Below are 144,179 nucleotides of genomic sequence, written 5' to 3' on the forward strand. Positions count from 1 at the left end.
TTCCCTTAAATCACATCTAGTTTTAGTTTTGTACATTCCTAGCAGCTGAGTCATCTCCTTGGACTGAAGAGTGTTAGAATGATGGCCTAGCCATTTTTGAAGGTAGAGATATCTCAGAGGTGATGTAGTCTAATTTGCTTCAGTGGGAATTGGGGACGGAGGGAGCAGATGACAAGTATATATTTCCCCGTCCCTGAACCCTTTTAAGAAATTAGCTAAGTCCCCTCCAAACTTCAGGATCCCCAGATCCCTTCTCCAGACTTGATGCTAAGAAGGACATTGGCCAGGCTTAGTTAAAGCCCCAGCTGTCAACAGCACTCTCTGAAGATTTTTTTAACCACTTGAAGCCTTATTCTACCAGATTAGGAAGAGGACTGGAACAAAGACAATTCTTCTACTTTTTTAAAAAAAATCTAATAGATATCTCATTATTTCTTGGGTTCGTAATAGTGGCTTGAGGTTTGTTTGTTTCCTGTAACCATTATTAAAAATTCCCAGAGGTAATTCATACAACATCCAATATGAGTTATACAGTGGGGTCTTGACTTGAGAACTTAATCCGTATTGGAAGGCGGTTCTCAAGTCAAAAAGTTCGCAGGTCAAATCTGCATTTCCCATAGGAATGCATTGAGAACCATTTGATCCGTATCTGCTCTTTTCCGTCCATAGAAACTAATGGGAAGCTGCTATTCCGCCTTCGACCACTAGAGGGGGATATTTTGTTTCTTTTTTTTTCTTAGGTCAAGAAAGGTTCAGGGAAGGCAGGGAAAATACAGTCCAGGCAGTACCATACCAGGCAGTCCGAAGACTGTCTCCCAATCCACTCTCTGAACGCTGGGAGGAGTGAGGAAGCAGACAGGCACCCTTTTCACTGCCCAACAGTTAACTGAAAGTTCAAATTTTGCACTTTCCCTGCCTCCCACGTGGGTTTTTTTCAGTTCTGAACTCAAATCTAAGTATGTAAGTCAAGTCAATATTTTCCTATGAGAGCGGTTCTTAAGTCAAAATGTTCTTAACTCGAGCCGTTCTTAAGTCAAGACCCCACTGTACCTTGACAACTCAAGATGCAGGTCAGGACCTGTCCACATTGCCATATGGATATGTTCTATAGATTGCTGATGGATGGGCGGGGGGACCTTGTCTGCAAGTGTTTCTAGTTAGAATCCTTCCCCTTTAAGAGCTATTGTTCACCTGCCGTGCACCAGCAGCAGGGCATGCGTCCTTTTGGGCACATTCATTGTTTAGCCTGGAGATACTGTATCAGCATCCAGCCATCATGGATGTGAATTCTGAGGGAGGACAGAGAAAGTGGGGGAAGGAGAATGAGGGAAGGGAAGCAGGGAGTGGGGAAAAGAGAAAACAAAGCGACATTGATAAAGAGAGGAACAACATTTTAAAAATAATTTAATTTTCCCTGACTCTAGGCAGATGATCCAAGCCTGGTTTCCAAGCCTCATGGGATTCTGTGAGGAAAAATTGAAAGAACTGGCCATGTTTAGAAAAGAAGACTGAGGGGAGATATGATAGCACTTTTCTAATACTTGAAAGGTAAAGAGGACAGGCAGGATCTGTTCTCAGTCATCCCAGAGTGCAAGACATGTAATAATGGACTCAAGTTACAAGAAGCCAGATTTTGGCTGAATATCAGGAAAAACATATTAACTGTTAAGGCAGCATGACAGTGGAACCAATTACCTTAGGAGGTGCTGAGCACTCTAACACTAGAGGCATTCAAGAGAAAATTGGGCAACTGTCTGCCAGATTTGCTTTGATTTGGATTCCTGCATTGAGCAGGGGGTTGGACTTGATCGTTTTATAGGCCCCTTCCAACTCAATTACGGTATTCTATAAATCTGTGGTCTGTGATCAGAGAAAGTGCTTAATTGACAGCTGATTGGGCTACATGGGGTCGTTTCCTGTTTGGATAGGAGAAGCATGCCAAATGGCACATCATTTCTCCCCACCACCACCTCAATGGACTCTTTGTAGCTCAATGCACCCTACAGTCAAAATGGCCAGCCTGGACAGGCCCTAACTCTTACAGGCGAGAATGCCTAGTGAGCATACCCACACTGTCCACCAGGTGACAATGTGCCCTCCTGAATTCAGTACAGGGTAGCATCCAAAGCCATCAGGGAACAAACCTGGAAATGTTTGCCATTTTTAATTTTAATCATGGTTAGTCTGGATTCAGATGACTCAGAAAGTTGTGTTTAACCTAAAAGTGGCAACATTTTCCAAGCCTATCCTCCAATGCCTTTGGATGCCACCCTATGCTGAATTCAGGAGGGCTCATGTTAGAATTTAAATTGTCACCTGGTGGACAGCGTATTTTCCCATGTCTAAGACACCCCAATGTATAAGACGACCCCCACTATTCTAACCCCAAATTAAAAAAATTGATCGCTGTTTTCCCCGCCGTTTCCTAAGCCCCACGGGGCTTAGGAAAAGGAGGGGGAAAGCAGCAATCAAAGCACAGCAGGATTGCTTTGATCCCTTCCCCCTCCACTTTGTTTTTGTATATAAGACAACCCTTAATCTTTAGTCTAAAGATTTTAGACAAAAGAATCGTTGTGTACATGGAAAAATATGGTATATTCACTAGGCTTTTTCTTCTATAAGAGACAGCTATATTGTGTTGTATACTTACATATACTTGCACACCTCTAGGATTTTTTCAAAAGCTCACTAGATAGCTCGGTGAGTTACGTCTCTGACGGCAGAGCCAGATGCTGGGAAGTCCATTCCCCACTGCATATCCCAGAAGAGCCAGCCTATGTAGCCTTGGGCAAGCTGTTAAATTCCAGAGTGACCCCCAGAAAATGGGAATGGTAAACTACTTCTGAGTAGTCTCCACCTAGAAAACCCTGAAAAAAGGTTATCAGAAGTCAGAATTGACTTGATGACACATGATGCAATAACCACCTTGGCATTTAACAACGCTATATTGTTTACATGTTGTTTCAGCATTACTTGTTGAGCCAGCAAAAACAAAACATGGTATATGCTTGAAATCCTATGTGCTGAGGGAAGTGAGATGTAACACTTGCAAAATAAAATAAAATAAAATAAAATAAAATAAAATAAAATAAAATAAGAGGGCCTTCTTTGTTGGTGTTTCCAGACTCTGGAACTCCCTCCCACAGGAGGCCAGGCTGGCCCCATCTTTGCTGTCCTTCTGCAAGCAGGCAAAGACCTTTCTCTTTAGGCAAGCCTTCTGTCAGTGATTGGCTACTTGAGTGTAAATTTTAGATGGATTGTTATGCATTACTATTTGACTGGGTTTTTTTGTACTAATTGTGTTTTCCATTTCCCAGAGTGGTATTTTTAAATTCCTTTAAAATATTTGTATATTTATCGTTTTTATCTTTAAAATTGTCTTTTAATGATGTAAGCTGCCTCTTTTTTTACTAATTCTTCTGACCTTTAAATATAAGCTTGTAATTATGTAAACCACCGTTGTATACTCATTGTTTTCAGCTTTAAATATTGTCCTTCAATGATGTAAGCTGTTTCGGGTCCTTTTTAAGGAGAAAGGTGGGAAATAAATAAATAAATAAATAAATAAATAAATAAATAAATGAATGAATGAATGAATGAATGAATGAATGAATAAATAAATAAATAAATAAATAAATAAATAAATAAATAAATAAATAAATAAATAAATAAATAAATAAATAAATAAATAAATAAGGCTTCACTGTTGAGTCCTTTCTCCAGTTCATCATGCAGCAAATCTGGGAAATGTGGGTAGACTGGTCCCATTGAGGCCAACGGATGGCAGAGTTTGGTTAAGAGTAGCTAAGAATCTGCTAACTCAATTTGGAATCTTTTAATCCTTACAGACTGAGAGCCAACTCACAGGGTATACATAAACAGAATTGTGTTTGAATGTGGTGCTAATGTAAAGTAACTCATCAAGAAGTAGTCTGGAGTATAAAAATTGTGTGGACAGCACTGTAAAGTGTTTAACTTTCTTGCTTTTTCACTGCCCCTGCCTGTTCCATCACAAAGTTTCAGATATAGAGTTCCAGGTTGGTGGATAACTGTATTTGGATCATGAAAAAGTTACAAGCAAAGTGAGCTTTCATATTCTCACAGAACTCTTCATTATAAAACTTTTAGGGAGGCGAGGAAGCAAATAGTCCAAACTAAAACAGCACCAACACACACACACACACTTGGATTACATGTGATGGTCATTGATCTTGCATGCAGACTGCTGGCAACATAGTATGGATAAGACAGAGATTTTTAATCTCAATTTTTTAAAAATGGAAATCATATCTTGGCCCTATCTTTTCACTGTATGTTTCCTCCTCTACCTGCAAATTTTATTCTATCTTTACTTAAAAAAGAAGTCTGTAGGAATTCAAAAACTCAACTTGTTTGTAACTTTTTAACAATCCAACAAAAGTCTTATGCAACAAAGAACTTTGCTTCAACAGACGGGCCATAAGTGGAACAAGTAAATGCCTTCTGGAATTTTGGGACAAGGTGCCTCCTCCTAGGTCCACAAGCCATTCCAGCTGCAGATATGAATTTCTTCTTTATGATGTTTATGACTTCTTCTTCTTTATTTTGAAGTAAGGTAAGACAGCATTTTTCCAGTAGTGATGTATGGAAGTGAGAGCTGGACCATAAAGAAAGCTGACCGCCAAAGAATTGATGCTTTTGAATTGTGGTGCTGGAGGAAGCTCTTGAGAGTCCCCTGGACTGCAAGGACAACAAACCTATCCATTTTGAAGGAAATCAACCCTGAGTGCTCCCTGGAAGGACAGATCCTGAAGCTGAGGCTCCAATACTTTGGCCATCTCATGAGAAGAGAAGACTCCCTGGAAAAGACCCTGATGTTGGGAAAGTGTGAGCGCAAGAGGAGAAGGGGACGACAGAGGATGACATGGTTGGACAGTGTCATCGAAGCGACCAACATGAATTTGACCCAACTCCGGGAGGCAGTGGAAGACAGGAGGGCCTGGTGTGCTCTGGTCCATGGGGTCACGAAGAGTCGGACATGGTTTAACAACTAAACAACAACAAAATACAGCATCAAGAGCATCCATTTCATGGACACCAATCCCCTACACAATGGCTAAAGCTGAGGAACAGTTTTTTGAAGACATCTCAGACTTTGAATATTTCACCAGAAGAAGCTAGATTACACTTGTGGAGAACAAAAGCAGCATGCCTTCTGAATGGATGAATGGCGAAGAATGTCTCCCACCAGGACCATACTCTAGCTCAGTGATTTCCAACCTTGGGGCCCCAGATGTTCTTGGACTGCAGCTCCCAGAAATCTTGGCCAGCACAGCTAGTGGTGAAGTTTTCTGGGAGTTTTAGTCTAAGACCATCTGCAGACCCAAGGTTGGGAACCATTGCTCTAGCTGGACCATCTGGAAGTAACTTATTAGACATCAGAGGACAGTAGGAAGATTAGAAAATAATCAAATAAGACAGGGCTGCTTGGACACAGGGCAATCTTTCTATGACTGCGGAGAGATTTAATCAATTCATGCAATTTATTCCCCACCAGATCTAGCAAATGGCTGAGAAAACTCTATTGAAGAAGCCTGCTTCTAGTCAAAAACAGTCTAATCACCTCAACATTTTAATTTGTTCTTAATTTTACCTATGTTTCATATACATCTATAATTTTAAATTGTGCAGTTCTCTAATATGAAAAAGGAAAGATAGATTATGTTTCTTGTTTATGGTGCCATATGGTTGTACAGCTATGAAGCTTTTCCTCTAACACTCTCATCAGAACTTTCTATAGTTTCCAAGAAGCCAGATGATTACTCCTTAGACTTGAGTTATTGGTATTAACGTATGAAATGTGCCACAGAGTCAAACTGTTGGACCTATTAGCTCAGCCAGGTTTGAGGAAGTCTCTTACTCTTCAGGGAGGGGGAGGGGGATGGCAGCACCCTTCCCAAGTCCTCCCCTGGAGTCACCTGCCCCATGGCTGAAACCAAGGCTGAAAGAGGAATTCTGTGCTTCTCTCTGGACAAAGAAAATTACAAATTCTTCCATGCCTCATGTGCCTCTGCAACTGCAATCTCTGATCAGTGATCAGAGATAACACTAAGATTTCCACCCGGCTTGCCTTCCAAAGGAGAGGACAGGCAGGGCAGGGAGTCATCCCTGTACAGTGGTGCCTCGCTAGACAGTTACCCCGCATGACAGTTTTTTCGCTAGACATTGACTTTTTGCGATTGCTATAGCGATTCACAAAACAGTGATTCCTATGGAGGAATTTCGCTGGACAATGTTTGGTCCCTGCTTCGCAAACCGATTTTCACTAGACGACTATTTGCTTTTCGCTGGAAAATGATTTCGCTAAACAGCGATTTCATTGGAACGGATTATCATCGTCTAGCGAGGCACCACTGTAATTGTTTCTGGTCAACAATCAGAGATAATATGGAGATTTTCAGTGTCTTGATTGCCATCATAATGGGAAACCTGAGTAGAACAATTCTCATTGATGAAGGACAGGGGGAGGGAGGGAAGGGGAAAGATTCTTTGTGGCATCATACCGTGTTTGTTAACAAGTCAGAGGTTCCTTTCCATACAGTGAGACTGGCAGTGGCCCTCCACGCTTCTCTGCCCCATATGAAGTAAACAGGTATTACCAATCTGGGGCTTTTTTTTTTTGCCTGCACAGCATGTTCTCTATCACTGAGCTTTGGGACTTCAGGTCTCAACATGGTGATTGCTAATCGTTCTCCTGCAGAGTCCCATCCTTGATTCCCCTGGATTATACTCTTCTGGAGGACAATTATATCCTTATGGGGAACAATTCAGAGACCTATTTATAGTCAGTGGCTCAAATCCTATTGCTTAGCATATGAAGTCATCATTCGAGTAGGTCCATGGAATCAATGGAACGTACAGAGGACTGAGTCACCAATTCCCCACTGATTCAGTGGGCTGACTTAGTAGCGACGTCAGATGCTAAGCAATGGGATTTCAGCCATTGTATGATTTTATCAGGTGTACTGTTGTTTCACACCACCAATTAACATGAGTCCATAGTCTGAATTAAGTTGCATCTACTAATTTCAAAGGAATTTGTAAGCTTGCAAATAAGGTCAAGTTTGCTGCAACTTCTTGTTCTTGTTCTTCTCATCATCATCATCAACAACAACATGAAATCTGCTCAGTTTCAAAACAAAGTGACTTCAAAAATAAAACAAAGGAGATATAAAGGGATTTTAGGTTTATTAAATATTTATCTAAAATGCTAATAACACATCAAAGGCAGTATAATTATTACAGAACATGTGAGTTAATGTTTCTTGATAAATTTCTGGCTCAAGTAACTCATAGCTACTTATACTTCAGTGTGACTATCACAAAGCAGTTCTGAAGTATGAAGTTAAGGGCTTGACTTTATGGTTTTTTCGAAGCGGGCTGAGCACGCTAAATAGGGTCGCTGGGAGGTCTAGTACTCCATTTGCTGTGATCCTTATATCCAAACGACATGCAGACTTATTTGGACCATGCCAGCCTGCTATTAATTTGCCAGTACTGTATTATGGAGGAGCTTTAAAAAAGGGCAGATAATTGACAAATTAAAGACTTCTTCATCTCCATGGATAGGCCAAGGAAGTGATTTTTTTAAAAAAGTGTATTAGGATGACAGATTCCATTTGTCTTTCATTTTTTAAAAAAATGGTGCTTTGCATCTGTGCTGCCCTAACAGACTTCAATTTTTTTTTACACTTTTTCTCCTCCTCCATACAGCTGAGGAAATGTTTAATTCGCCAATATCCTGAAGTGGTTGTCTTTGTCTTCATGAGATGGCAGAATAAAGAAGGCGGATTGTTTTGGTTCATTTCTAGTGATTGCACATGCTGGAAACAAACCAAATCAGGGCGATCATACCTGTACTTAAAAGAAGTAGAGGCTCCTGAGAGAGGCTAGAAAGGTGCGGATAGAAACATTCTGGAGGTGGGTTGGTTCACTCCAGTAAAGGTATTGTCTGATTGCTCGCTTTAGGAGTGAACCAGCCTTTTCCCACTGCAGACCCAATAGTAGGCACACTCACTCATCCCCCTGGAAACTGGCTAAAAATATGAAACAAATTATACCAGAGAGGCAGGTTTTGCAGTACTGGTGGAGAAACAGGAAAAAAGGGGAGGCTCCAGGTGGTGGTGGGAATTATTAAACAAAAGGTATGTGTGACACTGAAAATCAATGAAAAGAAGATGCTGCATTGGAAAGAGGTAACAGCCAGGAGATCACAAGGACTAGGATCCACTGGGAGAAAGACATCTGCTATTGGTGTTGGAGCACAGGAGAAGAATCCTTTAACAGACACCCAAGGCAAATTGCTTTCTTCATATCAGAGTTCTTTTATACAATGCCAAATCTCCCAGCTAAATAATTAGTGTTGTCCTGGACTGTTGTATTCTTCTTGGATGTATCTATCGCAGTATATTTAATCTGAAAGCCTCCTGCTGTTACTGAAGCATCAGATAAGAATTTCAGAGTCATTACATTCCCTGGAAGTGGAAACAAAGAAAGGGGAAGATGAAAAGAGATTACTTCATTTGTATTGACTTGGGTCCAGACTATCTGAAAAAATCATATTCTAAGCCTATAACCCTGCCTGGACTTTGGGATCTAGGAGAGAGGCTCGCCTGACAGAGAAGCATGTTTGCTGCGGACATGAGAGAGCTCATTTTTGGGTGGCCTCTCTCATATTATGGGGCTCTTTGTTGAGGGAGGCTAGGTTGACTGGCTGACTCCCTGATGTTTGTCTGCAGCAGACAACGACATTCCTGTGCAGCCAGGCCTATGGCGACTGACTGACAAATATGCTGCACTTTTCTGTCATTTTATTGCCATTCCTATAAAATGGGTTTTAATTGTGTTTCATTTTAATACATGTTTTAATATTAAAATGTGTCCTGTTTTGCTTGTGCTATCTATTAATTATACCATAAGTCCCCCCAAAATGGGAGAGAGACAGAATATCAAACCAACTAACAATGTTGTTGCTAGCAATGTTGAAGATAATAAATGTCATTTATTGGACAAAATCCTGTTGGTTGGTGTAGTAAATTGTGCTAGAATAGACCCATTGAATCAATAGTGATTTAGTGAGTCAACCCTTCTCTTAAGTTCCACTGATGAACATGGCTTTCTCTATAATGGAAGTCACAGTGAGAGTAAGGCCAGTTGAGTCCATGTGGAGGATGAGTCCATGTGGAGGAGCTGGCTCACCAAATCCCCATAGTTTCAATAGTCACTTATGACATATGTTCACATCTGAAGATCACTCATAGAACAGAGTTGGAAGGGACCATATGCATCATTGAGTCCAGCCTCTGTGAAGGAGGCGCAGTGGGGAATCGAACGCCCAACCTCTTGCTCCACAGCCAGATGCCTAAACCACAGAGATGTATGAGCCTGCTGTAGTGCTATCACTACACTAAGCAACAGCATTTTGACCCACATGTGAAATGTACTGAGAAATTGTGGAGGAAGAATGCTTGGATAGTTCAGTGGTTTAAGTGTTTGTTATATTTGACCACTTTGCTTGTATGAACACACTTCCTCAGTTAGTGTCAAACTTTGTCTGAAACTCTTAATAACTATTGGCCTTTTTGGTGGATGGCAAGCTTCTTTATGCAATGCTATTTGAGACTGACTGGGAAACGGTACCGTTTTCGTTCATGGCATGTGTGTATATAGTATTACCTGTGCTAATGATGCTATCAGGAAGTTCATCTCCGCAGTACCTGAAAAACAAAATGACCAGCTCCTTGTTAAATAGTACTAGACCCAAATGCAGTTAGACATTTAGTGTAATACTGAGTTGATGTGAGTTTACAAAAGCATCAAGGTAGGGAGAATAGCAGGTTATGGATGAGATATTCACTGTTCCATCAGATGAAGTCAGCTTCAGGTACAAAGGTTCATAGAAACAGGAACGGATCATCTGCAAGGCACCACAAGACACGTGGCTTGTTTTTGAATGAGAAGTAAGACAGCTGGAGTGAGTGGGGTGTGGTTCTTTGTGTCTGTTTTGATATTTTGGAGGGATTTCAGAGTTAAAGATTGGGAGGGGAATGCCTAGGGATTGTGACACATGCCTTATGAACAGGAGTCATAAATTGGGGGAAATGCTTGAATTAGGTCCAGGAAAGGGGTTCCCTTGGGTGGGAGACAAAGACGTAGGTGTGGGTAGAAAAAGCTGGAAAAGGTTAGGGAAAGGTTAGAGAAGTTTTGTATGCGTGTGAGTGTAAACTGCCATTTTGCTCAGAACCTCGGAGACTGGGTGGGATTTTAAAAAATCCAAACAAATAATTTACACGGCTTCTTCCCATTTTTCTTTTTTTTTCCTCGATACTTTTTGTGTGACACTGATGTATCGCATTGCAAAAATGAAAAAATTATGTCACCTGCCCACAAAGCCATTGACGTCATCGTAGCTGTCATATATTTCTAAGTAATCAGCCATGCAGGCCATATCATCTTCAAGGTCAAAGTCGAGAAACTCTATTTGAATCCGCTGGCCATACTTCACTCTTATATGCCAGTAACAGATTTGATCATCTTCATATTCATTTGGGTAGCCGGGGGTTTTGAAGATATGCTTTGAATCTGTGAAGATGCCACCACAGTCTTTTCCTAGAGGGAAACAGGATAGAGTCAGATCTCTCATTTCTGTGCCATATGTGGGCGCTGTCGTAGGTTGGTATGGATATCTTGCTAACATAAACAGGACCACCAGTGATGCCTATGCAACTCTTGCTTCGAGTCTATATATTCAAGAGAAAGGAGTTATGGTGAGTAATGAACCAGTGGTAATAGGAGGAGACTTAGTAATTTTTCCTCCCACCATTCTCTTTCTCTAAATTATCTTCTTCTATTCTAGTGGTTCCCAACCTTGGGTCCCCAGATATTCTTGGACTAAAACTCCCAGAAGCCTTTTCACCACTAGTTGTGCTGGCCAGGATTTCTGGGAGTTGTAGTCCAAGAACATCTGGGGACCCAAGGTTGGGAACCCCTGCCCTAATGCATCAATTACATGAGGAAAAACATTAGGGAGATTTTACTGAAACTAACAAGCCCTGTCCATACTTTCCTCCACAGTCAAATCATGTCTGCGATTAGTAGCTCATGAGGCTGCTAGGACAGGTAAAAGGCAAGGTTAGCTCCAGGTGTTGAGGGACATTGGAAGAAGTGTTCTTGCTCCCTCCTCTTTGGAGCTGGCTGCATATTAGCTTGACAAAGGATGGACTGGGCCTTCTGATGGCCAGCACTAGTGTCACCCTCCTTTCCTTCCTCTGACGCTTCTTCCAGGTTATCCCAAGTGTGTGCTGGTTATTCTCTGTGAGCTGGGAAGCAGGCTTCCCCCCCTCCCATGTTTCTGTTGCATGTTTTTCACACCCCCGTTCTTTCTTCCTTCATTTGCCTGCACTATTTATCCATGGCATTCATTGGCCAGAATCCAGTTTGTTGTGGCATCACTTTGCTAGGCATTAGGCCCAGGGAAAGCAGATCGCACAATTCTTAACATCACGTACATCATATTTGATCTTGCTTGCCCTCGCTGAAGTGTCTGAACACTGTGTTGGCTGATGCCAATACAAATATCCTAATTCATATCATAGATTGGGGTTCAAAACTGTATCAGTTCTGGAGTCCGTATTTCAGCCTGTCTGCTGTGAAAGTTTGGAAAACCAGTTCTTCCCCTTCTCGTGCCCTCCCCACACACACTTTCCCTCTTCTTGGTTTGGAAGACTGCTTCTAGACAGGAGCCTTCACTGCTTGCATATTGAATCACAATGAGCTTTCCATGTGATGGGGCATGTGTCATTGTGTTTGGCCAGCATCCTGCTGTAACACATCTATCTCAGTGGACAGAGTATGAGTGAGGGCAGCTAGCCATGCTTCTACTCGTTGGTCCCTTTCCTTTTCCTTTCCTTCCTATTCACTGCAGAACCTTTTTGTTTTTGAGCATCTGACCAGGTGTACATACATATGTGTATGTACATATCTGACCCTTCATTATATCAGTGGAAATTCAGGACCCTCTGCAGCAATGGCATTCCATGATGTATCAAGAATTTTGCTTCTGTGTTGAAATTCTACATCCACTTAGGGACTGTTGTCTGTCAAGCTACTGTTAGCTAATGGAATTTCAAGGCTGGCTCACAACTTTTTGTTGTCTGAGGGAGGTCAAGAATTCATGCCACCCCCCACCCCCCATCTACCCATGTCAGTTGCTCAGTATTCAAAGCCAAACAAATCATTCTTGCTCCTGTGTCAGGAAATTCCACATCTCTCCCTTACTTCCTGCTTTTATTTTTTAGGTAGAAAAACAAGAAATTAAAGAAATTACTTGTAGCTTGATGCCCTTCTCTGACATCCATCATCTGCTGCTCTAGGTTGTCACCTTACTCTGCCTATCACGTCTGTCTCTTAAAAAAGCATCACTCCTGCATGATTAGGAGCTGCATTCTGATCTTTCAAAAGGCTTGACGCGCCATCGCTAAGAGAGGGAGGAGACAGAGAAACACCAAGTGTACTATCTTTGCCTTGATAGAAGCTAACTGGACCCATATACACTACCAGACAGTGGGAAAGGTAAAAGTGAAAAGATCTTCGGACTCCAGTCTGTTCCCACTACAGAAAGGAACAACACTGCCTTCAGCAAAACAAACTTGCTCATAAAGAATAAAGACACGTGCTCTAGATGAGAAAGACACGAGTCAAGCAACCAGAGCAAGCTACAGTTTCATTATGCTGCTCACCACCCAAACAGCACATTTGGAAAAGATATTGATTGCCTCCGAGAGAATGTGGCCAAACAGGAGGTGAAGAAAGGCTGACTAAATTTATTTCTAAGAACAATATGCAGCCTCTCCCATTTTTGTCAGGTTCAACATCTGTGCGCGTTCTCCGCCCAGGAAGCTTCCCCAGCTGCTTCTAGGAGCAGACACACACAGATGTTTTCATTGTTTATTGTGGAGTGTCGTTCCCTGTAGCACTTTTTAAAGAGTGTGAGGCACTCGAGTGCTATTTGTGTGAAACATATGAAATTGATGACAACGTTAAAGTGTGCAAAATTAAGAGAAAGAAAGAAAAATCTTTCTAATATAACAAATAGATAGGAATATGAAATACATTTATTGCTGTATCCACAGATCATAAAATAAAGTCATTTCTGATATTAGCTACAGTATATTAATGGTAATGCTTTCTAAAGCTAATTCCTGTGTGTTGTCAAGTCAATTCTGACTTACAGCGACTCTTTTCAGAGTTTTCTAGGTTGAGGGTACTCAGAAGTGATTTTCCATTCCCTTGTTCTGGGGGCAGCTCTGGAACTGTACAGCTTCCTCAAGGCCATAAGGGCTCGATGTTTTCCTGGAAGGCAAGTGGGGAATCGAACTCTGAAACTCTGGCTCCACAGCCAGATAGCTAAACCACTAAGCCACCTAGCCAGCTTAATAGGGCAAAATTATGTCCGTCCATCCGTCCGTCCGTCCGTCCGTCCGTCCGTCCGTCCGTCCGTCCTTCCTTCCTTCCTTCCTTCCTTCCTTCCTTCCTTCCTTCCTTCCTTCCTTCCTTCCTTCCTTCCTTCCTTCCTTCCTTCGGTTTTTATGCCCCCTCCCCCATCTAGTGGAAACTGCTACTCGGGGCAGTTTACAAAAATAAACCAAAAATAATACTATAATTCCTCCTGCAAGACTTCATTGTGCAGCTGGTCAGTTTCTGAACGTAGACAAAGAAGTATTGTTGGATAATTGCAGTACTGCATAGTGTGTAATGAAGAGGGAAGCTCCCTAGCCCCAGAAAATAATGCAGCTTCTAATATTGGTGACAGTTTACCAATGCTAACGCTTTCCAATATTGACAAGTGTACGTAAATCCAAGGGACTAAACCCAAAACTCTGAGAAGCTTTGGGGTTTTCAGTGCCCTCCCTGTAACCCTCTCCCAGGCACCCCTGAGTGGGTCTGTAGGGCTTTAGGGCAGTTAGGGGAGCTGCAGAAGAGATGGTGACGGCTCTGCCCTGCTTCCAGGGGTGTTGAGCATATGGGATGCTGGTCCCTGTATACTATGCAGTACTCAGTGCACAATGAAGCATCCAACACCAGGATGGAAAATGCAAACCAGTCTGATCTAGTGCTGCGTTGCTCACATATTGAAAAGCCCAACAGCTTGCACATTCTTTGACAACAACAAAAATATAAATCACCACAACCATTGGAGTATCTTCCTTCTTTTGTGCCAAACCCAAGCCACCTAAACCCCAGCTAACCTCAGACTTGATCACGTTATCCATAGGATTTCAGAAGCAGGTGGATCAAAATGAGAAAGCCCCTTTTGCTGATATTTTCTGCTTTCTGTGGCCATTTATTTTAATTTTTCCCTCTACTACAAGCGTCATAGGCGGAATCCTTTCTTTGACTTCCAGCAGCTCAGGTCGGGGGTCAAAGCACAGAAGCCCTGAACAGGAAACGCCGGGGGAGCCCTGCACGCTTTCTTGGTAGGCTAGCCAGATGGAATGCACAAAACAGGGCTTCCCTGACAATCCGCCTCAGGGGCACATCAAGGACTTCAGCCTTGGTTCCCTTGCCTGTGGAAAGCGAGGTCTTGGCACAGGGAGTCTAGTGTGTTTTGACATTGTTGGACCCTGGGGCCTGTTACTGATGCTGCCTGGAGACTGGCCTTGCCTTGTATTAGCAGCTGTTTTCCTGACCGTTCCTTCTCAAGAAGGAAGCTGGCACATGCTCACAAAGATCTCAGAGGTCTCCAGTGTGTTGTCATTCCAAGGAGACAGGCCCTGGGAGTTCTGCCCTGAGCTGCTAACAGGGAAGGGAAGGGACAAAACAGTAGATGAGTGACGCAAGCTGCCTTGGCGATGTAGACTCCCAAAGCTCAAGACCTTGTTTACTAGGTTTGCTTACTAAATTTTTAAATTCTGCTTTCCTTATATTTTGGCTGGGTGTCCTCTAGCAAATCGTTGTGTGCTTGCATCCAACTCACAGAGATTATGTATGAAAGTGGTAAGCCCAGGTTGGTTTTTTAAAAATTTTCTCTGCTATATGTAAGTTCAATGATCATAGGTATCATTGTCAATTTCTTTTCCTCTTCTCCAAAGACAGTGACTGTTATTAAATGTAGAGTGGAAATAAATTCCTCTGCGCATTGTCTCATCATGATGGATGGTGTGTGTTTGTTCATGATGACATGCGCCAATCATATGCTAATTGTGGCTAGACCAATGAGACCAGTAAGTTCCAGTATTTTTTGCCGTAGAACCATGGTGCCAACACTGCAACAGTAATTCCACAACCTTGTGCTAACAGGTGTGGTTCTTCAGTGTAATCTCTGCTGCAGTGCACTTCTTGGTATTGCCATGTCTCTGGAAATCTTTCTTTGCTGTTATCCTGAAGTGTCTCTGCCTTCTGCTCCTCCTTTGTAACATTAAAATATTAATGTCTTCAAATGGTAATCCCAGTTAGAGTAGGCCCATTGAACCAAGGAGATTTGCATTACTTTTGATTGACCATAGGTTTTGTTATATTTTTTATTGTTAGGGAATGAGGGGGAGGCTTCTGATTTTTCCTGCCCCAGGCAGCATAGCAGCTTCAGCAGCTTTTCCCCAACACACCTTGATGGGTGTTGTGGAGGGTGGGAGGGAACAATTTGCCTCTTAGGTAGCAGACTGAGGATGAAAATATATATATATTGCCCAGGCTACTTGTTTTATTTTTAGTGCCGTATTTTTGTTAGTCAGAGACTGATGTCCTAGAAAAGGAAGTGCTCAGGAGCCAGGCTATTTCAGTTTTTAAGATAAAGTACTGCCAGCAAAGTTGTGAAACACAGGTCATGTTACGACAGTGTTTTTTTCCTCAGGCTATAAAACCTGTAATATCATCCCCTAGAAAGAAGCCACCAAAGCTGATGGAAGCATTCCTTTCATTCATTCATTCATTCATTCATTCATTCATTCATTCATTCATTCATTCTCTACACTGCCCATCTAGCAAATCACTGCTTTGGGTGGTGTACAATAAAGAAAGAAAACATAAATTATGAAATTGCTCTAAAACACCAAACTATTGCAAAAATAAACACAGGAACCAAGATGGCGGCAAATAAAACTTCAGAACACACCATGCAATATTCCTCTCCTCCGTCCTCTACTGTCCCTATTAATGGGGGAAGAACCTCTCCAAAGGCCTTACTAAACAGTGCTGTTCTTAGGAGCTTTTTCAAGGCGCATAGGGAGGGTGCCTGCCATAATCCTGCAGAAGAGAGTTCCACAAGTGGAGCACGACTGCAAAGAAAGCCGGTTTCTAGTTGATGTTTTCTGGGGTGATATCATTAGAAATCTTTGAAAGATATTACTACAGACAAAGACCTAGCCTTAAGAAATACGTTTGTTCTTCACCTACCATTGGGGTTATAGCAGTAAGCATCCCATTTTTCACTCCTGTTGAGTCGAAAACCATAATCAACAATCCCAGTCTTCCCAAAGCCACAGTTGCTTCCAGGTTTCACAATAGGGTAGCCAACTCTCCCCTTCGCCAGCCAGCCAGCAGCACACATATGAAATCCTGAGGAATAAAAGGCAAAGTCATAAAAGCCCCTTATGGGCAAACCGTGAACTTCAGATTAATAGCCTTATGGACTTGATGCCAAAAAGGGGGCACAGATGCCCAGTTATTTTAAATTGAATTTGGCTTGGCTAGCAAGAGAATTTCTATCTCAGGCATAGCACATTTTTAATGCATGTTTTGTATTTTAAAAAAATGTGTCAACTTTTGTCTTTCACAATAAGAAAAATCTGTTTTCACTTTAAACAAATGAACGAACAGCAATTGGGTACAGATGCTTGCTCAATGTCAGGAATTACAATCTTTAGCACATGTATTCAAAAATGCTGGACCAGAGTAAAGCATTGACTTTTGGGTCTTGTGAATTTATAAAACACTGTTGAGAGAAAATGGCCAGAACCCTATTGGGTTTGTGCAATGCAAACCCAAAACTGTGTACTGTACCTGGTGTGTGCAATCATTCCAGCTGCGGATGGTGGCATACTTGGTAGCACAGTGAGGCATGAGACTGACAGCCAGAACATGGAGAAAGATGCTTGAACATCCTTTCTTAAATGTGTGATATTTTGCAATAAAATTTTGACCAATGCTTTCTCTTCTCTATAGATTACAAACAATGAAATATTGCATCCTCAGGGTCACAATGCAACACGTTGTTGTTGTTGTTTAGTTGTTAAGTTGTGTCTGACTCTTCACGACCCCATGGACCAGAGCACGCCACACACACACACATTTGTCTATTGCTTATGAAGTAATTACGGTGAGGTATAACACACTGAAGAAAGTAGGAAAAACCACTGGGCTAGTCAGGTATAATCTAAACCAAAGCCCTTGGTTTTTATCACAGTAGAAGTGAAGAATAGATTTAAGGAACTAGATTTGGTGGATAGAGTGCCTGAAGAACTCTGGATGGAGGCTCGTAACATTGTATAGGAGGCAGCAACAAAAACCATCCCAAAGAAAAAAGAAATGCAAGAAAGCAAAGTGGCTGTCCAACGAGGCCTTAGAAATAGCAGAGAGGAGAAGGGAAACAAAATGCAAGGGAGATAGGGAAAGTTACAGAAAATGGCATGCAGACTTCCAAAGAATAGCAAGGAGAGACATGAGGGCCTTCCTAAATGAACAGTGTAAAGAAATAGAGAAAAATAATAGAAAAGGAAAAACCAGAGATCTGTTCAAGAAAATTGGAGCTATCAAAGGAATATTTTGTGCAAAGATGGACATGATAAAGGACAAAAATGGGAGAGACCTCACAGAAGCAGGAGACGTCAAGAAAAGGTGGCAAGAATACACAGAGGAATTATACCAGAAAGATCGGGATGTCTCAGACAACCCAGATAATGTGGTTGCTGACCTGAAGCCAGACATCCTGGAGAGTGAAGTCAAGTGGGCCTTAGAAAGCCTGGTTAACAACAAGGCCAGTGGAGTATGAAGGGAAAGACCAGAAGTACTGGGTCTTTCTGGTCGAGCCGTCTCTCATAAAGACTTCTAAACAAACTCAGACTAGCCCACCGACTACCCTTGGTTGTAAAAGAGATCAAAGCTCAGACACTCATGATTTAGAGGAGGCAAATCCACAAGGGAAAGGGGTGTCAAAAGCGGTGGATATCAAAGAGTTGGAAGAGAGATGGAAAGGGTTAATAATAACTAAGCCTTTTAAGGAAGAATTGGCGGGAAGGAAGGAGGTTCATGAGGTGGTGGAGGAAGGGGGCTGGGAGAAATAAAGGGAAAACGGGATATCATTCCTGGAGGTTGGGAATGGATATGGTTGCAGGACCCGTGGACGGGAAAATGGGAACAAGTCCAGGTCCCTAAAGCTGAAGTGGAGAATCGGAGGAAGAAAGGATTACCCCAAAGGCCATCGTATTGGGGTGAGACCGAGACGCGTGAATGGAGGAGAAAGATAAGGGAAGAACAGGAGGCTATAGCTAAAGAGAGGCTTGCCGGGCATGGCATTTAGAATTGAGGAAGATGGGTTGCTTCCTGGACCTTGGGGGGAATCGCCAAGAGAGGGAGACCCGTCATGAGGATGGATGGGAGATGAAGAGACCCTCCCGCTTCTAAGCGCAACTGACCACGGTGTAGGAACTGAGGGTCAGGGACAGGTTTGTGCCAGTCCATGGGACCAGAGCTTGGGAAACGTTCTGGAAGAAAGCTTTTTGTTGCCCTTGGGAGAGCCGTTGCTTGAACAAGAGTCTGCTTTAAACATGCATGTTATGGTTAAAACCCCGTTGGGTGAAGCAATAAATGAACACATGTTATTTGATAAACCGTCTGATGGTGTTTTATTGAAGACATGGGAAGCTCAATCACACTGAAGCCAGACATCCTGGAGAGTGAAGTCAAGTGGACCTTAGAAAGCCTGGCTAACAACAAGGCCAGTGGAGGTGATGACATTCCAGTTGAACTATTTAAAATCTTAAAAGATGACGCTGTTAAGGTGCTACATTCAATATGCCAGCAAGTTTGGAAAACTCAGCAGTGGCCAGAGGATTGGAAAAGATCTGTCTACATCCCAATCCCAAAGAAAGGCAGTGCCAAAGAATGCTCCAACTACCGTACAATTGCATTCATTTCACACGCTAGCAAGATTATGCCCAAAATCCTACAAGGTAGGCTTCAGCAGTATGAGGACTGAGAACTCCCAGAAGTACAAGCTGGATTTCGAAGGGGCAGAGGAACTAGAGACCAAATTGCTAACATGCGCTGGATTATGGAGAAAGCCAGAGAGTTCCAGAAAAGAATCTATTTCTGCTTTGTTGACTACACAAAAACCTTTGACAGTGTGGACCACAGCAAACTATGGCAAGTTCTTAAAGAAATGGGAGTGACTGACCACCTTATCTATCTCCTGAGAAATCTATACATGGGACAGGAAGCAACAGTTAGAACTGGATATGGAACAACTGATTGGTTCAAAATTTGGAAAGGAGTATGACAAGGCTGTATATTGTCCCCCTGCTTATTTAACTTCTATGCAGAGTACATCATGCAAAAGGCAGGACTGGATGAATCCCAAGCTGGAATTAAGATTGCCAGAAGAAATATCAACAACCTCAGATATGCAGATGATACCACTCTGATGGCAGAATGTGAGGAGGAATTAAAGAACCTCTCAATGAGGGTGAAAGAGGAGAGCATGAAAAATGGTCTGAAGCTCAACATCACTGAAGCTACCAACATGAATTTGACCCAACTCCGGGAGGCAGTGGAAGACAGGAGGGCTTGGCATGCTCTGGTCCATGGGGTCACGGAGAGTCGGACACGACCTATCGACTAAACAAAAATAACACATTTTAAAAAATATACAGCTCCCCCCATTTAATCTTGTCATTATCCAAGAGAAAGCATTTGCCATAAATTTTACCCTCGCTGCTGAAATTTTCTTATATTGTTGTTCTGCAGAATCCTGAAATGGTGCCTCTGAGAACCTGTCATTGAGATATGAGCATACTTCCTTTGTGTTTTATTACTAACCCTGCTAGTTGAAGCAGCAGCCTATGACTGATCTGTAGGAAACCACTAGCTGCCATGGTGCTACATTACTTTAAACTTTCATTCCTTTTGGGAGACGCACTGAAGTACCTAAGGAAATCAAAATGGTACTTTATCACAAGTTCCATAAAATAAGCACCTACTCCTAAAATAGATAGATTGACAAGCTACAAATGCATTCTGAGCATTGGAAAACTGTATTAGAACATAGATTGTTGCGTTTCTAAGGAGATGAGCTAGCAAAAGAGTCAGCAGTGTGGAATAGGTCCATCCATCATACACTGCTCTCATCTATCAAGCAGTTTGGTCATATATCATGTTGGTTGGTTGCTTTGTCAACAAACTGTACCTTTTAGTTTGTTGCAATACAACAGGATTGTTCACATTTTACTCAAGTCGTTTACATTCCTTGATTCCAAACTAAGAGATCAACTCACAGTTCAGTAAGTTTGAAATTAGTAGATAGTTCTTACAATGACCATAAAGTCATTTGCTTGTGCAGATGGCTGAGACTTGATTGGGACTTAATGCTGTGTGGTTGTATAGGAATACAGCCCTTACAGAACAGATAATATTAGGACTGAACTGAACTTTTTGCATAAATGTTACACTAGGTCCTCCGTATTTGTATAAGAAAATTTGCCAAGGTCATGTTGTTTAACTTAGTAAATTGCATTTGTGCAAGGCCATTGAATCAATGGGATATGGTGAATCCTCCTTATGTACCATTGATTCAAATGGGCCTACTCTAACTGTGACATGCTTTAGCATAGGAAGTCACAGTTAGAGTAGGCCCATTTAAATCAATAGAAGTTACAGAGAAGTTGACTTACCAAATCCCCAGATTCAAGTGATAAGCTGTAGTACAATTTAGTACACTAAGAAACAGGATTCTGGCCCATTAATAGTATTGCTTCTATGGGAAAGAGTTGACCAAGAAAAAAAGAGAGAGAAAACACATCAGTGAACAGTAAAGGAGTTTGGTCACTTTCTGATTGAACAGGCAAAGTTTACGGTATGCAAATTAAAGACTACTGGAGTCCTCATTTAAGTTCTCTAGAAATTTGTTTGGTGAATAACTCAGGGACATATATAGAAAGCTGCTTTGTACTGAGCGAGACTATGAGTTTACTTAACCAGGAATTCAGGACAATGGGAATTCAGAGAGGATTTTTTCCTTACACATGCCAGGGATTGAATCCAGGTAACTTTCTGCATGCACGGTGTGAGCTGTATCACCCCACTGTATAGTATGCAGGGGAATTCCAACTGGATTGTTTATCCCCACTCTCTGTCTCCCAAGTGATACAATATACTCCAGGCTCATACCTATTTTTCTTGCAGCCTCCAGCTGTTGATAGGTGGCCAGGTGTCCTCCTTCATATTCACACACAGCCTTGGCTTCCAAGTAGGTGAGCTGGTATTTTCCCGCCCTTCCTTCTCTGTGGTATACTCCTGCTGCTCTCTCTGTCAACCCAAAAGAACATTTCCTGTGAGTTCTTTCCATATGTTGGCAACATACAGTATGTGCCATGGTTCTCAGGCAACCCCCAAGAAAGCAAACCCCAGCAACTCCCCTGATTTAATTTACAATTTAAGTGTTACAACAGAGACATTTCTCCACTTGAGGGAGCACCAGATCTCAATATGTGCTAAGAAGATCACTTAGTTTGTCTCTTGAGCCTGAAAGCTGTAGTGAAAAATCGTGGTTCAGTATGACAATAAAATAAAATAAAATAAAAAATACACCAATAATAAACAGTATCCATATAGATCACAAGGGACATTTTAGTACTCTACACATTCTAATTTGCAAAATCTTTTTCACTGGCACTTTTTTTTTAAAATTACACAACCTTGGAGACTATAGTAGGAAGGGCTAAAGACCTCTAGCAAATGTAAGAATCAACAGCAACACTGCAGCCACATAATTTAGGTCAAGCCATAACAGTTTAGCTGGGTTCAAACATCTTTGAGGCAGGTTTGAATTGGAAACAGTATAGTGCAGATATGTCCTATGCCATTTTATTCTAACCTGATGCTAACCAGTCATGAGAATTTGGAGAAGATAGCCAGTGTGATCAGGATCATCTGACTGCATGCCACCAGTTTGATCAAGGCTAGGTTTTCTAGGTTAAATGCACTGTGGCAGCATTGTTTGAGAGGGCAGGTCTTCCGACATTTTACCTGGCCTTCGTTTACATAGCTCATTCCATCTGACTTGGTTGCCACACTTGTATCTGTCTTCTGGATGACCATTCTAAAGTCCTCATATGACCAATTCTTCCCATGCCTGCCCCTTTGTGAGTTGTGACCTGATTGTTCCCAGTATGGTCCTGCTGCACAAACTTCATGTTCCATGGTTTGCCTTGGCACCTATATCTGTGACACCCCTTTGGCGGGTTGGGAGTTAATGCCAGAACCATGCCCTTTTCTTATAAGAAAAATGGGCCTTCCTTCCTTTTCCGACACTGCCATATTGAATGGTCCGGATCTTTCCCCTTCCTTTCTGGTTTGAGGAAACCCATTGTTTGCCATGCTATACAAACCAACCAAACGGTTTTACTTCTCTTGCAATCCAGGGTTGGAGACCAGGAAAAAAAAAACCACCCTGGCTTCCAATCCTGGTTTGCAGAGTAAATGCAAGTCATATTTTAAGTAACTAGATAAAATGGCAGGCTGTGATTGGTTCCAAACCAAAAAGGAAGAGAAGGTATTCTGGTCAGAAATTGAGGAAGTGGAGGAGTGAATCTAGGAAGTCCAAATTTGCTTTTACAGCTCCAAATTACAGTTTACTGTTACATTTGAACTGGTATTTAGTAGATTCTCTCCCCACCCTTCCCCTGTATTTCTTTCCATATGAAGACTTCTGAACCTACAGGGGAAAAAGACCTGCCCTTTACAACAAGGATGAGCACTCTGATGCCATACATATACAGGGTATTTTGGGTTATAACTGCCACAATCCCTAACTGTGGAATCAGGGTGAAAGATATGCAAGTGGAATCTTGTAAAGATGCACCATTGGAACCTGTTCAGTGCTGCACAGCATCCTACTGTGAGGCTAAAACTAGATTTTTTTAAAAGGCAAAACCAAAGCAAAGGGCAACAAAAATAAGAACCCACGGGGTGATTTTCTGGCAGAAATTTAATGCAGAATTATTTTTTTATTCAAATGGTTAATAGAACATGGTGAAGCATTTGGATAACAGCTCAATCTTATGTACCATTGATTAAGAAAGTTATATTATTCTCAATTAAGTCTGTGTAGGAATGTCTCTCAAGTGTAATGATTAAGAATTTTGAACACACAGGGTCTGTAGTGGCAGTGCATAATGGAAGGAGCACAGCATCTTGAGAGAAGCATTTTTTTATTCTATGAAGGTCTTTAAAATTGACCTGTTACTATTGAGCAATTTTATCAATGTTGTGTCACGTTCCCGCGTGGCCTTGGTTGTTTCATCAAGCAAAGGCGCACGCTACGTGTTGTTCAGCTGCCACCAGTTGATTACATCAACGTTGTTCACTATTAATGACAGAGGTCTCTGCAACATATTATTTAAGAACCAAGTAGAAATTGTTAATTGTTACAGGTGATAACAGTCCAGTCAATGTTGCTAACTCTCAACTAAACAACCTTTTCCCTCCTCATCCCCACTCACTCTCCTCTCTCTCCTTCTCCTCCTTTTCTTCTGTCCCGCTTAACTCTGCCTCACCAGCTCCTATTGGTGCATGTAAATCTCAACATAAATATTCATGAACAGGGTGAACACTATAGGCTGCAATACCTCATAAGAATTCAGGATGTGTGAAGTTGGGACTAGCTTCTATCTAGACCTTCCTGAAGACTAGATGGCATAGTATGGGAAATACTTCTACTGTACTTCTCTTACTTACTGCCATGTTCCCATATTCTTGCAACTTATCTGACCTTTCTTCAACAAATTGCGAAATTTACTGAGGAGTGGGACTGGAGTGGTCCAATGAACAAGGAGGGTGTGATTTTCTTGGCAATGAGTAACATATGACTAATGTATTGAATTGTGAATGTAGAGATGCCAATGAATGTTCCAGGAGTACTTGATGTTTTGGAGCAACTGAAGGTTTGAGCCAGAACAGATGAAGCAGAGTTGGGGAAGTTACTGTTTTGGATCACAACTCCCAGAATCCCTCATCCAACATGGCAAGGGACCAAGCTTGTTGGGGGATTCTGGGAGCTGCATTTTAAAAAAGGAACTTCTCCAAGCTGTCATGTGGATAAAATTAACATTCTGGCTATGAAGCCATTGAGAATCCCACCAAAGAAAGGGATGGATTAAGAAATCAAACAAGTAAGAAACACCATGCAGAATCAGAACAAAGGCTGATGGAGACCAAGATACATGGCTCCTATAGCGGCCCATTGGCTACCTGTGGAAAGCCCACAAGCAGAACATGGGGACAGAAACGCTTTCTTCTTAATGCTTCACAATGCCTGAATAGAGAGATACACTACCTGTGGTTATGGAGAGACTCTTCTCCATGACTGTTGCTATCAGCAAAGTCACTAACAAAAGGACCTGCAATAGCTGGCTGCAGGCATCATTGCTGATTTCACAGCTGTTGGATGGTTCTTCAGAAAGCATTCCCCTTTAGCACCTATGTGTCACAAACAGGGGCGCTTGTGAATTAGAACAGTTTGTGTCTGTCCTTTTCATTGGCTCTTTCTGTAGCTTCCTGTTGGCCCAAAGAAAATTAAAGACATGCCACTTCCTGTCCTCTCTGGTCAGTCTTATCTTTCCTTTCGACCTGTTAACATCTCTCTCACTCTCCCCCCCCCCCCCCCCTGAGTGGGTTATTGCCTCTCCTGAGGCCATGTGCTCCAGTCTGGTACTATCTTGATTAGGAATCAGGCTTTCTTATCAATATGTTTTCTAAATAAATCTCAGTAGCTCTTTTTTGCTTCAAGCTCAGCCTTTGCCTGGTCTATTGCTCTAGAGAACAGTGGGTTTAAATGCCCACAGAAAACACTGCTGTAGCTAAACAAAGGGATCTCCTAACAGGGCTCCTCCAAACCCCCCAAAACACTTAAAGGAAACTACAACTAGGTGTATGCTTGGTGATTGTTTCCCAACAGAAGCCCTTAGTAGAACTGACATCATTTGGCTACCCGCCGCAGTCAGTTGCAATTCTTTGGCCCTCCCAGTAGATCAAGATTGTCTGGAAAAACCCACCAGTGACATACTGCTGTCTAGGGACAGCATGTTGAATGAAATCACCGTTTAAGTCCGCCCAGACGAAGTGAGCTGCACTGTGGAAGTTCAACGTCTGTGACTGCAGTGGATAATGTTACACAACTGGCAAATGTGACACAGCAGGAAAGAAGTCCACTCCACAAAGTAGTCAAGGGGCACAAACTTAAAGCTATCTCTGAAAACAATCAAGCACAATACAAGCTTTCAGAAGACTCCCACATCCTGTTATGGAAGACAGCAATGGAGGAAAACGTGATTCTTTTATCTGGCCAGGCCTGACTCAATTTCCAACAAAATAATTTTGCTTCCTTGTTAAACTTCTTCAAAGATTCATATCCTGAGAGGCCTGGCCTGTCTTTGTCCAATCCAAGACAGCGCAACAGCTTACCTTGCAACATGGTGGACACTCCCTTCCTTGCAGGTTTCTAAACAGAGGCTGGATGGCCATCACTCAGGGATTTCCTGCACTGGCTCCATCCAGCGTTATGATTTTATGATTCTAACGTACGGTACTGGTGACTGTGTGTAAGTCTCTCATCTCTCCAGTCCCAATAATATACACCCATCCACTGCTGCTGCCTCTGTGTCTGGCACTGCTGCTGCTGAAGTTTCTGCGGACATTACTGCCACTTCTACCCTGGGATTCCCAGTGTGGTGTAATGGATAGAGTGACAGGCTAGGACCCTGGAGAACAGAGTTCGAATCTCCAGTTGGCCATGGAAACTCTCTGGTAAATTGGTAAAACCACTCCTTAGTTATCTCACTTGAAAGTCCTCCTAGGGTTGCTATAAGTCGGTTCCAACTTGATGGCACAGAACACACACACTATTACTGCGGAGATCTGAATCTCAAGCCGTGTAGGGAGAAACAGGACAAAGCTGTGTACCACAGCCACATGGCTTCTCCCCCTCCTTGCCCCACCACCAAAGGATGAAACTGGCAAATCATGAAGTGTCACACAGGGCTTTCCTTCACCAACATCTGGTATCCGTCTTCCCCAACCCAGCACCCTCCAGATGTGTTGAACTGCGTTTCTCATCTATAATGGCGATATATGGAACTGTATTTTCACCCAGCTGAAGGGTTGGGAAAACCGCTTTATGTGAAAATAATGTGTTTCGATCTCCACAGCTGGCTTCTTGAAGAGAAAGGTCTCCTGTTATCAGAGGAGCTGCTGCCCTGGTGTCAGCAGGAAATAAGATGGGTGCTGCTGAGGCGGGAGAAATTTGTTACCCTTCAGAAATTCAGTGAGGGTATAAATAATGTGCAGTCATGATTGAAGAGGGCTAACATTTGGGTAAAACTAGCTTGCTGCACGTTCCTTCAACCCATCTTTTTAACATATTCATTTATTTGTTTTCTTTCTAGGGCTGGCTGGATAGCTCAGTGGTTTAGGTATCTGGCCTCAGAGCCAGAGTTCAGGAGTTCAGTCCATGTCTGAGCCTCCTGGGAGAAGAGCCAGCATGTGTGGTCTCTAGCAAACTACACTGTCCCCAGGTGCCCCCAGAAGAAGGGAATGGTAAACCACCTCTGTGTATTCTCCACCCAGAAAACCCCAGACAGGGTCTCCATAAGCCAGAATCAACTCGACAGCACACAATTACAATTCATTTCTTTCTAGGCAGCCTTTCCCCTAGTCAGAAAATGGCACTATAGCGGAAATTCACATCCTTACAAAAATCCAGGCTAATGAGTCTGGCCATGTTGAACATTTTTAACACCACTTTATTTCAATGGAAGAGTTAAGAACCCGTTTAAATCTCTTCTGTCAAAAATTAAGGTTCAAAACTGCTTAGAACATTATACTTTGCGCTCAGAGTTTTAAACAGAATTACGATCAAGTATGATTTGGTTCGTATACTGGTCCAGTAGAGCTCAGTCTTTCTGTTTTCAGTGCCACAAATATATAAAAGAAGAACAAATTAAATTGTCTCTCAGTAGATACAAAATGCATTTCATAATTTGGATATCTATAGAAAATTCTCATATTTGGGGGGGGGGGATTACTTAAAATAGGCCTCCTGATCAGAGGCTACTATGTTTAGATGGTCTTGAGACCCAGTACTTCCCTGCTCCCCTTCCTCTTCTTCCCTGCTTCCCTTCCTCTTCTTTAGGCACTGTAAGCTTTCCAGGAATGAAATAAGAAGAATAAATGTCAGGTTGCACCTAGAGAATTTGGAATTTTTAGTCTCCAAACAAACAACCTACATTTTAGAGTAGGCAAGGTTTTACCAACACAACAGTCTTCATTAGGATTACTGTACTTGCAGTTGCTAGAGAAACTACAACAGCGTATTTGTCCTTCTGAACTATGTATATGGGTGGTCTGGATCCACTGAGAGTAATCAGAAACATCCATCTCTCTTATTCTGTTGTAAAAGTTACCTTATTAGTTCTGTCAGGCTTTTAAGCATCTGTGACCCCATATCTTTCATTCAAAAGCCCATTGTATATGGGCTGGCGGAGTTTAAGAAATGTTTAGCAAAATCTTCACACAGCCAACGCATCCTTCTCCAGACGATCCAGCACTCCCACTACATTTTTCCCCCTCCAAGTGTCTTCTTCCATGACATGAATATTAGGGGCGGGGGGGGGGGACATTCAGAATTCATTTGTTTCTGGTTCTTTGTGGTGTTTTCCCCATTTGTTCTTGGTCCTTTTAAGAAACCCAAAAGGGACTGACTATATCAGGTTATATTATTTCAGGGTTCTGGTGCTACAAATGCTCTGCGAGTCAAGGAGAGGAAGGGTGAAGCCCAAGGAATCACAATGGTGGGGAGGCAATGATAAGACAGCAGGAGAAGACCGAGGCTGGCAGAACAACAGCAATATGGGGGAAAATGGTGACAAGAGGGAGAGGAAGGTTTGGGGAATGATGAGGGTGAGACAAAAGAAGGAGAGAGAATTTACATGTGTGTCGAATGAAGGTAACCCAATAACAGAAACAATAGAAACCTGCATACTAACTGCTAAAGTCAACTGAGCTGAAATGGCACTTCATCTCCCCAGACTGTAACTACCACCATTTCTGCTCCAAATAAAGAAACTAGGTCTATGATCTCCTTATTCCCTGCCCCCCCCACTGCTTACTGGCAGATGTCTCTCTGTGTCTCCTCGTATTGTATGGCTGCTGCTATATTCTGTTCTTCCTTCTTACTCTATTAGGCATCTGGGACGGGAGAGAAGGAGGGACAGGGAGCTTTATTTCCCTTCTTTACATATATGCAGATTAGGTTCTGCTTGTTTAAATTCCACTCTTGTTCACATTTTTCAATAGTCACAGAAGCCACACTTGGACTGTTTGCAGATGCAGGGCTGGCCCTACCGTAGGCCAGAGCAAAGAAGCTATTTTAGTGGGCAGATACTGTGAAGCAGTGATACACTTGACAGAATTGGGTGTGCCCATGATGTACCTGCTCGCCTAATTTGCTGTCCTCGGGTATGATCATTGTGCAACGTCCTCAGCATATTCAACTGGCTCATTTTTTGTACATGGAACATGTGAGGGTGCCATTGTTTCTAGGGATTTGTTTGTCAGCTGAACAAGTGTTTGGCACTTCAAAACCCCTGCCTCCTCCACTGGGAGCCCACTCAGAGACAGCGCCTGGAGGAGGCAAGGCAGAGAAGCCAGGCTGCTGCCCCCGAGTGGGCGTCTGCTGGAGGAGGCAGAGCTTTGAATGGCTGAATACCTGTTCTGCTGATAAATGAACCAGCATGTACAGGCGTGAACCACAAAACCAGTGGTTTGTGACCATCTCTAATCGTGTCCTTTGCCTCAAGCAGCAAAGATGTTTTAGTCCTGCTCTGGTAAGCTGTCACAGCATCATGAGACAATCTAACTTCCCGAGCTTCATGTTATGTTCATGTCTCATCTGTATAGCTGGATCTAAAAGCACCTAGAGACATACACACATAACACAGATATCTGGCACCCTTGGCATACATGCATGGTAGATGTCCTATCTACTGTGCCAAAGAGCTGGATTACATTTGTGTACATCCAAGAAATGAAGAACTTTTTGCTGGTATCAAACAACAGGAAATTCTCAGTTGGATGTCATTACAATGGCCATAAAAGTTCTCCCTTCAAACAGCAGAGGGATGATTCCGAGGAAATCATTCTCTGTGGGAGTCTTGGAAGGAACTCTTTTCAAATGTTCTACACAGACCCAAAGCCCATCTGTGTGCGTAGGAATGTTTATACTTGCATTTGGCAGGGCTGTAAGAAGCAATTATTCCTCAGACATCGGGTATTTAAATCATAACTGAATTTCTTACTCTATCAAAGACATCAAAGATATGAAGCTGAGAAATGCAGGTTTGCCGGGCAGTTGATCATGCAACATTTGTGCGTGGGTCAGACAGTCAGACAGACAGACAGACAGACAGACAGAGAGACAGAGAGAGAGAGAGAGAGAGAGAGAGAGAGAGAGAGAGGGACTTTTATTGCTTGTTAAGAGAAATATCTGTTTACCCAACAAATTCTGTCAGGCTTCTTACCTGTGTGTTGCCTACACACAATGTAACAAAGCTGAATTTTTTAAGTGAAAAGCAGCATGATGAAGAGCAACTTGAAGACAAAAAACGAATGGTCCTCTTATAGATCTCCAGGTTGGAAGAACCTGGCTGTGGAGCCAAGGGTCTAGAATTCATATCCCTACTGTGCCTCTAGAAAAGGGTCCAACGAAGATCTCTGATGTGTGGCTAATGGGGTTTATGTGCCCTGCCAGCCTGTGTGGCCTTGGGCAAGCTGCACAGTTGCAGATTGCCTCAAGAATGAGAGACTGGTAAACTATTTCTGTGTAATTTATATTTAGAAAAAACTGCCTGGGTTGTTATTTCAGAGTGAACACTCTGCCCTCCAGTTGTTCTGGAGTACAACTCTAACTGTCCATTATTATTGGCCATGCAAAGGGGATTGGTGGGAGTCTTAGGCCTAAGATTCCTTACCCATGTTTTAACATATTCTCTCTCTCTCTCTCTCTCTCTCTCTCTGTGTGTGTGTGTGTGTGTGTGTGTGTGTGCGTGCGCGCGCGCGCCAATCCAGCTCCAAAACCAGTGCATTGTTTAATTTGGATTCCTAACACATAACTATGCTTGAACTTAAACATGGTGGGGGAGGTTGTTTGGTCTCTTTGCCATTGTATTACTGCTATTGTCTGTCTATACAACCTCTTAACACAGTGGTAGTTTCAGCATTACATACGACCTCTTCCGCCATCGTGTTTTTAAACTCCCCCATTGCTTTTTAGTTTTTTCTTTGTTGCTAGTTCATGTTTGTTGATGTCTAACTTTGTTTTTTATTCATATTGTGCTCACTGTTTATTACTGTTTATAGTTGTTTTTCATTGTAACTTGCCCAGGGTGGCCCTGGCAGCCAGAAAAGAGGGAGGGGGATAAAAATTAAATAAATAAACAAACTTAAATGGACTGTCCACTGTATTTTGGATCTGAAAATTTCAGCGTGGCACTAAAGCCGTCTGTGAATTTGGCTAAACTCTTCAGGAAAATATATGTTTATTTCTCCAGTGTGGAGACTTTCCACCCGTTCCTTTTTTTTCTTTCCTATATATTCATGATCTTATTACACCTCCAGTGGTTTTCTTTTTTAAAAAAAAATCAATAGAATTAGTCAGCATGAGCTGGAATGCCGTTCTCGTACATTGGCTACGTTACAGTTCTGACATACTGTCCCAGCGTGGCTGTAATTTTTCCCTCTGTAGTGAGAGTATGTGTAGTGGAAGTTCACTGACTGTTTTATTTCTTTTGTTTATTTAGATATCGGTACCTCGCTTTTCAACAGAAAAGAAAATTCCCAACACAGCTGACAAATGCAATAATATTCAAAAGAAGAAAAGCATAAAAGACATCAAATTAAAACAGGTAATCTAAAAGACAGCCACGTTTTTTTAAAATAAAATAAAATAAAAACCCTCCCTGTGGTCTCACCAGTTCCGATGCGTGTAGGAAAAAAAGAAATGGAAAAAATTTTAAGGAATAGGCACCAAGTTGCTCTCCCATATGAGGGTATCTTGTAGCCCAACAGATTAATCTCAGTGGCCAAAATCCAATTATGATGCTACGCCGATGTAATAAAAGCAATGTATATTTGGGAGGCAAATTGCCTCAAATTAAGCAATTGTCTGATGCATACTGAGCTGAGATTATATCTTTACTGATTTCTTAACTTGAGGCAGTTGAACTCTGAAAGTTACACCTTTTGCAATTTGTTTGCAGGTGTTACTAATAGACTTTTGGCCTTTGTTGTTGTTTTGTGGTTTTACTTCATTATTCCCCAACCGTTAATAAGTATAAACAAAGCCTTTTGGATATGCCCTTCTAGATGACTTGGGGATGATTAGGAAATTATCACAGTAGCGATCAGAGATGGACCCAAACCAGAAAAACAATACCCACAAACCACAAATCACCTTTGAATCTCAGAAAAACAAGCCAGTTCCTGATCCATTTTTCCAGTTCATGCCTGGGGGGGAAGGGAACCTAATGCCTCCACCCCATCTGCTGCCTGCCTGTCCCCTTCCCTCTGCCCCTGATCTCCTCCCTACCTGGTCTCCTGCCGCCTTCCTCCATCACCACCATCTTCAGAGACAACAGCCCAGCTTCCCTTCCAGGAGGTGGGCCAGTTGTCTCTGCACGTGTACCTGCCTATGAATTGAAAGAATGGTACATGCGCAGAAACAGCTGGCCTGGCTCCTGGAAGGGAAGCTGGGCTGTTGTCTCTGAAGATGGTGGTGATGGTGGTGGAGGAAGGCGGCAGGACCAGGTAAGGGAGGAGCAGAAAAGGGGGCAGGTGGGCATCCATTTTGCCGAAGTAAAACGAAGCGCCGAATGGAAAGAAGTTCCGCACTTCATTTCATTTCTGCAAAACAGCTTGCGCAAACCGAACTATGAACTGAACCATGAACCAGCCCAGTTTATGGGTTGTTTTCAGCTCTTAGTTTGGTTTGTGCCCATCTCTAGTAGCAGTGACACAGTTTCAGGGATGGCACTGATGCAGGGTCCCTCTGTCTCTCTTTAGCTGAAAAACAGAATGCTGTACTTTTGGGATATCTCAGTTCCCTGACTATATTTCCATACTGGCAAGAACAGAACAAGTAAAAACCAGAGGTTGGAATCATTACTTTTTTCCCCTGTAACTCCCAGAATCATGAGCCATCTGATTTGGAGAGGAAAATTTCTGCAAACTGCAGAAATCAAGGGGGGAAACTTTAAGAAGTACAGATTGAATATTGTAAGATTGTACTCCGGTTTACCTTTGTTTGCCTTATTCAACCTTTCATCACTATACACTGTTGCACACTATCTAACTAATGTATAGATACATAGTATATGCCATAAACACGTATGAAAGGACATTCCAGTTCAACATGTTACCTCTCATACGTTGCTTCCATTTGCCAATACCTGTATAAACTAAGTCATATTTTCTTTTACTGCTATGAGCTATGTTGTAGTAGGGAATGAGATTACAGCAAAGCTTGGAAATTTTACTTTTGGGACTCCACCACCCAGAATCCCTCATCCAGAATGGTCACTCAAAATAGGGGCTCGGGGTTCTGGGAGTTGCAGTCTAAATAAGTAACTTCACCAAACTTTTAAAGAAATACAAGTATATTAATTTCCTGTGCACATTTACAGAGGTTTAAGCCCATTTCACTTGCTAGGACATATATCTAAGTATGCAGTTGAAAGAGCCATACCATACCTCCAAGGTAAATACAATGACTTCCTTGAAAAGGATATTCTGCTTCTGTAGCATTGTTTGAAACCTCTTTCCAGAAATGTAAGAGTCAAAGCAACCGTAAGCTCAATAAACGTAACAATAATAACTACTCTACCCATTGGCATCTGGTTAGCCACTGTGTGAACAAAGCACTGTGCTGGATAAGCCTTTGGTCCCATACGATAGGGTTCTGCTTGTGTTGTGGTGACACTCAGCCTCTAACAGTACACATTGGTCAAAATGTAGAGTGCATAACTTTGGGAGGCAAACTGCCCCAAGTTAAGAAACCTCCGTGAACATTATCACTTGCGCTCTTGGTCACACAACTCAATTGTTTCCCAATTGTTGTAAGCCACCCAGAGACCTTTGGTTAGTGCGGGTGGCATATCAATCAATCAATCAATCAATCAATCAATCAATCAATCAATCAATCAATCAATCAATCAATCAATCAATCAATCAATCAATCAATCAATCAATCAAACTCTACAGTGATTTTTTTTAGCTCATGCAATTCACCTCAAAAAGTTATGCTGCTATGCCAACAGAACCAGCCAAAAGGGTTTGGCCAATGAGTTCTGCAAGCACTCACGCACATGTGTGGGGGGTGGGTGGGAGATCTGTCTCTGCGGCCCAGTCTAGCTCAGGCCACGGACCATATAGGCTCTTCATATGAGCAAGAACTCCCAATATTCCAGGGTCCTTGTGCATATGGAGACCTACACACAAGCAAAACCCTTCTTCTTTTCAAATAGGTCACTTTCCACATGGAAAAAATCAACAATGGAAGGGGATTCTTGCTCCTCTCTAAGCATGTTGCTGAGATCCAGGTAAAGGATTGCTGAGTAGGGCTACAGTCTGAGGCATGCCTGTTTCAGGGCTGCTTCCTGATGGCTATCTGATCAGATTTCCACACACAAGCTACTTTTGTCGCTATAGGAAATCACAAACACATGTACATGCACGTGTGTGACACACACACACACACACACATTGGGTTGCAAATAGCAGCCAGAGGGTAAACAGCAATTTGGATTGGTCAAAAGAGTGTGGGAGGAAACTTAAATGGATATTGCTGCTCCAGTCACCTTGGCTGTTTCCACTTGCAACTACATTTGAATTTAAAGAAGGACACACTGGAGATGTGATTACAGATCTGTCACATAATAGGAGTCGATTCAGTAAAAGTATTTTTAAAGCGGAAGAGATTGAACCTGGTACTATATGTTTCTGTGCCGAGCAAGTACTTTAATACAAAGTCAGAATCCTTCTTCATAAATGCCCTGCCTTCTTTCCCAGCATTTCATGGTTTTGTCTGGGGTTGGAAGGTCTCTTACAGCCCAAGCCAAATAATAAAACAAACCAGCCATTCAAAACATTTGAAATTATCATCACCCTGACCCTATATATGGTAGAAACCCACTGGGACACCACAGTTGGTTCCAGTAATATATTTCTTCACGATAAAGAAGAGCAGTTGTTTTTTTTTTAAAAAAGCACATGTATTACAGACTCCAGTGCCCCAAGTCATTTGCTGAGCCACAGTGTCAGTTTCTTATAAAATATGCCACACCAGTATAAGGGCCCAGTGACAGAAAACTCTTAAGCCAGGAGTGGGAGCCTTTGGCCCTCCAGATATTTTGGACTACAGCTCCCATGCTCTCAAGACCATTGGCCTTGCTGGGATGGTCTTGCAGAGTATGTCCAAAATGTCTGAATGGCCGAAAGTTCCCTACCCCTGAAATTAATAAGCCTTGCATGCTAGAATCCTGGCCTTTGTCATCCAAATCTTGATATAACCTCAGCATATTGCATAGTCTATAACTGTAACCCCAAACATAAGAACTTGGTAAAAAAAGAAGAGAGAATGAAATTTATTGCCAAATCCTTCTTGCTGCAGTGCAACTGGAAACAACATGAGCGCGAGAGGATCACAGGGCTTCATACTGATAACCCACCTATATAAAGGTTAAAAGTTTTGTTTTGTTTCCAATGCCTTCATATTTTTAACAAACTATTGATGCTATAGAAATACACACATTGCATTAAATTAATGAAGTGGCAAACACACAGAGTGAGATCAAAGGATTGCAAAAAGAGTTCATCTCTTGTGTAATGGTGTGACTAGACTAGGCAGTGTTTCCCAGGCTGGACTGGGCTAAGCAAGGTCATTTTGAGATCTGGTGTGCCGTTCACACAAGTATTGTCTGGTTTTGAGGTGAAAACCACTCTGCGCCTCAAGCGACTCTATTTGGCCCTATTTAGTCTGTTCCTATCTTTAAAGCAATGGGTCCTCAGATGTTCTTGGATTAAAACTCCCAGAAGCCTTCACCACTAGCTGTGCTGGTCAGGATTTCTGGGAGTTGCAGTCCAAGAACATCTGGGGACCCAGCATTGGGAAGCACTGCTCTGAATGGAAAAGAAAAAGAAAAAAAACCCAGAGATCTCTCTCCTTGTTCCTTCCTGTCTCTCCTCTGCAGTGAAGAAGGGGAAAGCTACAATTTAAAAAAAAAAATTAAGTGGCATGCTGCTGAATTGGCTTGCCACTCAAATGATTCGGTGATGAATTTTAGAGGTAGAGACAAAACTCCTCCACATCCTCTTCTGTCTCCCCCTCCATGGTGGTGGTGGTGGTGGTGAGACAGGAGAAAGCTGGATTTTGTTTCAACGGACCATCCTTTTAATCTGCACCCATACAAAGGTTATGTCCTGTAGTGACTCAAGCAAAGTGACAACACATCGGGGATCCACTTTGGTTCGATACCAGCAATCGCACATGCTGGAGCTGAACCAAAATGGAGCGATCCTACCTGCACTAAGAAAAACAGCAGCCCCTACCTGGGGCCAAGAAGTTGTAGGTCAGCATAGATAAAGGTCAGGCTAGTTTGCGATTACCAGAACGTCATGTGGTTACTGGAAACTGCAGTGAACCAGCCTTTCCCCAAAGCAGTCTAAATATATGGAATAAAGTGTTGTTTGGTTGCATGCTAAGTCGTTTCTTATATCAGCATGTGATGCAAGGGAGGGGACTTTTTCAATTGATTTTACAAGATCTATAAATGGGTGTCAGGTTTTTATTTGATTGATTGATTGATTGATTGATTGATTGATTGATTGATTGATTGATTGATTGATTGATTGAACTTATATGCCGCCCACTCAACCCAAAGGTCTCTGGGTGGCTTACAACAATTAAAATACAATTAAAATAGATACTCTAAAAATTGCCATCAGGACCCACAGTTGATGTTATTTCAATTAAAAGCTTTCTGGAACAGGATGATGTTGAAATGTCATCGTTTGTACAACTGTGTGCCATCCCCACTTCCTCATACAGACTTAAGTGAAAGATTTTGTCACTGAAGGTTGCATCTTTAATGCACAATGTCTCACAAAGTGTGGTTCTGCACTGAAGGATAATTACCCAGAGACTGTGCAGGGTTATCAATTCTTGGCCTCCCTCAGTACAATTCAGCCACTTTGAAACAGAGAGAAAGCTGGTATAGGGCAAGCAGAGGGATAGAGCAAGTAAGAAATTCTTTAAAAGAGAGAAAACATTGAATAGAAGAAAGAGAAGATGGAAAAGAAATATGTACAGGAAGTACGGTAACTCTGAAATGCTGCACAATAATTTTGTTATATACATTATTATGTAGGGTATCGAAGACTTTCATATATCTATGAACCAAATGTTAATACATATCTTAGACAGCTGTTTCTTTTTAGCTCTCCCTCCCCTCTCCAATCCACATCTCTAGAGTCATATATCCTGTACTGCTTAGGTTTTCTGATCATATCAGTCTCACTTCTCATGTTTCAGCGGCATTCTTTTTCACAAATTGAATCTTTGCATTGAAAACCCCCATTAAAATAAAGAACAATCAGCCAAACAACACAATCCTTCCTCATTCAGTTGAAACCGTAATCAGATGCTGCCTTCTGCCCATGGAATGTGAGAATTTTGGCAGAGATATGAGAAATGGTGGCTAGTTCTGCAGTGTAGGATTTTATCTCTGGAAATAGTGCCGTCAAAAATGCACTTACCTAACCAAATGGAGTTATGGAGAATTCCATTCTTGAATCCCCAACCAGGAGCCCTCTCCCACAACAAAGCAAAGAGAAGAGTTAATGCAATCATATCTTCTTCAGCTGAATATTTTGCACTCACTGCTGAAGTGGTCTGGAAAACGGCTGTTCACAGCTGCTTCGTTCCTAGAGGAACATCTGGTTACCAGATCTTAAATAGTGTTTTCATCTGTGAGGTCAGCAAGCATGCTCCAATTGAACATGTTGTGTAGTATTGCTCACAATTAAAACCAGTCCCAGGTTTTTGTGAGTCTGACTCATTTTATGTCTCCCTTACATCTTGTGTGAGTGTTCAAAGTCTACACTGCAACCAAGCAAATGTTTATTTTTTCATTTGCCAAAACAAACGTATCTTTTTTTACTCATAAAACATATTATGTATGCGCTTTTCATAGCTTTCTAATGTCTTCTGGCAGTTACCTAACCATCTGATAATTTCGCTTTTTCAGTGACATGAGTTAGCTCAAGCCAGTTCCTATTAATCATTAGAAACAATAGATTATTATGACACAAATCATTGAAGGCAATGCATTGATTTATTAACTTGTTTTGATTGTTCTTTAAAAACCTTCTAGACAATTCATTTTAATTACTTTTAATGCAACAAATGCATTTGAAAGACATATTAAAAGGCCCTTCAGGAAAACAACTGACTGACCGATTTATTTATTGTTTGCCTTGGATCTCACCTCTCTTCATGGACAGGAGGAACCTAGGGCAGCACAACACAACATTAAAAATAGTTACACATAGAAGCAGGAACTGATAAAACAGACTATGAAAATTATATTAAGAAAACACAGCTGAAGTATTGTACAAACAGTGTTGAGTCAAAAAACAGTTCTAAATCCTCTCCTTTAAAAAAAAGTACAGGACCGATCCTTTCTTAGTAGTCAGCCATTGTGTTGAAGGTCTGGCTGAATACAGAGGTCTTGTCTGATGGCAGAAGGACAGAAGGGAATGGGGGCTGCCAACCTGCTTCCCATTGTAGGGAGATCATAGCCTTGAAGCCTGGAAGCTGCAATTAAGAAAGCCTTCTCCCATGTCCCCACCAAATGTGCCTCTGAGGGTTGGCAGGATAAAAGGAAGGGCAGCTTCAGAAACTGTGTCCAGGTAGGTCTGTATGGGAGAACATGTTTCTTCAGGGAGTTTAGACCCAAGCCTTCATTGTATATTTTCCAAGCTGGTTCCTCCTTCAGTGGAATCAGAGAGACATTAACACAGAGGGTTGCCAGATCTGAAGGCACCATCTGAAGCTATAGGGAGTTACTGTGCTTCTTTAGGTCTCTGGGCAGGGAAGCAAATTGCAAGGAGAGCAGTGCCAAAGTAATCGATTTTAATTTGGGGCTGTGAGGTGGCTTTGAACCCCGAGCCATCCCCCTTCATTCGCCGTTGATGCCAAGTTTCATCGACAAATTAGTCTCTGTGTGCATTTTGCCTGCATAGTCTCATGTCGTTTGGAGCAAGGCAGGTGATGGAGACAATAAACAGTGTTGAAGTTTGCCCATCTTCTTGTTGCATTGCCCTCGGAATCAGCAGCACAGGGCCTGGGAAACAAACACACCTGGGGAAGGCCCACGAATATTCCACTGACTCCAGCATTCATACAGGGCCTATTCTACACTCTGGGCTGTTCTAATATGGCACACTGGAGTCTCTACATAAACTTCCTATTCCATGGGAATGATCTGGAACTCTTTAAGTGTGGAACGGGAGGAAGGGCGGAATTAGGATCTAAAAGGATCCAATTTTAAACGGATGTTGTGCCTAAAATGGGCTGGACTGGGACCCTTATGTTTTGGTAGGGGAGACCATATAATCCAATATCCCCAGTGTGTCGATCGGCATTTCCTGCAAAGCTCTCCGGGTAACAAACCCCTTGTGTGGTGTCTGTATTACAAACTGATGACAGGCCAGTACAATATCAACAACCATGATTCCATCCTATTGAGTCCTGGCATTTACTGTTTGATGAGGTACTCAGAGCCCTTTGCTAGAGAGCCCTACTGCACTCCCCTTAACTACAGTGCTTAACTACAATTCTTTGCAAGAATTTTAAGAGCTCAGAATATAAAGCCAGACATTCTAGGAAGAAGTTTAAATGTTATCAGACTGCTATAAGTGAAAGGTAGACACACGTCTTTAGGCAAAAATGTGCCTAACTTTTAAAAAAGTAATGTTCAACCCTCCTGTTTTATCTAATAAAATCAATTTTAATTGCTTTTTTTTTAAAGCACTGTGATTTGGGATGTGGGCTGTAGAGTTCACTTCCACTTTTAGCTAGGTCCTCAAGTTTGATTCATGGCATGACAGCTGTCTGACACTCTTCCCGTCTGGGTTCATGAAGAGTGCTGTTTCAGCAGCAGTTGTTGTGGTAGGTGGGGAAAGTGACAGAATTTGAAGTGAATGGAAACTCTTCTAGCACCCCCTTCCCCTTGGTTTCAAAGGTCTCAAGGTGGAGTCCAGTTTCTTTGAAGCTGCAATTGGCTTTAGAGTATCAGCTTCACCATGCTTCCAGGGGAGTGTGTGAACAAGACCATTTAAGTTCAGAGATTGTGGCTTGGCTTGACTTTGCATGGCACAGTGATGAGAAAAAAAAGAACACAAAAGTAAATTACAAAGGAACAAAGCCCTGCCTATATGCAGAGGCGCCCAAACATGGAGTCCCAAATGGTCTTGGACTACATCTCTCAGAAATGCTGACCACTGGCTGTGCTATCTAGGGTTCCTGGGAGTTGTAGTCCAAGAACATCTGGGGCTCCAAATGTGGGAACCATTGTGTGTGAGTATGCAACATGTGAGAAATCAGGATGCATATAATGTGAACCAACAATTGCTAGTGTTGGTTGCTGTGGGTTTTTCGGGCTCTTTGGCCATGTTCTGAAGGTTCTTCCTAACGTTTCGCCAGTCTCTGTGGCCGGCATCTTCAGGGGACAGGAGTAGCACTCTGTGCTCTGGATTGCTCATGTTCCTGTTGGGCACATCCTTCTCTTTTAAATTGTAAAACAACAACAACTCAGGGGCAGTTGTTCCACAGTCTGTTTTTTTCTGGATGAGAAAGTGCTGGATATTTAAGGCACCTTCCTTTGTCATATTTGCCAAAGAGATAGCCATACTAGTCTGTTTCACAAGGGTGTGTAACAAAAGGAAACCAAAACCAACCTATTGTGGCACCTTTAAGCCTAGTAGATCTATTTATGATGGTTTACACTTTTATGAACTACAATCCACCTTCTCAGAAACAATAATAGTTTCAACTTTATTTCCAAATCCATGAGCAGAACTGTCTTGGAGACACATGGGGATAGAAATCCTCAGTTGTCTCTTTCTCACCAGTGGGAGAAAATCACAATCCTCCCCCTCTGTTTCTGACATACCACTTTTTTTTGGTCTGTCTCCAAAATCATGTTTGTGTTTGCAGGACCAGTTTGTGTGCACAGTGTGCAGTTGCACGGACAATAATAGTTCCTGCCTAGTTGCATAGCCATTTTGAAAGGAGATGCCCTAGGTGGTCTGTATCATTTTGATCCATCAGCCAGTCCTTCTGTGCTTCTATCTCTCTCTCTCTCTCTCTCTCTCCCTCTCTCACTGTGTCCATGTGTTGTGTTTAGCTTCACCATGGGAAAAAGCTGCTAATTTTACCTCCTTCGTAAACAGCAAAGTTGTGGTTTTTACACAGCCAAACCCATATCTCTCACATATGCCCACTCCCTATCTGAAGAATTGCTTTCCCCTAGACTTTGCAGCCTATTGAATTCAACAGACAAGAGACTCTGTGCCTTTAAGATTATCCTGCCCTAAGTACAGTATTAGCTTCCAGCAGCAGAGCAACATTCCAGGCTATTAGCGGAACAGAAGGAATTGTGAGCCATCAAGTGTAGCATTATCTTCCTTCCTGGATGAAACTGAAGGACCCCACAAATCTTACTTTAATGCACACATGTATGTTTTGTTCTTGGTATCCTTTTCTGACCAAAACAGACAAAGCAGATGTGGAACTAAAAGGGACTGCAAATATAACTGATATACATGAAAGATGTGTTCTGAATAGTCCCATATACTGTACACATGCACAAGTATTTTCATTCCTGCATCAAAGCTCTTGAGAGTTTCAAAATTACTGAAGCTTTTTGTGCTGTATCAGAGTTGTTCTGGAGAGTCAATTAACCTCAGGGATCCTCAGAACTCAAGTAAACACTCCAGTGAGCAGATATCAGCTCATTTGTGGGGGAAGAGTTTCTACGCCCTAGATCCAAATAACGTATGTGTGTTTCTAACACAGATGCCATATTTGACATAAAGATGCAATGCTTAACATTCAAACTGTAATCTTGCATCAAGTTACAAACTATCTTGTTTTATAATTTCTGTTCATTATCTCTCAACATTTGAAGAATGATCAATACATATTATTTATTTCATAAGGAGACTGCAATTTTAAAAATGGGTTAGTTCATATTTTGGACACCAGACAAAGTCAGGCAGGTTGGATTTTGTTTTCGTTAACGTTCAGTAATCTAAAGTAGCGCTCCAATTCCATGCTTTTGCCATTTCTGAATAAGATAATTTCTGATGTCCGTAACAGTTGAACTACTGGGTTTCTGCTGATTGGTTCATAGAGAATAAAGATGGCAGATTTCATATCAGTTTACCGAAACAAACTGATGAGCTGACCATCTGAGCTGAACTTTTCTTTCTATAACAGTGCGGCCCTACCATCAGGTAGTCATCTGAGAAGTAGATGCCGGGTGGTGTAGAGTAGGGCAGCAATGGCAGTCTCTTAGCTGTTCCTGTTTCCTGTGTCTTCCATGTGATCTGCCCTGCACCTCCGAAGTTGAATGCTGATATAAGTACTGATATAAAATTCAACTGCCAGTTCAGTAAGTTTGTATAATGTAAAGACATCTAAACTATGGAATATAGTGAGAGGTCCATCTTATCCTTCAATTCAGACAGCAACAGGTCTGGACAATTCATTCTCTGGCCCTTAGGCTACATGGTGGACTGTTCTGTCATCTGCCAAGCTATCAACTCAGTCCATATTTATCATAGGTAAAGGTAAAGGTTGCCCTTGACAATTTTTATCCAGTTGTGTTCGACTCTAGGGGGCGGTGCTCATCCCCGTTTCCAAGCCATAGAGCCAGCATTTTGTTCGAAGACAGTTTCCGTTGTCACGTGGCCAGCGCGGCTATACACGGAATGCTGTTTACCGTCCCACCGAGGTGGTCCCTATTTATCTACTTGCATTTGCATGCTTTCCAACTGCTAGGTTGGTGAGGAGCTGGGTCAAAGCGACGGGCGCTCACTCCGTCGCGTGGATTCAATCTTATGACTGTTGGTCTTCTGACCTGCAGCACAGGCTTCTGCGGTTTAGCCCACAGTGCCACCACGTCCCAAGATATTTATCATACCATTGCATAATTTTGGCATATTCTTTGTGGCAGTTAAAATATAGACTATGTTCTGATGAGCATGCACAAACACTGAACAGCATACTCATTATCTCCGATTACACATATTATCCCTGGCTCCTGATGTATTTGAACAAGATATATTGTTTTTGTTTGATACCACTGGAAGATCACTTTTGCAGTGGATGAGTGGTTCTTCCTCTGTACTCACAGCAAGGTGGGTGACTTCTGTTATCTGTCCGACATAACTTAGTGTAGTCTGAATGTTGCTTTTACTTCTTGCAAACTTTATTCTCCTAGCAAGTTCTTTATCAGCAAGCCGTCTTCATTACCCGCTGATGGGTTCAAATCAGTAATGGCGTTACATGACAACTGCAGTCATCCTTGACTCTGCTCGTTGGACTGGAGCTAATGGGAGTTATAACATCTGGATGGCCAAAGATTCTGTGGCCTTAGTTTAAATCAAATTACTCAGAGTTTGCACCAACAACATTTTTCTTCCTTGGAAGAATCCACAATTGCCTCAGGGACCACCTTTGTCCATTGCCCACACTTGGCAGAACAAACAGTCCTCATTTTCTCTTCCTGCAACAATTCCTTACACATTTGCAGAAATCTCCTCCCGATGGCAAAGTGAATGGAACAAGTAAGCTTCTTGTCCAGTTCAGAGAGTGTTGAACTTGTAGTAAAGTTGCTGCATCATAGTCCACACTTTAAAATCTTCGGAGCCCATTCCTGTTTATATAGTGCTATTGTAATTATTGAGTTCATGGTTTTGGAACTGCTTATTTAATTACAGAAATCTGTCAAGTGAATGGCACAATGTGTAGAACATGATTAAATTTATATTTGGGTTGGAAAACTTCCTTGTGGCGTTGGATGAATCATTTTCTGACCTGGAGTAGCTTTGAATCTTCCTGAGTGAGGGTTTTTGGCATTCCTTTCATCCTCTCCCAGAAAAGGCAACATTGCTTGCACCTCATGGATGCCTCAGGAGAGACCTTCCTCAGCTTTGTCCCTGCCCTCAACAAAATGCCTGGGGAAAGGACCATTTCCAGTCCTTACCTCAAGGACAGGCTGTAGGCTGGACTTGAAAGGATGGCATAGTAGGAGGAAGAGCTGTGTAGTTCTGTTTTTCTCCAGCATTGATGACAGCCATGGTAAATAACTTAAGACACCTTCCAGAGTTTGAGGGGCCACTTCCACCAAAGAGACATTTACCTACTGTTTGACCCCCCCATACCCACCCCCAGTTTTTTAAAAAAAGTGTGATCCAAATGGTTTCATTAGTTCTCTGAAGGGCAGAGTTTGCATGTGACCTCCTGAGACTGTTCTTGGACCCCTCGGCCCTCCCCGTTCCCTATTTTTCTGGCAAAAGATGGATTGACTCCTTAAAGGAAGCCACAGACTGGAGTTTGCAAGAGCTGAGCAGGGCTGTTGAGGACAAGATGTTCTGGAGATCACTCGTTCCTAGGGTCCCCATAAGGTGGAGGTGACTTGACAGCACGGAATAGCAACACTAATGGCCTTTCCCCCCTCTTTGGCAAAGTGTGTTGGAAAAGACAAGCCATAGGTTGACTAGACATGGCTGGGAAAAGGCTGTGCTTATTTTTATTTTATATTTTAAAAAATTCATTTTAAATAGCCTCCATTTCAGTTGTAACAGCAGGCGGTGAAACTGTGGGCTCATTTTTGTCAATGTAATCTACAGTGACACTGGAAGGAAAACTCACATTATGTGATTGACACCGATCCTAATTAAGATGGATTGAAAGTAAAGCCAAAGCCCAAAGACACAAATGGTTTCTGCTTTGCAGAATAAAAGGGCAGGGTTAGAAGAGACTTTTTGGCCATCCAGAACCTTGGCTAGGTAAAAAAATTACTACCTCAGTTGATGAGTGTCCTTGTATATACAGTTAATATGCTTCCAGGAACCCGTTTTCCTCAGAAAACTAATGCAGCTGTGTCAATCATAAGAAAAAAAAATCTACAAACCATATTACTGCTGTATTTTTATTGTGCCGTCCAAAATTTAGCCTAATATGATTTTTGGAATGCTTCCTCAAAAATGGACTCCATTTACCCTAGTTCATTCCAAGGTCTTTGTAATCTATTCTTAACACTTCTAGATAAAGGTCGGGCAGCCATGGGCTGGGTTCCATTTCTTATCATCTCGTCCTTTGGCCATGATGGTTAAGGTTGATGGGAACTGGTGTCCAACAACAGCTGATGGAAACTGGAGTCCATCAACACAGACTCTCCTGTTCAAAACAGACATTCCAGGTTCTTCTTTACTCACAGAGTGTCCTCTGTGTTCTGTTTCATGTCAAGGCTTAACAGTTTCAACTTGTGCTTTGCATTTTTTAGCATCACTACAAAGGGGAAAGAGGACAACTGACCATTGTCTTCTTTAATTTGCTTTCCCACAGTCTCCTCCAACCTCAATAAACCCAGCTCCCATAGTCTTTCCTCATATACAGAATTTTCCATACCCACAAATAATATATTTTTTTCAGGCTCTTCTTGGAATAACTTCCCACTTCTTGTTTACAATGTGGTGACTAGAACTGGGCACAGTACTCTTCCCATCAAGGCTGAGTCAAGTAGAAGTCTTTGCCATAGCATTTTCACAACTAGATTCCACTCTTAAAAGGCATAACTTGGATCAATAAATATGCTCTTTTTTGCTATATTTGCTCAAAGGAAGAAGAGTTCTGGAGAATTAAACATGTGCACACTTCCATGTAATTTTGCTTGGTCCTGACTAATGGTATTGTCTTTCTGTCCAGTTTGGGGTTAGTCTTTTCTTTGTTTTTGCCCCCCCCCCCCAAGTATGATGATTACTGCTTTCATTCTTATCCTAGTATTACCTTACCCATTTCATCCTATTTATTGCAGGTTTTGCTTCCATTTAGTTGGGAATTGTCATCTTTTCTTCCAGGTAACATATTTGCAACTCAGGTTATTCCCCGGTGAATGTAACCTTAAGATATCCGTCGCATCTCCTTTTGCATTGATAGTAATGTGGTCTTGCCTCCACAAACCCACTCTGTCTTTTCATCAGACCATGATTACTTCTCATATGCTCAAATGGACAATTTGGTTAGTTGTACCAGTACATTTCTTGCTACTGACATAAAGCTGACTACTGTTGAAAGACATCAAAATCTTATTTGTTCCTTCTTTAAAAGACAGTTACCACATTGGACTCAAGAGAATTTCTGGTATTTATCCTAGCCACCATGATTTCTGAAGGATACCTGCCAAAGGCTCTGCAATAATTGTAAACATGTCCCCCAATGGCAGCTGTGTTATGCTGCCCATCAAGGCATGCTAGATGATAATGATTGAACTTGTAGTCCAAGAAACCTGGCAACCATTCAGTTGGATCAATCATGTCTAGAGTATAAGTTACTTGGTCTTACTAAGTAACTTACACTCTAGTCTTTGACTTGGCCATTCATGAATCTGGACCCATTTCTCAACATGTGTTACATTTAAGACCGAGTTTTTTTAAATTACAGTTTATTTTCTACACAAATCTTTCTGTCTTTTGAATGAACCCTTCCTTGCAGTGAACTGGACACAGAGGCAGATGCCACAGTCTGTCATAAAGATATGCATATGCAGTTGACACATATTTTGTATGATAATATTTGTTCAGACTCAAATTGAAATTAATGGACATCTCTGCTGATCTTAGTAGGGATGTATGTCTTGGAAGATGGGACACATCCAGCAAATAGAATAGGGAGATCTGGATTGAGGGGAAAAATGCTGTGGCTGGGATGAATACAGATTCACAACAATGTATATGGTATGCTCAAGTCATGCACAACAACAAGTTCTGAGACATGATGCAACACCTGGAAACCTCTAGCTGTGGTGATTTGCCTTTTAAATAGGTTCCAGTGGCCCCATAATTCAGCTAACACACCCAGATACTAAGGGACAACTAGCTACTTTCATCTATTTATTTTTGGCACTTTGAGGACCTTTGAAGAAGCTTGTGTTGACTCCTGGACCCACCAAAGTAGCCCACCTTCCTTTCCAAGGGTTTCTGTTGGCCATTCCATACTGTTTTTCCACCCCTCTGTGTGATCTGATTTAGGCCTCCAGAGATGTTTGCCCCCTAGCCATTTCCTGTTTTGGAAAAAAGAAACCTCACTATGAAGGGACAGTGGAGACAGCCTGAAATTGTGACTTATACCTTCTGGGAGCTGCATGTTATCTACCCCTAGTCTTCAGAAAACGCTTTCTACAGAATTCCCCTTGGAATGAGGTATATGGGAAATGGAGGATCATTCTTCTCACTATCGAGGTCACCCATGTGGTGAAGCTATGTGTAACATCTGTCCCCTATTTAGTCATTTTGTTCAGTCGTTTAGTCGTGTCCGACTCTTCGTGACCCCATGGACCAGAGCACGCCAGGCCCTCCTATCTTCCACCGCCTCCCGGAGTTGTGTCAAATTCATGTTGGTTGCTTCGATGACACTGTCCAACCATCTCATCCTCGGTCGTCCCCTTCTCCTCTTGCCTTCACACTTTCCCAACATCAAAGTCTTTTCCAATGAGTCTTTTCTTCTCATGAGATGGCCAAAGTACTGGAGCCTCAGCTTCAGGATCTGTCCTTCCAATGAGCACTCGGGGTTGATTTCCTTTAGAATTGATAGGTTTGTTCTCTTTGCAGTCCAGGGAACTCTCAAGAGTCTCCTCCAGTACCACAATTCAAAGGCATCAATTCTTCGGCGGTCAGCTTTCTTTATGGTCCAGCTCTCAATTCCATACAACACTACAGGAAAAACCATAGCTTTGACTATTCGGACTTTTGTTGGCAAGGTGATGTCTCTGCTTTTTAAGATGCTGTCAAGGTTTGTCATTGCTTTCCTCCCAAGAAGCAGCCGTCTTTTAATTTCGGGGCTGCTGTCTCCATCTGCAGTGATCATGGAGCCCAAGAAAGTAAAATCTGTCACTGCCTCCATATCTTCCCCTTCTATTTCCCAGGAGGTGATGGGACCAGTGGCCATGATCTTAGTTTTTTTGATGTTGAGTTTCAGACCGCTTTTTTCACTCTCGTCTTTCACCCTCATTATAAGGTTCTTTAGTTCCTCCTCACTTTCTGCCATCAGAGTGGTATCATCTGCATATCGGAGGTTGTTGATATTCCTTCCTGCAATCTTAATTCCAGCTTGGGATTCCTCCAGTCCAGCCTTCCGCATGATGTATTCTGCATATAAGTTAAATAAGCAGGGTGACAATATACAGCCTTGTCGTACTCCTTTCCCAATTTTGAACTAATCCGTTGTTCCATATCCAGTTCTGACTGTTGCTTCCTGTCCCACATATAGGTTTCTCAGGAGATGGATAAGGTGGTCAGGCACGCCCATTTCTTTTAGGACTTGCCATAGTTTGCTGTGGTCCACACAGTCAAAGGCTTTTGCATAGTCAATGAAGCAGAAGTAGATGTTTTTCTGGAACTCTCTGGCTTTCTTCATAATCCAGCGCATGTTGGCAATTTGGTCTCGAGTTCCTCTGCCCCTTCGGAATCCCGCTTGTACTTCTGGGAGTTCTCGGTCCACATACTGCTGAAGCCTACCTTGTATGATTTTGAGCATAACCTTGCTGGCGTGTGAGATGAGTGCAATTGTCCGGTAGTTGGAGCATTCTTTGGCACTGCCCTTCTTTGGTATTGGGATGTAGACTGATCTTTTCTAGTCCTCTGGCCACTGTTGAGTTTTCCAAACTTGTTGGCATATTGAATGTAGCACCTTAACAGCATCATCCTTTAAGATTTTAAATAGTTCAACTGGAATGCCATCACCTCCACTGGCCTTGTTGTTAGCCAGGCTTTCTAAGGCCCACTTGACCTCACTCTCCAGGATGTCTGGCTCTAGGTCAGCAACTACATTGTCTGGGTTGTCCGAGATATCCAAAACTTTCTGATATAATTCCTCTGTGTACTCTTGCCACCTCTTCTTGATGTCTTCTGCTTCTGTGAGGTCCCTTCCATTTTTGTCTTTTATCATGTCCATCTTTGCAGGAAATGTTCCTCTAATATCTCCAATTGTCCTGAACAGATCTCTGGTTTTTCCTTTTCTGTTATTTTCCTCTATTTCTTTGCATTGTTCATTTAAGAAGGCCCTCTTGTCTCTCCTTGCTATTCTTTGGAAGTCTGCATTCAATTTTCTGTAACTTTCCCTATCTCCCCTGCATTTTGTTTCCCTTCTCTTTTCTGCTATTTGTAAGGCCTCGTTGGACAGCCACTTTGCTTTCTTGCATTTCCTTTTCTTTGGGATGGTTTTTGTTGCTGCCTCTTGTACAATGTTACGAGCCTCTATCCAAAGTTCTTCAGGCACTCTGTCCACCAAATCGAGTTCCTTAAATCTGTTCTTCACTTCTACTGTATATTCGTAAGGGATTTGGCTTACATTATACCTGAGTGGCCCAGTGGTTTTTCCTACTCTCTTCAGTTTAAGCTTGAATTTTGCTATGAGAAGCTGATGGTCAGAGCCACAATCAGCTCCAGGTCTTGTTTTTGCTGACTGTATAGAGCTTCTCCATCTTTGGCTGCAGAGAATATAGTCAATCTGATTTCGATGTTGCCCATCTGGTGATTTCCATGTGTAGAGTCGCCTCTTGTGTTGTTGGAAAAGGGTGTTTGTGATGACCAGCTTGTTCTCTTGACAAAACTCTATTAGCCTTTGCCCGGCTTCGTTTTGAACTCCAAGGCCAATCTTCCCTGTTGTTCCTTTTATCTCTTGACTCCCTACTTTAGCATTCCAGTCCCCCAGAATGAGAAGAACATCCTTCTTCGGTGTCAGTTCTAGAAGGTGTTGTAAATCTTCATAAAATTGTTCAGTTTCAGTCTCCTCAGCAATGGAGGTTGGTGCATAAACTTGGATTATTGTGATGTTGAAAGGTCTGCCTTGGATACGTATTGACATCATTCTATCATTTTTGAGATTATATCCCATTACAGTTTTTCCCACTTTTTTGTTGACTATGAGGGCTACTCCATTCCTTCTACGGGATTCTTGCCCACAGTAGTATACATGATAATCATCTGAGTTGAAATCACCCATTCCCATCCATTTTAGTTCACTGATGCCCAGAATGTCGATGTTTATTCTTGCCATCTCCTGTTTGACCACCTCCAGCTTCCCAAGGTTCATAGATCTTACATTCCAGGTTCCTATGCAGTATTTTTCTTTCCAGCATCGGACTTTCCTTTCACTTCCAGGCACGTCCACAGCTGAGCGTCCTTTCGGCTTTGGCCCATCCACTTCATCAGCTCTGGAGCTACTTGTACTTGTCCTCCGCTCTTCCTCAGTAGCATGTTGGACGCCTTTTGACCTGAGGGTCCCATCTTCCAGTATCATATCTTTTAGCCTTTTGTTTCTGATCATGGGGCATTCTTGGCAAAGATACTGGAGTGGAATTGCCGGTTCCTACCCCAGGTGGATTTCGTTTAGTCAGAACTCTCCACTATGACCTGTCCGTCTTGGGTGGCCCTGCACGGCATAGCCCATAGCTTCTCTGAGTTACTCAAGCCCCCTCGCCACGACAAGGCAGCAGTCCATGAAGGGGATTTACGTTTTAGTTTTGTACTAGATCCCCCATGGTTTTCCCTTAAAAGACCCGTCAGTGTAGGCTCTGCCAAATTAGGACATAAATCTTGTGTGTTCGCCTTTCTCAGGAAAAATGTGGTAAAGAGGGCAAGCTCAGTTCAAATAATACTTTGGTAGCAGTACCACAATCCATTTGGGATTAGTCTGTGGCCCCTTTTAGAACCCTCCATCCGCCATCATTTTTCCTGTCCTTGCAAAAGTCTTAAGGGAATGTGCCAAAAATCCAGCAACAAGGAGAGAGTATTGGGGAGAGAGATGATGGATACGGGCACATGGGGCTCATTGCACCATTTGGAGCAACCAACTCATAAACACTGTCATGTAGAGCACATATCCTGTGATACTTCACATTAGCTGAGAATGAGGGGTGATGTTGTGAAGTCCTGGCAATTCCACTCCCTCCTTACCTAGAGATGGGGGCATTTGTGTTCATATATGAAGGGTCTGGCCCCTGAGGCCAGATCGTCCACTCACCCGTCTGCTGCTACCACGGGCTCCAGACTCCACTTCAGTTTTCAAATCAACATCTTTATTTAACAAAAATGTAACAGGAATGGAACTCAACCTTAACTGATTTCCCCCCCCCTTCAAGATGTCCACTCTTGGAGCAGAAAGTCCTTTACCAATGGTCTCAATGTCCCTTTCTGTAGGGTTAACACAACTTGGGAACGGTAACAATATATTGGTCCCATAGAATGGGGTTCTTTGTTCTATATTCTAATTTGTTGACAGAATATCCATCCAATATCAGGCTCCCACACTCTCTTACCTGAGTTCTTGTGATGGCGGCGAGGGAGTTGTCTCATTCCATGATAGGTCACATGGGAGGACATATATTTTCCAGTCTCACAGTTACGTGCCTCTCTCACACAATTTTCTCTCTCCCTCCTTTTCCTTTCTGTTTCTGCTGTTTAACCCCAATAGGGTGGTTTCCATACCTTCTTCTCCTGCCATTCAGCTTGAGCAACTTCATGAAGAACCCTCATCAGTCCCCATTCTCCAGTCCACGTGTCCTCTTTTATTATCTCTCCCAGACTTCTTCTCCTCTCTCTTCTTCCTCTGTGCTTTCCCAACACTCTACCGCCACTTCTTCCATAGCTCCTCCCTCTTGATACCTCTCTCTTCCATCCAAAACCACTGTCTCTAACTCTCTCTCCTTTCCTGGGCTTTTCCTCAGTTCCACGTTCAAATGAGCTATTCCCACCCCGAGGTCTATCAAATCCATAGTTTCTTCAGAATCTCTTCCAGGCTTTCAGATGGGAGGGGACGGCACACCCTCTTGTGTTTTTTCTCCCTCGCAGATGTGTGTCCAAGCTTTAAAGCTGCCTCACATACAAAAAAAGCCATTTTGTTCTGTAATGCTGCAGACCCCTTCATGGATTGCTGCCTTGTCATGGCAAAGGGGCTTGAGTAGTTCAGAGAAGCTATGGGCTATGCCATGCAGGGACACCCAAGATGGACAGGTCATAGTGGAGAGTTCCGACTAAACGCTATCCACCTGGAGCAGGCATTGGCAAGCCACTCCAGTATCTTTGCCAAGAAAACTCCATGGACAGAAACAAAAGGCTAAAAGATATGAAGCTGGAAGATGAGCCCTCAGGTTGGAAGGCGTTCAACATGCTGCTGAGGAAGAGTGGAAGACAAGTACAAGTAGCTCCAGAGCTAATGAAGTGGTTGGGCCAAAGCCGAAAGGACGCTCAGCTACGGACACACCTGGAAGTGAAAGGAAAGTTCAATGCTGCAAAGAAAAATACTGCATAGGAACCTGGAATGTAAGATCTATGAACCTTGGGAAGCTGGAGGTGGTCAAACAGGAGATGGCAAGAATAAACATTGACATCCTGGGCATCAGTGAACTAAAATGGATAGGAATGGGCGAATTCAGCTCAGATGATTATCATATCTACTATTGTGGGCAAGAAGCCTGTAGAAGGAATGGAGTAGCCCTCATATTCAACAAAACAGTGGGAAAAGCTGTACTGGGATACAATCTCAAAAATGATAGGATGATTTCAATACAAATCCAAGGCAGACCTTTCAGCATCACAGTAATCCAAGTTTATGCACCAACCACCACTGCTGAGGAGACTGAAACTGAACAGTTTTATGAAGATTTACAACACCTTCTAGAACTGACACCAAAGAAAGATGTTCTTCTCATTCTAGGGGACTGGAATGCTAAAGTAGGGAGTCAAGAGATAAAAGGAAGAACAGGTAAGTTTGGCGTTGGAGTTCAGAACGAAGCAGGGCAAAGGCTAATAGAGTTTTGTCAAGAGAACAAACTGGTCATCACAAACACTCTTTTCCAACAACGTAAGAGGCGACTCTATACATGGAAATCACCAGATGGGCAATACTGAAACTAGATTGATTATGTTCTGTGCAGCCAAAGATGGAGAAGCTCTATACCACTGGTTCTTAACCTTGGGTTATTCAGGAGTTTTGGACTGCAACTCCCAGAAGCCTTCACCATCAGCTGTCCTGACTGGGGTTTCTGGGAGTTGCAGTTCAAAAGCATCCGAGTAACAAAGGTTAAGAACCACTGCTCTATACAGTCAGCAAAAACAAGACCTGGAGCTGATTGTGACTCTGATCATCAGCTTCTTATAGCGAAATTCAAGCTTAAAATGAAGAAAGTAGGAAAAACTTTGTGAAGGCAAGAGGAGAAGGGGACAACAGAGGATGAGATGATTGGACAGTGACATTGAAGCTACTAACATGACTTTGACCAAACTCTGGGAGGCATGGAAGACAGGAGGGCCTGCTGTGCTCTGGTCCATGGGGTCACGAAGAGTCGGACACAACTAAATGACTAAACAACAACAATGCTGCAGAACTGGAGAAACAGAGCACTTCCTCAAGACTTCAGCCTTGCCACTCTAGAAGTCTGTCTTCCCTATATATGGCTGCAAATGAGCTATCAAAGTCAGTGAAAGACACGCTTGGTTTCTGCGATGTCTTCTGTTTCCACAGAGAGTGAAGAGCCCAGAAGGACTTACAAGGTGCAAATATGGTTCTTCATAAAGACTGCAACACCCATACCAGCTGAATGCCTCTCTTCAGATTAGCAGATTTATCCACCTAAAAGTTCTTCCATCTTGTCTGGGTTACGTTTCTGCTTGTTTGCCTGTATCTGTCTCAAACTGCCTCTAAGTAGGAGTTTAACTCCTCCTTTAAAGGAGCCTTCATGAACCTACAAGGCATAAAACAGAGGTAGTGCTGCATGTCATGTGTGATGGCCAAGACACTCCAAGCAAATGCTACCTGGTTTTACCTCCATTAGATCATTGTGTAAATTTCTGATCCCATGACACACAGCCATGATAGAATCATTTGTCTGACCAGCGGTATATCTGTGGTTTATTCCCCCTCTCTGGGAGGATTGTATTATTTATTCCAATTATGTAACTGAGAATTCCTTGCCACTACTGCATGTGTGAATGTCAATCTGACGTGTTTCCCCCACCCCGGCTGCTGTAGGGCTGCCGCTGCTCTGAAAGGGATGCCCCATGCTGCAAAATGGGGAAGTGCCCCCACATGATGCCACTTGGCAGCTCAAAACTCTCCAAACTGGGACATGGTCTGGGCACCTGCCCCATCTCATCACAGTTTGGCCAGTGAAGGAGGCCTGAGAAAAGCTCCTGTAGTGCGGGTCCCGTCACTGTGCCTCCCGCCTATGGTCCCCACTGGGCAAAACAGGAAAGGAAGAGCTGCTAAGACCACGGTACCTCCTGAAAGAAGTGTGCCTGCCTCATGGGGCTTGGAGTAGGGAGGGGGGCAGTGGGAATGCCCAGCCTTTGCTGGCAGGGGGAGGGACACATGAGTTAGGGGCTTTATATTTTACTTTATCAAGCTGTTTTAGACTGCTAATTTCTGGATTCCTGACCATTCCGCCTAGAGTGGTCTTTTAGGCCAGATGGGCGGGGGTATAAATCAAATAAATAAATAAATTCCTCACACTCACTAGTGTATGCAGGATTTCAATCTTTTTTTTTTTCAAATTAAGTAAGTGGCTGTGGTGCCCCCAGGAAACAAGGCAGAAAATAAATCAGCTTGATGGATCCATAATGTTTCAAATAGGAAGAAATGAACTGGTTATATTCAAATAAACGGGAATGTTCGCCCTGGTACATATAACACATGAGCGTGATTCAGTACAACAGAAGTATGGAATGTATTGTTAGAACTGGGGAACATTTCCCTGTTGTAATCAGGCCTCAGTGGAAATCCCTGGATGACTTCTCCCAGGAGGTATTAAATCAGTGGTCCCCAACCTTGGGCCTCCAGATGTGCTTGGACTTCATCTCCCAAAAATCCTGGCCAGCAGAAGTGGTGGTGAAGGCTTCTGGGAGCTGTAGTCCAAGAACATCTGGAGGCCCAAGGTTGGGGACCACTGTATTAAATGATATAGGAGACAAGACAGTATGCTGTAGTATCCTAAAGACATAGGTGAAGGGTAAAGCAGAAATCCCCAGCATTCTGAGGCGCATGGTAGAATCTGACCTATGGGCATAGCACGCTCACCAAACCTGACCCGAGTGATCCAGAAGAATATGATGATGATCATATTCTGAAAGATGCTGAGAAGTCCAGGAGAACCAGCAACATCACACTCCCAAATAAATGAAGGACATGCAACTGTAAAACTTTCTCTATTAGCTACTGTCATAATTTCTGACTTTGTTTATAATTAGACACGGGGATGAATAAAAAATGATTTGTGATACTCGTAAGAAATCGTTGATGCATCAAATATTTGTCACTTTGTATTCATGAATTCTGAGACCCTGACAAATATGAAGGAATGAATTTACATGTTTGTTTGTTTGTTTGTTTGTGTGTTCCCATAGGCAGAGCAGGAAGGCTAGGCTGCCAGGATGGGAGCTTCTGTTTTGGCAGCCTGGACTTCCTTCTCTGCCTATGCACCCACCAATCAGCTGTTCAGCGGGCCCATAGGCAGAGAGGCTGTCAGAATAGAAGCCGTTGCTGCCATCTGCAATAACAGGAGTAGTGGCGGCACCACAGAGACAATGGCCGTGGTGGTAGTGGCGGCAGGATGACGCAGCAGGATGAGGTAGGGAGGTGATGGGGGTAGTGGGAAGGGAGCGGGGGCTCAGATTTTTTTATTTTAGACAGCCATGGGCTCTTTAAAAAAAACCCCAGGCACTGTTAATTGGTAAAACATTAGTAAATTCGTGGTTCATCGACCATTTTGGCAGTTTGTCCCCAGCTCTATTTATAATACAGCAGGACAATTTATTGAGCTATATTCCATTAAATTGAAAAACTTTAGATTCACACCAGGAATACCAGGGAAAGGCAGTTGAAAAGAGATCTTTTATAGATAGGTTGCTCAGACAAGATGGTGCTCATGATATAACCACCACTTTTGGGGAGAGCCTTACATTAATTACTGTGTTGGAACTGGATAGGTGTCAGTGGTGGACTACAATTCCAGATTTCTATGACACTGGAATAGACACATGGCATTTATGTAAGCGAAGCTATCATTCCCTATTACAGGTACCTGACTGAGAGCCAATAACATGTTTATAGAATCTTGAGAACGGGAAGGGATCTTAAAGGGCATCTAACTGTGCTTTTGCACTTGTGATTACAAGTGAAGCATTCGCCTTTAATTCTTATGGACATTTGCTGCACCGAAGTTGCATTATAAAAAGTATCAATTAGAGATGGGGGCTTCAGTTGATACAGAAACAAAGACCGTGGGAACAGGTGGCTGACTTGATGAACACCCACTGTCAGAACCTGCCGGACCACTTACCACATGGCGCGTGTGGTTGGCATCATCTTCTGTGCCCTGATCACAGCACTAGCTTGGCTGCCACAACCCCGCCTCCCTGCTCGCCCAGCCACTCCAGCAAGGGGGCAGGAAGTTGAGTCTCTCGGCTCAGCCACAGTGGCTGGGTGAGCAGGGAGGTGGGGTTGTGGCAGCCGAACTACGACTGCGATTGGGGTGCAGAAGATGATGCTGACCTCGCATGTCGTGCGGCAAATGGTCTGGTGGGGTCTGAGGGTTGGGTGTTCATTGAGTTGGCCAACTTTTCCAGCGGGCTTCATATTTGTATACGAATATGAAGCCCTCATCTCTCGTACCAATTGTCTGTCATTTTGGAGCTTCAGAAGTACTATCTAGATTATGTCTAACTAACATATGTTGAGAACATGCTCCTACCTGCAATTTTATGGTATCCTGAAGCTTAAGTGAACAATCCATCCATCCATCCATCCACAAAAAGAATGTCTTCAAAATAATGGATAGATATTTGAGATGACTTGACTCTCTTGAGGTAGATTGGTCACTTCTCCATATTCTGTCCTGTCTTGCTGGTAACTCCTCACACTTATTCCCATTCTGCCCCTTACCATGTGACCGATCCCAGATAACCGTATACAGTACTAGATAGATGACAAGGATTCCTCGTCGTACATGCCTTCGGACACTTCTAGGATAAAATGGCTCAGAATAGCATTTTGAATTTTTTAAAAAATTCAAACACATTAAGCTACAACTACGGCAAACTACGTACCAGGGCTTCCCTCTAACACAACAAACCATTTCCTGAAAAACTCTGTACAAACAGAGAAACTGGTAAATAAACTTTATCCCGAGCAAAGTCTGTGAGTGAAAAACCAGTCAAACTTTAAACAACTAGAAATAAAGCAGATGTTACCCTTTCTGCCTCAAAATTGGCATGGATCATTGTTAAGCCTACCTCTCATACACTGCCAAGGCCAAGATCAGATATACTGAGCTATGTTCTGTGCATAAGCCATGGTTACAATGGCAGAACATGATCCGTCTGATCTAACCTTCACACAGGGCCACAGCCATGGACCTTGTAATTGGAACAAACAGAATGGTTGAAATACAGCAGAACCGGGCTCAAGCTGTGGACATTTATTGGAGTCTAGTACGTGAAAACATGTAGACACCAAACTTGCTCCCAAACTGTTCCCAAACTCTTCTTATTCTTATCACCCAGGAGGCTTGCAATAAAACTTGTTAAAACAAGAGAGTTCCAAAATAAACATGGATCACAAAGGCACCAATGCCAAAGGTTTCTTGTTGACAGCAAAGTTCTCAGATGAAAAGCAATTGAAGCAAGAGGCAAACAAGCTAGAAAATGGTTGTAGTGTGTTACTATTGCATGTTATTTAGATACATATCTTCTGAATTTTGCTTCCCCAAAAGTCAGTTCTCTTTAAAGAGATGGAAAGGCTGCCATCATGTTGCTTAGCGCACTGGTTCTTAACCTTGGGTTACTCAGGAGTTTTGGACTGCAACTCCCAGAAGCCTTCACCACCAACTGTGCTGGCTGGGGTTTCTGGGAGTTGCAGTTCAAAAACATCCAAGTAACAAAGGTTAAGAACCACTGGCTTAGCACAGTAGGTTACAGTAGAGTAGGTCCATTGAATCAGTGGGAATTTGGTGAATCAACTTCTCCTTAAGTTCCATTGATTCAAACAAGCCCATTCTACTTGAGACTTACTTTAATATAGTTAAGTTGCTACTAGAGTAGGCCCACTTGAATCAGTGGAACCTATGGAAGAGTTGACTAACAAAATCTGGTGCAATATACTATTACACTAAGCAACAAGGTTTCAGCCAAAGTTTTTCATGATGTCCTTCATAATGTATGGGCAGACACCATGTAGAATCTTCTTCGATTATTATTATTAGTTTTATTTGCATGCCGCATTTCTCCCAACAAGGGACCCGAAGCGGCTCACAAAACTCATACAATTAAAAACACAATAAGTTAAATGCTAAAAATAAATTAAACAATATATGATTTAAAATAAAATTAAAAGATTAAAACATGAAAACATGGAAAAGATTAAAATTATTTGCCAAAATGGGGTTGAGGGCTTCACATGCTTCCAAATGAAATATCAAGAGAAATACTGTACTTGCTTGTGCATAAATTTACTTCCAGTGAAACATTCCTCTCTATTTTGTGCTGATGTAGAGAAATGTGTCTACCAGATCAGGGGTCCCCAACTCCCGGTATGCAGCCCGGGGCCAGTCCTTGGGCTTCCTGGAACTGGGCCACGGAGATGGATCTCCGCCCCGCCGCACTCATGCACGGTGGGCGTGTTGCGCTTACGGAGGGGCGTGTTGTGCTCACGGAGGGCGTGCTGTGCTCGTAGGTGGGCATGTCACACTCATGGATGGGCGTGCTGCACTTGTGGAGGGGTGTATCGTGCTCGTGCGCATGTGCTAGTACAGTGGTCCTCAACCTTTTCTGGACCACGGACTGGTTGGGGGTGTGGGCTCCGTGTGTGGAGCCCGCACCCCCCAACCAGTCTGGGCTCCCAAAAAGGTTGGGGACCGCTGTACTAGATAGTGGCTGAAATCTAGTTGCACAGTGTCAGATGTGCTTCAGTGATGATCTCATGAGTAGTGGGAAATTGCTGCTGGTTAAAAGTGTCCTTTGGCAGTTTCAGGGTGCACATGATTTTACTGCATTGTGTATAAGTGGCATGCCCCAAATTGCCTTTAATCAGCAGTATCTGCCTCAAATGATGAGATAACTCCTGTTGCACATGTGGAACTGTGCAACAGGATTTCAGCCACTGGGTTGGAATCTAGACTTCACTGTCTCCAGATAAAAGGACTTCTTCCACCCACAGAAAGTTTTTGATTCAGTAGGGCAGTCCCACTGAGACAAAGGGAACTTTGCCAGGGATGGGGACTCAAGTTGTGGGACTTGCTGCCATGTCAGACTTAAGTAGCACTAGCGACTTGACTTGGACTCGACTTGGGCTTTTTTCCTCAATGTCTTGGACTTGACTTGTGACTTGGAACCCACCCACCCCTCCTTTTGTTGTGGAGGAAAAGATTGTTTTTAATAGGGACTTGGACTTGGGACTCAGAACTTGGTAACAAAGATGACTTGGGACTCAGACTGATCAACATCCCTAACATTTGCTGATTGCTCCTCTGCTGCAGGCCCTAGTAGACAACACTGTTCTAGAGGAATAATGCATAACAATACACCATAGAGTCTGGGTTCTGCAAAGATCACCTCCTCTCCTTCTTCTGCCAGTGCAAACACCTCCTGAGCGGAAGTGTCCAGAGGGGTTAATCTCAGTGGCAGTAAGAGAGCTTGGCTCCAACCATTAAAGACCACACCTCTTCCTGCTTGCTGTAGGATTCTGCATTAACGCTGGGCTTTGCAAGTGCTCTCCACTTTGATTTGGTCTTATAAATTGCAATGGATTTGCGTCAAGTTGGTTTGTAGTTCCGTACAATTCAATTTGTATCCATATACTCTCCAGTACTTCTCTGTGCTTCTATTTGTCCTAGCAGAATTCTGTGAAAAAACATGAAAAGGGGGGGGAATAAAGGGCACTGGCCTCATATGAGGAATGAAATTCAATGCCATAAATCATTGCTTAATGTCCAGGCAAAACTCCCCCCCATTTCCTTTCTTCCACCACCACCCTCCCAGGAGCCATGCAATTTACTCCTTTCCCAGCTCTGGCTCTTCCATGAATTCATCCTGTATTATCTGGCCAGCTGTCAGCCATCTCAAGATCTTTTGAAACTAAAGCTGCTGTTATGGATTTTATTTTCCAAAGCATTGAAGCAAAAATGGGCACTTCTGAGAATCCTCACTGGGTTAGGTGGCTGTTTTGGGCTTCCTCACTACAAGTCAGATCAGAAACAGACAAGTATGTCAGCCTCACTTTGTTGTATGAATAACTGCTGATTGCAAAGCACTGCCCTAATTAACCATGTCTCCTTACCGTTAATGGAATCCCCTCCCAACTGGTGGATGTAGAGGGATCGATGTGTAGAGCATGAACAAGTTTCTGTTTATTAACAAGGGGATCTCTTTAAGGAGGAAGGAAAAGGTATTTAAACCTTTTTAAAGCAGCCCATAATGTTGGCTTCCTTGCTTACTATCTGCTGCTTTGTTGAACAGAGCAGCAGAGATGGAGGAGTAAACTAGAGGTAATCTTAGAGGAAGGAGGAGGAAGTAAGAAGGCCAAGAGCAGCAATCTATACATAACACTCTGTGAAACAACACTTGAATTATCTATTAGCACTGTGAGGATTCAAAGAACCAGCTTATTTACACAAAGGTATGTCCCAATATTAAATACATTTGTCGCCCATGTGAGCACTAGTTATCAGCTTAGAATTCTTTGAATAACAGGTTTTAAAAAAAGCCAAGTGGGGGAAAATCCAGCAAAGTAGAAGTGGGTGGGTAAAATCCAATTTGTCCTTTCTTATTCATTAGCATCACCACACCCATGTCATTTCCACATAACTTACATCTTAACCACAAACTGCTTGTTATATTTGGGGGAAGTATGGTTGTCATGGAGATGCTGAAGGTGGAGATCAGAAAGTCATGGTGAGTTATAGGCTTCCTGACTTCCCTGTCCTCTGTAATACCACAAGGAGCTCTTTTGTTCTGCTGCCTCTGTTTGGTAGAACTTACTCCTTGGTAAGTATGTGCTGGGATACCCTTCAAAAGCCAAATAAGATGTGACACTTGTTATGCAATTTCTGTGTACACAGGTAGTATTTTGTAACAAAGAGCCAGAATGAGGAGGGCCAAATCCAGCCCATGCACAACACACCTGCACTCTGGTGTGGTGGGATTTACCTCACCCTCCAATATTATGCACAGGGGAAGGAAAATCTCATTGGTGCCAGGTGGAACTTCTATATATAATTATATATATAAGATAGTGTGAAGGTTCAGTATTCCTCCCTCCCTTTTGCTCAAATAAACCAGGAGTCTGTTTTAACTCAAAATCCAAACTGGTGTTTATTTCTTTTTGCAAAGGAAGAACTTCTTTAAACAACGCATGTCTTAACTTCTCTTGTGACGCCAAAGGGGTGCGCAAGGGTAACTTACAGTTCTGAGTCAAACAGGTTTAAAGATTTAATGTCCCAGGGTCTGGCTAGAAAAGGGTCATAATCCGGCACTTCAGTTTCTGTCCCTTCGTCTCTCAATAATGGGGAGGTCTCGCCATCCTCGTCCCATCGCCATACCGGGTCTCCCTCGCTCACAAGTTGTCCCCACGATCCCGGAGGTACATCATCCTCCGCGCCTCCTTGGCTCGCCATGCCCACCGTTCCTTTGCTTCCCTTGCCACTGCTTCCTTCTCTTCTCTCAGTCGCCTCCTCCACTCTCTCACCTTGGACTCACTCCAGTAAGACAGGCGTTGTGGAAGTCCTCTCCTTCAGCGATAGTCTGCCTCCTCTCTGGATACCTTTATCCTTTCCCATTTCCCGGTCCACGGGTCTTCCACCCAGATGAGTTCCCAGCCACCCGGGATGTTATCATCCTCCCTATTTATAACCCCCATTCCCGCCTCTGCCATGGACCTCCCCCTTTCTTCCTTTCCCGCCAATTCTTCTTTGGTCTGGGTGGCTATAGTTAGACCCCGCAGGCTTGTCTCCAGCTCCTGGGTGTCAGTTCCCTGGTGTATTCTTTTGGGGAGCATTGGCGGTGGAGTAGTCTGTACCTCTCTGGAGGTTCTACTGGAGAATGGCACTCTGATGAGAGCCTCTATGCTCTCGTCTCGTTTATCACAGATAGTCAGTAGGGAAGGGCAGGATTGAGACTAGGATGTGAGAAGGGATGTTTGCCCCTACTGCCTTTTGGCGTGCAGTGAAGCTCCACCTAATATATATATAGTATTACATAGCAAAACACGTGACATTGCCATATCTAGTTCGGCCCAAAAGGGAGTAACTTTCAACTGCCTGAGGATGCAGTCATACTGGCCATTTGATCAATTCATTTCCGACTCTATTTACATCACTGTAAAGTCACGTACTATATAACACCACTACTTGTGTCCACATTTGTTGGGAGACTACACTTGGAGAGTTAGGCTTTGTCCTGTGCATGACCAGCTGCTCTCATGCTGGCTGCCTTATTTTTTAATTATTTTTCCAAGGAGGGTATCAATAATCTGATATGATGATGGAAATTTCTCCCTTACGCCTAGGATCACAGCTACAGACTCTTCGCTACCTCTTGAAAAACTTGTTAAATCAACAGGAACATTCACATATGCAAAACGAATTGGGTTTAAACCAATTTAGGGATCCAGGTATGGCCAGTGTGACCGCAGCCCCCATTTTCTGCTCCTGACCTTTTTCTGACTCCTCAGTTAGCTGAAAGCCTTCAAAAGTAGATGTCCACTCACAACTCCAAGTAAGCAAAGTGAAGGGGGGAAGCACTGAATGATTCATACTCCTTAGACAGCAAAGTTCCATTCATATCTTCCCTGTCTAGCCCAGCCACTGAGTCAAGGCTGCTGTTTCCAACACCTTAGTGTCTACACTACTACCAATGGCATAGTGGAGTCAAAGGTCACAGGACTGGAGTGCTGGGAATTTTTGATTAGTCAGGTGAGTGATCATCTGCCAACCCTACTGGCTGTTCTCTCTAGTTCAGCTGTAATCCTCAGAACTGTTGTTATTATATACTGTCAAGAACATCTCGGCAGTAAGAGATGTTCAGAAGTGGAAGGGTAGTGGGCTCACCTTCACCGGAGGTATTTAAATGGAGGTTATTTATGTATTTATTTATTTTATTTAAAATATTTTACCCCAACTTTCTTCTTAAAAGGACCCAGACTGACTAGCTAGCTGTCAGAGATGCTTTAGGAGTGGATTTCCTAATGTGCTAGAGAACTGGATTTGGTGACCCAGGTGACCCCTTCCAGCTATACAAGTTCTATGATTCCGTGTGGTGTCAGTGAGTCCTAGGATGAGCTGGCAATGGGTGGAGATGGGTGCCCCCTCACATACAAAAATCAGAATTTCCCATCCTCCAGTCTGCTCACCCTGAAATGTATCCCCATGCGTGTATGCGTTTGTGTTTGTGTTTGTTTGTGTTTGTGTGTTGTGTGTGTGTGTGTGTGTGTGTGTGTGTGTGTGTGTGTGTGAGAGAGAGAGAGAGAGAGAGAGAGAAAGAGCATCCATTGTTTTTAAGAGATTTGTCTAGATACCGCCAAAATAGTGATTCTCTTGCAATTATGTTTTGAAATGCTGCTGTGAACTCTAAAGCCCTGTGGCAGTGGTTAAACTGCAGCACTGAAGTCAAACTTCTGCTCATGACCTGGGTTTGCTCTCAGGTAGCCAGCTCGAGGTTGTCTCAAGCCTTCTAATCTTCTGAGGTTGGTAAAATGAATACCCAGCTTGCTGGGGAGCAAAGTGTTCCTTGTATAATTATATTGTAAAATGCCCAAAGAGAGTTCTAGCACTATGGGGCAGTATTTAATTTAATTTAATTTAATTTAATTTAATTTAATTTAATTTAATTTAATTTAATTATTTATTTATTTATCTATCTATCTATCTATCACTTTTCTTCTAAAAAGAACCCAAGGCGGCTTACATCATTACAAAGACAATATTTAAAAGCTAAAAACAGTAGATGTACAAATATTTTAAATGAATTAAACAAGTATTTTATTAAAAACGGTAATAAAATCACTACTAAAACATATTTAAAACAACAGAGCACAGTGGTCCATTTCAAAACTCCTCTCAGGCCACCAGTTATTAAGGGAAAGTCTGCTTGAAGAGAAAAGTCAAAACAACAATGACAACAGTGACAAGGACAACAAAGCAGAACTGGAGCACCATTGGATTTCTGGATGCTTCCTGAGTCTACTTCCCATCAACTTCATCTAGTGTAGTTAGTGGTGAGACATGATACAAGTGGTAGTTCATCAACATCTGAAAGATTACAGGTTACCTATGACTGACCATGGAATTACAGAATAATACAACTGGTAGAATGGGACGTGGTGGTGCTGCGGGCTAAACCGCAGAAGTCTGTGCTGCAGGGTCAGAAGACCAGCAGTCGTAAGATCGAATCCACGCGACGGAGTGAGCGCCCGTCGCTTGTCCCAGCTTCCGCCAACCTAGCAATTTGAAAGCATGCAAATGCAAGTAGATAAATAGGGACCACTTCGGTGGGAAGGTAACAGCGTTCCGTGTCTAAGTCACACTGGCCATGTGACCACGGAAGATTGTCTTCGGACAAACGCTGGCTCTATGGCTTGGAAACGGGGATGAGCACCGCCCCCTAGAGTCGAACATGACTGGACAAAAAAACTTTACAACTGGTAGAGTCAGAAGGGACCCCAAACTTCATCTATTAGTCCAACTCACTGCACACACAAGAAATCGACAGCTAAAGCATCTTTGACAAATGGCCAGCTGGATCTCTGCTTAAAAACCTCTACTGAAGAAGAGTAATCTATTCTAGTGTTGAAGAGTAATTACTGTCAGGATATTTTTCCTAATGGCTAGATGGAATCTCCTATTTTGTGATATCTTAAAGGCTAGAATAATTCATCACAAGTGTGAACTCTATATCACTTCTTCAGAACATATATCTGAAGAAATGGGGTGAAGTCTGTGAATATTTATGCCACAAAAAGATTTTTTCTCTGTTTTCTGCAACTTGGATAACCTCCTGGATACTTCCGCAGCATTTCCCATAACCAAGCTTGTTAATTCTTACAAAAATAAAATGAAATTAAATGGAAGCAAGAGAGATTCTTTTCAAGAAATGCATGCAAGTTTTTAATTAATGTGGTGTTCTTTCCTAAGTGCTCACAGATGGACTGTTTAATGCTCTGTTCCAGAAGCTTTTCTGGTATGAATATCATGCTGTCCAGTCCATTGCCCAGATTCTCTCCCTACTCCCACTGAAAATGGACACAACATTTACCCACCTCGAGCCTTCTGGGACCACATATTTCCTCCAAATATCCTCACAATTTATAGACAAGAGGAGGAGCAGAGGAATGAATACATGCTATGCACTTCTCTTAAGCTACCAACATGAATTTGACCCAACTCCGGGAGGCAGTGGAACAGAGGAGGGCCTGGCGTGTTCTGGTCCATGGGGTCACGAAGAGTCGGACAAGACTAAACGACTAAACAACAATAACACTTCTCTTAAAAATCACTTATAAGGCAGACCAAATAGGGTCATTTGAAGACTGTATGACATTTGGATGCAAGGATCACACCAAAAGTCATACAAAACTTTCTGGAGCCTGATCCCACTACTAAAAATATTTTTTTAATATTAGCATATTTTGCATTGATTTAAATTTGGGTGTTTACATGAGGTATGTACACACATTGAGTAATGTGACAGGGGAGTGAGTCTTTCTATTCATCTACCAGAGGTCTCTTTATTTTAAGGTGGATGTGAAATTATTCATTGAAATCATTTCCACTTATATGAACACCTTAGTCTGTGATTTTTTTAAAAAAAACTCCTGCTATCTGATACAGCGCTATACCAGATAGCAATTATTAAAAAAAAAAAAAATGAAAACTACACAATCTGCTTTAGAAGCCCTGATCAGTTGACTAATATCTTTTCATCAAGCAGCATCCAGACAGTTCATTTTTCATTTTCAAGGGGTGGAGAGAGACTTGGGTGGGTCTCTTCATGTTTTTGTCTGAACTAAAAGGGAATAACCAGATTCAAAATCCTTACAATGACTCATTGGCTACTAGAGGAACAGAATGTTGGACTAGATACGCCTTTGATCTGATCCTACATTTATCTTCTTGCATTCTTAGACACCTGTAAGGGAAGACTTGCCTCAATTCACTGGCTGGAGGTCGGAAAATAGGACACAGAGTGAATCTTCATAATAAAACTGTAAAACTTTATTACTTTCAAAAGTAGGAGAGACATCAATGAACACACACAGAGAGTATATATATAAAGAAACTCCCACTGAAAAATAAGCAGTTTTTTTTAAATACTTCTAAGTGATAATTCCAAAGTACAGACTGAGCAGAAAGCAGGAATCCAAAAACAATGAATGAAAGCTACAATACAAAGGACAACTTTCTTTGCTCAGGAAATATTTTATCTATAATGCCTCTGTTTGACCTGACCTAACAAGAAAACTGTCTGTATTCACTTTCATGCCCAACTATGGCAACATTTCCATATTCCACATTCTCTCTCTTCCCCCTCATAGCTTTCTGTAAAAGTGGGGTGATAATCACTTGCTTCTCAGGATTTTGAGAACCATGAAACACTTATGAACAAATAAGCCTGTGCAGTGAATTCAGTGTCCTCAAATATGCATTCTCATGTAATCTACAGAAGACCATTCAGACATAACAAGCGGGCATAGACGGGCATAGAGAACTCCAACATTTGAAGAAGCGTGAACAGTCTGTAAGAGAGAGAAACTTTGATGGGAGGGTAGGTAGGGAAGCCCAGACATTTCAGTGAGGAGTATGTCTCCACAGTTGTCTTAGAATATTGACTGCTAGGGGAAAGGCTAGACAAGAATGGAAGTGGAAAGGAGTATCCCTAAAGAACACTGATGTTTGACTGCAATCTGGTGGCTGTTCACTTTTAAAGGTCTTCTACAAAAACCATTCATTGTTCAAATACACTCAGTAGTCAGTCCAAGTTACCACACACAGGGCAGGCGTGAGGGGGCGAGGGGAGCCAGATGGGCCATGCAATGTTTGGGAATACAAACAAACGCATTTAGTAGTGAACTCTTGACTTTTGCAGACCACATGTAAATCTGGAAGCCATCACACATCGAATTATTTCCTCTCATCCTTCATACTGACAACAGAACAGTCCTATTTGCTTGTTGGCAAGTAGTCTTATGTTAGCATTGCAGCTATCCATCCAACAACACAAAGATGATCTAGAATCTTAATCATTTATAATTTATTTGAGATATTTTAAGCCTCTGGGAGCAGCTAGTGTAATTAATAAAAATAAACCCTGCTCCTGGGTTTACAATATTAAAAATGAAATACGAAAGGAAAAAAGGAATAGACGAAAGGGGGGAAAATTCAGCAAGTGAATCTTAAAGTGAAATAGTGGGAGTTTTACCACTTTTCCACCTGGTTTAGAGAGATGGAAGATTCAGAGTCCAATCAGTCATCATAATGATGTGCTCCTTAATGGTGTATGTCCATGAAATTCTGAGCTGAAGTGATTGCTTTCCATGCTGCAAAGATGTCAGCAAGATCTGTAGTTAGCAAGGTATACAGATTGTTTCTCTAACTGGTTGTTGTGGGTTTTTCGGGCTCTTTGGTTGTGTTCTGGAGGTTGTTCTTCCTAACGTTTCGCCAGTCTCTGTGGCCAGCATCTTCAGAGGACAGCACTCCTCTGAAGATGCCGGCCACAGAGACTGGCGAAACGTTAGGAAGAACAACCTCCAGAACACGGCCAAAGAACCCGAAAAACCACAACAACCATTAGATCCCGGACACGAAAGCCTTTGTGAATACATTGTTTCTCTAACTTTTTGAAATATTGCAATGTCCCTGATAGACTGTGTTGAGGTAGCAGTGGCTGTGTGGCCGGTCATAGACGTGGTAGGCATGCCCTTTCACTCCATTGTGGCTGGCCTTTGCCTTGGCATTTTAATTTCCAGTTCAAAGGGTAGGTGTGGGCAGTGGTGGGATTCAAATAAATTAACAACCGGTTCTATGTCCTAATGATTGATTGATAAATAAATAAATAAATAAATAAATAAATAAATAAATAAATAAATAAATGAATGAATGAATGAATGAATGAATGAATGAATGAATGAATGAATGAATGAATGAATGAATGAATGCCCAGGACAGTGGGATCTGATGAGGGTTTCTTCCATAGTGGTCTCCCTACTGCCTATTATCACAACTACCTCTCACATGATTAAGACATCTGGATAACTGTACTGTATCTCTTTGGGCATACCACTGCTGTTACCCTCACCATGGGCTTGTGCCAAAAACGCACACACAAACACACACACACCTCACAGTGAGTGCTTATGACCAAGTTTGACAGAGAACTGACACATCTTTCCTTTACCTCCAATTTCGCCCTATAGCTCACCAGTAAAAATTGCTTCCCTCCCCTTTCCTGCTCCTGAAATGACTGATAGCTCAGTTTGTTGTTAACTGGAGGCCAGCTTTGCACACCTGCAGAAGTTGTTGCTGACAAATCCATTAAAGCTGTTAATCAAATTTCTATTCCAAAGAACTCGACCTCTCCATTTCTCCCCATATCAAAAATCAAGGAACTGTCATACCCTAGTGATGAACCCTGTCACATCTGCTCTGTGGATCTCTGTACTTCTACTGCAACACACAAAGAAATTTGACCAGAAATTTAAAACTTCAGAAGATTCCTGGTGAAAAGAATGTGAACAACTGCTCTTCCAGGTGTAGGGATTTACTTTTATTTTATTTATTTATTTATTTATTTATTTATTCAATTTCTACCCCGCCCCTCTAGACAACGTCTACTCGGGGCGGCTTACAAACATTACCTTACAAAATATCTACAGGGCCCTTTGGCATTACTGAGCATGCGCGCGCACACACACACACACACACAAAATAACTCTTTTTGAAAACCAGAATTAGAATTCTAGCCGCTTTGGGAAGAAGAAGGAGGTGGACTTTGCAACTTACAGACTTTGCGGCAAAAATTGAGACCAGGGGCAACAGACGTTGCTCACCCCTGCTGTACATAGATATTATATTTAAATTATTCAAGAGAATTATGCTTCTCATAAGTTTCCTTAAACTGCTGTTGTGCTACACAAAACTTTAATTTGCTAAAACCCAGTCTGTGTCTAAAATATAGAAAATTAGACACATTTTTCTCCCCATATCTGCACACATGGGAAAATAGTAAAACCGCATAAGAACCTAAGAGGAGCCCTGCTGGATTAGGCCAAGGGCCCATCTCAGTCCAGCATCCTGGATCTCTCAGTGGCCCCATCAGATGCCTCTGGGAGCAAAGAGACAACTAGACGCCTGTCTCCTGATCCCCCTTCCCTGCATCTGGAATTTGAAGGGACCTTCCTTTTAAGCCTGGAGACCTCAGCAACCACTGCCTCAGGGTCAAGCCTGTAGTTATGCAGAGTGTGACAACTACCTCATGTCATGAAATGGCAGGAAATTATTAGTAACTTAGGGTTACTTGTTGTATTTTTACTGACAGGATTGGGGAGAGGTGCTTGCAGGATTTTCTGCTTCACACTACTTCACGAATTGTCTTTGGGTGGCCCTGAATGATTTCACATACCTTCATCAGTACATTATTATCTACTACAGCACTATCTAGTTATGGAAATATACAGATTGAACAAGGAACAAGACAGGGATGTAAAAACATGTTGACTCAGCAGTAGGCTGCCAGACACTTCCTCCCCCCGCCCCCCACCCCCCAATTCACCAACAATGTGGTTGTCGAAGTTCCTCTGGCTTTTGTTCTCTTAACTGCAGTTTAACATTATCAATGACTTGTTTCCATAAATGTTTACTGGAAGCTACCTCTAGACTGCTCCTATTTCATGCCCCAAAGCTACCACATTTGTAACGAAATTGTAGGCTGGTAGTATTAATGATGACAGTGAAGTAGAATTCTCTCCAGAGAAATTTTTCAAGAGAAATCAAATTTTTCACAGAGACAAAATAGGACATGCTTATATGCTTGCAAATAATAACATCCTGCCTTTCACAACAACCCTTAACATTAAGTAATGCAATTCAGAGAGGGACAGACTGGGACTCCAGAGTCCTGCATTCGAATTCCCATTCAGGCGTGGAAACTCACTGAGGGCGTGGAACTGGTAAAACGTAAAGCCACTCCTTAGATATCTCAAATATCTTTAAATATCTCACTTGCCTTGAAAGGCCCATTAGGGTCATCTTGAATGGCACATAACACACATGTAAAGCAAAGATGAACTTGAGAATAACTCTCAAATTCTCTGACCCCTTCTGAAGAAAAAGTTCTTACCACAAAGCAACAGTAACAAAGCTTTTTCTGTAGCACAAGCAAGAGAGGGCTGCCACCCTGGGATTTGGAACTGGTCTCTGAACAACGTCACAATCATTTAATCCCTCCCCATTCCAGGTTCTGCAGAAAAGCTGGAGGCAACAGGAAAAGAGGAAAACCAAATGTGAGATGGATTGACACCATCAGAGAACCCACAGGGTTGAGTTTGCAGTAGCTGTGCAGGGCTGTTGAGGACAGCACAAAGGGGCAATGTTGATAGCATGTAACAACAACAGAAGCTTAAAACAGCTTGCTGACACACAGAGGACTGTCCCAATTAACAAAATTATGATCATCTTTGCAGACACCCTTGGCCTGATCAGATCGTATGGCAGATACTCTGGACTGCCAAAAAAGATGAGTAAGTGGGTTCTCGATCCAATTAAGCCTAAATTATCTCCAGAGGCAAAAAGAAAAAAACACACAAACAAACAAACCTGAGGCTGTCCTACTTCGGGCACATCATGAGAAGGCAGGCATAGATTGAAAAAGACCATAATATTTGGAAAGGTGGAAGGCAGCAGGAAAAGAGGAAGGCTAAATGCAAGATAGACCTACTCCCTAAGGAAACCACAAGCTTGAGTTTGCAACAGATGGGCAGGGCTGTTGAGGCCAGGCCATGTTGGAGATTGCTCATTCCTGGGGTCACCCTAAGTAGAAACCACAGGCTTTGTATGGATTCCCTGCATCTAACTGCCAATTCCAAAAAAGTTGAAAGGTTATTCCCTTAATTGGTTGTTGTGAGTTTTTCGGGCTCTTTGGCCATGTTCTGAAGGTTGCTCTTCCCGAAAAACCCACAACAACCATCAGATCCCGGCCATGAAAGCCTTTGCAAATAAATGCCCTTACCAGCTTTTAAATTTTTTAATCATCATCATAATAAAATATAATACCATCCCCTCCTCCTGACCAAGCCTGGTTCCCCATTAGTTTTTCCATAGATCCTAAATACCAGATTTCTGCATACCAATGAAAAAATTGGCATGTTATGCCCTCCCTCCCTGAAAATCTAAACATAGTGGCCTATATCATAAATGTTCATTTTCCCTTGAAAGGACATCACTGGAGGGAGGCAAATTAACTTCATGTTAAAAAGCATTAACTCATGGTGGCAAAATGTGGTTATGTTTCTTGGGGCACCTGATGAACACAATTAAACTTAAGCATGTGTTAATCACAAATACAGGAATAGTCTGGCATATTAGGACTCTGGAGACCAGGGTTCAAATCCTCACTCAGCCATGGAAATTCACTAGGAGTGGAAATTGTAAAATCACTCTTTAAAAACATATACTTTCTTTGAAAACCTAGTTGCTGTAAGTTAATTTTGCATAACTAATTAATCACCAACAGGCTTCTGACCTTTTTTCTCCAAAGTTCAGGTATTTATTTATTTCAAAAAATAGAAGTATCAAATTTTCTAAACTCAAACACAATAACAATTACATAAATGCTAAAAGGTCCTAAAGGGAATCCTGTTGAAATAATTTTCAAATATATTTTACATGATAAAATATCATTTCATTTTCCTCCTTCCATTTCTCAAGACTGCATGGCAAACAGCTAAGGCAGGGAAATATTTAATAAAAAGCGGCTTTTTGCTCAGACATAGTCTGCTTTATGTATTATACTTACCTACTTACTTGAATAATCTTAAAAATGAAAGCTTGTGAAAGCCAGTTTGAACAGTCCACTGAAGATGCTGGTCACAGAGACAAATGCAGCATGCATGCTTGAATTAACATGCTCTGTGTGCCCTTTCCTCCTCCTCTTCCTCTCAGTCCCTCCAGCCCCCACCCCCACCCCCAGCCTGAAGGTCTGGATAGTTTCCCTTTGATATGTTGATCTGCTCTGCTTTAACCCTGGCCTGGTGGTAAATCTTACTAGTGTTAAAAAGCTGATAGCTGTCTTCCTGTTTTTGAGTGAACGATCAATGTGTGCCATTTGTCTCCACAAATTGTCAGAGCAACAGCCTTAGTTACGTTTAACTTGGGAAAAAAACACATAGCCCCCCTCCCCCCCCCCCGCTCCTCGCTGGTCACCTGGCCTTTAGGAAACGGTTCGGCGAACTATTATCAGATTTAGGAAACGGTTCCATGGAACCGGTGCGAACCTGCTGGATCCCACCTCTGGGTGTGGGTGAGAGACAGCTTGGAAGCAGGCAGTTTGGATTCTGAAATGCACGGAGACTTAGCAAGAAAGGTGATTGTGACCAGGGGCACCAGTCTTCTGCCTAGCTCAACCTATCCTCCTTCCCAGGATGAAGACTCAAGACAGGACCAGCACATCACTGCTGCACCAGGAAGAAAATGGGAGGACAATGTGACTCCACCACTGACCCTGCTGTTGGAGAAGGTATCATGGCGCCTAGAAGTCATGTCAACCTGGTGTGCCTGCCAGCTTTCTTGTTGTCCATCAACCTGGTAGTGACAGAAGGGGCTGAAGAGATTAATGGGAGGAGCATGTGGGAAGAGGAAGGGAATTTAAAGGGTGAAACTGGGTATGGTGGGAAAGTGGAAGATGACAGAGGGAATATGGAGGGAGGAAAGGAGGACAGAAAAGCAAAAGGAGGAGGAAGAGCTGAGCAGGTATAGCAGTATAAAAAGTGAGTCAGGAGGGTGCAGGTAGAGGCAAGGAGCTGGAGTGTTTGTATATGGGCAGACAAGTGAATGGTGGCAGAGTAGAAGTAGAATACCCTCTCACCAACTGACTGCCAGGGCCTGTCAGCCCTCCACCCACTGAGGAGACTGCCATGGGTGCTTGGGGGATTTTTGATCCGATATTGGACCAGAATCAGTCAAGATGGTGAAGAATCAGAGTACAGTAGAGGGAGACAGAAAAATTGTAACGTAAGGCCATGAAAAAGATATTGGTACCCAAGAGCTAAAGCTACAATTGGGAAGCCCAACTCTAATAGAAGACACGTGGGTGCGTCCTCCATAAAGCAACATCAGGACTGAGAAAGGTCCCTCTTGACCCCTAGCTGGACTAGGTAGGGCATGAACGGGACTTCCCACCAAATTCCTCAGCTGCCAGGACAAGTGGATGTAAATTGGACTTACCAGGTGGTGGTAATAAAGCCTAGCTGGCCTGTGGACAATTGATGTTACAAGTCATGTACATAGACGAGGGGGTTAGCTTTGCCCTCTCAAGGAGCAACACTAGAACAGTGATCAAAAGAAAGCAAGCTTCAGTGGACTTTATCAGGGTGAAGACAGCTCCTTTCCAGCATAGCTCCGGGGGCTTCTGTTTTTTGTTTTGTTTTGTTACAATTCAGTGCACCACTAATTATCTCACTGCATAACCTGTGCAGATGGTTAGCTTGCGGCGTTAATTGTGGAGACGAGCCTGTGACATATTAGGTGGGCTATGACATTAAAAGGGAGGACAGATAAACCCCCTCCGTTAATTTCATCTTTTAAAAAAATGTTCCCTAATTCATAAAGTAAAATTCTAATACTACATTAGGTTGATGCTTTGTTGTTTGGATATGCTACTTGTTTTTTTTTAAAAAAATCTCCCTCCCTCAAAGGGATGCAGCTGGCTGAATCATGGCTGTGGGAAAAGATGGAGAAGAGGGCTATGTTGACCCCATGAGCTCCATCTCCACAAGGCAGCACAACCTCAGTAGATCCCTGACTGAGGACAGAGGTGAGAAAAGGGGGTTTACCTCCCTTCCATTTTCCCAACCTTCATCACAGCATACTCCCCTCGCATTGTCGCTGTTGATGCTGCCTCATTTGTGAATAAAGTGGGTAAACTTTACACATGAGTAAACCATTGAACTGAAGACCTGTGTGGAACATTCTTATAGGAGAATAAACATCCCTAGTGTGAATGGAAGGATTGCTCGAGTAAAATATAAAATAGGTCACACTGAAGATAAGCTTTTAAGCATGAACCAGACCACTCCAAATTCCCCTGTCTATACAGGCCCTTAATTTCAGTTGGATTTTTCCAGGACTACATTTTAAAAAGAAATCAGGACTATATAATGATTTTAACTGCCACTGTCAGCCCAATCAGTTATAGCATTATTTTTATTCTGTGTCCTAATCCTCTAGTTTGGGCGTTGCCCACCACATGTGGTTCAAATATCTTGTCATTCACAAATTCTTGATAGAGAAGTCAATTTTCTAAAATCCCATTACAGTTTTTCCCCAGATTGAATCACACATTACCTAACAGACTGCTTTCATAATAAACATTAGCCACAATTTGTGTGTCCAGGTCATGTAATATAGTGACTGAAAAACTCATTTTGGAGAAGTAACTACAGTATAAAAATACACTTTGACAAGGTTAATGTTGCCATGGTAAATAGTTTCTGGAACATACAGACTGATAATGCTTTTTTAAAGTTTGATGTTCGTAGTGTAGCTTTTAAAAATTAATAGTTCAAATGAAACTACAGAATTTTATTATACAGGAACAAATCTTGGAACTAACTCATTGCAAATAACACGTTAGCTGCAATTACATCTAATTTTCAACAACTGTTGCTGAAAAAATCATACTTTTGAAACAAATGTTGAATATATGGAACATCTAGTGTGTATCATGAAAACAATCATTTTTGTAAAGTATTGATGGTAGTGGGGAACTGGCATGCCAAATCTGAACATGCTGAGGATTGTTAATTTTTTTTTTTTAAAGGTTTTGAATAAATGTCCACTAAATTTTACTTTGCCAGTTCTTCCTGCGGCACTTATTTTTATGAAGCGCTCATGGGGTTCTGTGCCAGTACCAGCAGAAATGAGATATCTTGACTCTAATAAGACAGAGCCTGTTGGGAATAACTATACAATATACGCTTTGCTATTTTTAAGGGAAAAATGGGGCTGGGGAAGTGTATTGTGTTGTAGTACAGAATGAGGGAATTATGTAGCATTTTTTAAAACTGCACTTGCAAAAAAGGACGAAAAAAGAGAGAGCAGGAACAATCACTATGCCAGGAAAATGTTTTATGAAATTTGTATTGGATGTGTCAGGGTAAGCATAGCCTGCTATTAAATTAATCTTCCTATAAACCTGGCTTCATGATGAAATTATAACTTCAACCAAATTATTTGGTCCTTCCCAATAACCAAACCTTTCTGATGAATAGCCAAATGGGCAGTGGCCAAACTGGCCTTCTTTCATAGATCTGGTATAACGATAGAAAGCTCTTCCTGTAAACAGTAACATTACAAGATTTAATATATTATGCTTTGAAATGAGGGATTAGCATGACCTAAATTTATATTTTCGTTCTTATAACACCAACATCTTATTCTGCATGAGCCTGAGTTCTCAGGGGGGCTAAAAGAGAGAGAGCGAGCGCATAAGTCAGTCAGTATATGGTTTCATTAGCAGCCTATAAGGCAGAATAAACAAAAAATGTAGGGAGATCAGCCCAGTTTCACTGTCCTCTTCCCAGCTGCACACAAGATCTAGCTCTTTCAGTATCAAAAGTCACTTTAGAATCAACTTTAATGCAGAAAAGTTATCTTTACTTAGCATCTACGTATATTTATAGTCAGAAGAGGGAAAAGGGAAGGTGAATGGCGTCTCGATGCATGGAGACAGCCCCCATATCTGTTTCTTATGATTAGAGAAAGAAGAGAATGCAGCCAACAAGACAATAGAAGCAAACAAACATTTTGGGGCTGGCCCCAAAATGCCGGAGGGAAAGTTTTATGAATCTGTTAGTGGCAAAGAACAATCACTCAAGGCTTTGTACCTCCTCCGCTGATACCCAGAGTTACTGTTGGTGTTGACTTACTTGTTGTATAGGTAAGGATCTGACAAACGCTTTGTGCAACATAATTCAGCAAGACATTAGTTTAAATATTACAGCTGCCATGCAGAGGCCACTTTAAGTTACTTCACATGGCTCTGGTTTTATGAGCCATTCCTGAGCAGTGAGTCTTTGCAAAGATTATGTGTTTCCACACGCAATCCTAAATTTTTCTTTATATGTAGTCTCTTTTAGAAGGTCTTGTGCTACTTGCACAAGACATGGTCTAGAGGGGCAGGGTAAAAATCTAATAAATAAATAAATAAATAAATAAATAAATAAATAAATAAATAAATAAATAAATAAATAAATAGTGAAACACTGCACTTGACAGTTCACCATAGGATAGCATTTACTGGGTAATAAAGTTACAATGGTTTCCATTTGTTGGCTATAACTTTCTAAGTAATAGACCAACATTTTGCTTTTTTTGTAAATTGTTCTGGGCAATCCTATGGATGCATATTCAGAAATAAGCCCCACTTTGCTAGGCAAAGACTTTTTGCTAGGCAAGTACAGTCAGGATTGTGACCTCGAATCAGTGAATAAATATCTCATTCCTCAACACATTCTTTCATTCTTAACATGCATGCTGCCCCCATGTGGAAATAATGGCAGAACCCTGAAACAATTCAACTGTTAATTTGGTGTGAGCCACAAATGAACCAATGCAATAATCTTGATATTTTGAAGGTCCCAGGTAATGAATGTGGGTGGGTGTGCAGCTCCTTGCTGAACAATATGCAGGAGCACAGGCTTTACCTATCTCCGTCTGAAGGAGGGACCCTTTCTTTTCTATACTTTGGAGCACAACTCCCATTGTCCCCTACCAACCTTAGGCTTGCTAAGCAGTTCTAAACGTAGAAAATTTTTAAAAAAGGTATTCCTCCCCCCCCCCCCCAAACTCTGAAGAATATAAAAAGGGTTCGTCAGTCGCACGTCTGTCCTCAGCTTTCCGTCCTGGCGCTTATGAAAAAGTTACAGGGCAAGATACTGTACGTATAATACAGTATAGCCTGTTTGCTGTGGTGCAGCCAACAACCTTCGCCAGGTTCCTTTAGGGAAGGAAATACCGCCACAAGATGGCGCCCCTGCCTCTTCCTCCTTCCCTACATGTGACTTCCAGGAACGGGCAGCGGTATCTGTGGTGTGCCATTCGCCTTGCCTGGGAGAGGGCACCCGGTCCTCCCGAATCCATCCAGACGGGTCTCACCTACGCCACGAAAAAGGTCCGCACCGCCACCCCCATCCACCCCCGTAAGGGTGCCCCAGTTTTGCGGACGGTTGTGCTGCCCCCGCCCTCCCCCTGCCTAGAACTTGATTTTGCAAGTTTGCAACGGCGGGCGGCGGCTGGCAAAAGCGAAAGCGAAAGCGTGTGCAAGGCTTGTTGTGATGACGGTGGGCGCCGCTTCTTAGCAGAGCCGAGGAGCGCTGTTGCTTTCGGATTTCCTCCCTGCATCTTGGGGAAAGGCGCTGTAAGTTTCGCTCTTTTTATTTCAGTGTAACTTTTTGCAGTTTCTCTTATTTTGAACGGAAAATGGTCAGAGATGAGGTTTGGTAAAGCAACAGAGAGGGCTTGAGATCCCCCCCCCCCAGAGGTATGGTTCACATCGGGATTTCTGCCTCTTTAGGTGGTAGGCAAAACCGTCTTATTTTTAGTTATTTATTTATGAAGTTATTTAGAAAGATAAACTTTTTGAGCTCAAGATTGGGTGTGGGCACCCTGCGTCTAAATAGCGGGCGAGATCCTGTGCTCCCCGTCTCTGAAGAACTGGATTGTGATATAGAAAAAGTCGACTAAAAGAAGTTTAGGAAATAAATACGTAAAAGGCCTTATGGTCACCCGAGATTACGCAAACACAAATTTGTTAGTCTTAAAGGTGCCACAACACTTTCGGTTTTTGTTGTGACACAAGGGAATACGATGTAGCCTAGGTTTCGTTGTTGAGGGCTCATCTGGGTGGCCATAAAGTGTGCAGGAATGGCACTTGCCCGGGAAAAAAACTACAGTAGATGCCAACAAGAGGCTGGGTGCCAACTCAGTGAAGCAGATATGGGGAACCTAAGCCCTAAGTATTGCATATGCTGGCTACAGACTGATGGAAGTTGTAGTCCAACTGCCATCAGCCCCCTTTCCCCCACCCTGGTGAGTGTAGGATTTGCTTTGCCCTGAGGACAAGGTCTCTCCAAAATGCATCGATTATATTTTCTGCATTAGCTGAGGTACAACTTTAGGCCGGTTTGAGGCATGGCAGGGCCCAGAAAGGGCTTCACTTCCTTGGCCATCAGTACATCGTTCTCTGTGTGCTTTCCTGTCACTCACTTTTGCTAGTGATTGATTTATTGTGACTGATTTAAGGGTCTCCTTACTCTCTCCCCCCCCCGTTTTTTTTTTTAACAAAGCAGTTGTGTGTCTTTGTGCCTAGGAGAGTTGTACTTGTTGAATATCTGCCACTTTTAAAGGCCGACGCAGGAGCTCTGTGAATTGAAAAGAAAATCTGTGGAAGCCGTGTCTAGAGATCAACTCTGAATGGCCTGAAAGCAACTTGGAGTGTTTCTGAGTGGCATTAGCGTGGCGTGTGTGTGTGCTCTTTGTCTCTCTCTCTCTCTCTCTCTCTCTCTCTCTCTCTCTCTCTCTCACACACACACACACACACACACACACACACCAATTTTCATAGGACATATACAGATGGCTGCCTGGATTTGTGGAACTTAACATGTGACAATGCAGACACCCCCGCCCCAACTCTTGGGCTTTGTGGTGGGGGCTGCAGAGTTAGGAGAGAGAGAGAGAGAGAGTTTGAGGTGGGCAAGGGGCACAGAGGAAAAGAAAGAAGCACAGAACGAGGGACCCAAAGGAGTTGTCCCTGCCTTAGTACTGTACAGTGGGGTCTTGACTTAAGAACGGCTCGAGTTAAGAACATTTTGACTTAAGAACCACTCTCATAGGAAAATATTGACTTGACTTACATACTTAGATTTGAGTTACAAACTGAAAAAAAAAAACCACGTGGGAGGCAGGGAAAGTGCAAAATTTGAACTTTCAGTTAACTGTTGGCCAGTGAAAAGGGTGCCTGTCTGCTTCCTCACTCCTCCCAGCATTTAGAGAGTGGATTGGGAGTCTTCAGACTGCCTGGTACTGCCTGGACTGTATTTTCCCTGCCTTCCCTGAACCTTTCTTGACCTAAGAAAAAAAGAAACAAAATATCCCCCTCTAGTGCTCGTAGGCAGAATAGCAGCTTCCCATTAGTTTCTATGGACGGAAAAGAGCAGATACGGATCAAATGGTTTTCAATGCATTCCTATGGGAAATGCAGATTTGACCTGCAAACCTTTTGACTTGAGAACCGCCTTCCAATACGGATTAAGTTCTCAAGTCAAGACCCCACTGTATGTGTATAGAATCCAGCGACAGAATGCATGGCTAGTACGCATCCCCTTGAGACTATGTAGCATGGCCTTCTGAGACTGAACGGCCATATTCCCCAGCACTCTTGTGTAGTTTTTGTAAATACATGTATACCTCGTGTCAGCAAAGCAGGATCTCTTGAGTGTTCCCTTATTGTCACATGCACCATGTGAAGCAGTAACTGAGACTGCATGAAGTCAAGTTGTGCCTTTCTAAACTCCTTTCCTTAGGAAGCCCCACTATGCTGCTTTTTCATGGGACTTAGAAAAGTTACTTTTTAAAGTTACAACTTCAGAATCTTTCAGCTGGCATGGGCATGATCATGTTGATTGTGGGATTTTCCCTGAGAAAAAAACCACCACCACACATTCCCGTGTGTCAGTTATGTCAGAGGCGGGGCCTTCATCTTGCTGAGGTGACTTGTTTTTGCTGCTACAGCTTCCTCGATAGCTGTTGTTTTCAGACACAAATTAGTAATCTTTCCTCCTTTTCTTTGGTATATAGGCCAATATCTTCATATTTACACCAGCCATCTTAAGTCCAGTGGTAGAAATCTCAGCTATCTACTGCTGCTAGCTAAGAAGTTGGTGCTTGCATTTCTTGTCACACACCAGTCATTTACTTGGCATATGAAAAGAAATACCAGCCTCAAGCACGTAACCGGCAACAATTCACTTAAAAAATTTATACTGTTATACCGAATTCAGATATAAGTAATAGATTTTTTGATGTTTGATGGCCTCGCCCCCTTTTGCTAAAAAAGAAGAAGTAAAAGCGTGCGAAAAAATGCTGAGCAAAACCATACAATAAAACCATTGGAAAATTAACACACACTGTCACTCCTGTGCCTAATTGTATTTTGTAGAACATGGAGAAAGATGCCATTCCTGGAATATCTGCAAATGAGAGAAACAATTTTAAAGAACAACTGAAGGTAAGGTCTGTAAATGCAAATTCAGTTCTGGATAAGTAAATCTATATGTTCCACTCTAACTTTGTACGCAGTATGTGATGTTTCAGTATTTTTGGCTGTTTTATAGAGTATGGAGAAAGGTGAAACTCCAGGAGTGCCAGTAAATGAGAAGAAAACTCTTACAGGACTGGAAACGCTCATGGCAAGTTTTGTAGGTACAGTCAACCCTCGACTTACAAACTTAATCTGTTCCAGAAGGAAGTTTGTAAGTCGAAAAATTCGTAAGTTGAATCAGCATTTCCCATAGGAATGCACTGAAAACTAATTAATCTGTTCTGGCTGTTTTTGGTTCTTAGGTCAAGGGGTGGTTTGTAACTCGAATCATTTGTTCCCATAGGAACTAATGCAAAGCCGGTTAATCCGTTCCTACAACTAGGAGCAGAATTTTTTTCTTTTTTTCCTTTTAACCTAAGATGACTTAGGCTAAAAAAAGGAAAGAAAAGAGTGAAGGAAGGAGTGAACAGACACCTTTTCAACAGAACACCTTGAAAAGCAACTTTTCAGCCAAGGCAAGCACCTTCTGGGAAAAACCAAGCACCTTTCAGACAACAGATCACCTTGAAAAGCACCTTTTCAATCAAGACAAGCCAATACAAGCACCTTTTGGGGGAAAAGGGTGCAGAAAAGGAGGGAGGGAACACCTTTTAAAATCCAAAAATCAAAAAAAATTTAAAAGCCAAAAAATAAAAATACAGTCCATACAGCACTGTACCAGGCAATACCAGGCAGTCTAAAGACTGTCTCCAATTCCATTCTCAAAATGCTGGGAAGAGCAAGGAAGCAGACAGGCACCCTTTTCACTGGCCAACGGTTAACTGAAAGTTCAAATTTCGCGCTTTCCCCACCTCCCGCATGTTTGTTTTCAGTTCGTAACTTGAATCTAAGTTTGCAAGTCGAGTCAATATTTTTCTATCAGAGTGGTTTGTAAGTCGAAATGTTTGTAACTAGGGCCATTTGTAAGTCGAGGGTTGACTGTACTCCTCTGGCTCCTGTTAAACAGATAAAAACTTGCTGTCCAAAATTGTTAACACTATTATGTTAACGCAATATCGATATTTGCAAGGAACTGGAAAAACAATGATCAATTGAGGTTGGAGGAATGGTATAATGAGATGTGGAATCTAGTTATTAATGATAAATTAACTTGTGAATTAAAAGTTAAAAAAGGATTATTGAAAGAAAACAGTTTTAATAGGATTTGGAAGGTTTTACTAGAACATGTATTTACTAAACATAAAGGTTATACCCCAAGAATCATGTTTTTGGAAAGAGATGGGGCACATGATATGAATTAAGATTGAAAGTATTGATGAAGATATTCCTGAAAGTGGTGGGTTACACTGTATATTTGACTTATGATTGTATTTATCATTTATGTTTTTGTTATCAAGTATTTTTGATGTAATCTCCTATGTGACTTTTGTTTATAATACAGTGGTGCCTCGCTAGACAGTTACCCCCCATGACAGTTTTTTCGCTAGACATTGACTTTTTGCGATCGCTATAGCGATTTGCAAAACAGTGATTCCTATGGGGGAATTTTGCTGGACAATGTTTGGTCCCTGCTTCGCAAACCGATTTTCGCTAGACAACGATTCTGACAGCTTCCTCCGCACTCACAAAACAGGTGTTTTTGGGACCTGAACTTCAAAAGACAGCGATTTAAACAGCTGATCAGCGGTTCGCAGAGGCTTTCCTATGGTCGATCTTCACTAGACAACGACGATTCTTCCCCATTGGAACGTATTAAACTGGTTTCAATGCATTCCAAAGAGGAAATGCTTTTCGCTAGACAATGATTTCGCTAAACAGCGATTTCAGTGGAATGGATTATCATCGTCTAGTGAGGCACCACTGTAAAAAAAATTTAAAAGAAAAAGAAAAAAACTTTTAAAAACACATTTTCTAATGTACAGGAGTTTTACAGGCATTTTTTAAATAGGTTGATTTTGTGTTTCTCAAGAGATGGAATTCTCTGGCTTGTTGTTTACATAATAAAGTAGAATTATGTTACAAAACCTGAGTGCTCACTGGAAGGACAGATCCTGAAGCTGAGGCTCCAATACTTTGGCCATCTCATGAGAAGATAAGACTCCTTGGAAAAGACCTTGATGTTAGGAAAGTGTGAAGGCAAGAGGAGAAGGGAACGACAGAGGATGAGATGGTTGGACAATGTCATCGAAGCTACCAGAATGAATTTGACACAACTCTGGGAGGCAGTGGAAGACAGGAGGGCGTGGCGTGCTCTGGTCCATGGGGTCACGAAGAGTCGGACACAACTAAATGACGATGCTACAAAATGGAAATAAATGTTATTTTTAACCTTTGCATTGTAGAGTATAGGTGAACATGAGATGCCAGGTGCATTCGACAGTGAAAATCGTAAAGAATTGGAAGAATGGAAGGTGAGTGCTTGTGCCATTCACAGATGGTAGTAAGACCCATATGCGTAGGCTCATACGGTTTTCCAGTTAGTTCTGCAGTTCTGCTGATAGTGTGTTCTTTGTGGTTTATAAAGCTTATTAGCCATATTTCACTTGAAACACTAAAACAGCATTGATACATTTTCCATTACTAAGGAGAAGCTTGTGAAGGCTGAAAAACTGAAGGCTGACATGCTTCTCTTAAAACTTGCTGCTGATGAAAAGAAAAAGACACTTCAAAATGAGTTGGAGAAGCTAAAGGATCTGGTTTCTAAGAAGAAAAGACAGGAGGATCATAAGGTAATGAGAGAACTTATGCACATGTCACCATTTTAAAATAAAATCAAAATAGTTTTGATTGTGGAGAAATGAGGGTATTTGCAGAGTCCAACTGAGGGCCCATCTGCATCGCTATATAGATACGATATATGGCTCACTCATGGCGTGGTTTGTATAGGAAAAAAAAGACCTCATTCATACGTTTTTCCACTTAGAATGATCCATCTTTCCCCTTTAAGAGTTGTTGTGCACCTTTCTGGCCTGGTAGTAGGGCATGCATTCTTTTTGGCACACGTGTTGTTTAGCCTGGTGATTGCCGCCTCCAGCAGCCTCTGATATCATGGCTGCAGATTTTGAGGGGGACGTGGGGGGAGAATGAGAGAAGGGAAACAGGAATGAGGAAGGGAGAAAACAGAATGGCACTGACAAAGGGAAAGAGGAGCAACGTAAAAAAAATCAGTTCTGACCCTCTATAGATGATCAGGGGAAGTGCTTAATTGACAGCTGATCTGGCCACGAGGGATCATTTACTTTTTGGGGGAGCAACACACCAAATGGCACATCGCACCTCCCCTCAACCTTAACAGACCCTGTGTAGCCCAAACCACCTCATATCCAACATGGCCAGTCTGGACACACCCTGAATCTCACACCTAACATGCCTGTGTCTTGGAAACCCAATTCCTTTACCCCAGTAAGCAAGGGCTCATTGTGGTTGGTTTGAAGTGAGTGATATGTACCTTGTGCACATGACTGCAAGTTTGTTGGTGAATGTTCAAAAATATTTCCCCACACAAATCACATCTGACTAATACATACTTGTATATTATGTTTGTATTCTACAGAGGGATCTTTCCATAATAAAGGAGCAAAATACTGAGCTGAGGAAAGTAATTGGGTCACTTAAAAGCAAACTTGAATCAGTGACTGCTCAATGTGAAGAACTTGGAAGGAGTGTTCAGGTAATTTCTTGTTTTACTATTTGTCCTTCCAAATAGCATATTTTTATTCAGCATGATGAGATTGTGGAAATGTGATCACATGGTAAAGACAAATTGGCATGTATATATCCCATGTAAACATCTCAATTTGTGAGCTGAAAGCTTCCCTTTTTAGTGGTTGGGATATAAGGTAAAGGTTCCCCTTAACAATTTGTCCAGTCGTGTCCAACTCTAGGGGGCGGTGCTCATCTCCGTTTCCAACCCGTAGAGCTAGTGTTTGTCCAAAGACAGTCTTCCGTGGTCACGTGGCCAGTGCAACTAGACACAAAACGCCGTTATCTTCCCACCATTGTGGTGCCTATTTATCTACTCGCATTTTGCATGCTTTTGAACGCCTAGGTTGGCAGGAGCTGGGACAAGCAATGGGAGCTTACTCTGTTGCGTGGATTTGATGTTACAACTGCTGGTCTTCTGACCTTGCAGCACAGAGGCTTCTGCGGTTTAACCCGCAGTGCTACCACATCCCCATATGTTGGGTTGGGATATACCAGTGGATATTCTGTTGCTTAGGGTTCCAGGTTGTACCAGAGTGGGCCCATTGAATGAGTGGGGAGTTGGTGAATCAATTTCTCTGTAAGTTCCACAGATTTAAATGACCTGCTTTATATGCAACTAAACTGCACTGACATCACAATTCAGGTAGGCCCCTTTGAATCAGAGAAACATATGGAGAACATCTCACCAAATTCCCACTGATTCAGTGGGCCTACACTAATGCTGCTTACCCTACTAACCAAAAGGATTTCAGCGACTTTATGATATGTAAATCACTTTGACTTTACAAAAGATACTGAAATGACTTTCCAGAATTACTATGTGGTGGAAATGCTACTCGGAGTTATTCAGGGAAAAAGAGTGGGAAGCAACTGTAATAAAAGTAATAATTGCGGCTGAGAAGAGTATTTGTGAAGTTAGAATTGCTCAGGAATTAGTCATAATCATTCAATTCTCTAAATCTACAGTACAATTTACAAAGAAATCCCAGGGGACCAAGTGTTTTACCAATACCTGGGCTTCATGAAGGTGAGATTGACAAGCTCTAGAATGATATCGAAGTCTCATCCCTAAACTCTCCCCAGTTCTAGACAGAATGCTCATCTCCATAGCCTTAAAACATATTCAAAATAAATACTATAATAAGTTTAGTCTTCCTAAGATGTTAAAAGACTCTATGAGATGCTAGTTGTTGACCTAATTGAAGGATTGTCATTGAATTTGATTGAATATAAATTCTATTCCAAAAGAATGTCGAAGAAGAGAAAATTTCAGAGAAGTTCCTCTGGGTGAGGCTGGGTGCTTGCTTGCTTACTTCCTTACAACATGGCCGAGGAATGTGTGTGAATATCCTGTCTTTCACAGTACAATCATGCCTGTAATAACCAGCAGTTTCCTACACTTCAAATTCCATGGCGATGCATCGTAATGTAGTTCCATGTCCTGGGGTTTTTAAGATCAGAATGTATGGGCTGATGTCAAAGTGATGATGAGTTGTACAATTAAAATAAGGGGGGAATTCAGATTTAACCTTCTCAGCCAACTTGCATGTACATCACCAAAAGAAATTCTAAAGGGCATTAGGAATGAGACATGGGGAGGTTAAATCTTTGGGAGCTTGGAGAACAAATTTTGGCCCAGTATTAGTTCCACCTTTCTGGAGCTGGACACTACATGGCCCGGTGGGCCAGATAGGCAGGGTATAAATCAAATAAATAAATAAATAAATACATGCTGACTTTCATAATTATGACAAGACTTAAAAGGAAAAGAGCTCTCCAGCATTTGCAGTAGATGCTATATGTGTAGAAAATCTATCTGGGAACCTCGGGGGAACATGCAGAATGTTGAAGACCGTCAAATAGTGCTGAAACAAATTTGACAGAAGACATGCTTCTGAGAAATGTCTGGAGATTTTTGTCTTATTGCGCCAGAAATAGAAGGCCGCTCTGCAAAATGTTCTTCACGTTTTCTGTAGTGTTTTTTGGTGGCTGCCTCTCTGCTATTGCCAGAGAGATGAGGCATGACTCCTTGTTAAGGGCATTGTGAAGGATATGAAAAGGGGTTTAGGTTGTCAGATGTTTTTGTCATGTGCCCTGATAGGGAGAAAAAAAAGAGAAACAAACCCAAAAACTGTTATTAAGGGGGAAGGATGGAGTTGTGAGCCCTGCCTTGGAAAAACGGATGCAGAATCGCTCCTTCTCGTGGAAAAATCAAGTGGAATTGTCTCCCCCATTTCACTGCTCAAAGATAGGCTGGAGAATTGTGTGAGGCCCTCTTGTACTGCTTGAATCTCAAACTGTTTATACAGAATGGCCTTCCTCTGTTTTCCTTTTGAAAACCTCTAAAATCCCTACTATGAGAGACTTATGACACTTTTTTTAAAAAATGTAGTCTCCTTCAGAAAGTGCACAAACTGCTATCTTAAATTGACAGATATATCTAGTGTTTGGTTTCTGGAATTCAGCAGTTTTGTGCCGGAATCCTTTAAGTTTCTTTGCCCCCAACTGTTTGCATCATTATATTTCCTTTATCTTCCCTAAAATAATAAACTGCATCGGAGCAGTAGAGTTTATGATTTGTAAACTCCGCCTAGAGTGGTCCGTTTGGACCAGATAGGCGGGGTATAAATCAAATAAATAAATAAATAAATAACACATTGGCCCACATATTGTTAGTCATTTTTTCTACATGCAGAAGGGTTCGTTACATGTGCTGCTGTCTTTTTTTATGGCTAGGGAGCAAAAGGGGATTCAGTAACCTCTTAGGTGGATATGAGTTCTGTTATACTGTGTAACTACAAGCTGGAGATGGATGGAACGTTTGTGAAGTGGTTCTGCTCACGAAGCAGGTATGCTACGTGATTGTTAGCAGGATTCCAGCCTTTGTACTTTCAGCCATTGTATTGTATCTCCTCCTAGGCACATTTTTTCCTGATATGATAAGCATTAGAACAATGGTTCCCAACTTTGGGTCTCCAGATGTTCTTGGCCTAAAATTCCCAGAAGCCCTCACCACTAGCTGTGCTGGCCAGGATTTCTGGGAATTGTAGTCCAAGAACGTCTGGGGAACCTAAGGTTGGGAAGCACTGCATTAGAAACTAGTGACTGAAACCTCTTGCCTGACAGGAAAATAAATTGGTATTTTAAATTATCAGAAGTATAATAAATGCTCTTTATTCTGTCATTTTCTGTTTTTGTTTTAAAATACTAGCTCAAAAAACAGATACCTGAGAAGAAAATGAAGTGCACACGGCTGGAGAACGTTACGACTGAAGACAAGTATACGAACATGTCCTGTTTTTTTAAGATAACTCCAAAAATCCCATTCAGGGTGGGCCAAGGAGAAGCTCTCATCACATTTGAAGAAGAAAGTGGTATGTAGTGTATAGTCAAAGATACTGTATTTGCTGGCGTACAAGGCGATTGGCCGTATAAGATGACCCTCCCAACATTTCCACTCAAAATATAGAGTGGGCGGCTCTGCTGTGGCGCCGGCTTATGGGTCAGTTCACGTCTTCAAAATCTGCAGCTTATTTCTAGATTTTTACCAACGCATGGGAAAAAGCCTTTTTTGTAAGCACAACTTTTTGGAATCATAGTCCAAATGAGTCAGTTTTCCAGTCTCTGGTTTAAGGGGGCCGAAGCCAAGCCATTTTCATACCCAGAACCTCCAAAACCCTCTCATAATCCCATGTTGTAAAAATAAAGCAATAAATTCACTTCATTCCAAACTAAAATAAAGCTTTTAGTTTGGGAAGCCAAACCTACCACATGAGGCAGCTTCTTTGTTCTCTCTTTTGATAGGTCTGATTGACATTAACAGCATTGTGGCCAAGATAATGAGAACATTTCTGAATATTCTCTACCTGAAAACTCCCAAAAAGGGTTGTTATGATTTAGAACTGACTTGATGGTGCCAGATTATTAATTGCGCAAGTGATAGGAAACCATACAAGACTAGCACCACTTTCTGGAAGTTAGGGGGTTATTGTTGAAAGTCTACTTGTACCCCTAAAGTTGCTGCTGTGAAGTTGCGTGAGTGCCTAACTCACAATTTTTTTACTAACCACATGATGACAGTGAACTTACTAAAGGCAGGGTCTAACATTAAAATGAGTGTTATACTTGTGGCTCACAAATTGTGAGCTTTCACAGACACAGGCATAACACTCATTTTAATGTTAGACCCTGCCCTTTGTAAGTTCACTGTCATGGAAGCTTATTTGCACATTATCTTTCAGTTGCACAAGAAGTGATTAGGAGACGTTCTCACACTGTGAGTCTTGAAAATGAAGATATAATTCTGCAAGCCCTGCCTGTTCCTCTGGACACAGGAGTAACATTTGAGGTAACGGATTAATAATGAAAGCTTTTAAAATATGCTAAGGTGGCATTCATCTTGTATATGGGTGTGTGGAACCGCTAAGAATAACTTGTCCCCATGTATTGTAGTCCATCGAATTTTAAGCTATGACTATATCACGTTTAGACACTTTAGACCTTTGGATTAGCCGAGCTCAGTTTCTTGGATTTATTTCACATGTGTAAATATGGAATTGGTCTGCATTGTTTTCCAGCTCCATGTTAAGATCCCTCAACAGAAGGTTCAAGTTTCTGACATCCCAGATCTTAATTTACCTGACGAATGGATGAGAGATAAGTTGGAACTGTACTTCTACAAAACGAAACTGGGAGGAGAGGTGCAGAACGTAACTTATGACCAGCGGTCATGCATGGCTCTTGTTACGTTTACCCAGCCAATAGGTAATTCCTGAAATATTCCTGCAAGTTGGCCTTAAGGGATCCACCTTTTGACTGCACTTTTTGCACACTAACATCCAGTCGATTTCAGATACATTGCATGTGGATGAAATATTCGAATAGCCCTTGACTAGGAATAAAAATCTTTCAGCTGTAACTCTCGGTTCTGTTTAAATGATTATCTGTACTACTAAAGTAAATACACTTCTTTGAATTGAATGGATCTGAGCAGCACAGTCTTGGTTATACATTTTTTTCAATAAATAAATATTCAATAAATACATTGCTGCTATTCTTCTCCAAGAAGTGGCTTGAGAAAGGTGGGTTTCTGCCTTACGTAGGGCCCTGTTGACAGTGTGGCTGGCCCCCTCTCTTGGCATGGTGCCAGGAGGCTGAAATGGGTGTTATGTGTGTGTTAACTGTTTATGCCTTGTAGCTACGTTTTTGGGGGAATAAGAATTATACACAGATTTTGATTTACGCAGGGGTCTGTTGCCCCTAATCCCAGCATTGTTGAAAGGAGAAGTACATAGACATTACTTATTTTAGAAATTTAGAAAATCAGAACTGATTGAAAAATTAATTCTAAGTTTAGTTTAGAATTTAATTTTGTTTAAAGTCGCCTCTTTTTCCTATTATAGTTCTTTGAATAAACTGCTTATTGGAACTATTTTTTTAAACTTTTGATTCTAGCTGCTAATGATATTGTGAAATATGGGGCATACCCTTTCCATGCAGGTGACTGGATTTTCCCAATAACAGTTTCCCCTATCAAACAGAGCCATATAGAAAAGTTTCAGGTAAGTAAATAATAATACGTAGCATGATTGACACAGTAACTGAGACCTGCAACTATGCACAGCTGTCATGTTATGAGCCCAGTGTTTACTTGGACATAAATCCCACTAAATTACATGAGATTTAATTTCCAAACAATAGTGATAGGTCATGGCCTTATTTAAAGGCCAACCTGTTCTTCCCTGTACTTTCCCGAGAATAATGCTTTTCACATTATCACAAAGAGGATGTGTTTCCAGTAGCATGTATGGCTTAAGGGCTAGGAGAGGTTCTAGAGCAATGGTTCCCAACCTTGGGTCCCCATGTGTTCTCAGATTAAAACTCCCAGAAACATTCACTGCTAGCTGTGCTAGCCAGGATTTTCTGGGAGCTGAAGTCCAGCAACATCTGGTGACCCAAGGTTTGGAACTACTGTTCTAGAGGAAAAGAGTAGGTTTGTTATTCTCAGCATCAGGCACGTATAATGACAACAGATTTCATACAGCCAAAAACCACTCCTGTGACTTTGGATCTAGTTTTGTTCTAGGTCATGATACTCCAGATCAGCTGTCTGAATTTTCTTTCCGGTAGCTGCTTTATCTGTGCCTTTTATAGAAGGATTGATAGGATGACTTTGGAGTGGGTGGTTGGAAACAGAACACTAAAGAGTTTATATCAAAAATTTGGCTCTTAGGGCCAAGGGAGGGAAAACCTTTGGTACTAATGGAGGTTTTCTTCCCAGGCGAGAAGGAATTTTCATCAGTTCCACTGCAATCCCCACCTTCAGTGATCCCTGAAAATATCAACCCACTCCATCCCACCTATGTAGCACTGCTGGTTATCTTTAAAAAGCTCTATCTCAAAGAAGTGTTCATTTAAGTTTATTCTCCCATTTAGCCTCTTACATTACAGATTTATAATCCTCTTTCAAGCAGGAATAATAAATAATCTTTAATGTCTGCATTTCTGCACTAACGATTTAAATGTTCCTAAACATAATCCAAAAAAAACAAACAAACCTGTGGGATATGACATTTGATGAGTTTTTCTTTACATCAGATATTTTCAGGCATTTCCAGGAAAACCGTCCTGTTAAAAGGGATCCAGACAAAAGAGGAAGATGATGAGAATGTGCAAGATATGATTGCCATCCACTTCCAGAAACCAAGCAGTGGTGGTGGGGAAGTTGAAAGTGTCAGATATGTTCGAAAAGGAACCAAAATAGCATATTTTGAGAATGATAACACAAGTGATGTTATTTGATAGGCAGAAGATGAAATTCATTGCTAACTTACTGCCAAGAGCTTTACAGAATCTGCCTTGTAATAAAAATAAATAAGTTATGCCAATTAGTATGTCTGATTCTTTTCTAGTAGAAATACTGTATCTCACAAATACTACAGTTCTGATCCAACTAAGGTTAGTAATAACAATCTTGTGCTGATTTACTAAGAAATGGGGGATGTGCAACAGCTTTGGAGAAAACGTCCAAATGAGGTGGAACAAGAATATTTGTGTTTGTGGTCAGCTACAGGATGGTTCAGAAAGCTGCTAATTGCCTTTGGGTTGATTTGCACATCTCTGCAAATCACTAAAGTTGGCTCTGGCATTTTTGGAATTAGAAATGTTAAAAATATGGAGGAAAGAGGACTGGATGCCAATTGCTATAACTGAAGAAGGCATGCCAAAAAGATGGTGATTATCAGCTGAAGCCCTTGTAAAAGCCAAAACCTCCCTTGGAAACTCCCAATCACTAAGATGTCGGGAGGCCTTTGATTGACTTCACCAGGCAGTATATGTTCCCATCCGTTTTACCTTTATGTGAGTGAAAGGGCTCTTCATTCAAGTAGAAAATACAGGCATGGTATTTGAGATCTAGCTGTTGCTTCCATTGTTGATTGGACACTGGCTGCTGTTACGTCTTCATGGGATATATGTCAGGCTGTCGGTGAGAGCAAAGCCCCTCCCACAGGAGTGCCATCCCTCCTGCTCTCTGCCGACAGGTAGGTGCAAACACCACCCATTCCCCGTCCCAGGAAGATTAGACCACCTGAGCAAAACTCAGGGAACGTGGAGGAGAAACTGAGGGGAACGTCTGTTGGAGGTGGGGATCTTTTGGTGGGAAGAGAACGACAGCCCTGGGTGGAAGTAGAGGCGGGGCTGGGAGATATAAAAAAGGAGGAGGATAGCTTGCCTCCGGGTTGGGAGTGGATATGGCTAGAGGACACATGGACTGGAAAGGTGGAAAAGCTGAGGGTCCCGAGGGAAGAGGCAGATGCCTGGAGAAGGAGTGAGAATACACCTAAGCCCCCCTTATTGGGGTGAGCGTGAAACTAAGGAGTGGAGGAAGAAGCAAAGGGAAGAGTAGAGAGAGAATGGAAAGGCTGATGATGGAGCAGCAATGGAAGGGATCTTTGGGAGACTATGGCCGGAGAACTCGCCCTCCCAAGACCTGATCTGGACGGATGACAGCAACGAGGAGACAGTACCCCTATTGGAAGGGGAGAATGGACAATTATTAAACTCTTGACCTTTCTCTGGACTGGCTAGGTCCCTGGAACACCCCGGAGACAAACCCCTTTAAGATTGGAGACCCCTTCTTAACACATTCTTAGAGGGAGATAATAGAGACCTTTGGGTAGTGTGGGCGGCATATAAATTAAATAAATAACTAAATAAATAAAATATGTTTGTGGACACTGGTTGCTTGTTGAATAATCAAATAAATATAACCCCAGTATTTAAGCCAAAGAAGTCTGTGAATTTATTTGAAGAAAAGGGGGAGCCACAACACGGACCCTCACAACATGTTAAGCAGGACAGGAGAAAACATGACTGAAATTGTCATTAGACAAGAAATGATCAATCTTAATACAATCATGGAAAACAGGTTCCAAATATAAATGGACGTTGATATAAAAGTGTATGATTGTGATTCCAGCTTCAGACCTTGCATGTTGAGTTTGATTATATACCGAGATTTTAGAACGTACCGGTAACACTTCTTTTTCCTTGTGACTCAGGGTGCTCATAATAAATAATAGGTTTTTAAGTCCAATGTTTTCTGTCTCAACAGTACCACACCCTAGTTCTTCAAACAAATTAGTTACCAGTATAACAAACAATATGGTGGTGCTGGGGTATTGGGAGAAGAAAGACAGCAATTAGTGTAGAACACCATAATCTACTACATACAGTGCACATATACCCAGCACAGATAGATACATGTAGCAGAAGAGTCAATGTTTAATTGTATTAACTGTCAGGTCTGACCTAAGACGTTGGTGCATGAAGTGAAGGACAAGATGGCTGGTCTTCTTCCATGCGCAGAGGAATTTTACATCAGCATTGGTGAAAAGAGTCTTTCACTGTGCTAAATACTGTAGACCTTTCAGAGATAGGGTGGCCACTTAGGCATTGCCAAAGGGGGGCAATGATTCGCACAAAATGCATATGCCAGTGGCTTTAACGTTACAGCTGATGAAGCAGTGGATTGGATATCACACCCCAGTTCTTAAAACAAAGAAAAGCAAGCATAACTAGTATAACATTTTAGCAGTTTTCAGAGAAGCAACGATCTGCTCTGTAACAAAAGCAAATTCTCTAGATTTTTTTTTAAAAATTATATACAGTATAGAGAGAATTCTTTATGATCCTGAAGAAATGGCTGGCTGGAGCTCACATTGAAATTGATGGGTTATATGTCAAAGACTCCACAACACTTTTATTGTTAACATTTCAGGCATTTAATGAAGTGGATTTGTGAACGGATGAAAACTTTCGAGGGGCACAACGCCCCTTTGTAAATAAAAAAACGAGAGATGGGTGGATGAGAAGATACAAATCACACCTTCCCCATTCCTCTTAAAGTACGCGAACCAACGCTTCGGCAGCTACAAGTGGGAGCGACTTCTCCAAAGATCTCCCCTGCCCAAGGGAAGCAGCGACTTGGGGCTTGTAGTCGGAGGTTCCTTCCGCAGCACCTCCGGCCCTCATCGCTCTGCCCGGGAGGGGACTACACTTCCCAGCATGCAATGCGCCCGGCTGCTTTTCCGCTTTCAAGGAAAGCACGTCGGAGAAACGAAAGCAAATATTGACTCTTCCCGTCTCCCGGGCAAAGCTTCGCGGAGCGAGGACTGCGCAGTTATGGCAAGTGATGTGTCCTTGTTATCTTTAACATCCGATTGCTAAGAGAGCAGGTTTTGCAAGATGGGAAGGGTCCCAGTAGGCAAACGTGTAGTTTAAGAAGGATGCCAAAGAAAAGTTTACACAGATTACGGTAGTATCGTGTTTTTTTTCCTTTCCTTTTCCCCATTCTCCATAGCTACCAAAGCATGGTTGCTCTTGGCGATGGTTATTCAGAACAAACCAGACCAACACCACGTGTCTTGCCGATGTGTCTATGCAGTCTTATACGCATCAGTAATAATTGCGAGCCGTCAATTCAGTTATGAGTTACGGTGAATTTTTTTCGTGGTTTTCTAGGTAGTGAATAACCAAAAGTAGTTTTTCACTCCGTTCTTCTGGGGGGCTTCCTAGGACTGGGCAGCTTGCCCAAGGCTACACAGGCTGGCCCTTCTCCCTGGAGGCACGGTGGGGAATCGAACACCCAACCTCTGGCTCCGCAGTCAGATAACCTAACTCACGCAACCATCCATCCAGCTTATACACGTTAGTTTGCCACATAAAGAGGGGCGTGTGTGTTTTATGGGGGAGGGGTGAATAAGTGGGGATGTGTCGAATTTTAAAGGAGTGATAGTTTCCAAGGTTTTAGAGAAACTGCTGTATATTAGGCAAGATGAACTTGTGGAGGTATTTATTGCAAGGAATTCTTGTCTAAAGGTGTTCTTTTTCATGGAAAAACAAGTGAGACATAAATGATAAAAGGTAATATATGGGTTGAACAAGCTTCTCATGCTGCCAGTTCAGTGCACATGGAAAATAACTAAATCAAGCATATGCCTTGTCTACCGCATTGGTACATTTTCACTTTCAACCTAGATAGAGCGGAGCTTTTACAGTTTTGGGCCATGTAGCAGGACAGCCACATTCTGCATGCATAGGGATCACAAACTGGTATCTCATCAGATAGCTGCAGACTGCAGATACATGTCTTCACGAGGCCAAGAGCTACCATATGGGACCTTTGATGATTCCAGGATACGGTAAGTGAAGCATTTCTTTCCATCTAGGCTAGAGTCAGCAAAGACATGCAGTGCTTAAGTTACATGGCCTCAAAAATGTTTTTCTAGCAATCTTCCTACCCCTTTCTCCCCGAATCTGTTGAATCCTTTAGGAAGCAGCACACCATTTTGGTCCTACAGATATTTATGAACCTCAGCTCCCTTAACCCTTCACCTGCTGGGCAGGGAGTTGGAAACCAAACAAGTTACGAAGGCCACCACCGTTTCCCATCTCCTCACATTGGGAAGCTATCCAGTGGTTTCCGCTCTTCAGAGGATAAGAAAAATGACAGGAGCAGTGATGTAGAGAAGTTAGAGCCTCTCTGGAGGGAGGCTGCAGGCACTCAAGGAGTTTTGCACTCAGGCCTTTCAAACAAAAGGATACCCTTGCAAATCAGATGGAGGATCTGTTTGTTCTAGCAGTCAGCATCTAAAACTCACCAGATGTTTCTGGAAATCCCAGAAGTGGAGCAGGGTTCTGCTTCAGGGTTCCTTTATCAGCAGTTGATATTTAAGAGGAATGCCACCTGTGAAAAAGTTATTCTTCCCAGGAGGATACTTTTAGGCTGTGAACATCAAATCAGAACGTAATGAAGGATGCTCAGACCATTCTGCATCATTTGAAGCAAAATGGAAACTGTATACTAAAGGCAGTGATCATTACATAAGCGAGTGCTTCCAGCACTTCAAGCGAGAAGCCTGTTAAAAATGGGACTTGTGTCATCTTAGATTAACAGTTTGTGGATAAGGCAGCTGAGCTGTCTCTTTGAGTCTGTTTCCTCAGTCCTGTGAGATGGCCATAGTTGGCATAATTCTGATTCCTTGTCAGATTTTTAAAAAAGCTTCCCCTTTCAAGGCTTGCAGGCTTTAGTAATACTGCACTGGCCGGTCTCCTTTTTCAAGTGGAAATCCCAGGGCCAGACATTAAGTAGCATATACAGAAATGTGGTGCAAAAGTGATGTTGGTTGCAAGACGTCAGCAATTATTGACAAGTTCTTCCCATAAATGCCTCAGGTACTGACATACCAAATTACGTCCAAAGCTCTTTGCTTGGTCACCTTTGTACAAACTGGCGGCTCCATCTTCTTCTCACTGGGAGTGAAGGAATTTATCACTGTCCTTTAAACCAGCCCATGAAGTGGGTTGCTCTCCTGCTGTCAGAAGTTATTAGTTAAAGTCGAATCTTGCTTTTCCACATGGCTTTTCCTCACTTAATTTTCACAACAACCCTGTCAGTTAGGTCCGGCTGAAAGAACAACTGTCCCAGTTTCATCCAGTGAGGATTATGGCTCTGTGAGGACCTGGATCTCCCAATTCTCAGTTCAACCCAGCAGTTTAATCACTACACCACAATATTTAGCAGTGACATGGGGTGGCATCTTGTTGGCGGCGTTGCCTAGAGTCTGACTGTGGAACTGCCTTTGTCCTGGAGTGGAGACTTTGAGCTGTCCCCTCTCCCAACCAGGCTTTTGAAGGAAGTACGTAGTCCAGGATTTCATTCGGCAGTAGAGAACTATACAGTTGTCTCTCATTCTGTTGGATCAGCAGCAGCATGAGAGACAATTGTATTTCACAGCTACAGGAAAAAAAAGCCATTGTGTTGGCTACTCCACTGGAGTTGAAGAGATCAAAGAAGGGGGTGGGATTTTTCCTCCCTCAAAGGGAATTAAGCAGAAAGGCAGTCCTGCGAAGAATCTATATACAAAGTGGAGCAAGAGTGAAATCTTGCAATTTGAATTGCCACGGAATCTGTACTTTGGAAAGTGGGAGTCAGCGTTAGTTAACACTGGGGTTGGGAATATTTGGTCTCCAGAATACTTTGTACTTCCCATCAGCCCTATATAGCATTAATAAGGGATGATGGATGTTGTAGTATCTGCAGAGCACACTTCCCCAACTCTGAGTTAGTAGGTTGTGAATCTCCCAAGTTCCTTGAAATCTTTTTAAACTAACTGTTCTCAGACTAGTTTTTATTATTTTTGTTTTGTGTTGTGCTGGGTTTTTTTTATTATGATTAAACAAGGAACTATTCCAAATCAGCAAAAGGAGCAATTGTATTGCAGCAAACAGAAATATGGGCATATAAACAGTTTTTAAAGCAATTCTACCTTTTCCATACTAAAATAAGCATAGCACTTCTTTTTAATAATGAAGTGCTATAGTGTCATAAATTTGCAAATAGTGCTATGCCAACAGGAGGTAAAGCGAGTGGAGTCTTCCGTACCATGTGCATAATAAGCTTTTGATTTAATGGCTCACTCTAGAGGATTTTGTTTTGATGTAGTATAATATGTTGAAAAACATACTTCAGATTCAGTGTGTTATAGTATATTAATACAGCGGTGCCTCGCTTAACGAGCGCACCATTTAACGACGAATCCGCATAGCGACCCGTTTTTTGCGGTCGCTAATGTGATCGCATTGCGATGTTTAGATAGGCTAAACATCGCATTGCGATCATTTCTGCACCCGGCGGCCATTTTTGGAACAGCTGATCAGCGGTTCCAAAATGGCCGCTGGGTGCAGAAAATGGCTGCCCGCACCATTTTCGCACCCTGCCCTCGCTTACCGGGCAGAGAAAATGGCGGCCAGATCCAGGATTCTTCGCTTACCGGTGAGTTTTTCCTGTGGGTTTTCCCTGCCCGGATAGCAAAGAATCCCGATAGCGACGTTAATCCTAGAACGGATTAACGTCGCTATGCAGGGCACCACTGTACAATGTAGGGTGGTAACCCTAGGAGTAGTGAGGCACAGGTCTGGATCCTCTGTTATCTGTGAAACTTGGATGGCAATCATAGGCTGTTCTGTAGCAAAATCCTGTTGCTTAGTATAGTAAATCACACTAGCTTAGATTTATGAAATCAGTAGGAATTTAATGAGTCAGCTCCTCCATAAATTCCATTGATTTAAATGGGCCTACTCTAACTGTGACTTGTTACGCTAAAAGAAGTCACAACTAGAGTAGGCCCATTTGAATTAATGGAACTTATGGAGGAGTTGACTCACTAAATCCTGATTGATTCAGTGGGTCCATTTTAGTGTGATTTACTATGCTAAGCAACAGGATTTTGGCCAATAACTCTAGGCCTAACCTACCTCACAGGATTATTCTGTAAATAATATTGGGAGAAGAGAGCCATGTGTGCAGGTACTGAGCTCCTTGGAAAGAAATCAGGTATATAAATATACCCGATAAATAGATATAAAAGAAAACATGATAGTTTTTTTTGTTTCCTCTCTAATTTAAAGGTTCTGTACATTGAGTCTTATGCTGCTGTGTGTATAATTATAGTTGGTTATTGAATCTTTAAACAGTAGATTAGGCATATCTAAATGTTATTTATGTAAAATGTTTATACCCCACTTTTCTCAAGAGGACCCAATGCTTATAGTATTGAAACAAACAAAATAAAAACTGGAAGAGGGTGGGGAAGAAAAAGCCCTGCAGTCCCACTCTCAGGCAGCCAGTTATTTAGAAAGCCTGCCTGAAGAGAACGATCTTTGCATGTCTGAGAAAAGGCATCTAAGAGGGGGCCAGCCTGGCCTCCCGTGGGAGGGAGTTCCACAGCTTGGGAGTAGCAACAGAGAAGGCCCTCCCTCTGGTTTCCTCAACAAATGCACCTGTGAGGGTGATGGGACTGAGAGAAAGGCTTCCTCTGATGATTTTGAAAACCTGGGCAGGCTCATAAAGAGAGGTGAGGGCTTTCAAGTAGCTTGGACCCAAATCATTTAGCGCATGGGTCCCCAACCCCCATCCCACGGCCCGGTGCCAGTCCGTGGAGACAGGTCTTCTGCCCCGCTGCATGCACTCCCCCCACATGCACTCCCCCCACAGCCCCTTCACGCATGCGCGCGAGTGCATCCTGCGAGCACCCCGGCCCCTATGCGTATCCGCATGTACCATGCGAGTGCCCCACCCCTTTGTGCATGCACACGAGTGCCCCTTCGCGCAAACGCGTGAGTGCCCATGTGCCTGTGCAAGTGAGCACCACCATTTCGCACATACGTGTGAGTGTGTGGGGTTTTTCTCCGCCTTTCCAACTGGTCTGCAGTGTCAAAAAGGTTGGGGATCACTGATTTAGAATACTATTAGTCACAATCCGCAGTTTAAATTATGCCTGGAAATGGACATTAAAAAATAATATATTTTACATTTTTTTGCTCTGTTGTGTATATTTCTAGATTAAATGGTATATTGTTAAAATGTTCTAACAATATAAAAGCTGTTCTGTCAAAGTGATCCCAGATCAAACATTTGCTTGGTTTACCAGTGAAACAGGATTCATTTCTTTTCCAGGAGAACGCAAAGCAATTGTGAAAAGTCTTCCTGTGGTCTGAGATCAAGCTGGATGGAGCATGCATCCCCATAAAGCAGGATGTCCCTTAACGGTTGGAAACGGGCAGGGACAGTAATCAACCAGCTTAACTTGTGCTTTCCATGTCCCATGTGTTTCTTCACAGGCTACTGCACAAGCTGCCAAATCAGAAAGAACAATTGTGGTCTGTGGCATTCCAGATGGCCTTCTCAATGATGATATAATGGCTGACATACTAATGATTCATTTTCAAAAAGCAAAGAACAAAGGTGGCGATGTGGAGGACGTTGCCTATCCGACAGCAACCAAAGGAGTGGCATACGTAACATTTGAAGATAAACGAGGTAATATCAAAAGAAAGAAGTAGACATTTGGAACCTTAACCAGAAAAGAAAATTCATGTTCTGTAGATGCCTGCATGCTAGACATACTGGCATAGGAGGTGGAGTCTGGTTTGAAATCTCTCACAGTTTCTATTTTTTTTTCTCCCTGCCATTCACTAGACATATAAATGCGAACAGGTTTTAGAGAGCGTATTTGTGTGGGTGTTTTAAAATACTTGCAGAAGAATAAAATATACATACTGCCGAGCAGATGAGAATTGTGCAGCCAAGCCTTGGGGGAGTAGAATTGCTGCCAATTAATCTTGTAGTGAGACAGGCTCCTGTCTATCTCCTCTGAATGATTCGGTGTGATGCATAAAATATCAAGAGGTAATATTGAACATTGGGAGGAATCCCAAAGGAAGCCTATCAAGAGGGGGAAAAAAGAAAACAGGGAGGGGCAAAATACTGGCAAGATATTCCAGCCTTTGAATTGACAGCAAAGTACCCTTAACTTCTGATTTCCCTCCACCCCCTCAAAAACCAGAAGAAAATTTGAATCTCTCCTCAGTTGCAGAGAACGTCCTTCAGAAAGGTGAACACAGCCTAGAGGACAAGAGACTGTATAAGGGCTATCCCTTGAAAGTGTCACCCTATGGACAGAGTGTAAGTAAGAACAGCTTGGGGTTTCCTTGGGTGACTTGCTCTACCTGCAGTGCCTTCGGTCTGGACCGCTGGCTGTTTAGGGATATGTTTTAACGAAGTAGCTCTTTTGGTCAAGAAGGCAACTTTTTTTTTTTAAAAAAAAAATCTGTTTTGCATACCAGGAGATACCATAAGTTTGGGATAAGTGAGGTCTCAGAGGAAAGGGGAAACTTAACATATTCGCGAAGGCTTTCACGGCCGGGATCTAATGGTTGTTCTGGGTTTTTCGGGCTCTTTGGCCGTGTTCTGAAGGTTGTTCTTCCTAACGTTTCACCAGTCTCTGTGGCCGGCATCTTCAGAGGACAGCAACCTGTGCTGTCCTCTGAAGATGCCAGCCACAGAGACTGGCGAAACGTCAGGAAGAACAACCTTCAGAACACGGCCAAAGAGCCCGAAAAACCCAGAACAACCAAAAAGGGAAACTTCCTTGTCCTAGAGGGGGGAAAGGAATTCTAAAATGGTGTCCTGCAGTTGAAAATATGTATACAATACTTCTTCCTCCGCCCCATAAAAACATACTATATTCTGTTTACCAGGATCTTTCTAGCACCCAGCAAATTGCATATAGGTAACCATGATTATCTACTACAACCTACACAAAGTCTGCTCTCCTGAAGGCTAAAAGGGAGACAGGGAAGGGCATGTATGCAAGCCCCAAACCCAACATCTCTACCCCGTTCTCTCTCTCTCTGGCCTTCCTGTGTTGAAGCAGAAGATATGAAGAGAGCTTTTACTTGCTTTGCTTGAACATAAACAGAAGTAGAAGTTACAAGCCATGATGGGGATGTTTAATCTCCAGGCTTAAAAGGAAGGTACCTCAAAGTGCCAGATGTAGGGGAGGGATATCAGGAGATAGGTATCTCGTTGTCTCATGTGCTCCCAGAGGCATCTGGTGGGGCCAGTGTGAGATACAGAAAGCTGGACAGGCCCTTGGCTTGATCCAGCAGGGCTCTTCTTATGTTCTAAGACTGTGGACTTTAGAACTGAATGAGAGCAGAAGCCTCTTTCAGCTCTCCCCTGTCCACATAGGAAGGTCAACAACTGCAGTTGTGGGGACCAGGACACAAGGCGTGATGCTGGTGGGAGGGACCACATGTTTTTCCTTCCCATTTTTAGTTCCTACGGGATGATCAGGCTGCATAGACTTGAAGGCTTGTATCCAGACTTCCTCATGCTTACGGTAGAGCCATTAAAGTTAATCCCATTAGTTTTGATAGATCTGCTCTGGGTATAAATAAGTCCGGATTGGGCCTACAGAAATGATTTACGTTCTCTTAAAGGAGAGCAGTAGAATGGTCGCCTCAGCTCTTCTGGATTGGACCCCCTTCATCCTCTGTATGTCTCTCAGTCTGAGGGAAGAATCTATAGAGAGTATGACAAGATGGTTGTAGTGAAAAGGCATGACATTCACATGCGCCTTTAAGCAAGAGTGGGACATTTTGGAAGGTGTGCGAGCCATTGTTTGGGTCAACGGGGGCCATTCTAGTGTGGCAAAAGACTAAATAAATAAATAAAATGTAAAAAAATTGAAAAATGTGAAGGAAAGTTAACTCTCAGTTTCCACAGGAAGGGGGGGGGTTTGAGGGTCCTGCACTCCTCCCCCCCCCCAATTCCACAATCTATTTGTTTATTGTTATTGCAGAATTTGTTTTCAGGAGGTGAATCCGGGGGCAGCAAAAAGAGCCTGCTGGGAGGGGGGCTCTACTCCCCCCAGCTTTAAGTGGAATATTTTTTTAAAATGAACTTTGTTTCCTTTGTGTGTTCTGTGATGTCAAGTTGGAACCAAGTGATAGCAGTATTAATAGAGTTTACAAGGTATAGTGAGAAATTTAAGGAGTGGCTATGCTGGTTTCACTCCCGCAGTGATTTTCCGTGGCCAAGTGGGGATTCGAGCCCTCTTCCCACAGTCCTAGTACATCACTCTGTCCACTACGTCACACTACGAAGACAGTGTTAATTTGTGTCTTGTTTTTACAGAACTTGTTTTCAGTAGATGAATTCTAAAAGAGCCTGGTGCAGGGACTCTATTCCCCCTGCCCAGCTTTAAGTGGAATCTGGTTTTAAATTGAACCTTGTATCCTTTGCACCTTTAGGTTTTTAGCTGTGTAACATGCATCCTCAATTTGTCTATTCTTGGGGAAAAACACAACTTGGAAGACCTGGTGGAAGAACTGAAGAAGAACCTTCCAGATTTGAGCTTTGGCCCATTTCTTCCTGGTGGGCACATGCATGTTCAGGGGCCATTTTCAGCTGTCTGTACCCTCCAGAATAAGCTTGTGTTAAAAGCCAAACACTCAGTTTCGGAACAAAATGACAGGAAAAAAGAAAGGGTACCAAGTCCCAGGCCAAACGTGAGGCCAGGAAGGAGTGGATTTTCATCAGAGCCGAGAGAAAACTTTATTTCGGATACAAGCGAGGAGATCCTAACAGTTGTCGTTGATACAGACATATATCACTACATGAAAACATTCAAAAATAAGCTATATCAGAGGGCTCTAGAAAAATATCGTGTGAATAGTTCTGCATCAACAGATGGTGACGTTACCACCATATATCTTTATAGGGACAGCACCAAGAAAGGTCCAAGCCCGGTAGAAGATGCCAAAAACACAATGGAAAATTTATTCGCAGAACTGCATGGCTCGTTACGCAAAGAAAGATTGTCTCAGAAAGGGTTAACGAGAATTGAGAAAAGAGAACACGAGCGGGCTTGTGAGGTTGTTGGTGTCTTGTTTCCAAAAGTTCTGATTGTACCATATTCAACTCACATAGACATTATAGGATCCTCCTCAGACATTTACGAGTTTTCACGGCAGGTGAATAAAATGGCAGGGAATTCTCATAGAGAACCTCAGAAATAGTTGGCAGCTAATTTGATACGTTAATGATAGTCTTCTGTTGTGCACTCTGTCCATAATATGGGTCAGTTCCTGTTTGCTTTACCTTGTTGGCTCACGGGAACTGGAAAAGTAATGGGCAAGTACGGTTGCGAAGATGGGAAGACGTGTGGAGATTTTTGGTGGAATTACTAGAATGACTTGTGTGAGCTCAAACAGTGACAGGTGGATGAACACCAGCCAACCAACGGATATCGTGAAAGTGGTACAGCTTGGCACGACAAAACTAAATTGAAAACTGATTGTGCCCAGTTGTACCTCTGCTTCTGAACCTCAGCATTTTTTAGAAAGCAAAGTTAAATGTGTAGTAACTTTGTTCCACTAAAGCCCCAGCCTTGTATTCTCAGCATGTTGTTCAGTTTCAAGTTTTCTGGTGCTGATTACTTCCATGAGCTATTTGTACACAAGATGGTGTCTGTATAAGAAGTGTAGACAGCTAAAGACTATTTTTCTTAGTATTTATATTTTATTAAAAATTGATTTCAAGTACCTTTCTCCTGTATGTAGCTTGGTTTCACAGTATTAAAGGTCTTTTTATACTCAGTGCTATAAAACTTTTAAATTATTCTTCTAGCACAATTTTTCTATATGGAAAAGTGGGAATCAAATGTGCCGCTCCTCTCATAGGCCTTCCCCCGCCCCCCAAGTTCAGGAATAAGGAGACATGAGTGACTAATTGTGTAGTGAGGGGTAGGCTAGACTAGCTTTCCTCAAGGAAACCTGAAAGGAGGTTTGGCAGTCCACATCCTTCAGTGTTGCTTACATTTTCTGTGATACAACTTTCACCGATGCACGGACTGGCAGTGAACGGACTGGCAGAGGGAGATGTGGGCAAAATCTCTTCTCTCTTTGGAGATGGTAGCTGCTGTTCCTTCAAAATATATATTACTAATCCAGTGAAGACAGAAATATGGAAGAAGGAACAACTGTAATCGAGGAACATGCTGCCAGGTCACTTCAGGGAAGACTGTTGGGGTGCCGGATAGCTATCTGGCTCCCAGTTGTTCCTAGCAAAATTGCTGATCAGGGATTTAAACCCTCTAAATATTAAATGATGATGATAAATGATTGGGAGGCATCTAAATTAGCTTCAAACAAGGATCCAGGGTTTTTTAAAAATAATTTACACACAAATGAAGCTTTGCTGATGGTCCTAAGTGTCACATGGAGGCAGTACATGTTGCAAGTTTCCCAACAGAAAGATCATAGGGAAGTCAAAACAAGGATGTTCTGCGTTGGCCTATGGTGCAGTTAACCAGAATAACAGAATCAAAGGGCTCAGAACCAGGCTATTTCGATAGCCAGAGATACTCCCTATTCTGTGGAAGAATGAAGATGGATTTTTCAGGGCGGAAATTGAACCTCTCCCCCATCGAGGCTGGCATCTCTTGTCTTGCATCTGGCCTCTAGAATAGAAGTACTGGTTAAATGTTCTCCTGACCTAAATGTTCTCCAGAATATCACTGGGTGGGGGGAGTAAAAATGTAGAGGAATGCTTGGGCACACCAATCATCTAGTGCAGTGGTTCTTAACCTTTGTTACTCAGATGCTTTTGAACTGCAACTCCCAGAAACCCCAGTCAGGACAGCTGGTGGTGAAGGCTTCTGGGAGTTGCAGTCCAAAACTCCTAAGTAACCCAAGGTTAAGAACCAGTGATCTAGTGTATATAGCTGTTGAGTGGTCTGAAATATCTTTTTGGTATCACCTGGCAGGACAAAGTCCCAAACAGAGTAGTCCTAGAACGAGCTGGAATTTTCAGCATGAATACATTATTGAAACAGCGACGTCTACGTTGGCTTGGGCACATTGTGAGAATGGCTGATGGTCGGATTCCAAAGGATCTCCTGTATGGAGAATTAGTGCAGGGAAATCGCCCCAGAGGGAGACCACGGCTGTGATACAAGGATATCTGCAAGCGAGATCTGAAGGCCTTAGGAATAGACCTCAACAGATGGGAAACCCTGACATCTGAGCATTCAGCCTGGAGGCAGGCATTGCATCATGGCCTCTCCCAATTTGAAGAGACCCTTGTCCAGCAGGCTGAGGCAAAGAGGCAGTCCCGAAAGCAGCAAAATCAGGGAGCAGGACATGGGGCAGATTGGATTTGTCTTCAGTGTGGAAGGGATTGTTACTCTCGAATTGGCCTCCTCAGCCACACAAGACGCTGTTCCAAGTCCTCCATACAGAGCACGTTACCATAGTCTTTCGAGACTGAAGGATGCCTAACTAGGTCTGAAATATGTATGCCACTTTAAGCCCCTGTCCAGCAGGGATGGGGACTTGAGTAGTGGGACTTGCTGTCAAACCAGATATAAGTTGTACTGGCAACTTAACTTGGACTGCATTCGGGGTTGTTGTGTCCTCCCCCCCCCCAGTGACTTGGACTTGACTCCTGACTCAGAACTCACCCACGCCTCCCTTTTTTCTGCAGAAAAAAACGTTAGTTTTCAATAGGAACTCTGACTTCGAACTTGGTACCAAAGACTTGGACTCTGACTTGGGACTTGGACTCAAAGAGTTGCCAACACCCCTGCTGTCCAGTGAGACAATTAAAAGCAGACAGGCAACAAATCAGGTTTTCTATCATGAAAACATGCTAGTAGTATGAACAACTTGGAGAATATGAACTGTAGCTTGTGTCTAATGATACTTTCCTGTTCATAGTAAATGCAGCAATTATTGCATATAACACAATTGTTACTTTATTGGATTCTGTTGTGTAAGCAGCTTTGAGAAGGTTTTATCTCTATAGGTGCCACAAAAACAAGTAAATGGAAGAATAAGACCAGCTGACCTAAGAAATCAGAAAGAAGGCTGAAAAGTTAGAAGAAGGCACAAGAGGGAGCCAAATACAATGCAGCTGCATTTTCACTTGTGAAAAAAAAAAATCAAACCCATGCACCCTCTCACTGAATTCCCGTATTGGTGGAAGATAAATCCTGATCTGTAGAATGACAAAGACAAAGTTTCTGTATATAATTAGGAGCACTGTGCAATGGGTCTGTATTGTCGCATCAGTAGATTTCTGCATGGCTGCACCACTATATCTTAAAAGCAGCCCTCCCCAAAGTGGTGTCCACCAGATGTTTTGGGTTTAAACAACAGGAATTCTGGGAATTGCATTCCAGTCTTTGGAGTGCACCATCCCAGTGAAGTTTGATTTTAGGCTTAACATGGCTGAAACTGCAGTGGCTTTCAAGGCAAATTAAGTGTTCAGTAAAGTATCTAGCTACAGAGCCACAGGCTGGAAGGTCAATTCCCCACTGTGTGTAAGAGCCAGCCAGTGTGGCCTTGGTTAGGTTGCACAATTCCAGGTTGCTCCCAGAAGAAGGGAATGGCAAATGATTTCTGAGTATTCTGTATCTGAAAAACCCTGGAAAGGGTTGCCATCAGTCAAAATTGACTTGATGGCATATTATTATTATTATTATTATTATTATTATTATTATTATTATTATTATTATTATTATTATTATTATTATTATTATTATTATTATTATTATTATTATTATTATTATTATTATTATTATTATTATTATTATTATTATTATTATTATTATTATTATTATTATTATTATTATCAGGACGTAGTGTAAGTAGCAGCTTTCTTCTGCTGCAATGCTCACATTCAGAAAGTCAGTCTGCAATCCTAAACACATTTGTTGAATCCTATTGGACCTATGAGACTATGTTTGGAGCAAACATGTTTAGGAGCGCTTTTTATTGGGGGGGGGGCAATAAATCCTCTGAAAGAATCCATATAATGTCAAGGATGCCCATACTAGAATGCACCATTGGAGGACAAGCATCATAATTAGCTGGCGTCAGACTGATTCTAACTTATGGCAATGCTGCTAGAATTGTCTAGGTTCACAATACTCAGAAGCAGTTTGCCAGTCCCTCTTTCTGTTGGCACTCTGGGGCCATGTAGTTTGCCCAAGGCCATGTATGTGGCAGGACGTATGACCCCATCAGCCACACGTGCACTAAATGATCTTGCACGACAAGATCATCCTGCATACTGGCATTGCATTGCAATCTGCTGGGCCAAACCAGCTGAGGAAGAGAAATATCTTGCTGCCTAGCGAAGCTGACTGCAGGCGGCCCGTTTTAAAATTGACAACAATCCTAGGTTTTGGTGCTCAGGATATGACTAAATCCTGTCAAGGTCCAGTGCCAACAACTGCATTTTCATAAGCTGCAATTCTGTGTTGATCCAAAAGTCTTGGGTTGTTGACCCCGCAAGGCCTAACTCCACTACACTGCTCCGTTTTAGAGAATGCCCCAGTTGTCTAAAAAGCGCCTTGCTTTTTTCTGAGCACTTTTCCACCATGATAAATGCTATTTACGTTTATAGAAGGAGTGATGACTTTGCACTGAATTAAATTAACTTTTAAAAAGCAAGTGAACCATTTGCTCTTCCACCTGCTGATTACCGATTACTCCTACCACTGCTCTAAACTTAGACATCTCTCCAGCAGATACTACAGGTGGTTGGCACCTGACAAGGGAACTGTAAGCAGTTGTTCGGAGAGAGAATGGATTGAGCCCTGCAGGAAGTGTGAGCTGCCTTCCTACACTGTGACTGATTTGGACAGAGAGGCAATGCATTCCAATCAGCTTCTCTCTGGGAGGTCCATCATTTTTACAAGGGGCAGCTCGGTAGGAGGAAATATCTCGGCATCCCCGCTGTGCTGCTGGTGCCATAGTCATGAGGAATAAAACCAGTGAGCTATGCAGCCAGTAAAATCAAAACCACTGAAGAAGAAGGACTCATTTCGGGACATGAGGAATTGGTGTACCTCGGACAAGCTAGAAAACCCTTGTTGCTTGTCTGTTTCTTTGGTTGATTGGTGACATTTTCTTGCAAAACAATTCATCAAAACCTAATTGCCAATGACCCAAACAACTGTCATCTGCACTTTGTGGAACAGGAGGTGCCTAGTGGCACGAATCTGTCTGACATGGGCTTCTGCAGCTGAGTGTTTCACTATTGTTCCCATCATCATTGGATATGGTACTTCCCACAGAACTCAAGGGCAGCAGGTTAGGGAAGGCTGGTCTAACAGATCAGCTTGCCAAGTTCCAGCAGAGGAGCAGTAGATGCAAGATTACCTACTGACTCATTTCATGGTCAGTTTCAGAATTGTTCTTATGTGCCATCAAGTTGTCTCCAATTTATGGCGACCCTATGAACGAGTAATCTCCAAAATGTGTCTCCGACTGGCCTGCTCAACTCTTGTAAACTCAGATCTGTGGCTTCCTTTATGGGGCCACTCCACCTTGTATTTGGTCTTCCTCCTTTCCTGCTGCCTTCCACCATGACCAGCATTGTTGTCTTTTCCAGAGAATCCTGCCTTCTCATGATGTGCTCAAAGTAGGACAGCCTCAGTTTCAACATTTTTGCCTCCAGAGATAAGATTAGTTCAGGCTTGATTTGATCAAGGACCCACTCGTTCGTCTTTCTGGCAGCCCAGGTATCCTCAAAGTTCTCCTCCAGCATCACATTTCAAGCAAATCATTTTTTTTCTTGTCAGCTTTCTTTATTTTCCAGCTTTCATGATCTTGGTCTTGGTCTCCGGTGACACATCAATACACTGAGTGATATTTTAAAATCTTTTTTTAAAAATAGGACAGGACATTTTGGATATTGCTCATTTATAGGGTAGCCATAAGTTGGAATTGACTTGATGGCACATAACAACAAAAACAAAGAGGATTCTGTTTTTCTGCCTGACTCCCAGTTCACTTAGAAAATATATTGGAGAGTTTTTCTTAACATTTGGAAGGTGGGGGGGCTTTGTTTATTTTTTTAAATTTTTTGTTACCCCATGAAGGTGGCCAGGCCAGCAGCATCCTATTCTCTGAGAAGTTGGGGTCAAAACTGGAGACCTTGGGCTGCACCCTTTTATTGTCAAAGGGGGACAGACCCTTCAACAACAATTGCAAAACGGTGTGTCTGCATGACAAGACAGACAAAGATGGAGACAAATGATAAATTTAAAGACTAGTAGTGCAGAGTTGGGAGATATTTGTAGGCTGAAGGCAACAATATATAGAGGGAAGCAAGTGCATTACCAGCATGAAAAGGAACACTGCTTCCTGAATTAGAGCTGAGACAAGAATATAAATGGATGTGCTAGTAGATTTTTTTGAGTGATCTAAAGGATGCCAGGATGAAACCCAACCAAATCAGGATTGCTAGGTCAGCAGCATCTTATTCCTTGAGAGTGTAGGGCAAAAGCTGCAGATCTATTCTGTACAGTTTACTGAGCAGCAGCAACAGCTGAATCCAGAATGTACTGTTTTTCTTCCTTCTGTAACCTATAAATTTCTCCATTGACTCCATAGCTTGTTATGACCGAAGTGGGAGATGAGCTCAGTTAAACCCTGAAAACTGAGCACCATTCTGGTGCATGAGGGCAGGCTGAGAGGAGATAGGTGAGTGGGTTCCACATTGACAACTCTGTTTTAAACACACTGTCCTGAACAGACCCCATCTCAACCTGCTTGAAACTCAGGAGAGGTGCTGTCAATCTTAGGGCTCGACATAATGAGAAGATCAATTTGTCCCCAGGGCACCTTAACCTGCATGTTTTTAAGTCTCTGTCAGGAGCTTCTACTTCTTTGATGCGAATGGTGCACTCTATTTTCATCTGTTCCCAGCATGTGTGATCACTGGTAACAGACTAAAATCTTACAGCTGTCAAAGCTGCCAAGGCTGCTTCTGCTTTGAATTTCCAGTCTCATCAAGTGGCTTAATAAATGCACTGCTTTAGGATATAAGAAAATTGCACGTTTTCCCTGCTTCTCTATGGAGGACCAGGCGAAGGGAAATTAATTTTTGTGTATGTGTGCTAGACTATCACTGATGCACTGAATCACTTAGACTAAATTTTTAAAAAGTCTTCTTTGCTTTTGTGTGAAGTGCCAATTGAAACTGCAGCTGCAGGTAGTTTATCAATCAGCACTACACACAAGGCAAAGAAAAAAAAATCAATTTAATCCAAGTGATTCAGTGCATCAGCAATGATGTAGCACAGGCAAAAATAATTTCACTTCTCCTCCCCCTCTGCAGAGAAGCAGGGGAAGTGTTCAATTGACAGGAGAGGGTGCTGGAGGGTTGCTGGAAGTTGATAGCTCATTTGGACATAAGGATAATGACAAATGGTATATCACTCCTCCCCTGATCTCAAGCATCCCTCGCCAGCCTGTACCAAAAGGACAGCATAGAAACATGTCCATAGTGGACAATACTGGACCTGATGGGCAAATAATTGGACTATGTTTAAGGCAACATGCTATGTTCTGTGTATATGACGCTTCATTACTCTGCAGCTTCCTTGGTTGCCCACAGAAGAATCCCTGTTAGGGCAGTTACATTATGAGATCTAACCCAGAGCATCAACAAAACTGTGGGAAATAGGGGAGTGTGTACTGCTGACTGCCACAAAGACAATTGTACCAAGAAAGATATGAAATGCAGTAGGGTTTACTCTAGAACTTGGAGCCTCACTAAGAGGACTGATTGGTGGATTGATGGATGGATTGATGGATGGATTGATTGATTTAAGCTTTCTCCTCCTTTTGAAATTCTTTGCAAAGGTAGTTTCTATCAGATTTTGAACAAGAACGGTTGAAATGCTCATGTGAAAATTGTCACAGCATTAACTCCCACTGCTGCTTCTAAAACGTCTGTAAAGAACTGTTTGGAATTATGATGGCAAGTTTGAGGAACATACAACGGAGCTTCTGGTTTGGCTCCAGCTGAACTGAAGAACTCTGTAGACTGCTCTAAGACAAAAGAAATACAGTCCATATTGAATAAATCACAGCTACTACAGTTGGTGGCAGTGATGTAAATAGAGAAGAAAGCACAGGTACAGAATTAGGACCTGGAACTAGTTTTACTCCAGGCTTCTCTCTTGATGGCTCCTTTTCATGTGGCTTATTCAGTTGAAGTCAGCAGGTCACTTTTTGAGCTGGTTTGAAAACCTGAAGTAAATTTGTAGGTCAGCAGAGTGTACTACCCTTTCTTGAGCCTGCAAAAGGCCTATTTCACCACATTTTATTTGTAGTTCTCTTATATGTGTTAACGCAATGTGTTGTTGAAACTTACCAGCTTTGGACTGACGGGGCAGCTGTAGGTATATGAAGCTTCTCCACAAGAGATGCTTTTTATGTGCACCATCATGAGGAAACGGCAAGAAATAATTTTTCAGCAGCAGAAGTGGTAAGGTGAGTCCAAGGCAGGGCATAAAATAACATATGTTTGAGGTGCAATGATCTTGCAACATTTCAAAGTTGTGGGTGTTTCAAGCTCTTCAGCAACAACTCACACTCTTCATGGAAAACTCAGCTTAACAGCACTCGTAATCTCATGGAAATACAGGTTTCCTGGGTCAAAAGGGCAAGAGTCTGGGGGAAAGATTCCCACCGTTGTGTTTTCCAATTTGTCTCTTATTGTTCTGGAACACATCATTGCTGCGCCAGTGCTAAGCAGGGGTTCTTGGCAACTGGCAGCACATTTTGACTTTTGAACCCCTGATACCATTAAATATCTAGGAAGGAGCTCCATGCAACATTTTCTTCATCAGCAATGGGCACTTTTTCCAAGCTAATGTCACTTCGCAAGAGTCACATTTGCCTTAATGAAAACAGCTTTGCACTACTAATGAGCCCCAAAGAGCGAGACGTGTCCCAGTCGCTTGCAGTAGCCAGGGCAATTTGGCAGAGGGAAAGCAAAATTCTGTCAGTGGCACCTCATGACAACCCTTTAGAAGTTCCCATGGTTCTCGCCATCTGTGTGTTCGTTTTGCACTATAGCTCTTCATCATGAGGCATGACTTTCTGCTCTTAACATCCAGTACTTCAGAACAGTCATGGTGGCAGTCAAGCTAAATAACAGCAACATATGGGTGCAGGTGAACCAGGGCACCTCAACAACAACAACAAAAAGCCAACACAAACAGAAAAGAGTAAATATGGTGTGAGTTGTTTGATACAACTTTATTAAATGCTTTATTTCCCACCCACCCCCATATATACACTCAATATAACTTAATTTTGACATACAATTGTCCTCATCTAGCAAGAGAGAAGAGTTCATGTAAGCAGTTTCTCCTCTCTGTATGTGTGTGTGCTATCAATGCAGATGTACATCTGACTATATCCTCATCCAAACTGTGATGGTTTTCTTACCCTGTACAGAATTAAAACTGAATGTGTATTTCGATATCAAAGAGAGTGTACATTTGATCTCCCCCTGCACACCGTTTTTATGCATTATTATCTGCCTTTGTCTACAATGTTCTGGAAGCCACCACCTAGGCATGGATCATCTCCCAAGAAATAACAATTATAGCAACAGAAACTAAACTTAGCATGCATTTCTTTTAAAATGTGATTTTTAAAGTTCAGCACATAAAGATCTTGTTAGTCTAGCATTTTCATTAGAAAACCAAACCACTGTGATCTATGCCTAATTGGTCTCATCTTGTCTTGAAACATCTACATTACATTGGAGATGGACTAGACAAATTAGGTTCAGCTTGCATTTCTGTATCATTTGTATCATCACACAGAATAGATAGTTAATAACAAATTTATTATTGAGGCAGACTGAATGTTACGGGTAAGGAAGAGATCAAAAGAATGTATAATGCTTCAGTAGCTAGGATGCTGGATTTGTAGCTGGTTGTTGCACCCGTGAGTCTTAACATTCCTGAGATACCTTAGAAGAGCTATCATATTTAAGGAGCAATTATTTACAGGATTGGAGGCAAATAATAAAATCCTAGATGGAAAATGAGGAAATGTTACATTGGGAAGAAAGCTTCGAACAATGGGCAGGTGATAATCTGAGGCTACAACAGCAGTTTCTCTTTTTACGCAATACAGTCGTGCCCCACTGGATGATTACTCCAGTGTTTAACGTTGAAGTTTTTGCAGTCGCAAAAGCGATTGCAAAACGATGTTTAGATTGGGTTTTTTCACTTCATGTTGATCGGTTCCCTGTTTCGGGAACCAGTTTTTCGCTTTATGACGATCAGCAAACAGCTGATGGTCGGGTTTCAAAATGGTCACTGGCTGTCAAAATGGCCCCCCACTGTTTTCTAGGATGGATTCCTCGCTACACAGGCACAAAAAATGGCCGCTGTATGGAGGATCTTCACTGGATGAGCAGGTATTCAGCCCATTGGAACACATTGAACGGTTTTCAATGCGTTTCAATGGGTTTTTAAATTTCGTTTGATGACGTTTTCGCTCTACAACAACTTCGCTGGAATGAATTAACATCGTCAAGTGAGGCACCACTGTATAATGTTCCTTACTAAAATGTGAGTTAGTGTATGAGCAGTTAATTGTAAAACCAGTGGTGCAAAATAACATATACTTAGAATAGAGAAGATTCTACAGTATGTTCACTTCCCAGTACCACTATCTCAAGGATTTGGGGAAAGATACAGGGAAGGTTTTGTTTGCTGGGCAGACTAGACATTGGGTTGGGGAGGTGAATGGTCTAACACAGTGGTTCCCAACCTTGGGTAACCCAAGTATTCTTGGACTGCAACCCTGGCCAGCACAGCTGGCGGTAGAGGCTTCTGGGAATTGCAGTCTAAGAACACCTGGATTACCCAAGGTTGGCAACCATTGGTCCAACACAGTAGAAGCTGACTTTACATAAATGAATGAACTGGTGTAGTTCACTGAGCTGCATAGCCAGGGTCAGGAGCTTGAATCCTCACTAGGCCCCCTGGGAGAAGGACCAGCGGAGATAACCTGGAATGTGTAGTGGGAATAAGTACCTTGCCTTGGGCAAAACTGTGCGGTTCTAGAGTGTGCCAAAGGGAACTAGTGGTTAACCCTTTCTATTTTATGCAGAGAAAACCATGGGAGGATTGCTGTAAATGGGAATTGACTTGACGATGCAAAATTAATATGAAGAATAAGAAAAAAAGTCAGTTCCTTGTAACTGCAAGCAAATTACTTTTTTTTTTTTTAAAAAAAAAATTAAGGTTAAGGGACTACTAAATAAATACATGAATGAATGAATAAAATATCCATCTGCATTGCTGTAACTGACATTCGTATTGTTTTAATCACTTTCAGTAGATTTCTTTACACCAGTCTAGGAAAGATCAATGCCGTAGCTAGTTTAGTATCGGAGCAGCCTGAATGTGAACAATATCCTCTCTAATGATTCTTAGTTGGAATTCTCTGTGAAACAAGAGACCTATCTCTTCTGATTAATGGACTAACAGGCATCCATTTGTTAAAAGCTGATAGAGTTTCAGTCAAGCGCTTGTCTCTATGTAAATCAGGTATGGAGTTCGTTTTAGGGCAATACTATAATAGCAGGATATCTATGTGTTTCAAAATGATAGCTTCAAAAATATAAATGGAAAGTTGAATGCAGCCTATGAATTAATGAGCTCCAAACGGTCCTATCATTAAAAACTTGCTCAGGTCTTACAAACTAAAGGATGTTGCTTCCTGTACTGAATCAATCCATTTTATGTTAGGTCTTCTTTTTCTGCTACCTTCCACTGTTCCTGGCATTATTTCCCTCACCCCCACCCCATGAGTGAAGTTTCCTTGTGATGTGTCCAATGTACAGTAGCTTCAGTTTAGGCATTTTAACATCTAGTGGGAGTTCAGGCTTGATTTACATCAGATGTCACTTATTTATCTTTTTAGTGATGTGTATGCAAGAAAAATAGCTTTGTCAAATTGATTGTACGTGAGAATAATAGTTACTCAAAAAGATAAATCCAGTGGCCTAGTTACTGAGAATGATTTCTTTGCATATCCTGAGGTCTACAGTCATAAGGTAACCTTGCAAAGTACAGAGAACTGTACGCTCTTGGACCTTGAACCACTTTAGAAACAAAAGGGGAAAATTAGAGTTCCCACTAATGTGGAGAATCTTCACAAATATTAGAACCTCCTTGGTTCACACTCATACCCTCTGCATAGAGAAAGGTAAAGGAACTGTTTAGCTGCTGCCATGTTGAATGAACATGAATAGGACAACCTGTGTAGGGCATCTGCCTTCCTTCCCTCCTTCCTGTACCATATTACAATACATGGGTAAGATATCCAGATGTTGGTAACATCCTCAATTATAACTAAAATGGTACATTTAAATAAGCAGCATTACCGTATGTCAGTAATTAGTACTTCGATAAAACTACTTCGGTCTGAAAGTGGCTGGAGACAGCTGCATCTGTTTGGTTTTGTACCTGATTTTGTGTCTTTGATACCTGTACTGTAATTTTCCCAGTGTCCAGATGGCTCAAGTGTTATATGGTTACCAACAGAGACAAAGTGTAACGAAAACTCTGGTTTTCTGAGCTTTTAAAAATGACCTCTTTTCTTTGTTTCATGTTGTGTTTGGAGCAAAGTCAAGGTGGCAACAGCTTCCTGGAGTCAAAAACTTTCAATTTTAGTACTACCCCCCCCCCGCCCCAGACATCCAGTAAAAAAGAAAATCTTCACAGGAATTTTTGCAGACTGTTGAAACAAGACTTGCTTACAGCTGATTTCTGAGTTGGATTCCATTTCCAAAGGCTCTGACAGGTTTCAAAATGTTCAATTTTGGTATTAACCTACTAAAACAAAGGGGGGAGGTGGGGTGGGGGTTGAAGTTCTTGCTTAGGAACCATTTTATAAATCTCATTTTAAATTCTTTCATAATTCTCTCCACTTCCTGCTTTGCCCATGTTTCTGTTTGACGGTATAGTCTTCCTCTGTTTTTCTGACCTGGTCACTGATAATCTAAAGCCATGGTCACACCAGGGAAATGTCCCCCTCTGTTAAGTGTACTTTCCATCCCTTTCCTGTTGTGCTTCCTGGTCATATGGTGTTTATATACCTGGATGAGTGTCCCAATGTGTTTTGGGGTTATGGGTTTATTTCCACCAGTTTGAATCATTATGGCTGCCTATACAGTGGTACCAATTTATTTTCTCTCTTGGTTTATGGGGCACTGTAGCCCTGTTAACATTTTTTTTTCCCAAAACAGGACATCAGGTACTGTTGTCAGGTACTGTTTCATGATGGGTACCTTTTTCTCTGTTGCGCCGGCGCCTCTGGAAGGAATGCATTGCACTCAATGGACCAGGCACTCCCCCCCTAGAACTATGCTGCATCCTTGACAATTCCATCTGCACTGAGAGTTTGTGTTGAAACCGTTGACATAAGTTTACTTACACATTGACACTCCAGCTGTGGAATAATAAAAATAAAATTAAACAAGCAGCCACATGACAGTTATGTCAATCGGCTTCCACGGTGGCTTTACTTTGGAAAAGTTTCAATAGGACACACATTCCATCCCATAACTGATTATATTGAACCCCACCGGAACAAAAATAGTAGAAGCCTCTGGGTGAGTGGGAATGAATCACAGTTAGCACACTTGCCTGGTAAGTGATTTGTTAATGGTTCTGTGTTGTGTGACCACAAATTTAAGACACGATCACTGAGGCATAAGTAGGGAACATTTTGTTGACCGTAGCTTACTTGTTTCTCCTTTTTCTTATCTTGTGATGAACGATGAATCTCAGTAGGTCTTGAACTATTGTCTTTTAACTCCTTTCCCCTTTGGGGAACTTCAGTCCTGTTATGGTTTTACAACTCCAGGTGTCTCTTGGATGTGCACTTGCAATGATATATGTGGTGGTAAAAGGTCCATGGTAGTTACTAAAGGTGAGAAGAGACAGGAGTATTTAAACAAAACTCATTCTGTAGGCTCAAAATTGCTCAGGCTAGGCTACCTCCTCTACTCCACTAGGATTTGCTCTCTGGTTCTGTAAGCAGACATCCCAATAATTTGAGAATGAGTCCATTTCTTGGCTTCGATGATGTGTATGCATCCTCTGTGTATTCATTTAATCCCCTTTTCAAGTCAGCAGTAGGTACAGTAAGGGAAGTCTAGGCATGCTGTGAGAAATAAAAGCCATTATTGCAAACATTTGGTCCATGGGTGATCTATTACAGTATATAAACACTACATGAATAAAATATACTGCGGTTAGTTTGCTTTTATTGCCTCAGAAGTTTAATGTTAGGCAAGTTGGGGGTGTGCGGGGTTTCTCCCTTTCCTGGCTATGAATGGTGGTCTCCAAGTCTCTCCTCTAACACTCGTGTGTAGGCTAGTTTTAGCAAGTGCTTAATTCAAATCATATATTTGGCAGCCAATGCCATTCTCCTTACTCCCAAAAAGTTCATTAGACTAGACCGAGAGAGCAGTTCCCATTTAATGAATCGAAAAAAATGCATACCCCCTTAACGAAGTTAATTCACATAATAGAGTTTGAATTAGGTGTGCTGTGATTGCCTCCTCAACGTGTCAAGCCCTGTTTAATGTCAGATGCAACTGTGCTTGCCATTGGTTGGCATTTTGCCTGTTTTTGCAACTCGGTGCTTTCAGAATATTGGTTAGCAGGTCGGCGAAGCAGCAAAGGGAATGGCAATCTGTCCATTTCCTGGTCCTTCCATTCAGTGACACCCTACTGTGCAGGATTTGCCCTGCTGGCAATGTTCTGCTTTCGGGGAAACAGATGTATCTTGGGTGCCTCTCACAGAGCAGCAGGGAAAAATGATTCCTTCAAATCGTGTTAACCCTTTTCAAACCCCGATCCAGGATAAACCAGCTTTACCACCCTTTGTCAATTAAAAATAAATATGGGCAAACAACTTCCTACTCACCATGATGATCATCTGGGCGCATCCAGTGTCAAACTAGATGTTTAGAGGAATATGTGTTTCTTCCCATTAACCATTTCTCCTTCTGACCGTGTAGTTGAGGAAAAGCACATGCTATGAGAGACACATTTTGACACTTGCAGGAGTGACTCCTCTAGATACATAGTTAGTGTATCATCTCACTTCATCTGCAATGGGCACTTTAAACTTTTCAGATCATCCAAATGCTCGAAAAGGCCTCATATTCTCTCCCCCACTTGCTGAAGATAGAAGGCAGAGCATAAAATGCTTCTGCTAAAAGAGATGTTTTCACTTTTTGCCTTTTTCTAGTAGGGGTGTACTGGTAAATTCTAAAGTGTAGGTGCTTATCATTATGATCGTCCATGGAGAGTCAAGAAGGGCAGGTATCTGTGTTGAGCCTTATCAACAAGTTAGCAGCTTTCACCTGTACCAGCAGAAGGTATTTTGTGAAGGCAATATATCTTCATTGTTCATTCAAGAACAATCCACTCTCACCTCTCCAACACACTTTGCATTTCATCAGTGACATGGCGAGACAATACATTTTGCTGTGAGGATTACTGCTAACCTAAGGGCCTGTCCACAGTGGCATATACATATGATACATGGCTCGCTGATGGCACAGTTTGGATGGGGGAGGGAAGAGCTCATCTGCTAGTGTTTCTATTTGGAGCAATCCATCTTCTTTAAGAGCTATAGTGCCCAATGGTAGAACATGCATTTTCTTGGGCATGTTAATTGTTTAGCCTGTTTAGCTGGTAGGTAGCAGCCTCCAGCATCTTCACGTTTAGCCTTGAGAAAAGAAGACTCAGGGGAGATATGATAGCACTTTTCAAAATACCTGAAAGGTAGTCGTCATACAGAGGTGAGGCAGGATCTCTTCTTGATCATCCCAGACTGCAGGACACATAATAATGGGCTCAAGCTAGAGGAAGCTAGATTTAGGCTGAATATCAGGAAAAATGCCTTAACATTTAGAGCAGTATGACAATGGAACAATTACCTCAGGAGATGGTGAATGCTCCAGCACTGGAGGCATTCAAAGGAAAATTGGACAACCGTCTGTCAGATGTGCTTTGATTTGGATTCTTGCACTGAGCAGGGGTTGGTCCTTTCCTTATAGGCCCCTTCCAACGCAATTATTATATGATTGTATGGTTCTGAGATAGAGTTTGAGAGAGCAAGTGAGGGGGGAATGAGAGAAGGGCAGGGGGAAGGGAGAAAATAGAACAGCACTCAGAAGATCAGGGAAAGCACCAAATTGACAGCTTATTTGGTTTCAAGGGGTCATTTGCTGTTCAGATGGGAGGGACATGCCAAATGGCACATTGCTCCTCATCTTCTGACCTCAACGGACCCTTTGTAGCCCTATCCACCCCACACCCAAAGCAGCCAGTCTGGACAGCCCCTAATTAAAGGCAACAGGGAAACTTGAGGTGGCAACTGATGTATCAGTGTCCCTGCTACTCAAAGTGCTTCATTAACTCTTTATCACTGCCTTGGTTCTCTGGGGCATTTGATCAGGGTTGCTAATGATGAAAATATTTGGCCCATCTCAGAAGGCAAAGGTGCATTTATTGCTGGAAAGCAGAGGTTAATATAAGCCTATTCAAATTTAAAGCAGCACAATCCCAAAGACTTGTTCAGATGCTGCTTGCCAACATAAATTCCAGTCTTCTATGTCAGCACCCCACACGAAAGCCATTTCTTGTCACCTGTTTCTATGGACTTTGCCAAGAGGTAGCTATATGAGTTGGTTTCTGCCTGCCTTTCAGAAAAGAAAAATCAAAATTACAAACAGAAGTATGATGACACTTTACAGACAAAGAGATTTATTCAGTGTGAGCTTTCGTGGATCACTGCAACATGAAATGTGTCCTCAGGCATACCTACCAGTATCCTATGACAGGCATGCAGTATGGAAGTGCAATTGAGTAAATGTCCTTTTCCTCCTGCCCTGCCTTGAGCAAGAATTCGCCATTTTGGCACCCAGGGCAAAAGAGGAGGAGAATGCAGTGTTCCCTGTCCCACTCCCAAAATAAAGAGAAATGTTTATTCCTTTTTTTTAAAGGAAAGTGAAGAGGGTGGAGGAAAGTTGCTATTTATTTTTCTAACATTCATCAGAGGATCTTACCTCTAGAGTTTGGTTCTTCTTAGCTTTTGGCGCCCTAGTTACAAGCCCTGCTACTTTCTCTGCCACTTCAGCAGGCTTTTTATCACAGGCCTGGTTGCTTGACTAATCTCACAACTACTGTGAAAACAGGCATGCAACAGGGAGAACTGCCAGAGCAGGAGAAACGTGTATATGATTGCCCTTTTGCTCTAAGTTTCTGCAGCAGGATACTGGCCACCAAGTGCAATATTTACTCACATGCCAACATCCTGCATGGGTTATGGCCAAAAATTATGCAACACACATATTTACATGTCTGGCCCATTTGTTTACAACAGGGATGGCTAAAGTAAACAACTTATCTCTTGGAAGTTGTTGGAAAAGTGGAGAGTGTAACTCCTGTCAGCCCTAGCCAGCATAGATGAGTAATCCTGGAAGATGCAGACCTTCAGCATCTCAAAGGCCACCCTTTGGCCATCCCTGATTTGTAGAATAGTGTGCATGATGCCATTGCTAATTTTGTTCCCTGTTCCTGTCCTCACATCTCAGTTGACCAAAACATCAGGCACACCCTGCAAATATGAATTGTATAGAAGCAAACGTGAACTACGCTCAAGGCAAAGAGTGAAGAAACTCCTTCCTAAGGTTCACAGTAGTTTTTCCATTGGCTGATGTATCTTCCTGTGAACAGCCACTAGATGCTCCTTTGTCCTCTGCCATCTTTCCTGGCTCAGTTCTAAACAGACCAATCTGTCTTCCGCATTGTTTATCCAAATCTCTCCTAGACCAGTGAGCCTTCCCGAGGCATTATTATTTCTGGCCTCTTGGCATCTAGAGCTATTCTGGGAAAGAGCTTGTAGGATATCCTGAAGCTCCTTCCTGGAATAACACTTCCTTCCTTCAGAGACTAAATGACATCCTGAATTGAGGTAGTTTAGAAGCTGCTGAGTCCAGTGTGACAACAGATATTAGTCATTCTCCAGACCTCAAGCCTGGCATTAAAAACTTGTCTGTCAATACTTGCTATTAATGTTCTCCAGGAAGAACATGATTGAAACACCCAAATTCCTTTCCTCTGTGTGGCCTTCATTTCTATTTTGTAATCACAGTTGCGAAAGGATATCTAGCTTGTACAGCAATTACTTCCCCCCTTTTTTTTCCTGGCATAGGAAACCATGGCAACACTGTCTTCAAGCATGTATGAGCAATTTAATTCATCCTAAACATTTTACAAGCATAAATATGCCTATTCCTTCTACATATATGCAATTATTATTATTATTATTATTATTATTATTATTATTATTATTATTATTATTATTATTATTATTATTATTATTATTATTATTATTATTATTATTATTATTATTATTATTATTATTATTATTATTATTATTATTATTATTTTAAAAAGAGCACTTTGGTGTCTATCAACAGTAAATCATTCATTAAAACAAATAACAATAACACACCGAGCTTTATAGGTATCAGTAGAATTCTTGCCCCATAGCAGGCAAAAGTTAAGGGATATAAGTAAAAATTTAACTGATATTTCATAGCATTTGCAATTTATGTTACTTTCTGAATCAGGTTAGAAGAACTCAGTATGGCATTGAACCAGAGGAAGCCTCAATCTTTAATTTCTTAGAGGTTTGGTTTACACAATGGCTGAGGTGAACTTTCACAATGTTTGATTTTGCTGTGGGAAAAAAAATCATCGGGCATCAACCAAAGGTGTTTTGAGGTGTAAGATGAAGATGAAGCGTGTTCACTACATGCAGCAATCATATGGGTGAGGTGGGCAATAAAAATACTACCAACGTCTGTCCAAAACATTTTGGTACCACAGCTTAGTAAGAGCCTGTGGCCCATAGTTTCTGTGAGTAGTAACAAGGCATGTAGAATAGGCAAGCCGTGGAATGACGTGTGATGAGAAAGAAATAGGAGGTGTCTATTGCCTCACCGGCTGGGATCTTGTTGCTATGTTTCGCTGGTGGCCAGGAGTGCATTTTCAAAATGAAAACTAGTGTGCCAGCTGTTACTGTTTCTTGAGAGATCTGATGTGGCCACAGTGACACTCGCCTTAATTACATCCCGGCTGGATTACTGTACTATAACATGCTGTATATCGGGCTGCCAACGGAAAGTGTAAGGAGACCTCAGTGGGTCCAAAACACAGCAACCAGATCACTGACTGAGGCTAGTTACAGCAATCACTGGCAATCACAACTCCTCTGGTACATACCGTAAGCTCCACTGGCTGTTGAACCATTTTCAGGCACAATTTGAAGTGCTGGTCTTAACCTATAAAGCCCTAAACAGCTTGGATGAAAGCTACTGTATCTCAAAGATGGTGTCTCCCATTACGAGCCTGCTCGAGTGTTAAGATCATCAGGAGAGACCTTCCTCTCGGTCCTGCCACCCTCACAGGTGTGTCTGATGGGGACACAGGAAAAAGTCTTTTGCCCTCCCACAGTTAGCCAGACTGGCCCCATCTTTGCTGTCCTTCCTCAATCAGGGGAAGAGCTTTCTCTTCAGGCAAGCTTCCCCTCAGTAGTTGGCTGCCTGAGTGGGATTTTTAGATGGATTGTTATGCAATACTGCTTTTACTGAGTTTTTATTATTGCTTGTGTTTACCATTTCTCAGAGTGGTATATTTGTTTGTTCCTTAATATTTCTATACTTATTGTTGTTAGCTTTAATATTGTCTTTTGATGTAAACTGCCATTTTATACTCATTGATTTTAGCTTTAAACATTGTATTTCAATGATCTAAGCCACCTTGGGTCCTTTTTATGGAGAAAGGCAGGGTTAAAATATTTTTAATTAATAAGTTGTTACACAGCTTTCACTTCTAATGGCGATTAATGAGCCACCACTGCATTTCCTGGGGACGCAGGCACATCCTGGCTGGACAGACAACCAAGAATCGCAATGGGGACATGTTACTTGCTAGCTAGAAGCGGGCGCATGCCATGACTTTTGCCTGCATAACAAAGCAACAAGATTTCAGCCTGTGTTTCTTTAAGGACTCCTGCCTAGAGCAGCCATACTGCATCTTGCATGAAAAAGTGGCACCAGCATATCTTTATGTTTTACATGGAATTATACTGTGTAGTTATGGGGGCACATTAAGGAGTCTATGAACATACTTGTTATTTTCCACATTGCGAACGGTATACCAATACACACAAGACTTTCTGATATGGCCACTTATTTACAACTTCTCTATATAACAAAAGGTTTATGAATAAATTCATGAGAAACAATATAACCATTTGTAAGTAACCACCCCACAGGCTGTGGATGGTAGAAAACACTGCTGAGGGGAGAGGAAAGGAAAAGATCAGCAGGAAGCAGGCTGTCAGGTAGACTTCACTTGCTCTCTTTCTCTTTTTTTAAAGAATCCTTCCCACACAGGACGGTTGGACATAATGACATAATGATATGGGATGAAGGAGAGGAGGAACTTCAGCAGCAGGAGGCTCAGAAGTAGATTTTGCCAACCTCCCCCTTGTTCCACCATGCCCTTCATTAAGGATAAAGCCAACAAGAAATGAATATTTCATGAATGCAACCCCAAAAATGGTCTGAAAAGGGAGCCATATTTCAAGAAGAAAAGAAAATAGAAAGCTATAAGCAACCATTTGAGCTCTACTTTGCATATAATAAATCTCACATTGAGATTTTTCTTGTTGGATATTTGCCACGCTATAGAGACCATGTCTTGATAAGGATGTGGCAGGCTGCTGCATACATGAGGGTCACTGTACAGTATGTCCACAGTCTTAGGCCTGGATCTTTTTCATGCAGCCTCCTCACCATGGCAACTAAGCTCTGCACAAATGGCCTTTAAAAATTCTCCACCTTACCTGTGGGCAAAGAAATTGGGGTTGGGTGGGGGACAATCCCTGATTTTTTTCCTCAGGGAAAAGAGAAATTCTTTTAAAAATTTCACAGAACTAGGGCTCACCATTACAGGGGGTGTGGTACGTTGTGGGTTTTTTTTTTTGTTTGGTTTTTGCAGTGCCATTCCTGGTGGCAGAAACAGCAATTGTGTGACGGTGTTGTTATTGTTGTGGTTCTGTGGTGTCAAGTTGGAATTGACTTGTAGCAACCCTAATAGGGCTTTCAAGGTAAGTGAGATATTTTGAGGAGAGGTCTTACCAGTTCCACCTCCCTGCAGTGAGTTTCCTTGGCTGAGTGGGGATTCAAACCCAGAGCTCTTGAGTCCTAATCTGTTACTCTATCTACTATACCACACTGGGACCCCAACAGCAATGTAGACACCATTTTAATTTCCCTGCTAGGCTCTCTATCTAGTGCCTTTTTAGGGCACTGAGGTGGAGGCAAGGTAGTAGTCACACGAAATGATGAAGAAATCTTAAGAGAAATAATTCTACAAAGTGGCCTTCTATTTCATAAGGAGTAATAAAGCTAAACATCTCAGATTTAAAAAAAAATTGGTTCAATAAATGGTCAAAATTCTTATGGGATAAATTTTCAGTGCAGGATTAATAGCCACTATAAAAGACCAACTGAACTCACAATCCTCACATGAGTTGTTATTTCTTAAAATGCAACACCAGAAACATACTGTGGCAACAGGCACTATCACTAGACCAGTCAAAGAAGAAGGAAGCACAAATAGGTAGAACATGAAAAAGGGAAATGCCTGCTGACATTTGTGGAGTCATTTTACTCATTTTATAAAATTACATTTGAAGGCCCAGGAAATCCATATAATTTCTAGTTTAATGACTTTATACTATCCCTAATTTTACCTTTTACAAGTGCATTAGCTGAATGATCTCTAGATAGTTCAGAGAAGTGTCACCAGGTAACAGACTACATGTCAGATATAAAAGCCTGATAAGAACCATATTTTACATTTTTTCTGTGTGATCAGAATTTAAATGTGTTCACTCAACGTTGCTGGAGGTAATTTTAGTATATCTGTCAAATCATTTCCTAGAGATGGAGTGTGTCTTTAATACAGTTTGATTCAGATTAATACGTTCTTGAGTTTCTCTGCAGTCCTTGCAATGGGGACACCTATCTTCCTTCAGGGAGCAGGCATTTAAAAAAAAGAGGTTTTTTTTTTTTAAAAAAGAATTATTCTCCTTAATATTTCAAGAAACACTCCTAATAAGCTTGGCTTTCTTGCATTTTAAAATATACTCCTAACAACTTACCTCTGAAAAATCCATACAGCTCGGAGAGGAGTAAGCATCTGAATTACTTAATAATACTGATCATGTGCTGTCAAGTCAATTCTGACCTATAGCAAACCTTTTCAGGGTTTTCCAGGTAGAGAATACTCTGAAGTGGTTCGCCACTCTCCTCTTCTGGCGACACTCGGGGACTATGCAGCCTGCCCAAGGCCACAAAGGCTTCTCCCTGGAGGTATGGTGGGGATTCAAACTCCCTGCCTCTGGCTCTACAGCCAGATACCTAAACCACTGAGCTATCCATCTGGCTTCTGTGTTACTTTTAGCCCCCCATTGCTGCTGGGTTGAAACGCCTGTCAGCCCTTATCACTGGCTATGTTAGCAAAGCCTTATATAAGTCCAGTAATACCTGGAGGGACATAAGTTGCTGACACCTGAGCTACATGATTGGACACACAAGACACATAATTCCACAGCAGACAGAGTTAACGTTTGTCTGCAGTAGGTATGAAACATCTGGAACTACTCATAGTCTGTTGTTGGTCTATGACTGAGCAGCCTGCATGGCCAAGGCTGCAGTGGGGCCCCTGATTTAATCCCTGCTGGCAGTCCAGAGTGAAGTCAGCAGCCCTCAATTAGGCACATACCCTGCTGCGCCAGCCAGTGGCCACATGCAATTCCCCAGTCCAGGGTAACGACTGTCCTGCCAGTGTCCCCTTGAGGAAATGCCATTGACAACACAAAGCTGACGGACGGACTTGCTGCAGACTGTGCTGCCACTCTGGCAATAACCTGGGCTCCAGGTAAATTTGGTTGCCTCATTCCTGCCTCCAGTAGCAACTACATGAAAAGATACACATCCCTTCTGCTTCAGTATTCAGGGCTCTATCTATCTATCTATCTATCTATCTATCTATCTATCTATCTATCTATCTATCTATCTATCTATCTATCTATCTATCTATCTATCTATCTATCTATCTATCTATCTATCTATCTGTCTGTCTGTCTGTCTGTCTGTCTGTCTGTCTGTCTGTCTGTCTGTCCACACAGACACACACTAGGTGTCCTTTTAACACGATAACAATATAGTTTCAAAAATACCTAAGGAATCAACCACACCATGTCAGTGTTCCGATGTTTAAGTGTGATCTATAAATTACAGTAAGTTCCCAATTAACAGAAGAGTCTTTGGTAATAGCAGTATTTCCAGTCCTCACTTCTCCATTTTTCACTTCCCTTGTAAACAGAGAGACACCATCATCCTTGTATGCATGGGGGAAAACATTTTCTATTTTCTTCCTCCCAGTCTGAATTAGGCCTTGCATATGTCTTGCTTCATATTGTTACTTCATATTAATTGTTTTTATTCTGTGTTTTGTGAGCCGCCCAGAGAAAACTTTGTCTAAATGGGTGGCATATAAGCTCAATAAATAAATAAATAAATAAAATTGCTTGATCTGACCTTCCTCCTCCACAACACTTCTATTTTCTTTCTCTCTTTCTCTTGCTCCCTTGCCCCTCTCCAGATTCCCCAAAGACTTAATTTATTAGCTGCCTGTCAAATTCACATCTTAGAGACACAACCCTTTTTTAACTTTTGTAACACAAATATTTAATCATTACAACAGTTCTATCCAGTTCCCTCTTCAGGCATTCTAATTTCTGCCGCTGTACTTCCTGTGACTTGAAGACACATTACTTAAATATGCAGACATGGTTACCCACATGTAGATATGGATATGGGACAATTGATTGGTGGGCTACCTCTAAATTTTGGAAGATTTTTTAAAAATAGCTTTTCCAGATGAATTGAAGTCCTTCTCAATATGTGAGTTCACTGATCCTTCCAAGATGTGAATCCTGGTGAAAAACTATTGAGACTGGGCAGATTTATCCATGCTTTTCTATACACCAAAAAGGGAATAACCACATTCCAAATTCCTCCAACACCTTCCATCTTAGATTGATATTCTTAGGGTTCTTTCCTTTTCATCCTTCCATGGAGGAATCATCTTCTCTTTGTTGTCTAGAGATAAAAGGGCAGCTATACTCTTGACATGCCCAATTTAGTTACCTAGAACTAGGGCTTTATCACCTTTCCTAATATATGTAGGATTTTTTATTTTCTTAGAAAGGTATTTAGATGTGATTCCTTTACAGCGGAGGAAGTGGGCTGAGAAAACAATTCCAAGTTTACTCTCCAACAGCATCTACTCCAGTGAACACAAAAAGAAGAATGCAATTTTAAATTATGCTGACTTCTTCTTTTTGAACAATGCATCACCACTGAACACAACAATAGTTATAGTGACAATAAAATGAGAACCTACAGTTAGGAGTATTCATGGTGCTCAGTCTATCTCCCTATTGTACAATGAAACACTCCTGTTTCAGATAAGTGATCTTTAAATTACTATTTCGAAAAACGATAGGAGGAAAAATGAATACGATTGTGAGTTTGGGAGAAAATCCTGATCAATTCAAGTAGAATTTCTGTCCTTGCTTTCTGAAATTATCTTCTCAGAGTTGAAAGTCAGCCCACTTTTAGAGTTCAAGTGAAGGAGAAGCCACTTCATAATTCCACAATTACATTCATCGCGCACTGCTGAAAGCCTCTTGGAAACAATCATAGAATTCTCCTTACTCATGTCAGAACAGATTTAGGTGCAGTGCTTTAAAATGGTAATAATGAGCACAGCCAATACCCATCAACAGGTCATATACACTGCAGCTCATAGCAATGCAGTTTCTCCAGAACATCAAAACAAAATGCAAAGACAACACAGGCAATATATGTATCTTAGGAGCCAATTTATATTGGATAGAGTTGGGGCAAAATGAGAAAGATGTTTCACAAAACATTTACTCGACTGTAAAAATATGGCAGACTTCCAGGTTTTTTTTCAGTTAGGTGGACAGATGGGAAAGTCCACCTACTGCGTGAACTGGGCATGGGGTGCAGAAAATGTGCCCCCACTTTGTCATGATTACTATGTGATGCTTCCTGTCTTCCCATGGGGAACTGCAAGTGAGATTTCATGATCTGCCTTTGTATGTAGCATAATAGACAGGAGGTTCAGTAATGTGTCCTTAACTCATAGTCTATATCTCATATTAGCATCTCACAGTTACACAAGCGCACCAGGATGGCAAACTTTGCAGATCCAAAGTTGATATGCTGAATCACTTACTCTACGTATGTGTGTGTGAATTTTTGCTATCCTGGAGCACTTGTGTAACCATGAGATGCTAATATGAGATATAGACTACAAGTTAAGGACATGTTACTGAATATATATGCAGACCATTTTTGATTGGCATGGCACACAAACCAAAAAGTTTTTCTTAAAATTGTTTAAGTGATTCAGTGCACCAGTGGTAGACACTACCAAAGCCAATAATAATAATTTCATTTCCCCTGCTCCTCCGCTGAGTGGCTTGCTTATTAAGCCATTTCACAATACTGGAGATTAACAATGGAAGGAACTGGACTAAATAAGGTTGCTTGAGATTGGTATGTCATTTGGATATGAGGATTGTACCAAATGGCATATCACTCCCCCCCGCAACTGCCGATGTACCTAGTTAGACCACACCGTCGTCGTTGTTTAGTCGTTTAGTCATGTCCAACTCTTTGTGACCCCATGGACCAGAGCACGCCAGGCCCTCCTATCTTCCACTGCCTCCCAGAGTTGTGTCAAATTCATGTTGGTTGCTTCAATGACACTGTCCAACCATCTCATCCTCTGTCGTCCCCTTCTCCTCTTGCCTTCACACTTTCCCAACATCAAGGTCTTTTCCAAGGAGTTTTCTCTTCTCATGAGATGGCCAAAGTACTGAAGCCTCAACTTCAGGATCTGTCCTTCCAGTGAGCACTCAGGTTTGATTTCCTTTAGAATTGATAGGTTTGTTCTCCTTGCAGTCCAGGGGACTCTCAAGAGACCACACCAGCCCACTTCAAAAAGGCCAGTGTCTTCGCAGTCCAAGGGATAAAACAATGCTAATTCAGAGTGCCCCTTCATGGATTGCTGCCTTGTCATGGCGAAGCAGCTTGAGTAACTCAGTGAAGCTATGGGCTATGCTGTGCAGGGCCACCCAAGACAGACAGGTCATAGTGGAGAGTTCTGACTAAACGCAATCCACCTGGAGCAGGCAGTGGCAAGCCACTCCAATATCTTTGCCAAGAAAGCCCCATGACCAGAAGCAAAAGGCTAAAACATATGATGCTGGAATATGGGACCCTCAGGTCGGAAGGCGTCTAACATTCTACTGAGGAAGAGTGGATGACAAGTACAGGTAGCTCCAGAGCTAATGAAGTGGTTGGGCCAAAGCCGAAAGGACACTCAGCTGTGGACGTGGCTGGAAGTGAAAGGAAAGTCCGATGCTGCAAAGAAAAATACTGCATTGGAACCTGGAATGTAAGATCTATGAACCTTGGTAAGCAGGATGTGGTCAAACAGGAGATGGCAAGAATAAACATTGACATCCTGGACGTCAGTGAACTAAAATGGACGGAAATGGGTGAATTCATATCAACTATTGTGGGCAAGAAACCCGTAGAAGAAATGGAGTAGCCCTCATAGTCAACAAAAGAGTGGGAAAAGCTGTAATGGGATATAATCTCAAAAGTGATAGAATGATGTCAATACGAATCCAAGGCAGACCTTTCAACATCACAGTAATCCAAGTTTATGCACCAACCACCAGTGCTTAGGAGACTGAAATTGACCAATTCTATGAAGACTTACAACAGCTTCTAAAACTGGCACCAAAGAAAGATGTTCTTCTCATTCTAGGGGATTGGAATGCTAAAGTAGGGAGCCAAGAGATAAAAGGAACAACAGAGAAGTTTGGCCTTGGAGTTCAGAACGAAGCAATGCAAAGGCTAATAGAGTTTTGTCAAGAGAACAAGCTGGTCATAACAAACACTCTTTTCCAACAATACAAGAGGCGACTCTACACATGGAAATCACCAGATGGGCAATACCATAATCAGATTGACTATATTCTCTGCAGCCAAAGATGGAGAAGCTCTGTACAGTCAGCAAAAACAAGACCTGGAGCTGATTGTGGCTCTGATCATCAGCTTCTCATAGCAAAATTCAAGCTTAAACTGAAGAGAGTAGGAAAAACCACTGGGCTACTCAGGTATAATCTAAACCAAATCCCCTATGAGTACACAGTGGAAGTAAAGAACAGATTTAAGGAACTCAATTTGGTGGACAGAGTGCCTGAAGAACTTTGGATAGAGGCTCGTAACATTGTATATGAGGAAGCAACAAAAACCATCCCAAAGAAAAGGAAATGCAAAAAAGCAAAGTGGCTGTCCAAGGAAGCCTTACAAATAGCAGAGAGGAGAAGGGAAACAAAATGTAGGGGAGATAGGGAAAGTTACAGAAAATTGAATGCAGACTTACAAAGAATAGCAAGGAGAGACAAGAGAGCCTTCTTAAATGAACAATGCAAAGAAATAGAGGAAAATAACAGAAAAGGAAAAACCAGAGATCTGTTCAGGAAAATTGGAGATATCAGAGGAACTTTTTGTGCAAGGATGGACATGATAAAGGACAAAAATGGAAGGGACCTCGCAGAAGCAGAAGACGTCAAGAAGAGGTGGCAAGAATACACAGAGGAATTATATCAGAAAGATTTGGATATCCCGGACAACCCAGACAATGTAGTTGCTGACCTAGAGCCAGACATCCTGGAGAGTGAAGTGGGCCTTAGAAAGCCTGGCTAGCAACAAGGCCAGTGGTGGTGATGGCATTCCAGCTGAACTATTTAAAATCTTAAAAGATGATGCTGTTAAGGTGCTACATTCAATATGCCAGCAAGTTTGGAAAACTCAACAGTGGCCAGAGGACTGGAAAAGATCAGTCTACATCCCAATCCCAAAGAAAGGCAGTGCCAAAGAATGCTCCAACTACAGTACAATTGCACTCATTTCCCACGCTAGGAAGGTTATGCTCAAAATCCTCCAAGGTAGGCTTCAGCAATATGTGGACTGAAAACTCCCAGAAGTACAAGCTGGATTTCGAAGGGGCAGAGGAACTAGGGACCAAATTGCTAATATGCGCTGGATTATGGAGAAAGTCAGAGAGTTCCAGAAAAACATCTACTTTCTGCTTCATTATGCAAAAGGCTTTGACTGTGTGGACCACAGCAGACTATGGCAAGTCCTTAAAGAAATGGGAGTGCCTGACCACCTTATCTGTCTCCTGAGAAACCTATACATGGGACAGGAAGCAACAGTTAGAACTGGATATGGAAACACTGATTGGTTCAAAATTGGGTAAGGAGTACAACAAGGCTGTATATTGTCCCCCTGCTTATTTAACTTATATGCAGAATACATCATGTGAAAGACCGGACTGGTGAAGTACTAGCTATTTTGCATTTTTCTGGCCCTGTGAATATAATTCATGCTCCTTCTTAGTAATGACAAAGAAATCCCTGCAATCTTATGATTTGTAGAGGTAAAGATAAGTAGATCCTTTGCATTAGACACAGAATGAAGTCCAGGGCTGTGTAGATGCCTATCTTAACACTTAATCCAGTCCAGTACAAAAGGTTCCGGAAATGGGAATCCCAATAAAGCATCTTGAAATCTGTACAGTCATGCACTTAAACGCACAGCAAGCAAAGGGTGATAAGAGAGGTGTGCTTATGTGAAGTGTCTTAAGAAGGAAAAGATCACATGCTTCACCATTGCTTTACTTGGCGCAAAATTCTCACAAAGAAGGTATTCCCACATTTTAAAAATTGCATGCATCCAACAATTAGAATCTTACTCAGGAAGACTGTACACATGCTTTTGAAAGAATTATGGATACCTGTGTTCACGGAAAGTAATTCCCATTCTTCTTTTCCTTAAAATAAAAAAATGACAGGCTCTTTTGCCTACACACATATCAGAATTCTTTCTTTCTGAGCTCAGGACCTCACACCTTCTTTGTGTTCCAGCCAAATCACATTACACTAGCTTTAAATCTTCTCTGCCTCCACAGCAGTCTTTTTAAAGACCCAACTCCAAACAAGCCACACTACGCATGATTGGGAAGGTTTTTATGGTCTACCTGAGCCCACCAGTGGTGACTAAATGGGCAGTAACTTTACAACATGTTTTTTTCATTGCTGAATAAGCCGTTGCTTTATAGGTATCACTAATATTTTTAACATCTGTAAATTCTAATGGAATGCACATTAAAATTAAAGAATTTGTATGAACACACAAAGATGCACTGCCATTCTAAGGAACTTATCCAACCAAAAGCCTCATATGGTTCCTTTTAAGAGTGCTACAAAGAAAAAGAAAAAAAAAGCAGAACTTTAGCTGAAATGAAATTCACTCATATTTTAACAAATACTGTGTGTGTGTTCATTTATGCATAAAGTAAAACCCTATGTTTTGGCCTATCACTTTAAGAAGAGGAAAAAGAAAACAAAAATCCCCACAATATAGTAATACATAGTATTGTGATATAGATTTTTATATATTAAAAGTTTAACAATGTCCAGGTGTTAGCAATATCTCATGCTTATGAATTCCAGTTGTTCTTTTATTTTTGTCTTTATAGGCATTGTGATCCTGACAGGTATCTACCTCTGGGATTAAATAGAACAGTATAAAAATGTATATTTACACCAGGGGTGGAAAACGTATGACCCTATAGATACTGTTGGACTGAAGCTTTCACCAGAAGAAATAATGGAGACAAATGATGGGACTTTGCAGGCCAGCAAAAAAAGATCTGTCACACACAAAAAAACCAACATAGACACGTATTTCCTAAATACCTATTAACAGCTTCTAAAATTCCTCACTTTTTCACTATGATTAGCGAGAGCAACCAGAACTATGGATTACTGAAGTGAACTAGATTTCTGCATCAGCAAAGGATTAGAGGACCTGTGTGGCATCTTCCATCTTGATGGTCCTAATGATGTTGATGAAGCAACTTACATACGGTAATTATTTTCAGCTGGTTAGCTACTAAGGAAGAACAGGGAGAAGTGAAAATAAACATGCTGAAAGGATTTGAATATGACGAATGGTATTTTCCAATGTTAATGTGTCTTAACTCTTAGAGCAGTGGTTCCCAACCTTGGGTAACCCAGGTGTTCATGGACTGCAGTTCCCAGAAGCCTTCACCATCAGCTGTGTTGGCCAGGGTTTCTGGGAGCTGCAGTCCAAAAACACCTGGGTTACTCAAGGTTGGGAACCACTGTCACACACACACACACACACAGACAGAGAGAGAGAGAGAAGTGGAAGGAGACAGAAGTGAGTAAGGAATGAGATTTTTTTCTTTGCCCTGATTTTTTTACAAGAGGTGAGTATGCCACAAAGAGTGAGTATGCCATGTAGATACAAAGACTGCACCACATGGTGCATTGGATTTCTACTCAACCTTAGGTGGCCCTATTTGGTCTGCATCAGCCTGCTTCAGTCAGCCTGTGTAGCCAAGCCCACTGAGGATGATATACAGACTTGTGGCTCGCTCTTTCATGCTCTTTGTAATTGTAGTGTTGTGCCAGAACAACTATTACCTGAAAGACCACAATAGACTCTAGTTAATGCAAACTAATGCCATAGTAAAAGGCCTAGTTGCTACAGTGCTACCGGACTCCCTGTTGCTTTGGCTGCAAGAGAGCAATGCACTGCCTTCGTTGGAAATTACTGCATCAGTTAGTTTTGTAAAAGTCACTAAAGTTTCTGTGCAGGAGCGGCCTCCTTCTTGTAAATCTCTTTAGCTCAGAGGGAAGCTCTTTATATGTCGATCAATTAGAAAAACAGGCTAACTCTGGTGAATATAGGGCCAATAATTGATCCGTCTCTTACTACATAGAAGAGTAATGCCAGCTTTTAAATCCTCGGAAAAACTAAAAAGAACATGTCTCTAGATGTTACAATCTTTTTGTGAAACAATCTAGATATATGAAGCATAGATGCTCCTCTTACGTATTTCACATTTTCCCCTGCTAGGGAATATTAAAAATGCTAGTGATTACATCTTAGCTGTAGTTCTAATTTCTTGACACCAGTGGTAATAGCATATTTAACCCCTGACACAAATGTCACATCAATGTGACACCAGGGAGGGTGAAAACTGCACACCCTTTTGGTTTTCCCTGTGTCTGGCTTCATATATAATAAACGAATATAAATAAATAATGATTACTAAAAATATTTACTCTGAGGCTCAACCTCTATGGCATTATCATGGCAACATGGTTTTTCCTTGGGACTTGGATTCATAGTGTGCTAACATTTCATGTGCAGATGAGGTAATCCAGCTTGTACAAAGTGCTGGTTGTATGGAAGTGACATAATGCTCATCCAGTATCAAATTAAATGAAGGTTAAAGGCCATGATACAGAAACATTGGGTGGGCATTATCAACAACAACTGTGTGATGTTCTGACATAAAATTGAGGAAAGGGCACCACAATTTCTTTTTGTATTTCATGTTTCAAAAATGAATAAAAAGAAGAGATAAGAAAAGAGGGCACTATGGAGGGACTAAACAATGCTAGATATAAAGAAACAGGGGGTGGGGGAGGAAGGAAAGGATTGCAGCTTTCATGTGGCTCAGTCGAGGGTGTGCAGAGTGAAGACTACCAGCACTCCTAACATACATAACAAACGTATCATCTGGTAACTGGGTTCTGTCTCACATGTTTTGGAACAGAGACTGTAAAATTTGAGAATGTTTTTGCCATCTCAGTTCAGAAAGGTAAATTGTTCTTAAATTCCAGCAACTCACTTTTCACCTAGGGCAACCTCAATAGGATTTTTGAGGCATGTTTGATGTTCAAGGATTGTTTTACTACTGCCACAACTTGTGAGTTTCAATGGCCAAGCAGGGACTTGAACCCAGTTCTCCATAGTATCAGTCCAACCAGTAAGCCATATCGGCTGTAGAAAGATAAGACTAAAGGCCAAAAGAGGCATCGGACAAACCCTGTTGTCATTTTACACCAATTTGAAGCAAATAGCATTAACATTTGGTGGTAAGCTTTATGAAGTTAGCAAGGCTATTATTTCTTGCGTGCTGATTCATACAACTTTGCACAGAACTTTTGCAAACTTTTGTAACTTGTGGTAATTCACCTCTGAAAGTTGTGTCTTGTGTTATGCTTCCAAGTACAACTAACAGGATACTGGCCATTAAAGACAGCTCACAATTTATTGCTGACAACATGATTCTAACAGACTTTGTGTTTGAGAAACCAGAAACTTCAAAAGAATGCTGTGCTTAAGTCCAGGCACAAAACAAAGGTACCTAATTTGCAAATTGTGTGAGGTAAGAAGAGCTCCTGTTGTGTACTAAGACACTTTTGGCGGTTGAAGGATTTCCCCTTCTAATGATGGATTATCTGTAATGTATTTTTCTGCCCTGTCAGACAGCTGAAGCTGTGTTCTAAGATGGATGCAAGGCTGGGCTCTAACTGAGAGAAGAAAATAAAATCCAGCTTCTAACTGATAATTATTGGCATAGATGATGATTGCTGAGGCATGCACAAGTTCTTCATACATACATAATCTATGTTCATTTAAATGCCATTTATATAAACTTGTGAAATCTGAAATTAAAATAGATTCCTTTTGGAGAATTATCCATGTAACTGTGCATATGCGTGAAGGGTATTTTTTTAAAAAAATATTTCTTGGATATATATGTCCAGGTATTGCCATTAAAAAAATATTCCAAAGGTCAAGAAAACAGACGGCATTCCAAATGTGTGAGGAACTGAAAGGATAGCTGATTTGCTTTTAGGAAAAAACTTACCAGGCATGATGGCACCTAAAGACTGACATATTTATTTTAATGCAGGTTTTCATGGGCTATAATCCACTTTTTCAGATGCATCAAGTGGCTATCTAAATGTTCTCTCTCTCTCTCTCTCTCTCTCTCTCTCTCTCTCTCTCTGTATGTGTGTGTGTAACCTGAGTACTGAAGTACATTTTTTTTATTAATGAACAACTTTAGAAAACCTGACTCATATTTGCCAGTACACAACAGTAAAATTATTTTTGTCCATTCATTTGCCAAGCATTCTGAGGTAGTTTAGCTGTGTTCAAAATGTTCCACGCCTCTTGTAAATATATCTACACAATGTGAGACACAGGGGCTACTCAAAAATGGAACATGATACACACAGTGGTGCTTAAAAACCTGAAATGAGTACACAGGGGTCTTGCTAGTTATATTTATTTAACAAGTCATTTAAACAGTCTGTGCAGTATGTGGCTGGCAAAGTGAGCGATGGATTAAGTCTCTTTGTATCTGTGGGAATTGGAGTGTTACATTACATTGCTTTATATAGCACAAGTGAGACCCAATTAGATCACTATGTGTATTCCTACTGAAACACTACAAATTAGCCAAGTAGTTTTTAAAACAGGAGAGAGCTGGTGGGACACAAAATGATCAGTTAGATGAAGTTGGGGCGAATAGTGGGTTCAGACAGCTGGTCCCGGTCCTGAAGGGGTTGGAGGGCAGCTGGAGATGGTCACTGGGGAGTGAAGCTGAACTTTGCCTCCTTTGACCTGCCTTCAGCCCATTCCTGCCCTCCTTCCCCCCGCTGACAATACCCTCTAGGTAAGCCCAATTAGAACAGTGCTTGAATTAAAAGCATACCATGCAAAGAATTCTCTCAAATAACAATGTGAAAAACAAAAGAGGAAGGGGGAGATTTGTGGCTTTCTGAGAGGAGAATCTCAAGGTGTACAGCTTCCTGTGGAACATTTCTGTCTAGTTAGCGATAGATTCCCATTCAAGACTAATTTGGACTGTTAGCTAGTACCTCAGATAACAGTCTAAAAATTTGCCACATGCAGACATTCACAATGCTTTTGCCATAATTTCTGGCTTGTCAAATGCTACTGTGCTAAAAGCTGTTAAACAACACATGTCAACAAGTTGAATGTAGCAGGAAATGGTGTTGTTGGACTCCAATTCCCATCAGTCCCAGACCATGGTCAGGATTGTGGGAGCTGTGGTCCAAGAACATCTGGATGTGACAGATTCCTCATCGCTGAAATACAGGGAACAAAGGAGAAGGAATGGGAAGCAATGAACTTAAAACACTTTGTGTGTACGTACACACTTACTGCATATATACTTATAATAACAGAATAGATCAGTAATTATATTTATTTTTACATCACCAGTGTGGCCTATGAATACAGTACAACATGCTGCTCTATCATGCTGCTCTCTTGTGGACTGTAGGCATTGTTATCATTACAATTAATTGTTGTAATATCAAGATAAAGCACACAAAATACTAAAAGGAAAATTCAGCAAGAGTGTTAATAGAAATCCTTCTGCCCACTGAGAAAAGGATGCCCTCTCAGGGAGAGTAGGATGATGAATCCACTAATGCAGTAGTTCTCAGACTACTCATTAGTTCTCAGAAGAAGGGAGACCCTGTTGTGGAAGAAGAGGTTTGTGACTCTATTCAACTCCATGCCCTCATTTAAGTCAATAGATCCTTAATGATTCAAAGAGGTGTTCTATGCTAAACAACAGGATTTCAGCCAATATGAGATTACAGCCAGCCAGTCAAGCCAATATATATAAACCTGGTGGGAAAGGAAATTGCTTATGATGGTAGAATGAAGTTCAGTAAACCAACAACCTTCACAGGAAGACTTTTTAAAAGCACATTATTGTGGCATGCCTTTTAGATTAAAAGTGATTTTACATGAGGGACAACTACCCAAAAGGAAAATCTTTCTCTCTCTCTTCTGAAAACTGGAGATAGGAAAAGAATGAAAGAAACTTCCAGATTTTCTTTCTAAAAGACACGAATGACCAAATTTACAGTCACAGGTTTCTCTTTACAGCAGCTTGAGGCATGCGTTTTCTGCCCTTCTTAGGTATACAGATGAGTATTCCCATTTATTGAGAAGAATGGGGCAAACATACTCCTGGGAATTCCTTTTTATGTTTTCCAGTGGCCTTGCCCTTTGATCTGATGATGCCAGAAGAACAATACATATTCTAACGGAAATAATATTGTGCTTAGTCTTTAATATTTTATGCCCTCCCTCAGAAAAAAAGAAGGCCTCACACAACCAGGTACTCTTAACTCCCTCCATTTAGTTTAGGGACCCCTCACAGCAGAATGCTGCTTTTTTTTTTTTAATGACTAGGTCTTACAAGAAACTAAGGGGGGGAAAGGGCACAAAGTGAAACACCATCTGTTGTCAACAGGAATGCTCAGTTGCATTGCTCCCCGATGGTTGTGAACTGTATTCATAGAGTTTAATGCACTGGAGCCTAAATCAGAGGACAGAGTGCATGAAATAAATCCAGAAACCTTCCTTACAGATATACATACCTACTTTGAAGGGCTGTGCGATTTCTTAAAAACATTTTGTTTCCAAAATAACCATTTAGTTGTGTTGAGAAATCTCTAAGGGACATGATCGCTGATTGTTCAATTGTCTGTACTGCTCTCTCCTGAAGTTCAGTGTTATACAGATGTAAAATTAAGTCCTGGCAAAGGAACAGAATCATGCACAATTCTGAGCCACTACATGGCCCTTCATGTCTGAAGGCCTTAAGACCTAGTAGGTCATGTGGGGGGCTCAGTAATGCTGAACCTTGGCCTTGATTTACTTGTTGGTCTACACACCAGCATTAATTTCCTCCAAAATCAGTATAAAGAAATTAAATTCTGCAACCACATTTTAAAGAAATTTGTTACTGAAAGATAAATTTTAGAAACAAGATAGAAAAAAATATTTTAATGTGTCTTCCAGTAATGAAGGCATAATTACATTATGGTTGCAACTTAAAGGAGAATAACTTCCTTTTCTGCTCTGTAAGTACGGTATGTAAGGCCCTGTGATAGATACATTTGCTACAGCTTGGAAAGTAACTAGCAGTGGCATAGTGGTGAATTTTAAAATGTTAAGTACTTAACATCACAGTCTTCATAGCCGGGTCCCCTCCATGAAAAATCCAAAATGCAGGCAGCTGGACTGGTCCACATCAATGAATGAGAAGCAGGTGTTTGTTAGTTTATTTGTTTTAGCGTACCTTTCTCCTTATAAAGGGCCCAAGGTGGTTAACAACAATTAAAAAGACAGTATTTAAGATTAGTAACAATGAGTATACAGTAGACCCTCGACTTACAGATGGCTCGACTTGCAGACTTTTTGAGTTACATACTTCTCTGGCTTCAAAATTTAGATCCGACTTGCAGCCTACAGACCAGAAAAAAAGCAAAATGGGACAAAAACGGGACAAAAACAGCCGGTTATGGATTAATCGGTTTTCAATGCATTGTAGGTGAATGGAGACTCGACCTACAGACTTTTCGACCTGCAGCCACTGTTCCAATATGGATTAATTCCATAAGTAGAGGGTCCACTGTACAATATTAAAAGGATCACTGAATACAGTACCAAAAAATTTATAAACAATCCATTAAAGAAACTGCACTCAAGCAGCTAGTCACTACGGCAACGTTTGCCTAAAGAGAAAGATCTTTGCCTGCTTTCAGAAGAACAATAAAGATGGGGCCAGCCTAGCCTCCTTTGGGAGGGAGTTCCAGTGTCTGGAAGCAGCAACAGAAAAGACTCTCTCCTGTGTCCCCACCGAACACACCTGTGAGGGTTGCGGGATTGGCTCCCAATTGCCTGTTCAAGACTAGACCACCCTCAAATACTTTTCATTACAACTAGGATAGGTTCATGGGTAAATCCATTTCTTTCCCAAGTACCTTGAGGACTGCAGATAAACTCAGGGGTAGCAGGGAAACCTGCAGGCTTCAACCCTGCTAGTCCTGCTTCCACTATACCTCTTATAACTTGTCAGAAACAGCTAGTTACAGTTGTACCCTTTCTGGTCATGAAGACGTGGCTAGGTTCCATTACAATTGTAACTTAATGAAGGAGGACCTCCATCTTTATGTGGTGTTACTCTGACTTTTTATATGAATTTATAGTTACCTTCAAGGTGCAATCCTCACAAAATGGTGTGCATGGGGGAAATATAACACAGTTCAAGAGCTGCACATGTTGCCTTGTCATTCAGTGTTGTTGATGCTGAAACAATGCTACAGGACGTCAGAGAAAAGTGTCTTTGTGTAGGCCAGTGGCTTGTAGTATTCTGATTTTTGTTTGCTTTTTAAGATCCCTTCCAATTAAAACACATGCTGAGTTTCTTCCATCTTTTTTTCTTCTTGGTGGATTGTTTTTTGAAGAAAGAAGCAAAGACAGAAGAAGTAGTAGGAATACTACTGCTGGCTGTTGTAATCTACAATAGGTGTGGGTTACAAATGGAAGACACCATTGTCTAGACATCCTGTGATTCATTAAAACATCAGGAGTTCACAGAATCATAGAATAATCATAAAGTTGGAAGGGGCCTATAAGGCCATTGAGTCCAACCCCCTGCTGCATGCAGGAATACAAATCAAAGGATATCTGCCAGGTAGTTGTCTTAAGTTTCTCTTGAATGCCTCCAGTGTTGGAGCATGCACCACCTGTCAATGTAATTGGTTTCATTGCCATACTGCTCTAACAGTTAGGAAGTTTTTTCTGATAATCAATCAAAATATGTCTTCCTGTAACTTGAGCCCATTGCTGCATGTCTTGCACTCTGGGTTGATTGAGAACAGATCCTGCCTCTCCTCTGTATGACAGGCTTTCAAGTACAATATTTGAAACGTGCTATCAGATCTCACCTCAGTCTTCTTTTCTCAAGGCTAAACATGCCCAGTTCTTTCAGGCTTTCCTCATAAGGCTTGGTTTCCAGCCTCCTAATCATCCTTGTTGCCCTCCTCTGAACTTGTTCCAGTTTGTCAGCATCCTTCTTGAAGTGTGGTGTCCAGAACTGGATGCAGTACTCTAGATCAGTGGTTCTTAACCTTGGGTTACTCAGGTGTTTTTGAACTGCAACTCCCAGAAACCCCAGCCAGCACAACTGGTGGTGAAGGCTTCTGGGAGTTGCAGTCCAAAAACACCTGGATAACCAAGGTTAAGAACCACTGCTCTAGATGAGGCCTGCCCAGTGCCAAGTAGAGGGGAACTAGTACCTCACAGGATTTGGAGACAATACTTCTGTTAATGCAGGCTAAAATAACATTTGCCTTTTTTGTAGCCTGGTGGCCTTTTTGATGATACCAAGATCCTTCTCGCTCATTGTATTGCTAAACTGGATATCATCCATCTTGTAACTATGTGTTTGGTTTCTTTTTCCTAGGTGAAGTGCTGTGCATTTTTCTCTGTTGAATTCCACTCTGTTGTTTTCAGCCCAGTGCTCAAGCCACATCATTTTGAATTTTGTTTCTGTCTTTCAGGGTATTAGCTATTCTACCCAATTTTGGGCCATCCACAAATTTGATTAGCATTCCCTGCACCCTCTGATCCAGGTCATTAATACAAATGTTGAAGAGCACCAGGCCCAGGACTAAACCCTTGGCTAGTCCTTTAGTTTCTTTCTTCACTTCTTGTAGGAGAAAATTATCCGCCACACAAGCCAGGAATTTCTTGGAAGGGTCATATTTGGCAGAATTTGCCTCCCAACAGATATCAGGATAATTGTAATCCCTATCACTACTACATTGTGTTTCTTTGAAATCTGTGCAATTTGTTTTTCAGAAGTTTCATCTGCATCCTTTCCTTCATTATGCAGTTGGAAGTAGACTCCAGCTATCATGTTCCTTTTGTTTTTCACCCCAACTACATTGATCAGATGCCTTCAATGGGACAAATCTCCTCCTGTATTTCTGTGCAATAATGTGTATTTTTTACATATATTGCAACTCCACCTCCCTTTCTATTCTTTCTGTTCTTTTTTAACAATTTATATCCTTCAGTTGCCATGGAGTCATTGTCATGGGAGTCATCCCATCAGGTTTCAGGTATTCCTATTAAGTAATATTTGCCCACCTGAACTAAGATTTCCAGTTCTTGTTTGTTTCCCATACTCCTGGCATTCATATGTAGACACTGGAGATAGTGTGATTTGTAGCCTACTTTTCTTTGCACATTTTAATGACTATTATTATTAATATTAATGTTATTATTGACTCCCATTAGAACTGTTTGGTTCATTTGGCATCATCCATCTTTGAAGGGATAATATACAAGTATAGCATTAAAAGTAACAATATTTTTAAAAGGAGATACAATGAATAATGAAGCAATAAAATCTATGTGGAGGCGGCTCGAAGGAGAGTGTCCGTCTCACGAGACAGAGGGTGGAGTGGGAGGCATGGAACCAGAAAGCGCCGGTTTAGAGTCGGACCTAAAGGAAAACATGATCAAGGAGGGGGCGAGAGATGAAATGAAGGGGAAGTTTGAAATATGCTTGGTAGAGGAGCATGGGAATCGGAAGGGGGAGGAGCAAGAACTGTCAGTTTGGAAGGAAGGTGTAAGTAGTCAGGGGGAACAATGGTTTGAGGTAGAATTAGAGTTGTGGAAGTGCAAGAGAGAGCTGGAAAGGCTGCAGGAATACGAAAAATTGAAAACCCAAAAATTATTAAGAGATTTTCCCAACTTGAAGTTAGGGGGATTGCTGCTGGACCCCTCACCTAAAGAATCAGGTGAAGGGAGGTATGCGATGCTAAAATGGTCCGTAGTAGTGTTTCCCAAGAATAAAGGGAGAGGATGACAGGTGATACGTCTAGATTCCAGATACAACACCCACACCTGAGGGGGATTGAGCCCGGCACCCATGCTGCGGCACCATCTGTGCAGTGAGGAGCACAACACACCAGAAACCCACTGACGCAGAGAGGTTTGGCCCAGCATCCCTGTGAGTTCAACATACTTTGGGCAGGAGTTTGTGATGGACAGTTATGGCTTGTTGCCTGAGTTAAGTGTTTTTGATCCAATTATGAACAGTCCTGATACTCATGCAAATAATAAAGATAAAGATGTTAGAATTAAGAAGACGTCTCTGGTGATATTTCCCGCGCAAAATGAAGAGTTGTCAAAATTTGGAACTGAACCCGATCACAATCTACAAATCACATTCCTTCCTAAAATGAAAACAGCTTATTTCAGTGCCTAGAACAAAACTGTTTCAAATAGTTCATCTGCCCCATAGATGTTTTCCTAAGGTACATTACAACAGCCAGCAGACTGCTGTAAAGAGCTCATTGTGACTGAATTAACAGATTCTACTGTTGACCTAAACTGTATGCTTATCCATTTCTTCATAGCTCCAGCATCAAGCCTTCAGGTATGTAGATGAGCCATCAGAGATCAAACAACAAACAGCTTTCAGGTGCCTTCATCTCACCTCACCTCACGTTCAGTGTTCATACAGGAAGTGACAGGTAATTCAATGATGTGCGAATTGGCATCTGTGTTGCTGCTTCTGATGTGCTACTGTGCACAGGAGGCCACGTTGACCTCATCTTCATTCTCCTTTCTCTTCAGGAAAGCTTTCCCTCAGTGACTGGCTATCTGAGTGGGGTTTTAAAATGGATGATTATGCCTTACTGCTCTGAACATGGTTTGGGTTTTGCTTTGAGTGTGGTATTTGTTTGATCCTTTTATTATTTGTATACTTACTGTTTTTAGCTTTAAATATACTACTTTAATCATGTATGTCAATTTGGGTCCTTTTTATGGCGAAAGGCAGTATAAAATGCTATAGATAGATAGATAGATAGATAGATAGATAGATAGATAGATAGATAGATAGATAGATAGATAGATAGATAGATAGATAGATAGATAGATAGATAGATAGATAGATAGATAGATAGATAGATAGATAGATAGATAAAATATTGGCTAATGCAGCATCCTAGTTCAACCTGTAAAGTTTATCAGCTATGTTGATGCTACTGCGCCTTTTTTTCCTTAGCATAGGATACTGTCAGATCAAAACCTCAGCCAACCTGAGGCTTCAGAGCTCTAGGCTCAGAAAACTGGCTCAAAAGTAATAGCATTTTTATCATAGTTCTCTCCCTTTCTGCCTCTCTTTGTGTGCATGCACAGTAGGAGACCGCCATGGAACAGAAGTACTGTTTTTAATTTTGAACCATGGGTTGTACTTAGCTCAAATTATTTGGAAACTATTCCAAATATTCCATCAGAAGAGGTTTGTGATGCATGCATGGGATCCGGCATGACTTTATTGAATAATAAACCTGAGTGGTGGACTCCCTTAACACATTAAATACTCAGGAATTGTGTGCCACTTGCGACTTACTGCTTGGAGGCACTGAGCTAGTGTTCTGCTGTGTAATTGGTTTAAAATTTAGCATTTTTTTTAAAAAGAAAAAATCTAGCAAAACAA

The 144,179-nt window shown here is 41.9% G+C and overlaps 3 protein-coding genes and 1 long non-coding RNA gene across 18 annotated transcripts; 2 read left to right on the plus strand and 2 right to left on the minus strand.

Annotated features, from left to right (window-relative positions):
* Window positions 1–7,210: 7,210 nt before the first annotated feature.
* On the minus strand, window positions 7,211–37,436 carry TNFAIP6 (TNF alpha induced protein 6). The gene is made up of 6 exons (XM_020808902.3): window positions 37,108–37,436; window positions 21,415–21,552; window positions 16,429–16,590; window positions 10,419–10,647; window positions 9,715–9,755; window positions 7,211–8,513 (listed from the first exon to the last, which is right to left on the minus strand). Exons 1-6 carry the CDS (start codon window positions 37,199–37,201, stop codon window positions 8,365–8,367), a joined length of 813 nt encoding a protein of 270 aa, XP_020664561.3. The 5' UTR covers window positions 37,202–37,436; the 3' UTR covers window positions 7,211–8,364.
* Window positions 37,437–60,561: 23,125 nt separating this feature from the next.
* Window positions 60,562–90,803, plus strand: NMI (N-myc and STAT interactor). Of its 7 annotated transcripts, XM_078376682.1 has the most exons (12): window positions 60,562–60,672; window positions 72,313–72,408; window positions 80,110–80,178; window positions 80,285–80,359; window positions 82,554–82,622; window positions 82,797–82,940; window positions 83,765–83,881; window positions 87,128–87,290; window positions 88,158–88,264; window positions 88,494–88,680; window positions 89,371–89,477; window positions 90,514–90,803. In XM_078376682.1, the coding sequence occupies exons 1-12, from the start codon at window positions 60,577–60,579 to the stop codon at window positions 90,715–90,717; spliced, it is 1,434 nt and encodes a 477-aa protein (XP_078232808.1). In that variant the 5' UTR covers window positions 60,562–60,576; the 3' UTR covers window positions 90,718–90,803. The 7 variants fall into 7 exon arrangements, with proteins under 7 accessions (XP_078232808.1, XP_072839494.2, XP_072839499.2 ...); XM_072983393.2 differs by lacking the exon at window positions 80,285–80,359; XM_078376677.1 differs by lacking the exons at window positions 60,562–60,672; window positions 72,313–72,408 and adding an exon at window positions 76,900–77,307.
* On the minus strand, window positions 85,516–87,132 carry LOC144583242 (uncharacterized). Its single transcript, XR_013536943.1, has 2 exons — window positions 86,571–87,132; window positions 85,516–86,500 (listed from the first exon to the last, which is right to left on the minus strand). It is a non-coding gene; the product is annotated as an uncharacterized LOC144583242 (long non-coding RNA).
* A 2,665-nt stretch (window positions 90,804–93,468) lies between the features above and the next one.
* RBM43 (RNA binding motif protein 43) lies at window positions 93,469–103,433 on the plus strand. Of its 9 annotated transcripts, none has more exons than XM_020808904.3 (4): window positions 93,469–93,603; window positions 99,100–99,298; window positions 99,849–99,943; window positions 102,076–103,433. In XM_020808904.3, exons 1-4 carry the CDS (start codon window positions 93,484–93,486, stop codon window positions 102,841–102,843), a joined length of 1,182 nt encoding a protein of 393 aa, XP_020664563.3. In that variant the 5' UTR covers window positions 93,469–93,483; the 3' UTR covers window positions 102,844–103,433. The 9 variants fall into 9 exon arrangements, with proteins under 9 accessions (XP_020664563.3, XP_078232821.1, XP_078232833.1 ...); XM_078376695.1 differs by having other exon boundaries at window positions 93,523–93,603; window positions 98,936–99,298; window positions 99,825–99,943; XM_078376707.1 differs by having other exon boundaries at window positions 93,523–93,603; window positions 98,936–99,298.
* The last annotated feature ends 40,746 nt before the right edge of the window (window positions 103,434–144,179 follow it).

The sequence above is a fragment of the Pogona vitticeps genome, chromosome 1 (genome assembly GCF_051106095.1).
Source record: "Pogona vitticeps strain Pit_001003342236 chromosome 1, PviZW2.1, whole genome shotgun sequence".
NCBI classification, from domain to species: Eukaryota; Metazoa; Chordata; class Lepidosauria; order Squamata; family Agamidae; genus Pogona; species Pogona vitticeps.

What these genes read in the sequence shown, in the direction of transcription:
- NMI (XM_078376677.1), top strand. Translation starts at nt 76,915, where the DNA reads ATGGCGCCCCTGCCTCTTCCTCCTTCCCTACATGTGACTTCCAGGAAC. An exon ending in AACTTGGAAGGAGTGTTCAG is followed by an intron (nt 83,882 to 87,127) that starts GTAATTTCTTGT and finishes TTAAAATACTAG; the next exon opens with CTCAAAAAACAGATACCTGA. An exon ending in GCCATATAGAAAAGTTTCAG is followed by an intron (nt 89,478 to 90,513) that starts GTAAGTAAATAA and finishes TCTTTACATCAG; the next exon opens with ATATTTTCAGGCATTTCCAG.
- TNFAIP6 (XM_020808902.3), bottom strand. Translation starts at nt 37,201, where the DNA reads ATGATTGCATTAACTCTTCTCTTTGCTTTGTTGTGGGAGAGGGCTCCT. An exon ending in CCATAACTCCATTTGGTTAG is followed by an intron (nt 21,553 to 37,107) that starts GTAAGTGCATTT and finishes TTGGGTTGACAG; the next exon opens with AGAGAGCAGCAGGAGTATAC. An exon ending in TTACTGCTATAACCCCAATG is followed by an intron (nt 10,648 to 16,428) that starts GTAGGTGAAGAA and finishes GTTTCCCTCTAG; the next exon opens with GAAAAGACTGTGGTGGCATC.
- RBM43 (XM_020808904.3), top strand. Translation starts at nt 93,484, where the DNA reads ATGCAATGCGCCCGGCTGCTTTTCCGCTTTCAAGGAAAGCACGTCGGA. An exon ending in GCGAGGACTGCGCAGTTATG is followed by an intron (nt 93,604 to 99,099) that starts GCAAGTGATGTG and finishes GTTTCTTCACAG; the next exon opens with GCTACTGCACAAGCTGCCAA. An exon ending in AACATTTGAAGATAAACGAG is followed by an intron (nt 99,299 to 99,848) that starts GTAATATCAAAA and finishes ATCTCTCCTCAG; the next exon opens with TTGCAGAGAACGTCCTTCAG.